The 144,179-nt window shown below is 44.1% G+C and overlaps 3 protein-coding genes and 1 non-coding gene across 7 annotated transcripts; 2 read left to right on the top strand and 2 right to left on the bottom strand.

Annotated features, from left to right (window-relative positions):
- The first annotated feature begins 11,882 nt into the window (after positions 1-11,882).
- RBP3 (retinol binding protein 3) lies at positions 11,883-21,349 on the top strand. 2 transcript variants are annotated; one of them, XM_045437949.1, is made up of 4 exons: positions 11,883-15,053; positions 17,238-17,428; positions 18,947-19,089; positions 20,615-21,349. In XM_045437949.1, exons 1-4 carry the CDS (start codon positions 12,006-12,008, stop codon positions 21,007-21,009), a joined length of 3,777 nt encoding a protein of 1,258 aa, XP_045293905.1. In that variant the 5' UTR covers positions 11,883-12,005; the 3' UTR covers positions 21,010-21,349. The 2 variants fall into 2 exon arrangements, with proteins under 2 accessions (XP_045293905.1, XP_045293906.1); XM_045437950.1 differs by lacking the exon at positions 20,615-21,349 and adding an exon at positions 19,269-19,797.
- A 1,804-nt stretch (positions 21,350-23,153) lies between these two features.
- Positions 23,154-23,264, bottom strand: LOC123577597. The gene has a single exon (XR_006701950.1). It is a non-coding gene; the product is annotated as a U6 spliceosomal RNA (small nuclear RNA).
- A 7,663-nt stretch (positions 23,265-30,927) lies between these two features.
- On the bottom strand, positions 30,928-45,007 carry ZNF488 (zinc finger protein 488). 3 transcript variants are annotated; one of them, XM_045437947.1, is made up of 3 exons: positions 44,706-45,007; positions 36,387-36,533; positions 30,928-32,266 (listed from the first exon to the last, which is right to left on the bottom strand). In XM_045437947.1, the coding sequence occupies exon 3, from the start codon at positions 32,106-32,108 to the stop codon at positions 31,137-31,139; it is 972 nt and encodes a 323-aa protein (XP_045293903.1). In that variant the 5' UTR covers positions 32,109-32,266; positions 36,387-36,533; positions 44,706-45,007; the 3' UTR covers positions 30,928-31,136. The 3 variants fall into 3 exon arrangements, with proteins under 3 accessions (XP_045293903.1, XP_045293901.1, XP_045293902.1); XM_045437945.1 differs by lacking the exon at positions 36,387-36,533; XM_045437946.1 differs by lacking the exons at positions 36,387-36,533; positions 44,706-45,007 and adding an exon at positions 39,412-39,516.
- LOC123576723 (anthrax toxin receptor-like) lies at positions 39,474-101,243 on the top strand. The gene is made up of 17 exons (XM_045437944.1): positions 39,474-40,076; positions 67,036-67,107; positions 68,450-68,521; positions 70,995-71,076; positions 71,177-71,210; positions 71,884-71,963; positions 72,040-72,108; positions 72,437-72,517; positions 72,621-72,681; positions 91,219-91,314; positions 92,550-92,619; positions 93,190-93,268; positions 94,880-95,125; positions 96,394-96,429; positions 97,555-97,638; positions 99,077-99,154; positions 100,927-101,243. The coding sequence occupies exons 3-17, from the start codon at positions 68,457-68,459 to the stop codon at positions 101,152-101,154; spliced, it is 1,389 nt and encodes a 462-aa protein (XP_045293900.1). The 5' UTR covers positions 39,474-40,076; positions 67,036-67,107; positions 68,450-68,456; the 3' UTR covers positions 101,155-101,243.
- Positions 101,244-144,179: the final 42,936 nt, after the last annotated feature.

Below are 144,179 nucleotides of genomic sequence, written 5' to 3'. Positions count from 1 at the left end.
ATGCGGACAGTTAGCCCTCTGCCTAACGACCAGCACCCTTAGTACTGCATTTTTAACGTGTCCTAAAGCGCGTTCATTTTTGTCATATCTGGGTGGTGATATTACCGCTACCACACGTATGAAGAAGCTGAAGCCCAGTGAGATGACCAGTTGCAGGGCTGACGGGCCGTCCCCTGTTCCTCGTGTGACCTACTCTCCGGGCAAGGAGCAAGAGGAGAGAGAGGTTCAAGGATGTCAAGCAGAAAGCCACAGGCAGACACAGAGAGACAGAGAGATGGGGGTGGCGTGGAGAGGCCAGGAGAAGAGCCAGGGAGGAAGGCTGGGGGGCTCCTGGAGGACCAGGTAGGGCTGGGGACTTGTACTTAGTGGCTCAAGCAATAACCTCAGAATAAATGACATTTTTATCCTGACTTTTGCAAATGAAGAAGACTTTTGCAAATGTGGAAGCACTTGGAGGCTTCACACTTTACTCAGAGCCACTAGCCAGGAACTGCTAAAGCCAGGATTTGAACCCTGGTTGTGACGCTAAGCCCAAATTCGCTCTGTTGCCCTGACCTCTGTCCTAACGACCTTCTCTACAGTGAAGGTCATGGTCACGTTAGCAGGAAGAAGCAAAGACAAAGCCTGTGCTCTCCTGGGCAAGTGCCACCTTCTGTGCCCTCCTTGGCCACTTCCTCTCTGGTGCTACTTGTGCGGAGACCTCTGGTCAGTCAGGCACCGATGGACTGGAGAAGGTGGATGACACACTTGTCCCCTGTGATTAACATTCTATCGGCTGGGTCACGAAATGATAGACTAGGCACTTAGTTAGACAGGAGCTGGAGTCAAGGACAGTGATAAGTAGATTACACATTAGAAACCTGGGGCACAATATCCTGACTTTGTGGCCTCCAAGACCCCTCAACATCCTGACCTCTTGGTTCCAGCATCCTGGGGCTGACAGACCAAGAGCCACAGGGGTAGCACATATGTTCTCCTCTTCCACCTCTGCCCCAGTGTAGCCCCTAGACTCACAATAATGCATTCACACTGCAGCTTTAGCCCCCTGCCAGGCTGGTTCAAGTACAAACCTTGGATGGATAAAAACTCCTTCTCCCACCCTGTGGGAGGAGTTTCCCAAAAGATTGGAAGCAGGCTCCATCAGAGACCACCCTGTCTGTGACCTGAGACCCAGCTCACAAAAGCCTTAGGACAGTGGCCACCTTAAGGCCTGCCAGCTCTCCCACCTTGAAAGTATACTTTCACTTTCACAAACTGCTTCGAGCTACTTCCCTTCTGGCTGTCTTTATTCCAGGGTGGATCCCCATGATTCCTGGGGAATCCAAAAATCAATACCTCCATTCACACAATGCAGACTCTCCTACCTGTAACAGAAACACCGTGGCTTGTACCTCTTCCGGAATTCTATCAAAATTGGGAGAAAGCAGGAACCCTAGAGTCAATCCTTCCTTGCAACTTTCTCTTTCCAAGCCCAACTGAATTCCCATATGAGCAGGGCCAACACAGGCGGGTGTGGGAGGTCACATCCCTCTGAACTCAGAAACTCTTTTCCTCGCATATACAAGGCTGTGGTTCCATATATAGCTCATCTGACCAGCTCTCTCTGTCCTGGACATCAGTTCCTCTGCAGGGCATAGTGAGGAATCCAGGGCGAGCCCACCTCTGTGGGTGCAGTCTGCAGCAGGCTCCAGGCATTAGCTCTGATGGCACTAAGCAACATGAGGAGAGGCCCCTGCCAGCCTCTTCCCCACAGGGAACCTGCACTCACCCCACTCTAGAATGCACACAGGCATCCCTGTGGCCTGGGCAATAGCATGGGACCTGCCTGATTTAGTGTTCTGCTGTTGCAATCTCAAAATTCACAATAATTTTTGAACAAGGGTCTTGCATTTCCATTCTGCTTCTGGCCTCACACACTGGTGTAGCTGATCCTGAATGCATGTGTGCACTTGATTTCCCAAGTCCCAGGGACACCCTGGAGGCTGCTTCAGACCTTCACATTGATGTGATTCTGATGTGCCAGGGAGTCTGAGCTTTGCTGCTGAGAGCTTGCCCCGGGGTCCAAGTGAAAGGACCGGCCCTGTCCCCTTCTCCCTGGTGCCTGCAGAGGGGGCCCAGAGGCGTCTCCAGTGTGTGATCAAAGGCTTTCAAAGGCAAGCCTATTATATCCATATGGCAGCTCCTTGGGGAGCCAAGGTTGCTGAGAAAGTTTGGAACAGCCTGACACGAAGGGGTGCGGCTTTTCCCAGACTTGCCTTCACGTGGGGACGGGTGACTATACCCAAAGCAGGCAGCCCTGCACACAGGTGGCTTACATTGGATCAGACTGAGCTAAACTTCCAGAAATTCTTTATTTTTCAAATCAGGCAGAAGTCTAACACCATGGGCCTCAGCTTCCCTGAACACTTCCCACTTAGGACTGCCCCTCCTCCAAGCAGCCTGTTTCATGAGTGGGCAGTTCCGGTTCTCAGAAAGATATGCCTGAGCAAGGGCCCAAGTCTGCCTCTCTGTAGCTCCCTCCCGTGAGTGTTTGTTCCTGCTCACGGGTCCCTGCAGTCCAGGAGAGCCCTGCCATGCCAACCATCTGCGTAGGGGCTGAGGGGCTTTGCCGCGGCAGGTATGGCCAGCATGGGCCTATGAGGGGTCAGCAGCCTTCTCCAATCGGGATCAAGTAAACAGACTAAGGGCAAGCAAGTATTGTTTACAACAGCCAAGTGCAGTTCAAACATCTCCTCCTTTTTAATGAAATGATGGACATCACAGGTAACAGGATTTTCTTCTTTATAATGTCCATACTGGGCAAAATAAAATACACTATTCAAAAGGATTTTGAACCATTATAGTTTTATGACCCAAGTCCTTGGCTCCTTCTCAGTTTGTCCCCCACCTACGGACCTGGGAGTTCTCAACAGAAGCCCCTCAGCCAGGCATGCCTATTGATGCTGTGACATCCATGAAGGGAGCCAACCTTGCCGACCTCCATCTGGGACCTGTCGACTTTGGGCCCAGCTGCAGCCCCCGTGTCCAGAATCTGGCCAGACCATCGTGCCCTCCGATCATGCCTCTCCTGGTCTGGTTCTTCTTTTTTCTGCTTCGCAGACTCCTGGTTTTGGATTCCAGTGCCTAGCACCTGCCCACCACAGACCCACGCACGATGCCCATTTTCTCATTCCTCTCTGGTTTTGACATTGGTCCTCACTCTCAGATATGATTTACGGCAAGTTCTTTGTCCCTTCACATGGGTGGTGATGCCCCACCTTCTGCCTGCTCGGTGGGACCCATACCAGCTGCCCACCTAACTCCCTGACAGGAAAGCACCTCCCATCAACAAGATGTAGAAGCCGGGGCCAGCTGGGCAAATGCCAGGTACACACACATACCCTCTCGGGAAGAAATGCAGCCTGAGAAGCACTGGAGCGTCACCTCCAGAAGGAACCCAAGAAATGGCCGTGCTCCTGAGTCCCCAACCTGGGGTCTCTGGGCCTCCTCATGGAGGTCTCTTTTAGCCAACTGCAGTGCCAAAATGGACCCCAAATCACGTAAGTGTTCCCTCTCTTCCTCCTTTCCCCACATTTTTAGGGAGGAAGAACCTTTGAGACCTGTCTGGGTTGTTCTGTGCTGATGTAGGTAACAGGTAGAGCTAAAAACATGGAAGGGGCCTATAGAGCTGGACAGTGAGTATATGAGTTCTGTGACCTTCTCAGGACCCCAATGTCACGCTCACATTCTGGAGGCCGTGCCTGACCCCACCTCCTGGAGCCTTTGAGGTCTTCCATGTCAGTGTTGGAGTCTCCTTCCTTTGCTGGACAAGGCCCCAGTCAGGTGGCCGCTCCTGGAGCTGGCATGTGGGTACAGAAGGTCTGCCCAGGACCCCATGATGGAACAGTATAGTGTCTCGGTGCCACCGGGAGAAGCTGCCACATACACAGACAGAACAGCAGCTTGACCTCCTTCTGCAGCTTGGTCCTTTGAAGAGGTGTTGAAAAAACATGGCAAGACTCTAACAACATGTTTGACCAAGACTTCCTCTCTTGGAAATTGTGAACTAGCATCAGTGAGCAGTGTGCTGTGTGGGAACCTACCGACAGATACGTGCCACACAAATCACAGAAAGCGATGGAAACTGAGAATAAGCTGAAACAAGCGTATGTCCCAACTTACCAGCTAAAGCCCAAACACATGTCCAGCAGCAAAAGCACAGCTGTCCCTATGGGTGGGGCCCTGGGGCCACCCACCAATCCAGGATCCTGGATGGGAAGGGCCTCTGAGAGTTATTACCCTACGCAGCCTGTCTAGGAGCAATCCTGGGCCTTCCTAATATACAGAATGGATGAAATACAGCATGTTGGCTACACTGGAAAAAAATTTATGGGTCTGAAAATGCTGACACAGGCAGACTAGACATCTCCCAGCCCCCCAGGGGGGTTCCCACGTTAGAAGTTTCTTGTCCTACAGACCACCCAGGGAATGCAAGTCCATAACACTGGTAGTCGTCTCCATGAAGATCCATCAAGTATTCTTTCTTCAGACTATGAATTTGCTCACCAGATCTGCAAAAAATACCTTCCAGCTGCAGACAACAACGACCATTGTTCTTATTAATTGTGTTGCCATTAAGGCAGAATGTGAGCTGCTTTTAAATTCTTCACTTCCTATGTTCTGCCTCTGATCACTTTTGTCTTTCCCTCTTGCAGGGTTTGCATTAAATGTCATTTGTTTGGAGAAATTGAAATTAGATGTAAAAAGACATGAGATTTGGAGGAAGCACGCGACATCACCAAGGAGACAGCAGCAGCCAGGGCTGATGGAAGATGGAAAGGCAGAGGGGTCCTTTGGAGAGACAGACCCCGGACTTCAGTGAGGCCCCCTGCACAGGACCCAGAGGACACAGGGCATAGGGGCTGTGGCATCACTTAACAAGATCTCAAGCCTGGCTCGGCCCTGTGGTGGGTTGAACATAGACTCCAGGACCTATGAGTATGATCATATATGGCACAGAGGGACTATCACTTTACTGGCAAAAGATGTGATGAAGGATTTCGAGAGGAGGGCCATACTCTGGGTTATCCAGGTGGGCCCTGAATGCAATCACATGTATTCTTACGAGATAGGGAAGAGGGCAGACAGAAGAGGAGGAGTGGGGGGTGACCAGAGAGACAGAGACTGGAATGGTGCAGTCACCAGAAGTCGGAAAAGGTGAAGAACACATTGTCCCCTAGAGGCCCCAGAGGGACTGTGGGCCTCTCAACACCTTCATCTCCGGCTTCTAGCCTCCAGAACTGAAAAGGAGTAAATTTCCATTGTTTTAAGCCACTCAGTTTGTGGTCATTTGTTACAGGAGCCACAGAAAAGCAATACAGTGCGTGGCCCTGCCCTGGTGGCTTTGCGGGCCAGACTTGTGTGGACCAGCTTCCTGCTTGTTCTTAGGCCATGCAGTCAGTCTGTGGGGCAGAGTGTGCTCCTAAGGAAGGAGCGTATGCTCAGAAGCACAGTGTGATCTCATGCACACAAATGTGAGCACACAAATACACACAAGTACCTGTGTGCACACACGTGCATACCCACGTACACACACATACACGCACAAAACCAGCAGAGATGGGCCGTCCTTATTAGTTAGGCTAGGCCGTGCACTGGGCCGAACCCCTGAATTGCCGAGTCCTGGGTAGACAGGGTAATACAGTACATTGTTAAGAGCTGAGGATAGAAGATGATGAAGCAAACTCTCACAGGATCACCAAAGAGGAGAGGCCATTCTAACGCAAGTGCGGTTCTTGGAGGCCTTGGCAGAACAGATGGAGGAGTGAGCCCAAGCCATTCTGGACATCTGGAGAAAGAGAGCTGAGGAAATCTAGGGCTGACTTCATTTGGTGAGAAGTAGGGCACCGTTGGGGCTAAAAATTCAGGGGCAGTGGAATGAGGAATTTAGGTTTTAGAGAAATTCAAGTCACTTGCAGTATGTGTGTATTTGTGGTCAATGAAACTGTTCTTTCTGGAACCTGTTTGCAGAGTACTCAAGTGTTCTCTGAGCCTAGACTGTTCTCAGAACAAACAGAAAGGCCTCGTGTGGATGTGAGGGCTGAATGACTTTTTGGAGCTTGTTTTCAGTTCAGGTTCTCACTCAGCTACTTACTGTGCCCTTGGAGAAGACTTTTGACCTCTCCAGGACTCAGTGTTTTCACCTATAAAATGGAAACAATATCACAATATCAACAATGATGGTTAATTTTATGTCAACAAAGCTTGGTGCCAAGCTGTTTGGCTAAACACTAGTCTAGATATTGCTGGAAGGTATTTGTGAATGTGATTAACATTTACTATCAGTTGACTTTAAGTAAAGCGGATTACCCTGTATAATGTGGGTGGGACTAATCCAATGAGTTGAAGGCCTTAAGAGCCAACTGAGGTTTCCTGAGAAAGAAGAAATTCTGCTTCAGGACTTCAACATAGAAACTCTGCCTGGGTTTCCAGCCTGCAGGGGCCAGCACTACAAATTCCAGACTTGTCATCCTGCACAATTAAATGCCTGAGACAATTTCTTAAAAATAAATCATCTCTCTCTCTCTCTCTCTGTCTCTCTCTCTCTCTCTCTCTCTCTCCACACACACACACACACACATCTTGTGCCTTGGGTCCACTACTGAAGATCGAATGAGGAAGTGATGGGAAAACAGGACTTCCACAAGCAAAAGAATGAAGTTGTACCCCTACCTCACATCATATACAAAGATTAACTCAAAATGGATCAAAGACATAATAAATATAGGAGCTAAAACTATAAAACTCTTGAAGAATACTGAAAGATACGTCTTCATGGCCGTGGATTTGGCAAAGGATTCTTAGGTATGACACCAAAAGCAAGAGCAACAGAAGAAAAACCAGGTAAACTGGACATAATCAAAAAATTAAAAATTTTTGTGCTTCAAAGGACACCATCAAGAAAGTGAAAAGAGAGCCCACAGAATAGGAGGGACTATTTGCAAATCATATATCTGATAAGAGACTTGTACCTAAAACATGTGAGAAGTGCTCATAATTTGATACAACAAGGACAACTGTCCTAATTTAAAAATGAGGCAAAGGACTCAAAGAGACATTTCACTAAAGAAGTTGTACAAATGGCCAATAAGCATATGAAAAAATAGCGGGCATTGTTAGTCACTAGAGAAATGCAAATCAAAGCTACTTCACACTCACTAGGATGGCTAGTATCAAAAAGCCAGATGAGAATGAGTGTTGACGATGAGGATGGGGAGAAATCAAAACCCTCACATGTTGCTGGCAGGAAGGTAAAATGGTGCAGCTGCTTTGGAAAACAGTTTGGCGGTTCCTCAAGAAGGTAAACAGAGAATTACCACATGACCCAGCAATTCTACTCCCAGACATACCTCCGCCCCAACCCATGGGCAAAAGACCTAAACAGACTTTTCATCATAGAATATATACAAACGGCCAATAAATATATAAAAAGATGCTCAACGCCATTAGTCATCAAGGAAATGTCAGCTAAAATCACAATGAGGAGCCACTATATACCTATTAGAACGGCTAAAATCAAAAAGTCTGACCATACATACTAATTGTTGGCATTGATGTGAAGGAATTAGAAGGCTCATACGCTGCTGGTATAAGTTTAAGTTTTGGAAAACAGGTTATTTCTTAAAATGCTAGACATATATTCTGTTCTAGTGAAAATAAACACATATACCCACACAGAGACTTCTGCTTAAACAATCACTGCGGCTGCATTTGTAACAGTTCTATACCTGAAGCAACCTGCGAGTCCATCAACCTGTGAGTGGATAAAAAATTGTGGCACACAGTGGACTACTCAGCAATGAAATAAATAAACTAATGGTGAACTCGGCAACATAGGCGAACCTCAAAATCATTATGCTGAGTAAAAGACAGGGGAAAAAAAACAGTACACATACTATAATCCCATTTAAAGTCCTGGAAAATGAAAACTGACCCACAGTGGTGACAGAAGGCAAATGCAAGGGGGTGAGGGGTCAGTAACAAAGAGGCATGAGGAAAAACAGAGGGAGAGGGAAATATACATGACCTTGATCTTGGTGATAGCTCCATGGGTGAATACACATGTCAAAACCAGACCGTATGCTTCAGATACAGGCAGTTCAATGTATGTCAATTTTACATCAATTACATGGTTTAAAAAAAAACAGAAAAAAATACACATTTATTAGATAATTTAAAAGTTACTGAAAATATGATAAAGAAAATATCATAAGTGCATGTGAACTTATGATAAGTGAACTTGAAGTGAACAAGTGCACATACTCGTTGATTCGTTGAGCCAAGGTTTGGACATTTAGTCTACAGAAACAAGAAGCACTAGTCCTTGTGAACACGTGTTTGAGAACGTTTATAACCATAGAAGCAAAAAACAGAAGCAAAAGATCAGTAAATTATCAAGGACTACGACGCAACCATTAAAAGGATGAACTTTATGTATAGGCTTCAACATTGAAGGTTGTTTCTGCTGTATGCTTAAGTAAGTAAAACAAGATACAAACTACTATGTATATGCAGTATAGACACTATGTATACATAGGTAACACTAAACAAATGGACAGATGGATAAGCATCCATAGGTGAATGGACAATACATCTCCTGCATATGTGCTTCCATGTATGAACGCAGAGAAAGGTGAGGACAGCTACACATTAAACATTTATGTATGTATAATATATATTATTATTGGCTGGGTTAGAATGGCTTTGGAAAAAGATTGTTCACACATTTATGAATTCTTTAACTTGTAAAAAGGAGTATGTTTCACTCTTATTTTTTAAAAAGTAGAAAGAAAAAGGATTAAAATAAAGACAAGATTCAACGTGCTTTGAAATGCATCCAAAAAAAAAAAAATATGTTGGTTTGAGATTTAGGGAGAGGGTCAGAGAGATAGAGGTGAGATAATGAAAGGGTAATAAAATGTCAATGTTAGAATCTAAGTACATGGGTATTGGCTGTACTGGTTGAAAATGTCCATAAAGAACATTGAGGGAAAGATAAACATCAAACAATGGATGGATGGATGGATGGATGGATGGATGGATGGATAATAGACAGAGATAAGGCCTCTGCCCACAGCAAAAAGTGAATCTGTAATGTAACAGGTGATTTGCTCCTTCTTGGATTGCCCAGGCTCCAGGCATGTTCCATGTGACCATCCCAACAGCACATCTTCTGTGCTTCATCCCCCTTTTAATCTGACATTTGGATCACTGCGGGTTGTGCTCTGGAGTGAACACTAAGCCCGAGCTTTTCTCAGGCATACAGATTCTCCAGACACACCGAGGCCAATGGAAGGTTTGGGGCCTCAGAAACATTCCATATGCCAGGGGCCCGAGGGCAATTTCTGCCTGCTGGGGTATCTCTCCCCACCCCCACAGGGGAGTTCTGATCATAGGCTGCCCCTCACCAACTCCTACTGAGTCCTCAGCTTCTCTGTTACACCTGCCAACACTGTTGCAACAATGCAAACTTTATCCTGTTTCCCTTCCAAGGAAGCCAAGGCACAGAGCAGTCATGTTACTTAATAAAGGTCTCTACCCTAGAAAGTAGTAGGGCTGGTCGGGGGGGAGGCTTCCAAGCTTGTACTCTTGACATCTCTGCCCGCATGGCTGCTTGTGCAAGTGACAGGGAGGCAGGGGCTTCTGACTTCATCCCAACTCCAAAATCCAACCCAAAGTCACATGCTAGACTGATGGCTAGCAAGGACTGGATGGGAAGGTGTGGAATTTCTCTCCTCCTGGATTTCACCGTGGACTTGTCTGAGGTACACTGTCCTTAGCTGACTGCCAAGTACTTATGTTCCCCCTCACCTGGGGACCAGAGAACATCCCTAGTTCCTGGACAGACTGGAGAACTTTGGGAACAGAATTTTCTCCCACACCCACAAGAGGACACATCACATCCCCTTGCAGGCACTAACTCTGCCCTCCTGATGACTTGAAATGGACTCTCATTTTGTTTTCCACATCCTCTGCGAGGCTCTGGGCCATCCCCACAAATCAGGGCCCAGCAACAGCTGCAGGAATCCCATCCTGAGGCTGCATTTTAAGGAATGTCCAGGAGAAGCACCTTCCCCAAAGAAGGACCTTTTCCTGATTGTCTTTATCCTCTGCACTTCCTGGTCCAGAGGCTTTGCCTGAGCTCACGAAATGACAGAGAAGTGCCCTCAGAGGCCCAGGATGGCATACTCTGAGATGTGATTCCCCAAGTTGGGGCCAGAGTGAAAGGCCCAATCTTCCCAGTAGGGACTAAGGAGGCCTTATTGTTATAATAAATCAGCCTCACCTCATTGGCTGCAAATAGTGGAGTGATGTGACCATATGTCACTTGGGCATTAAACAAATCCTAATGAGCTAAAAACATGTTTGTTTTAGCTAATTGACCTCTTTGGCTTTCATAAACCACTTGGTAAACATCCTCAGACAACGATTTCCAGAGAGGGGATTGTGGTTCTCAGGGGCGCCGAGAAAGCCCCCCGTCTCCCGGAGCACCTCCTGCGGGGATGCCTGCTGAGGGACACATGTGTGCCCGCCTGCTGCCCACACGACTCAAGAAGTGTGTGGTGGTGATAACAGGACAAAGTGAGAAGAGTGGAGGCAGGCCGCTCTCCCAGCGCTCTTCCTGGCTGTGCAGTCTGAGCCGTGCTTGTCTGATAAATATGGAAAGTGCCCACCCTCAGAGGGGTGCGGAGACAAAGCAGGGCTTCTAGACTCTGGGCTCCATGGCAGATACGCTTGGAGATCTGTGGCAAGTCAGCCCTCAGCAGGACCCATGTCCCTTCCATGCCAAGGAGCAAGATCTGGGAGCCTAAGGGTCCAGCTGTTCACCTGAGACAGGCCTGTATGCTCTGTGCAAGTGAGGGAATGATCTGGATGCCTGTGAGGTCTGGGACCACAGACACCTAAGTCCTGCAGTTGGGTTCTTCCTGCAAGCAGCGGGCCATAGCTGAGCCCTTACCCAGCAGGGGGTCTTCTTTAGCCAGGAGAATGGACACTTGTCAGGTCTCAGAGCTAACCTCACCTGACCTAGAATCACTGGTCCCATGGTGTCTAGAAGGCAGATGCCCCTCCCACTCACCACATCCTGCATTGAGGTCCGGACATCGTATTCCTACTGTTTGAAAGCTGTTGTGGCGGCGGGAGGGGGGGACCACCCCAATTCCCTGGATGCATTACCAAGATATAGAAAAAAGCTTCAAGCCCTGAAGTAGATGGGGGCCCCAGACTCAGCCTCTGAACTGTCTGGGCTGACTGCAGTCCCCCCAGACTTCTTCTCAATGTCCCCTTCACCCCTAAGGTGATGGGCTTCAGTAAGCTACTGAGATCTATTTCTTCAGCTCTACAGCAGAGATAATACCTACCAGGGAGAACTTATCAGCGACGGAATGCTTCCGTCTTGCCTGAAACCGTGAAATGCTTTACACATATTTTCTCACGTGATCTACACAATAAGTAAGATACTTCCCTAAGGCCACAGAGCAGTGAGTCGCGGAGCCGGGCCTCCAGTGAGCTCTACCTAATTCCAGAGGCATGGATCACCCAGTGTAGTGGGAAGATGCTATTTCCAGCAGGTTAACAGCTCTATTTTGCAAGGCTCTGGTGAAAACTGTCACCTTGTGAAGCATGAAGCACGGAGTCCGGCATGCGGCAGAAACTGCAAATAAACGGTGGTTATTCAGATTACTATACACAGAGATAGCACAGTAGCATGAGATCCAACATACCTTCTGGGTCAAACCACTTCGGGCCCTTCTCCCCAGTCCCCAGGGCTGATGCGCTTGAATTAGACAGGATTAAAGGCTTACTGGAGCTGGAAGCCGCACCCCAACTCCCGAGTTTAGCCCCGGACCTTCTGTCCACCCGCTGAGAAGGACGAGGGAGGAAGGCAGCCGCACAGGGCAGTGCCGTGGCCTTACGCACAGTCAAGGGAGCTTTTGCTTGGGAGCCAGCTCTCCTTCTGGATCCCCATGACGAGAGAATGGGCCCTGCTCTTGTCCATGCTGCTCTGTGGCCTGGCTGGCCCCACGCACCTGTTCCAGCCAAGCCTGGTGCTGGACATGGCCAAGGTCCTCCTGGATAACTACTGCTTCCCAGAGAACCTGATGGGGATGCAGGAAGCCATTGAGCAGGCCATCAAGAGTCGTGAGATCCTCGCCATCTCGGACCCTCAGACTCTGGCCCATGTGTTGACGACTGGGGTGCAGAGCTCCTTGAACGACCCTCGCCTGGTCATTTCATACGAGCCCAGCACCCTCGAGGCTCCCCGGCAAGCCCCAGCACTCACCAACCTCACAAAAGAGGAAATGCTTGCCCGGCTGCAGAAGGGCATCCGCCACGAGGTTCTGGAGGGCAATGTGGGCTACCTGCGTGTGGACGACATCCCAAGCCAGGAGGTGGTGAGCAAGCTGGGGGGCTTCCTGGTGGCCAGCGTCTGGAGGAAGCTCATGGGCACCTCTGCCTTGGTGCTGGACCTCCGGCACTGCACTGGGGGCCACGTTTCCGGCATCCCCTACGTCATCTCCTACCTGCACCCAGGGAACACGGTCCTGCACGTAGATACCATCTACGACCGTCCCTCCAATACGACCACTGAGATCTGGACCTTGCCCCAGGTGCTGGGAGAAAGGTACAGTGCCGACAAGGATGTGGTGGTCCTCACCAGCGGCCACACTGGGGGCGTGGCTGAGGACATCACTTACATCCTCAAGCAGATGCGCAGGGCCATCGTGGTGGGTGAGCGGACTGTGGGGGGTGCCCTGGACCTCCAGAAGCTGAGGATAGGCCAGTCTGACTTCTTCCTCACCGTGCCCGTGTCCAGGTCCCTAGGGCCCCTGGGAGGGGGCAGCCAGACATGGGAGGGCAGTGGGGTGCTGCCCTGTGTGGGGACACCAGCCGAGCAGGCCCTAGAGAAAGCCCTGGCCATCCTCACTCTGCGCCGGGCCCTGCCAGGAGTTGTCCGGCGCCTGCAGGAGGCGCTGCAGACCTACTACACCCTGGTGGACCGTGTGCCCAGCCTGCTGCACCACCTGGCCAACATGGACTTCTCCGCAGTAGTCTCGGAGGAGGACCTGGTCACCAAACTCAACGCTGGCCTACAGACTGTGTCTGAGGACCCCAGGCTCCTGGTACGGGCCGTGAGGGCCAAGGACGCCTCTTCTGGGCCCGAGGTTGGCGAGGACGAGCCTCCGGAGGTAGTCCCCACGGTGCCCGGAGCTGAGGCTGCCCGGCAGGCCCTGGTGGTCTCTATGTTTCAGGTGTCGGTGCTACCGGGCAACGTGGGCTACCTCCGCTTTGACAGCTTCGCCGATGCCTCCGTGTTGGAGGTGCTAAGCCCCTACATTGTGCGCCAGGTGTGGGCGCCCCTGCAGGGCACGGAGCACCTCATCGTGGACCTGCGCCAGAACCCCGGGGGGCCGTCCTCGGCTGTGCCCCTGCTACTGTCTTACTTCCAGGGCCCCGACAACGGCTCCGTGCGCCTCTTCACCACCTATGACCGCCGCACCAACATCACGCAGGAGCACTTCAGCCGCATGGAGCTGCTGGGCCGGGGCTACCCCACCCAGCGCGGCGTGTACCTGCTCACCAGCCACCGCACTGCCACCGCGGCCGAGGAGCTGGCCTTCCTCATGCAGTCGCTGGGCTGGGCCACGCTGGTGGGCGAGATCACCGCGGGCAGCCTGCTGCACACCTGCACGGTGCCCCTGCTGGAGACGCCGGAGGGTGGCCTGGTGCTCACCGTGCCTGTGCTCACCTTCATCGACAACCACGGCGAGTGCTGGTTGGGGGGTGGCGTGGTGCCCGACGCCATCGTGCTGGCCGAGGAAGCCCTGGACAGGGCCCAGGAGGTGCTGGAGTTCCACCGCAGCCTGGAGGCCCTGGTGGAGGGCACGGGGCACCTGGTCGAGGCTCACTATGCACGGCCAGAGGTCATCGGGCAGACCAGTGCCCTGCTTCGAGCCAAGCTGGCCCAGGGGGCCTACCGCACCGCCGTGGACCTGGAGTCACTGGCCTCCCAGCTCACGGCCGACCTGCAGGAGATGTCTGGGGACCACCGTCTGCTGGTGTTCCACAGCCCCGGTGAGATGGTGGCCGAGGAGGTGCCCCCCCCACCCCCTGTCGTGCCCTCCCCAGAGGAGGTCTCCTACCTCATCGAAGCCCTGTTTAAAACAGAGGTGCTGCCTGGCCGGCTGGGTTACCTGCGTTTCGACGCCATGGCCGAGCTGGAGACGGTGAAGGCCATCGGGCCACAGCTGGTGCAGCTGGTGTGGCAGAGGCTGGTGGACACTGCCGCGCTGGTTGTCGACCTGCGCTACAACCCTGGTAGCTACTCCACGGCTGTGCCGCTGCTCTGCTCCTACTTCTTTGAAGCGGAGCCCCGCCAGCACCTCTACTCTGTCTTTGACAGGGCGACCTCGAGGATCACGGAAGTGTGGACACTGCCCCAGGTGGCTGGCAAGCGCTACGGCCCCCACAAAGACCTCTACATCCTGATGAGCCACATCAGCGGGTCGGCAGCTGAGGCGTTTGCTCACACCATGCAGGACCTGCAGCGGGCCACCGTCATTGGGGAGCCCACAGCTGGAGGGGCACTCTCTGTGGGCATCTACCAGGTGGGCAGCAGCCCCTTATATGCCTCCATGCCCACGCAGATGGCCCTGAGCGCCAGCACAGGCGAAGCCTGGGACCTGGCTGGGGTGGAGCCTGACATCACCGTGCCCATGAGTGAGGCCCTCTCCACAGCCCGGGACATAGTGGCCCTGCGAGCCAAGGTGCCCACTGTGCTGCAGACAACCGGGAAGCTGGTAGCCGATAACTATGCCTCCCCTGAACTGGGGGCCAAGATGGCGGCCAAACTGAGCCGTATGCAGAGCCGCTATTCAAGGGTGACCTCAGAAGGGGCCTTGGCTGAGATGCTGGGGGCCGATCTGCAGATGCTGTCCGGAGACCCACACCTGAAGACAGCCCATATCCCCGAGGATGCCAAGGACCGCATTCCTGGGATTGTGCCCATGCAGGTGAGACACAAGGGAGACTGAGCCTAGCACAGTCCCACCAATGAGCCGACCGGTTGTCTGCACATCCAAGGCTCTGTGCACGGTGCCAGGCAATCGCTTCCGGACTCGTTTTCGTGTTTAAGTTCTCATTAGTCACGTCTTTCCCTTCCTCTCGTCCTGTCATTCCTTCTCCTTCTGGTGTCCCTGAGCACCTCTGTAGAGCACCGATAACCCACGAGGACTCAGTTTGAAAACCCCTGGTATAGAAGGAGTGGCACTCTTGGCGGGGTGGAAGGCAAATGTTTGCAGCACCTCTCATCATCAGTGTTGGCGAAAAGGTCAGGTCATGAGAAGTCACTACGGTTTCGTCCCCTGGAAATGCGGGGTTTGTGTTCATTCTCACCACCTGCCTGCCTCGGGGGGGTTCAGATGGAGAGAGAGGAGCAGGCAGAGGTCTTGGCCTCACAGTTGCCTCAGAGCTAAAGCATGGAGCCTAGACACAGGCTGTGGCATGGTCAGGGGTGCTGACGGTGCACAGCCTGGAGAATCATGGCAGTGGTCAGGCACCACCTGCCTTCTCCTCCCCTCCCACGATGCAAAGCATCCGGAAGGACCTGCACTTGGTGGGCGTGCAGTCTGGTCCAAGGGCCAGCTGAATGGGAAATTCCGAGCAAGGCTATTGTGGTCAGTATATTCGAAGCCGGCAATGGCATTTGGGGAAAACACTGAAAAGGTAAATCAAGGTTGAGGAGTTTTGCTGCTGGGTGGATGAGAGAGAAGTTCTCTAGACCGGTGGCCATGGATTCATCAGGCACTCCCATAAGCTAAGAGCTTCATCGGGAAGCAGCATTTACAACATCTCTCCACGTCGTTTATCCTCTGTGATTTTTGTGGCAGAGTCACAAGTAGTCAGGGCAGCATTTGTCTCGGGGTCCCTTGAAAGGAGGTCTAGGATGCAGGCAGTTCAGGTGGGAGGCCGTCTTTGAAGCAGGAGTGAGGGGGCAGGGAGAATGGGATAGGAAAGGAGGAAAAGCTGATGGGTAAGGGCATTATGGAAGCCGTTGCTTCCTAAAATTCCGATGGAACCCTGACAAGTGTGGGGAAGGCTTCCCGGAGCCGTCCATCTACAGACGGGAGCCAGCAGTTCCTGTCCTTCTTTGGCTAAAGGTCCCCCTGGGGACATGAACTCTCTCAAACTCTGAGGCAGCTTGGAGAAGGTCCTGAAATCGAGAATGGAAAGACATAGGGGTGTGCTGGAGGCAAGGCCCTGTCAGGCAAGGGGCAGTTGTAGCAAAAATCAGAGGAGGGCCAAGGGCACCAGAAGCATCTAGTGCAGAATCATCATCCCTGTTTTACAAAAAGAGAAATGGAAACCCAGAGGGGTGCAGAGGAGTGTGACCCATGGCTGAAGAGCTTGTGACTAAGGGCAAAGCAGACCCTGGAGGCTGGGTGTCCCAGTTAACATTCCGGCCCACAGAGCCTGTGTCCTTCTAGCAGTCTTGGAGAGAGAAGATGAGGCACAAAACATGTTGGAGGAGCCTAGAATGTGCCAGCACTGTGCTAGACTCACAGGGCCACCAAATTCCAAATCGAGGACCCACTCCTTTCCAGCATCGCCAGGATTCATGGTTTGGAGTCACATATGGATTCAGCTTCTGGTTCCACCACCTACTGGCTGTGTGACCTTGGGCAAGTTACTTAATCACTCTGTGCTTCAGTGTCCTCATTGAAAGGATGGGGATGCTATAGGGTGCCCTCATGGTGATGGTAAGGGCTGCAATGTGCTCAGCACAGGGTCAAACCCCCTTCTAAAGGCTCAGGGGCCCAGGAGCTAGCTAATGTCTTCCCTCCCAGCCCTAGGGAAGACGATGAACTCAGAACCATCAGGAGGTATCTGGTGAGGTCAGGGGAGTCAGAGTGGAGACCACGCCTGGGCCTTGCAGCTCTGGACACCGCGGTGTGGGGTTGACATGCATGAACGTTCTCTGTAAGGAGTCTGCCAACCGCATTTGGGTCCACATCCTAGGCCCACCACCCACATAACCTCCTAGGCGCTCCATCGGAAACCTTCTTCAGAAATGTTAATTCCCTCCCATACCCTCAATATCTTTCACGTATAAAGGAAAATTGTGGTGCCCGGTTGCCTGAGCTATAACATCTGCTCCTCTGCTGACACTGAGCTGGACCCCCACCCATTTTTTTCAGATCCCTTCCCCTGAAGTCTTTGAGGACCTGATCAAGTTTTCCTTTCATACTAATGTGTTTGAGGACAACCTTGGCTACTTGAGGTTTGACACGTTTGGGGACTGTGAGCTGCTCACCCAGGTGTCAGAGCTGCTGGTGGAGCATGTTTGGAAGAAGATCGTGCACACGGATGCCATGATCATTGACATGAGGTCAGTGGCTGGGGGGGGCAGAGGTCTCTGGCCAGCCAACCCAGGGGTTCTGGCGTAATCGGCCGTGGGGGACCCCAACATCGGTGATCTTTCTAAGCTCCTCAGATGATCCCAGTGTTAATTCCAGACTAAGAATCACTGGGCTACTCCTGTGGTTTCCAAACTTGCCTGGCCATAGGACTCAGTGGAGAGAGAGGGGGAAGGGAGACTTTAAAAACAGATTCTGGGGGCTTAACGTGACCCTACTGAATCTAAAGCTCCGGGGCAAGGCCCAGTCATCTGTGTATTTGAAAGGCATCACCCCGGGTGATTCTGGTGATCAGTCATTTTGGGACAGCTAGCTAGGCCACCACCTGCACTGTGCCTCTTATGTCATACAAAGTCAGCCCGTGACCACCCTGATCATGAGAATTGGAAAGCCAGAGTCCCCGAGAGAATTTGAGAATAAGCCACTATTGTGGCAAAAAGAATTCTTTGCATCACAAAATGGCTGGTGGAGGGACACTTTTAGGTAGAGACCTCCCTCCTGGAGTGGGTGGAAGAACACCCACCCCCAGCGACCAGGGCCCTGCCTCCATGGACACAGGGAGGGGCAGGCTCCTCCCCCAGGATACAGAACCCCACTTTGCAGCTGCAGGAGACAGGCTGCCAGAATTGGCCAAGTCACGACTTGCTTGTCTGCAGCTCAGCTGTGGTTCTTGTCTATCACTAGAGGGCTCCAGATCTCAGAGGCTTGTTCTCCAAAACCTCTCCCAGGGCTCTGTGGCTACATTTGTAAAAGAGGAAGTGGCCCAGCCTACAGAGTGCTTCCAGACCCTTCTAACCTGAGGTTTGGAGTTTCAGACACTGAGGTCAAAGGCCCTAAACCCAGCTGGGCCACCCTAGACCTTCAACCAGAAGAGACTCCTATCATATCACCAGCCCACACTTTTTATTCACAGATGAGGAGACAGGGTCCCAAAGAGTTCACTTAACAGGGCAAATCCGAACGTCCTAGGACAGGCACAGGTTGTCCCCTCCCCCACTCTTCCACTCCCCATCCAGTGTGGTTCCACAACTCTGAGCACTCTGCTATTCTAAGTAGCAGCTCATTAGGAGACCTGAACAAAAATGCCCAGTGGGTCTTATGAAATTATAGAGAATGCAGCCGGGAAAGCAGTGTCCTCACAGGCAGCATGGGTGTGGAGAGCAGTCTATGGTCAGTAAATGAGGAAAATCTATCAGCAAGTTCATGACTGCAGGACTTGTCAGAGCCTTTAATGTAATAGACACAATATGTATCACATAATGTATTAATATGTGATCAGAAAGGGCAGGTATGGCACCAGTGATTTGAAATTTCTCAAGAGACTTATACTCTGGGAAATGCCAACCACAGAATTCTGCAGGAGAAGGATGGGACAGGGAGGCTGTCTGGAATTAGTGTCTTCCTCAGGGCAAAGGTCCCAGGCTCCCAGAGGGGAACTGAGGGCCTCCCTGTGAGCTCTGCCCCAATGACCCCCACTTCCCTTCCCTTAGGTTCAACATCGGTGGCCCCACCTCCTCCATCTCTGCCCTGTGCTCCTACTTCTTTGATGAAGGTCCTCCAATTCTGTTGGACAAAATCTACAGCCGGCCCAACGACTCTGTCAGTGAGCTATGGACCCACACCCGGCTCGCAGGTATGTACAGATGCTTTCCCTTTCCTGTTCTCATTCTAGAAGCTTCTGGAAAATCAGGGAAAGACAGCTTGGGTCCAGGGAAAAGTAACAGTAAATGGAATATAAAGCTCTGCATGCACTGCACTTTTACATATGATTCTTAATCCCTACAAAATGCTACCATTATGCTTATTTTCTAGATGAGCCTTGACTAGGTCGAGTCTCTTGTCTAACATCACCCAGCTAATAAGTGGAAGCGCCCAAATCTGAATGCTGGTTTCTCTAAAACCAAAATGCCCTCCGTTCTGGCCACGACAGCCATCAGCATGCAAGGCACAGCAGAATTAGAAGGACCCTTGCCCTTCACCAAACCCCACAGAGTTTCTGGTGCTCATCCTCCCTGAGCTGTCAGCAGCAGCTCAGCACACCTGCCTGAATAAAGTTTGTGGTTCTGATGGGGCCTCTGCCCTGCACAGGCACCACGCTCTGTAGAGCCAGGGCTCTCGTGGTCCCCGTCACGGGTGATAGGCTCACTCTGACTCCCTTGCTCAGCATGACAAACCAATAAACCTACGTTCCCATCCGACAAGGGGCTGGGAGAGCAGTGGGGGAGAAGGGTTCATATGACCAGAAAAACACCCCACAATTTTCATGTGTACACTTCCTTATCACACAAGGATTCGAGGGAGATTCCAAGGCACACATTCACAAAGACTGCAAAATGTAAATGAAAATTAGAACCGGGTGAACTGTAAATTCAAACAGTTTTCAAAACCAGGAGTTACAAACAGACTCAAATCTGCAAGAGCATGGGGTCCTAGATTTGCAATGATGTCCAGTATGGGAGCCGCTTGCCACATGTAGCCACTGGGCACTGAAATGTGGCTCATATGAGTTGGGATGTGACAGGTGTAAAATATACACCAGGTATTTTAGGGCTTTTTATGGAAAAATAAAGATGTGTAATAGCTCCACAATGTTACTGATTACATTTTTGAGACAAACTTGTTTTGGATATGTTGAGTTAAATAAAATATGGTTAAGATTCATGTCATCTGTGCTTTTTTTTTTTTCTTGTTTAATGTGACTCCTAGAAAACTTGCAGCAACACCTGTGGCTCACTTTCTGGCTCACGTTGTGTTTCTATCGGACATCGTTGTCCTAGAGGGCTGTTGTCGTGAAGCCACGAGTTTGGGTCTTCCGGGAGTCCAAAGTGAAAAGAGAATCTGGCAGGTTAGGCATTCTTATGATTCATGAAGAGGAAGCACATCCTTTCCTCGGGAGAGTCAAGGCTTTTCCCGTCACTCAAAGATAAAAGTGCCAGAAGTGCGTGAAGCAGCTGTCAAGCCCTTACAAACTGGAGATGGGGCACACGCTCGTAGCCCCATTTGACACTTGCAGAACTGGGGCTCACAAAGGAATGCCCTGCATGTGGACACAAGGCCACAGAACCAAATCCCAGGCCTTCCTCTTTGCGGGTCCACACAGTACGGAGAAGGCAGGTGCCCCACCGTGCTGACTGGACTCCCCATCTTCTGTCTTCCAGGTGAACGCTACGGCTCCAAGAAGAACGTGGCCATTCTGACCAGCGCGCTGACAGCCGGCGCCGCGGAGGAGTTTACCTACATCATGAAGAAGCTGGGCCGGGCACTGGTCATCGGGGAAGTGACCAGCGGGGGCTGCCAGCCACCACAAACCTACCACGTGGATGACACTCATCTCTACATCACCATCCCCACGGCCCGCTCAGTGGGGGCTGTGGATGGCAGCTCCTGGGAAGGGGTGGGTGTGGTGCCCCACGTGGCTGTCCCTGCTGAAGGAGCCCTCACCAGAGCCAAGGAGATGCTCCAGCACACTCTGCTGAGGGCGAGGAGGAGCCCCAGGATGGGTGGGACCTCCAGGCCACACACCAAGGGCACTCCGGCACGTGGTCCTGCCTGAGGCCTCCGGGTTCAGAAAAGGGACCTGCTGAGCCCCGGTAGGCTTAGAGTTGAAGGCACCCTTGGAGTTCACCCGATGGTCTCTTCACCATTGCCAACATCTCTGAGCACATAGGGACAGGCAGCTCACCCCTCAGAGGCAACCCCTTCCATAGTAGTTATTTTGGGGGAGGCGAAGTCAGATGTACCTCCTACCCATGCTTCTTAATTGCCAAGCCCTGGTCCTAGAGCAGCTCCATCCGACAGAGCTACGACGTGAGCCGCAGATCGCGGCACTCACGTCACTTTACGTTTTCTAGTAGCCACCTTCTTAAAAAGTAAAAAGAAACAGGTGACGTGTATTTTACTAGTGTGATTTATTTACCCTACTATATCCACAGTAGTATCATTTCAGCAATATAAAAATGATTGTGAATGAGATGTTTTTGCACAGAGCCTTTGAAATCTGGTAGGTAGTCTGCACGTACAGTGCTTCCTCCCCTTCCTCACACCCATGTCTGGGGCTCAGGGGCCACCTGCGGCCGGCGGATCCCCTGTGGGACAGTGCAGGCCCAGAGGTCAGGGACCCCCACTCCCCCAGCACGTTGTCCCCTTTCTGCCCTCCCTGCCTCTGCATCTTCCCCATTAAAGCACCTCTCCCTCTTGCCCTGGGATCATTTCTGTCCCAGCATTCTCCTCAGGGGTGGCAGCCATCGTGCTCACCCTGGTCTCCCACTGCCGATCGCTTAGCACAGCCCCTGGTGCAGGAACGCACATGAGTATCTGGCAGCAAGTCTGTCTTCCCTTCATGTGTTCCGCCCAAGGCCTTGTTCTCTGGCTTCCGCCAGGGCCCCCAAAGTGAGCTCTAGTGTCATGCGGCACTTGGACATGCAGCATTGCTGTTTGAGGGTAGAGTGGCCCTGGGCGGTGGTCTGGGTGCCTGCCTTTCTTGGCCTAGGGCAGTCTGTCACTGCACTGGCTGTGCTGACCAATCCCACTCCTAATAGGGCAAGAGGGCTGAAGACCCCAAGATCTCCTCCAGAACCGGGCAAGCCCCAGGAGGAGACAGGAAGCCCGGGGGTGACCTGGAGGAAGGTAGCCACTGGCTGGCCCCTGGGAGCTAGGCAACCTTACTCCACTAGAATCAACAGGGACCCAAAAGTGAGAGACCTCCAGGACTCTGCCCAAAGTCACAGTGGGGATGAAGCCGTTACACCAAGGACATCCCCAACCCTGCCAATCAGTGCTCTCAGAGCCCCGGGCTCCAAGATGTCTGAGTGAGGGAGGATGAGGGACCGTTGCCATCTGGCTCGCTGTCTGGTGAGTCCAGCCTGCAGCTGCCACAGGCGACTTCCCCAGGGCACCGGGCTGACCTCACTACACAGCCCTGACTCCACCAGCCCCCTCCCCAGGCTCGAGGGAGCTGTGGAATCTGGGCACACCCCTGGGTCACCACCAATATCTAGGAAGTTCGCCACCTGGAAAACCTTGAACCAACCCTGCTGAAGTAGGAAAGCTCTGATGCAAGGCGTTCTGGGTCCTTTCCCTTCTGCTAAATTCAAGTAACATGAAGGGCATGATTGAATTCTAGCAGCATCACATATACTGGGATTTCACCTTTTTCTTCATTAGACCTATTAACATCCAGGCAGATGTGTGAGGTCCCTACATGCTTATATTCTAGGGGCTCTTTCTCCTCCCTCCTCCTTCCCGCTCTCCCCCCACACACACCCATAGCTATCTGATGATCACCTACATCAAACAATGGTTCCTCTAGGTGGTAGAACCAGGGGCAATATTTGAACTCTTCTCTTTCCTTAAATCCTTATAATAAGCATGTATTATTATTTTCAAATACAGCATTCTTCCAAAAATAAAATAAGATACATTGTACCTTGAGTCCCTAACCATACCTTAGTGATCATTAGCGATTGCTGATTTTTTTCCCAAGGGTTTTCCTTATATATCACTTGGATTTCTTTGATTTGCACCACTGACATTTGTTGACTGTTTAGTTTGTTTACGGTATCAGGCTAGGTGTTGTGGGGTTTGCAGATGGCAAAGGTCTCGATGGGTCTTAAATAGGGGGAGGGGTGGAGCAGCTCCTAGGGTGGGTGACAGACATACTTCTCTCTTCTGGGCTTCACAGTGCAGAGACAACCATTTTTTTTAATGGAACACCTCACGAATTTGCATATCATTCCTGTGCAGGGTCCACGCTAATCTTCTCAGTACCATAGACAGACATTTCAGTATATGTGCTGCGGAAGCGAGCACTGCACAACCATTCTTATCATTTCTGCAGGAGTCAGTGGACACTCAGTCAAGCTCAGTAATTCACAGGGGCTCACATAGGCAGCACAGCGGACATTCGCCCTACTTTAGGCCACCCAGCAAAGGCACACCCTCTGAATGTTCAGAGAATCGCTCCCCATCTGATCCTGTGGGAAACAGACTCCCTAAGAAGCAGTGAGGCATTTGGGAGCCCTGTCTGGGTGGATAGGCCAGGACAGCTACTTCCCAGCTATGGAACTCAGGGCAAGTCACTTTGCCTCTCCAGGCCTCAGTCTTCTCATCTGTACAATGAGATCCACAATAGCACCTTTGGGGCTATGAAGATGAAAAAGGTTAATCCAGGGGCGCCTGGGTGGCTCAGTCAGTTGAGCATATGACTTCAGCTCAGGTCATGATCTCACGGTCCGTGAGTTCGAGCCCCGCGTCGGGCTCTGGGCTGACAGCTCAGAGCCTGGAGCCTGTTTCAGATTCTGTGTCTCCCTCTCTCTCTGACCTTCCCCCATTCATTCTCTGTCTCTCTCTGTCTCAAAAATGAATAAACGTTAAAAAAAATTATAAAAAAAAAAAGAAAAGAAAAAGGTTAATCCAGTGCCCAGCCAATGTCACCTGTCACCATTTCCCCACTACCAAGCTGGACACACCACAAGTTCACTTTTCCAGCTTCCTGGCAGCAGGGTACCGGCACAGGGTTCTTTCTGGGCCAATCAGAAGTTCCTATGAAGAATGTTTAATCTGTTTAAGTAAGTTGAATGGGTTTTTAAATGTTTATTTATTTATTTTGAGAGAGAGAGAGAGAGCACACACAGAAGCAGGGGCAGGGTGGGGAACAGAGAGAGAGGGGGAGAGAGAGAATCCCAAGGAGGCTCTGCACTGTCAGCACAGAGCCTGATGTGTGGCTCGATCTCACAAACCATGAGATCGTGACCTGAGCAGATACTAAGAGTCAGACGCTTAATTGACTGAGTCACTCAGGAGCCCCAAACACGTTGAATGTTTAAACAAGTGATAGCTGGGCAGCAGCAGCGGCCAGGTGCCCCATGTGCAGGGCAGCATAGCCATGCCCCTACTCAGCAGGGATGGCAGCAACATCCTCCATAGGCCACCCTGGCTGACCTTGGCTGAGGTCCTGCTGACCAGCTCCTTTTTCCTGCCCACTGTCCAGCTCAAGCCCCCAGCCTGCCCATCAAATATTGGGTACAGCCCAGGCTCCCCTCAAGACATCCAGGCGAGGGGCAGGCGAGCTTTGAACCCACATCTGTCTGGCTCCAAAGACCCTGATGTTCCCACCATACCATGAAGAGGTCCTGGGCCCAGCCTGGGGAGAGGGTCTATAGTGGGAGAAGCAGACCCAGAGGGTCCCATGCAGACCAAAGGGAAAGGGTCAGCGTTCCTGAGCCAGCTCTCTTACACTCTTACCTGCTTGGAGACAGAAGGCTGGAGAAAAAGGAAAAGGAAAGGCTTCTCTTCTGGTGGTAGAACCAGGTGACCCACAGCTGCCTAGCAGCCTCTGTTCCAAAAGACTACAGGCCCCTTTTGCTCTTGATGTCCCAGTATGAGCTCATCACCTCCACCTTCTCTCACCTTATCTGGATAAGGTCTGCTCCTGCCCCCAGGACCCCATCCTGTACACAGCTACCCCTCCCTCCTGAAATTAGGGCAGAGATATGAGAGTTAACCCCAGCTCCCTCCTCTCTGCTCCCACCACCACTCCCACCCAGGTATCTACAGAATCACCAGGACACTAAATGAGTTGTCAGAATTAATAGTTAATAGTTCATTCCCCTCTCCCTTGTTTTGGGGTCCTGGTTTGGTTCCTAAATCCCCACCACAGCCTCCTACCCCATTTCTGTGGCCCAGCCTGCAGTCAGGGCCACTGTTCTGCCATGTAAGCTTCTCAGGTCTCCCCCTGCTTGAGGACCTCCCCAAGGCACCACTGATCTGCGGTGAGAGGGACCAGGCCAGGCTATCCTCCCCATCTCCCAAAGGTAACCCCAGCCCACAGACAGGCTGGACCTTTACTTCACCATCAGGATCCTTGCTGGAGACTTGGCCAAAGACCCCAGTCCAGCAGAGGCCAGGGACCACACTGGAGCATCAGAGGGGAGGACCCCAGCTTTTCTCCCATCTCACTCACCTTCCTGCTTCCTATGTCCCTGCATCTGCCTACTCAGCCCGTCACATGGCCAATGGTCGTGTTTGTGTGTCAGTGAGGGCCTTGGTTATCCACACAGCTTTAATGCAATGAGAGAACATGACTCAGAAAAAAAGGATGCATACCAAATTACTTGTGGGCAAAGAAGCTTGCCTAGGAGATCCCCACTGGAGGGCGCCTGTCTCACATTTCCTGGGTTCCATAGGATTAGCTGCCACCTGGCCTAAGGACCTCCTTGCTTCCTTGCTGATGAGAGAGGCTGGAAGTGAAAATAGCCTGCTAATCCAAGCGGCTTAGAAATAGCGAGGGTATCACAGGCCAGTGGCTTCCTGTCTCCTACTCCAGGACAACACAAGATGGCCAGGGAAGAAGATGTTAAATTTAAGGAACCCCAACCCTCCTTCCAGAATGTACTGCCTCCCAACCCCCACTCAAAATTAGTGTCTGAAAATCCCTAAGAAGTGGTACAAATCAAAGCCTATTGGAGAATATTTTATTTTTAAAATAAAAGTTTTTTTTTTCTATGGGATATACCTCTTATGATATGATTTTTAGTCCTCTCTCAAGACTTCTTCTCCAAACAAAATAAACAAATTATACAATTAACCAGGGTGTGTAAAGTCCTCTCTGAAGAGAAGCGGCCTGCAGGGGAGGCCTGTAGCCTCCAGGGGGAGCCAAGAACCTTCCAAGGAAAGGGAGGATGCAAAATTTGCCTTGGAACAACTGGTGAATTTCTCCCGTATGTGAGGGGTTCTCTTATTGTGCCCAGAAGAATAGGGCCAGGCCCAGCACCCAGCCTCTTCCAAGTCTGGACGCATAACGGAGTCAGGGGTTTCCACTGCTGCTCATTTCTCCCCCTTCCCCACCCCCTCCCCACTAATGTGCTTCCTTAAATCCATGCTATTTTGGCCATTGGTTTTTTAAAAACTGAATCACCAATTTCACATACAGTCCTGATTTCCAACCTCTCTTGAGGCCTGCATTCAGCCTGGCGCTAAAGAGCCTTCACCAAAGACAAAAGAGCTCTAGAGGTCAGGTCCAACCTCCCTCCTCTACCCTCCCTTTCCCTAAGCTCAGTGGACTTCACTCCTGTTCATTAATTATACAGTCTAATTATACAGTTATTTGACTAGGATACCCTGTCTTCAAGGTCTAAGATTCAGGAATGGGCCAGAAGTTGAAATCCAGAATACCAGCCTTGTTAAGGTTTCACTCCTCTTCCAGATAAAAGCAGGTGGCAGGGGGTGGGAGAGGAGGCAGATTTTGGTTAAAATTGAGAACTAAAACAGACCTGAATTCCGAATGTCTTAATTTAGCCTCATTAGCACATGTTGGGGTCTCTTAAAAATCTTATTTGAATGGCTGCTGCTTGGGAGATTTCTATATATACATTGCCGGGGCACCTGGGTGGCTCAGTCGGCTAAGTGTCCAACTTAGGCTCAGGTCATGATCTCATGGTTCATGGGTTTGAGACCCACATCGGGCTGTCTACTGTCAGGCCCTGTGCTGACAGCTTGGAGCCTGGAGCCTGCTTTGGATTCTGTGTGTGTCTCTCTCTCTCTCTCTCTCTCTCTCTCTCTGCCCCTCTCCCACTTGCACTGTCTGACCCTCTCTCAAAAATAAACATTTAAAAAAAAGGTATACATTGCCATTTTCCCAGCCACTATAAGGTATTTTCTCTAGCCTATTCCAAGAAATTAGCCAAGACTTTCTGATCATTGACTCAATGGTTTTTGTGTGACATGCCTAATGACAACATTGGCAGAAAACCATCAAGGCCCAAGATCCTGGAAGAGGTGGAGGAGAGAAGACTGAACACATTGGAGGACAGAGGCAAAGACACCAGTGCAGTATGGGGAGACTGCATGATGCTAAGAGAGATTTCCTTCTTAGGTGGGGCATGTTGTGGAACTTTCTGCGAACTTGAAAGACAGGGGAGGAATTTGAAAATAACAGATTGCATATCCTACCAGAACCTACAGGATCAGGGTACAGAGCAGATTAAATTAGATATAGAGAATTTAAGAAATGTGGCAATTCTTACTCCAGAATTATAGAGGAAAATTCTTACCTGCTGATGTGATGTTTTGTGGCAACATCAGCAGCCAAACTCTTAACTAGTATGGAAGGTGGCAGAGGGACCTTGGGCAAAGTCATGATTAAAAGTGACTACTCTCCAATATGGCTGGAAGGGCAGGAGAGAAGAAGGGATGAGACAGGATTTGACGGCCAAGGGGACTTTGGGAACCCAGTCTGGTGATAAGTAGGAGCTGCCACATTAATCAACTGCAAAGTCTTCACCTCCATAAGTCATCTTGGAGTTTGTCAATTTAAATGGCTGCAAAGCACCTCGCATGTCCATCCGTTTTTATTAAAATGAATTCCATCTTACCAAGTTGAGTTGGGAGAAGATGTTCTGTTATGCTTCTTCATAACTTTTATTTGATTAACTTTTTTTTTTTTTTTTTTCAAAATGTCTCCCTTGCTTGAAAATGACGCGGTTGCTGTTAGTAGTAATTCTGTGTGCGGCCACAGGCAATGTTCTTAGAGGCATGCGGGCGGGTCAGGGAAGATGCCTGGGCCGGCATTTCAGGGGTCCTAGCCTTGACCTCACCACCACTCGCCCTGCATCACTTTGCACGTCAGCTCACCAGTGGACCTCAGTGCTCACCCCTATACACTGGAAGGATGGACTGGAAGTCTACAGTCCCTTTCCATTTTAAATTTCTATTTGGTCTTAAGTGCACTTATGACTTTAAAAAGGGAGTTCACAGAAATACGGACCAATCCAATAAGCCAGAAGAGGATGGCTGTGCACACCATTTGACAGATGTCAAAACACTATGAGCAGCTGGCTCGGGTTTGTCAGGGGCGAGACTGGATCTAGGCATCTCATTCATGCATGCAACAAAAGTCTGTTGAACAACTACTATGTGCCTTCATTGTCCTTCCTGCTGGGGATACAGCAGTGAACAAAACAGCAAAAATCTCTCGTGGAGCTTAGGTTCTAGTAACAGGAGAGACGCTGTAAATAACACAAATCAGAAAACTCATGTAGCATACAAGATATAGAGAAGTGCTAAGAAAAGGGTGATAGGAAATGTGGGGGTGTATGCAGGCTGCAAGTTTAAATTCCAGAAGGGGTCAATGCCTGGTCCTAAATCCTACTTTTTAAACCACCCATGATACCATGTGACCCACATGCTGAGCAGATGTGTGGCAGGCTGGGAAGGATGTGAGTGCTCCTGGGGCCTTATTCTTGCGCTGCTTCTCCTGAACCTATGATCTTAGGAAAGAAGCTTACCCTCTCAGCGGTTTGTTTCTTCTTCAGTAACATGGGAATTAAATACCTACCTCCTGCACCTGTCATAGGTTAAAGGCTATATGTCACTGCATAGTGTGGAGCCTCAGGTTCACACTCCCTCATATGCCCTTTCCTGTATCACATGGATAGCAGGGGAAGGTTCCCCCCAGCTCCAGCCCCCTCTGTGGGTAAAGGGCCACCCTGCAGGACCTCCCTTTTCTCTCTCAGGGTGGGGGTCCTCCAAACTTCCCTGCAAGAATGGAGATGCTCTGTTGGTGCCTGCAGGGAGCATTGCTGGCTCCTTCCACATGCAGAGGAAATGACTCAGGGGGTCTTCTCCTCTCCTCCAGCCCACCCTTCTCACTGCAACCAGAGGCCCCTCCAAAGTGCCTCTTGGAGCCATCCTTCCCGTGCCCTGGGCCAAATTCCTGTCCTTTGAGGCCTTCCTACGTCTCCATCTCAGAGGGCCCCACTCAGTCCTCCTCACACCAGCCTTGAAGCATCCTAGAGCCTCTGTAGCTCTGCCCCCCCCCCACTGCCTTCTCTCCAGCTACTACCCTCCACCTGCACCTCCAGCATCTGCTGGACTTGGATGATCTGCTCTTGCCCCTGCTCCTCAGGAGGCCTCAGGGGGCACTGCACTTACTCGCACAGGTCTGAGGTGCACCTGCTCCCATGTGCCAGGCACCCCACACGGGCTTTTGTTTGGCATCCATCATGCTGCACACCAGGCATTGCGCACCCTGAACAAGGACCATGGGCCGAATTCACTGGGCCTCCCCCAGGGCCTGACACCGAGCCTGGCACAGCAAGGGTACCCAGGGAGGCCAATAAATGGGTGACTGAATGGCTGGCGATGGGTGCAGAATGGCTGGGTGTGTGGGTGGGAGGCGGGGAGAGGGTGAGCGAGAAGGAGGGTGGGCCGGGTGGGACAGGCTCTCACCAGGACCCTGTGTATGCATGGATAGGGAGAGAAGAGATGGAGCTTGGGGGGTGTTTGGACGGGTCACTGGCCACTGTCTGAGATGCCCACACCAGCTCCTTCCCAACCACAGCCTGAACTCGGTGCCAGAGGCCCCACCAGAGGGTTGGACACTGCTGGTCAAATGAACAAATCCTGAAAGTGCAGGGGAAACCAGTCAAAAGAACGCCTAACTGGAAAGAGCTCCCAACGAATGGCCTTCCCACAAACTGGCCCGAGTTACATCAGAGTTTATGACCTGAGGTTTGCAAGGGCAAATGCAGATGAAAAGAACAGTCACCGAGGGAAGCGCAACATGCAATAGATAATGGTAACCACAACGCTCCGAATTCTCACCATGTTTTAAGTCTTAAGCTTTTGCACCATGCTTGCTTGCTGAGAGATAAGGGGTGTGTGGGTGGGGGGATGTTGCTCCTTTCTCCCCCTTCCACATATTCAGCATGTGAAGAACCATGGACCAAGTATGTCAGCTGAATGACTGGTCCCAACTCTTCATGCCTCTGTGGTAGGACCTTACATCCGCTCCCTCATCACGGCTTCCCTGTGGGCAGGTGACACATTTCACCCACCTGCTTTGGGCTTGGTCATTGACTCACTTTGGCTGGGAGGCTGTTAGTAGAAGTGACCCAAGCAGAGACTTGAGGTGTGCTTGTACGTTTGGATTTTCCTTCTTGTGCTCTGGGAGTGACCATAAGAGAAGTATTATCTAGGAAGCCCACTAGTCCTAGAGTAACAGAACATGAACCTAAATATAATTTGCAACCTGGAGCCAAGCCCAGCCAAGCCCAACCCAACCCAGCCAACCCACAGACCTTCGAGCGAGAATTAGATGCTTTGGGTTGCTTGCCGCTGAGACTCTGTCATGGAACAACAGCTTACTAATCTGGACAATGATAACAAATATCATTCACTCAGGAATCACACTGTGCCAGGTGGCATCCTGGCTATTTTCCACACACCTTCCCACGTAACCATGACAACATCCCTAAGACACAGGTGTCGCCCTCTCCATTTACAGAGAAGAAAACTGGGGCTCAGATGGTGAAAGCGATGTGTCCAAGGTCAGGGCTAATATGTGAAAGGTTAGCATCTAGGTTTGTCTGCCTCCAAAGCCCAGGCTGTGTGTCAAACTTGCCTCCATATGGAACAGGAGCAGGGCCTCTACTCCGTGCCTAGCAGTCTTGATACCCTAGGTTAGCAAAGTGTGTCATTTTATTTCATGACTTTATTTCCATCAAAATACATCAGAGCCAAGGACCGTCTTTTTCAAATGATGACCAAGTTCATCTATCAACTCCAATGCAGACAGCCCTGCAGACAACGATGACGAGCCTTTTCAAAGGAAGCACCAGTGAGCCATCTCCGCCCCACCGCCAAATGCTAGAAGCATCTACAGGTCTGTTCCACAGCCACCTGCTAACTGTGAGAAGTCATGTGCCTGGAGAGGTGGTGGCGCTCCCGGAAATACTCATGGCAAATGGGACACGTGAGGGCCTCTTCTCTCAGCTTCTTAGAATGTAAGTCAGGCCCCACATGTTCCTTTTTGTGGTGGGACCGCATGTGGAAGACCAGGTCGGAGGTCAGGCGAAAGGAGAGGTTGCATTTTGCACACCAGTTCTGGGTGGACAGGCCCAGGGAGGTGAATGTAGGTGGCAGCAGGGCCCAAGTGGCAGTGGGAGAGGATGATGACGGTGTGGACATCTGGGCTGCGGCATGCTTTAGCCACAGTGCGGGGGCCCCCAGGAAAGCACTGCAGAGAGGAGCATTTTGTGGCAACGTCTGCAGGTTCCAGAAATCACCCACCAAAAACTTAGAATTCGAAAGCTGATCCCAACAAGGGACGTCTACTGTGTTGCTGAGTCCCAACAGCTCCCCAAGGGCATCTGCAGGTCCACGTGTCTGGAAGACGGAGGTTGGCCCAGGTCTCCCTGCTGGACACCTGGCTGGTTTGCTGAAGGCGCTTTTCTGCTCCCCTCGGGCTCCACTGGGCCACACAGAGGTCTTGCTGTCAGCCAGGTCCCTGGGGGTGTCCTGGGTCAGCTTCTGGGGACCAGGCTGGCCTGTGGGGTTATCATACTCCCTCTCCTTGGCCTGCACACCCTCCAGCCTCTTCTTGAGTCGAGGCACCTCTGTGAAAGCACTCTGCCCCTGTTCCCAGCACACCTTCTGGGCCATTGGCTTTCCCAGTCTGAGTTTTCCTGGGGTTGCTGACAGTGTCACCTCAGCAGAGGTCTCCTCCCGGCCACCACCACCTATGGCAGCCTCAGAGCCCAGGTTGTTCATTTTTTCCAGCAGCACTGGCTTGCAGCTCCAGCCCTGGTCAGCTTCACTAAGCCTCCATGTGTTTTCAGCTGAAGAGCTCTGCAGAGCACCCTTCCCAGCAGCCATGACGACCAGCAGGCTGTGAGCCAGCTGAAGAAGGTGGACGCTCCAACAGCTGTCAGTCTTCAGGGCTTTGGCGTTGCGGAGGGCTTGCCCTGGGGAGGAACCGTGAGATTGGAGAGCTCCCCTGTTGGCTGGGCCAGCCACACTTGGACCACGGGACTCTGCACAGAGAGGAAGCAACAGCAGTCAGACACGAGCCCTCCATCTTCATTGTTTGCATCCAAAGAATCCTGACTGCTATAGACACGACAGCTCACCCTGACTCAGAGCGCTATGCCACCTGCTTTCACCTCCAGGACTCCGTTGGGGAGGAAGGACCACACTGCGTGACCCTGCCACCCAGGGACATGGCTCAGCATTGCCCCGCACCTGTCAGCATCCAGGCAGTAGCTGCCGTGTTCACACAGCACACGAGGTGTCCACCAGGCAGTTCTGACCTGGTTGCCAACTCTAATGTGCTTGCACCCTGATTTATGAAAGTTTTCATTTTCGTTTAGAGCATTCTTGCTACTCAGCATGCCAATTTTTCTTCCACAGCATCAGAAGTGCCAGGGCACAAGCACCTGGGGACTGGAGCTCCTGCAGCACAGGTGGCCAGAGGGTAGAAGCTGGACAGTAAATGTCCAGGCATCCCGAGTAGGTCTGTGGTTGTACCTGGCCCCACTCCCACTCCTGGGGGGCAGCCACCTGTCCACCTGGCCCTGCCCCTTGGAACAAGCATGAGTCTACCCTGTATCCATTCAGACATTAATCCATTTCCTTCTCCTCTGCTCCCCTGTCAACTGTCCTCTTGTGCCGGCCAACCTGCTGGGCCTACTCAGGGAGACCAGCCTCCACTTCAGCCTGGAGGTGCTCCAGGCTCAGAGGAAAGACACTCACGGCCACATGTGAAGTGGCACTGAAGAGGAGAGAGTGCCACCAGCCCTGCTGGGGAGGCTTTCATACCTGCCCTCCCCTAATCAACTCCACCAGCCAGTTCTTGAAACCAGGACTCCCATCTTCAAGCTCCCCAATCCCAGCTGGTGAGCAGCACTGGCTGAACCAGACCCCATTGAGTGTTCTGAGTTTTCATAGTTAGAAAGCAGTTATCCTCAGGCCTGCTCAGGTCCTCAGGTCCTATCCTCAGGTCCTCAGGCCCAGGAGGACCGTGATGAGTGGGCGACCAAGCCCCTTCCTCACAGGGACCTCCACGGGCTTGTTATTCATAAACATCACTGGGCTCAAGTCAGCTCCCGCCCACCTGTAAACGGAAGCACAGGTACCCTGCCCTCCTTCTCTCTGTTTCAGTGGCAAGAGTGTGGACAGGTGTTTTGCACGTGTTACCTCCTTCCACCTTCACTGCGCTTGGAGGACCGTCACCCTCTTTCACAGAGGAAGAGGACATGGGTTCTGGAAAGCTGAACACCCCGTCTGAAGTCCTCTGCAGTATGAGGCACTGCTGGGAATGAACCCCAAGGGTGTGTCCCCAAAGCATGCTTTGGTTGAACTGCCCATGTGGCCCTCACGATACCCCAAGTGGTGAGCACCGAGTCCAAACTATATGCTTCCAGGGGAGTCCAAGCCACTCCTAACATCCTTTCCGAATTCATTCTCAAATGGGGTGCCTTTGGCATCAAAGTTTAGTGCTAGCTTATGCTTCTTGAAGAGGCAGAGGCGACCACACCAGTCTACCAAGTGTCCCTGCACTGACCATCCCACCTCTCTCAACCTCAATGTCCCGTCTACAAACTAGAGCTGGTGCTAAATTATCTCACTGTGCTTTCCAGATCTACCAGTGTGTGACTACTTGAGATGAAGCTGATTCTCCCTCATCCTCAAAGAACATAGTTGGTCTGCTTGAAGCCCCACTGCTGAGCTTCTGAGCTCACAAAGACGCACACGCACCCAGATACACTCACACCCTCACATGTACTCACACACGCTACACTCACACACTCAAATACACATATACTCACAGACACACATACACACACACACATATGATCGCACACACTTACATACACTCACACTGGAATACTCATACACACACAAACATCCCTTCTCTAACCCTTCTCTCTTTCTCCACCCAACTCTGCCTCAGACAGCCCTCCAGATTATATTTTAGAACCATACAATGTCTTCCCCGAGCCTGGGCTGGAGCCCACCCTGCTGTCCTCCCGGTCCTGTTGCACGCCTACATCCCTTTGCAGACAGCTCTACTGGGCTGTCTTCACAGCTTTGCCAACCACAGTCATGTAGACCTAGTTTTCAGAAGTGTCTGGAGTGCCCTGAGCCACAGATGTCACAACCCTGCTTTCAGCATTCAAATTTAGAACATGGGATCTTACTGCAGGACGAAATATTTGCTACCAGGGATGCTTTGTGATATGAGAATAGAAGTAACTGTTTATTACCTATGTAAGTGAATACGTGCCAGAGATGCTAAAAGGCTTCGTATGCCTTATTGCATGGAATTTTCATGATAACCACACAAAGGAAGCTGCATGATCCAACCCAAGGGCATTAATCTCCAACCTGACAAATGCCACGTTGCTAAAGGCAGCACTGCCTTCCAGCTTCTTAGACCAATATGGGCCTGGATTCTGCCAATCATTATGTTAGACATTCACCCATCTTCATGCTCCATCAATTTTATTATTCAAATCTTAATCATAATAATGAGAACAACAGGAGGAGGAGAAAGAAAAGGACATGATAATAATAATGATGATGATGATAATAATAATAATAATAATAATAATAATAATATTGGGGCACCTGGGTGGCTCAGTCAGTTAAGCATCTGACTTCAGCTTAGGTCATGATCTCACAGTTCATAGGTTCAAGCTCTGCATCGGACTCTGTGCTGACAGCTCAGAGCCTCAAGCCCGCTTCAGCCCTCTCTCTCTCTCTCTGCCCCTCGCACACATGCGCTCTTTCTTTTTCTCTCTTTCTTTGTCTCAAAAATAAACATTAAAAAATTTTTAAATAAAAAAATAATAATAATATTGAGGAGGAGAAGAAGAAGAAGAAAAGGAGAAGACGAGGGTACTGAACTAGCTGGGGACCTTTGGCATGACCAAGCTCCCAGAGGGTCACCTCTTTCTCATGCATCAGCACTGTTGGGGTAAGGTCACTCACACAAGTGCAAACAATGTCCTACAAAATTCTATCTGGGGCTCCCTCTAACTGGTCCACTCTGTCTATGACATTGCCAGATTGAAGCCTCTCACAGCCGAAAATGACATGTGCCTGGCGTGGCCTGTCCCCAGTGAGCCTGTGCCAGCTCCTGACACTCATCTCTTCTTGTCGAAGGACTCACCAGCCCTTTCCCAGGGTCAGCATCAGACTCTGGGTCTCATCCAGCTCCAGGCTCCATGCACCTCCCCTGTGATCCAGCTCTCAGATGACCTGAGCAGATGTATGATGTCACCTCTGGGGTCACATCATGCCCTGGCCAGTGAGTTCCGGGTCAGGAGATCACAGGCACAGCAGCTTGGTGCTGCCTTGCTCCTTCTTCCTACGTGGACCTACCCATGCCCTTTGTCACTAGAGACGGTTCTCAGCCAGACATTCCAGTGGATGTATGCAGCCCTTGTTCTCCTTGTTCCCATGCAATCTTAAGGGGCCCTTTGCTGTCCCTCCACTGTCCTCAATAGCCTCAGTTCATTCTGGGCTCTCGACCCAGACACTATTTACTCGTCCTCTTCACTCTGTTATGTGTGTCCTGAGAAGGGTTCTCTTGTCCTCCTTGGATCTCATCAGTCTGAGCTCAGCAAGATAGTCTTCTGAGTCACACAGACATTGTTCAGTGCCACCCCGTGTCTTCTTACTGAGAGGACCTGATTTCAATCCCATACTTTGCAACATTTCTGAGCCCTTAGATTGTGGGATTATGAAGTAATGATCTTTGAAACCTTCTGAATCTGAGTTTCCTAAGTTGATATGGTGTGACCACATCCAGCCTTCCCTGTCATACAGGATCCTTTTCCCTCAGACTCTCAATCTTCCTGGGCCACAGTGAGGATTCCACTGACCAACACAGGAACGGCTACCCACTTGGAGATGAAGACTCACCTACCCCACAGTGTTATAAGCATGTGTGTCTCTGTTTATTACCCATTTCCAAGGCACTGAGTGCAGACTCCAATCATCCTTTCACCTGGGAAACACTGGCCGCATTCTTCCATATTACTTTTCTGTTTGTGCTATGACTGGCCCATCCCATGTACTCATCAAGCCTTCCATCACATAGAGGTTAAGTGCATGGCCTCTTACGTCAGATGTCTGGATCAAACCCACCTCTGCTCTTACCAATCTTGTAACCATAGGCAAGGTGCTGATCCTCTCTCTGACGACTTTCTCGTCTAAAAAAGGACCCTTTCTAAAAAGGATCATCCTGGGGTCTGCTTCACCAGGTGGTTGTAAAGATTAGATGGATTAATATACCTAAAGTATTAAAGAGCCTGGTTCAGTAAGTGTTAGGTAGCATCAATTTATCAATTATTATCACACTAGTACAAAGGGTCAGAGTCAACCTCATGGCTGCCTTCCCTCTACTCACATGCTCCCTGGAACCAGGGCACAATACTGTTTAATGAGTGACCAAATGCCCTGGGCATTTTCCTCCTTCCCCCTTCATTCACATAAGAAAGAGGTTTTAGCAAACAACAGGGCAACCTCATTTCCTGAGATATCTGAAGGTACTCTCCAGCCTATGTCAGCTGGCCAGTCTCCAGCTTTTCCAAGCTGCAGCTCACTCAGAAACTGTATCTTATTCAACGATACCATTTATATCACCAGCTAGTGTCTTCCCGTGTCTGCCTTCCTTTTGAGCTAAAACAGGAGCAGATAATATCTCCTGTGCTCCAATCATTTGATTTCCCTAGACTTTGGAGATGCTTCTCAGACCCTGAAGGAAGGTTCCAGAGGATAATTATCTATCCATCTCTTCTACATATGGATTGTGATGTCCTGGGTTTTCCTGAGAAGGGAAATACACATGCATCTTCCTAGCTCTGGACCCCTGAGAAAATTAAAAACTGGAGAGTTATCCAGGCTTTCCTGGAGGCTGGCTGGTAGTGCCATTGGAGCTGGGAGAGGGGAAGGCTTCCCAGCCAGTCCCCACAGGCTCTACGTCCAGCTCTGCCTGCACCGCTTCAGCAGCAATGCTTATTGTGTTCAAGCAAAACCAAATGCAGGACTCCCAGGATGCAACCACACATCAGGGCCATAATGACGTCAGCAGGAGTCCTAACACAATTTGGCCATGTAGACCAATTTCAGTGGCAGCCTTCAAGGGTAAGTCCGTGGCTTGTACATCAAACTGTTCAGCCAGATTCTACCTGATGCCAATGATAGCATAACCTTCTAGAAAAGAGAAACACAGCCTACTGAAAGAAGGAAAAGAAATTTAAAAGCACCGGAGCTCAACACAAAACCTTGAAAAAAAATTGTTTTTAATTTTGTGATTTTCTGTTTTAAAGAAAATTTGTCACTTCCTGGGTTTCTGAAAAAGAAATCTGCTAAGCAAAGAAGGTATGGTATTTTTAAATCATTTGCAAAGCATCCCTTTCACTCCACCCCTCCAGAAGTTTGACACATCGGAAGTCAGTGGTACAATGACATAAAAGGCAATTTGACTCTTCGATGCAGAAAATAGTCCCCTGAATCAAAGTTCCAAGCATATACTTAAGAATTTGTCCAACATTCTTTGATTTAAAATGAAAAAATTCTTTCAATAAACACACTGCAATCCTCTTCCATATTTCATTTTTGTTTACTTCTTGTGTGATTTATGTAATGACAAATTTCCTTTTCCGTAGCAACTGAAAAGTCAAATAAACTGAATAATCATTAAAAATCATAAACTAAAAGGTTAAATTATTTATTTGAAAAAAGCTTCAAGTGTTAGGTGGCAATTAATAGCTTTAAAAAAATAAACAGGTTTTCTCTTTAAAACCATATGATATGTATATATATATATATGGTACATACATACATATATATATATATATATCTCATGTGTGTATACGTGTGTTTGAACATACAGCTCTATAGATGCCATGAAAATATCATAAAATAATAAAATTATGTCTGACAAAATTACATTGCTAACAAGAAACAAAACATTGCTTTAACATACAATACCTCTACTTTATTCTCCCCAAATGAGTCAGATTTGTTTTTCTAGATTTCTTCACTGAATATGTGTCTAAGATAATCTTTGATACTAAGATATTTTCAACTGTGGTCCTACCCAACATACACAAAAACATTAATTTTAAATGGCACAATAATTGCTATAAGATGCCTGTCTGATTCAACATACTGTCTGATTCAGTAATTTAATTTCTGCACATCAGCACCATTGACAAGTATGTATTTTAGAAATATACACTTAATTTCATGTTTTAACTCTCAGCTAACGTTTTCACACGCAAAGCCCTGACCTCCCTATTGTCTTCCCACAACTGAGCTCTGATTTCCACCCCTTCCCTCCCCACCAACCTGGCTTTACCCTACTTCCCCAGAAGGAAGGTGTGGGCCCCAATGTCCCCTAAATGTTTCTGCATGCTTTAGCTTCCCGGTGTGTTGTCTGTGCCTATTACTAAAGGCAAGTGTCAAGAAAGGATTCAATCAATTCCTTGTCTGTAAAACCAAGTATTTTCTTCCAGCTCACCATAAAAACTCAGATATTTACGACTGAATCATTTATGGGTTTTTTCCCCCAAAACAGACACTGAATGTATTACGTGCTCAAATCTTTGGATATAATCTGTTGGAAGAAAGGATCTGGGGCAGATGCACCATTACCCTGGTGCCCAGCACAAGCCCTAGCTGACAGGGACAGAGCAACAACAGGATGAGAGGATGGGTGGATGGATAGATGGATGAATGAAAAGAATTGCTGCCCCAAAAGTCAACCTAGGAGAAGAAAAATCAAAGGCCGAATTCTTGGGGCTGGGAGGGGTGGGGGCAAAGGGAAAGACCACCGAGAGAGACAGAAGGAAGAAAAGAAGGGGTAGGACAGGGGAAATACGTAATGAAGAAGAGACAGACAAGAAAAAGTGAGATAGACGACAGAGAAAAACAGGAAGAGATAAGGAGACAAAAGACAGAGGCAGAAGGCAGGGACTGGGGGGCACGGGGTGAAAAAAAAAGAAGGGCGCGACCAAGGAAGCAGGCGCCCGAGGGGAGAAAAGAAGCGGGCAGTCAAGGGCAGGACAGAGCATTCTGCCCTAGGGAGAGACCGGTAGAAGTGGGATGAATCGCGCCCCCCACGTCCACTCGCGGCCCGTCCCGGGGGCAGGACGGCGCGTCTCACCTCAGCTCTCCCGCGGCGCTCTGGGCGCTGGAGACGCGCTAGCAGCCCCGGCCGCTTGCAGGTTACGCCGCGCGACACGCGTGTGGGAACCTAGCGCGCGAGCCCCGGGGGCCGGCCGGACCCCGCCCTCCCGGACTGCTCCCGCCTCCGGGGCGGGGCCTCGGGCACCCCACCCCCACGGCCCCTGCCGGGAGGGGCCTGGGAGTAGACGCGACCCGCCGCCAGGGGTGCGGTACGGACGCCCGGTGCGCTCGGCTCCGCGAACCCCCCGCCGCCGCCAGGTGGCTCGGCCTTGGCTGCAGCGGCGAGCCTGAGGAGGCGTCCTGGCGCCGGCCGCCGCGCCGCGCGGAAAGCCCGGGTGCCTTTGGAGGCGGTGCCTGGGCCGCGGCGGAACCGCCCCTGCCTCTGCTCACTCGCCCTGGATGCCGCTACTTTTCGCTGGGGTCGGCGGGCCCTCAGGCTACGGCCGGGACGTCAGTGCGCGCGGTCTGCGCCCCGCCGCGGCGGGTCCCCCGGGCGTCCGGGCAGTCGTTCCCCTGCCCGCTGAGCGGCCGGGCAAACTGCATCTTCGCAGCGCCCCCGAGAATCTCCCAAACTTCAGCGGAGCCGTGCCTCCGCCTCGCCGTCTCCTCAGCTGTGGGATGGCCGCACCGCGCCAGGTCATGGTGAGTTCTGCGACCCCCCAGGAAGCGAAGGTGGCAGGGAACCGAACCACCCACGGAGGGTGGGACGGACTCGGCCCCAAAGAAGGGCTGGGGGACGGGAGGGAATGGCTTCTGAGTGGGCGACAGTCATGACAGGGCTTGAATGACCTCGTGGTGACAGGAGAGAAGAGATGGGAGAAGTGTCTCAGGTAACCAGAATTGTTGCAGTGGCAGCCAGATGTGCGGGTCACAGGGCATGAGCACAGAGACTGGAGCGCAGAGCAGATGAGACCAAGGAAGGGACATTGAGGGACTGAAAGGGAAACCAGTCGTGAGTCCCTGCGCCTTCCTTCCTTCAGTCACTCTGTAAATGTTCTGGACGCCCTTGGGGAGGCAGAGGGTGTGGGGACATAAGGTGACAGGCTCTGTGCTTTTCCCCAGGTTTTGGAGTCCCTATTACACAAATAAGATTGTAAAGGAATGAAATGATGTTAAATGTGAGGTGGGGAAAGCTGATTCAGAATAAACATTAAAACTTTGGGGGGTGGTCCACAAAGCAAAACTTTTATTTTGGTGAATATGGAAATCCCTAATGTGAGCATTTATATAGCCTTAGTGAAGGAGAAGCTTAGAGGAAAATTTGTGCCCCCAAATGGTTATGTTATGGGGGAGGAAATGGTGAAAATAAAGGAGTTAATAACTGACCTAAAGTAGTTGAAAAAGAGTAGTAAAATTAAACCCAAAGAAAATGAAAGGGAGAATATATTAGAGAAAAAAAATACAGAAAATAGTAAAATAGTAAAACAAAGCCAAAGGTTATTTGAAAAATTGTTAATATAAATAATATTCTAATGAAATTGATTGTAAAACAAGACAGTGCTTCCCATTTTTTTTTTTTAATTATAACCCCCCCCCCCAGGAGCTTTTACAAACACATTTTTCCTTATAGGCTCATGAAATTTTAGTACCAAGGATTTATTGTATATCTCTTTATGTACTGTGCTTTATAATTAAAAACTGTGAGACTAATTTTCACTCCCTTGGGGCAATATTCTCCCTGTTGTGAATGCATAGAATGAGAAAAGACACAAGTCATATTAGGAATTAAAAAGCTATAACCACAAATCGAGCAGAAAGTTAAGACTCAAACATATTCTTAACAACTTCATAACAATATGCGGAAATAAATATCCAAATTCCTAGAAAAATGTGGTACCTAAATGACTGATAAAAGAAATACAAGCACAAAATAATCCAGTGTGTTAGTCTGCTCAGACTGCCATAACAAAGTACCACAAAAAAGTTCCTTTAGGATGAGGGCCACATTCTTATGACTTCATTTAACTTGAATCATCTCCTTATAGGGCCTGTCTCCAAATACAGTCACACGATGTGTTAGAACGTCATAATATTAATTGAGATGGGGGGGCACATCTCAGTCCATAATGTTCAGTAAACATTAAACAAATGATATCAGTAGTTTTAAAAAATTCTCACAAAGAAAACACTAGGCAGAGATGATATTATACCAAGTATACGTGGAGTAGATTGTTGGGATCATGTTGAAACTACTTTCAAAAGGAAAGAAAGTACAAACACCCCAAGCACATTTTCTGAGGCTATTATTACCTAATATAAAACCAGTTAAGAACAGCACAAAAAGAAGAAATTACAGATCAGCCTCACTCATGTTCATAGATAAAAAAAAATTCTAAACTAATAGTAAACTCAATCCAGCAGTATTTACAAAAATTATCATGGCCTAGTCAGGTTTATTTATAAAATATTAAAATTGGTTTTATATGCATTAATGTAGTTAATCATATTAATAACTTACTGGAGAAAAATTATATTCATCACAAAGTATGCAGAAAGAGAATTTAGATAAAATTTAACACTCGTTCATGATTTGTAGCAAACCAAGAAGGGTAGGGAGACTCCCTAATCTGATAGATGTCCACCAAAAGCCTTTCATAAATATCATTCTTAATGGTGACGTATTAGAGGTATTTTTAAAGTCGAGAATGCCTCCATCACAGCTTCCAGTCAAAATGTCATTAGAGAACTAGTCAGTACAGTGTTTTTTGGTTTTTATTTTTTATAGAAACCAAAACAATTCTACAGATATATTTTAGAATAAGGGAGCTTAGCAAGTTAGGTGAATAATCAGTAAATTAATACATTTGTCCACAACACCAATAAATAGTTTGAAAACTTTGTTTTTAAAAATGCTATTTACAAGAGCTGCTATATATGTATATATATCTATGTAAATATATGTGTATGTATGTATATGTATGTATGTATATATATAAGTACATATGTATATGTATACACACCTTCCCTACACTGTAGGGAAAGGCACTTGGCAAAATGGTTTAAGATCTTTATAGGGAAGTTTATATGAAAGGCATTGAATACGACCAAATAAATAGAGACATTATCATGTTTACCAATAGGGGAGGCTAGATAGCAGATTCAAATCCTTTCAAATGTATCTATATATTTAATGTTATAGTAATAAAATATTAAGAGCATTTGGGAGGAGTGGAGAACTGGTGAGCTGAATCTAAAATTTACCTGAAAGAACAAGTGGCCATAAGAAAAATAAGGCGGATGATTTACCCTGCCCTGCAAAGGCCTGCTGTAGAGCTCTGTATGTTAGATAAAATAACTGATGCCCTGTGTGTATCAGATTCAGCTGGGTTATCTTCTTGTAACAGCCCCCCACATATGATTAGCTTAAAAGCACAAATTTTATTTGCCACTTATATTCCATACCCTCCTGCATATACGTATCCACCTCAGGTTTCTAAGAGGGCATTGCACAACACAGGTGCTCACCTGAATCATACCTACATTCTTAAGGATTCTATCCAGAAGTGGCACATGTACTTATGTTAACATTTCATTGGTGGAATCAAGTCCAAGCCTGCTATGAATGTGGCAGGGAAGCACAATCCTTCCTTACAGGAGTAAGGGACAGAAAGGAAAAATAACACAATCATCCATACTATAATAAGATAGTGTGGTATTGACACTATAAATACAAACCAACAGATGGATAAAAGGAATAGGACAGAGAGCACAGAACCACATCCACACCTATATGGGATCTGAAACACATCAGAGGTGACGTGCAAATCATTGAAAAAAACATAGAATAGTCAACAAATAGAAAAGGATGGTGCTGAGACATATATTTGGGAAAACATGGAGTAAGATCCCTAGCACAAATTGCACTTATTAATTAATTACAGTTTGATCAAAGGCTTCAATGTGAAATAAAATCTTTAAAACTTTTTTTAATTTAAATTTTTTCTTTTTAACGTTTATTCATTTTGTGAGAGACAGAGAGACACAGCCTGAACAGGGGAGGCACAGAGAGAGAAGGCTCAAGGCTCTGAGCTGTCAGCACAGAGCCCGATATGAAGCTTGAACTCACTGACTGAATGATCATGACCCAAGCTGAAGTTGGACATCCAACCAACTGAGCTACACAGGCGCCCCTAAAATCTTTAAAATTTTTAGGATAAAGTGTGTCTCACCCTGACCTTAACAGGGGAGAATTACTTAAGTCAGATACAAAATCCTGCAAATCTTTAAAGTATAAAATAAGCCACATGCTAAAAGAAAATATTTGCAACAACTGATAAAGGATTAGAATCCAAAATGTATAAGGAATGCCAAAGAATCAATATGAAAAGCATAAACACCTGAATCAGAGAATGGATACAGGTAGGAACAAACACTTCACAAACAGAAAAATGAATGACCCCAAATCTCTTGAACAGAAAACCATCAGAAATTATGGAAATGCAAATTAAGCCCACCATGAGATGTCTAATCAATAGATGAGTATGCAAAAATATGACAATAGCAAGTGTCAAACAAGGAAAAGCTAATATGCTAATGACATGCATACCAATCCTATCAATTCCAAATATTATTTAAGATATTCCATGGCTTTAAATACCACTCCCCCAAAAAACAAAATAAAAAACAAAATAGGGGCGCCTGGGTGGCGCAGTCGGTTAAGCGTCCGACTTCAGCCAGGTCACGATCTCGCGGTCCGTGAGTTCGAGCCCCGCGTCAGGCTCTGGGCTGATGGCTCAGAGCCTGGAGCCTGTTTCCGATTCTGTGTCTCCCTCTCTCTCTGCCCCTCCCCCGTTCATGCTCTGTCTCTCTCTGTCCCAAAAATAAATAAACGTTGAAAAAAAAAAATTAAAAAAAAAAAAACAAAATAAAACTGCCAGCACAAAGGTTTTTATCACTTATACCTTTTTGTAAATACATACTGAAAGCTCTATTTTAAACTTAGAAGGATTTTTAGTGCATATCACACTTGTTTTGTACATGCAAAAAATGAATAAAACAAAATAAATCAGTTAAGGAATTTCTAAATACTTTTTGCATCTCATACTGACTCTTTGCAATCACTTTTGACTCAAGAGTTGTCAGTGCCTGTGCTTTTCCATGGGGCACAGACAAGCCATCCCCATTCAGCCTTCTCTGCATTTCTGATCCACAGAACCTGTGTGCATATAAAATGGTTCTCTTGTATGTCACTACGTTTGGGTGGTTTGTTACACAGCAATAGATAACCAGAATGTCCCTTATTCACAAAGAACTTTGAATGTTTACACAAACCTTCTAGGCCTTCTAGATCCTTCCATGTCCATGGGTGACTTCAGTGTTCACACCAATGACCATTAATTACTGTACTCTAGTCTTCCAGTTCAACGACCTCCTGGACACCCACAGGGATGTCCTCATCTAAACCACCTCAGCTGCCTTCTTGAGTTACAAAAAGGCAGAGTCTTGGAGATTTTAATGGCCACCTATGAGGGTTTAGGGTAAGAGACAAATGGAGGCCTCATCTTATCCCCCATCCAAAGATCCCATGACTCCTGCCTGGGGTTGTCAACAGGCAGGACACTGAGCAGAGCTGCAGGTCACAAAGTCACCATGCCAACCTTCCTGTGCATCATAAGGGACATCACAGGGAATTCTGTCTCTGTGGGGCAGGGAAGGGCCACTCAGGTAGTGGGACTACTGCCCCAGATCCAGCTGTTTGCCTCTTCCGCCCAAAGGGCAGGTACCAGGTGGAGGCTCTAAGAGCACCTTGGAGAAAGAGCTTGAGAGAACAAGGCTCCAGGACACAGGGTTGAAGGGGAGACAGCAGATGAGGCAGAAGCCTGTGGTGGCTGGGCATGGCCAGCACTGATCCCCCTGCTCCAGGAGAGAGTGGGGTCTCAGGGACAACTAAGAAAATGGGGAGCAGCAGCCTCTGGGTGCCAGGCCCTGCACTCTCCCTGCTCCTGCTCCTTTTCCTGCTGCTGCCACCTCCATTGCTGAGCACAGGGAGCTTCCTGCACCGCCTCCCAGCCTGGAGACCCTTCCACCAGGGCACCAGGCACTACAGGAGCAAGATAGAGAAGCCAAAAACCTGCGAGGGTGCCTTTGATCTCTACTTGATCGTCGACACGTGAGCAGCCCTCCCACCCTGGGTGTTCTTTAGGGCACCTCTGACCTCAGGGTTACTGCTAGCATGAAGCGGTTCAAGTAGACCCCAGTTTCTGAGAAAGGGGAGGTGGGAACAGTCTTGATCAGACCCAAGATAAGACCCTCTGCAATCCCCTTGTTCCTGAGGCTGAGGGAATGCGCCCAAAATTTGTTCCCTGGGACTTCTCCTTTTGGAGAGGAAAAAGGGCCACCATAGAGTTGCTGGATGGCTCTCAGTCCCCCCACCAGCATGGCCTGGATCTGTGGCCTGCATGCCCCTTATATAGCTGGAGAGGCAGGTGATTACTAGGAGCTCCTTCTCAGCAGTTGTTAGAAGCTCTCTATGGTTTTTGGTTGTTGTTTGTTTTGTTTTTTACCCAAATGATTTCTGTTTTTACAGGGCCACAGAGATTGCCATGTTGCTTTTGTTAGGCATTGTCATAGTGTCACTGATTAGAAAGTTCTTTGCTCTCCTGCTGCTAAGTGTTTTGGTTTTTCTTCAGCCACTTGGAGACCATGTTACAGTTTGTGTGCACGTTCACAACAGTTTGGTCTGATCAAGCTTTGTCTTAGGAAACTGGGATGTGCATCTTATGGTCTTTGATGGAAAGGGGGTGGATCTTCGTGCTTGGAGAGACTGGAGAGGTTGCCTTGGTTCCCTTTTCAACTCCTCTGGTGGGTTGAGAATAAACTTTACTGATTCAGTGGTAGCAGTAGCATGACTGTCAATATAGTGTCAATATAGCACTTTTTGGTTTCCAGAGCCCATTTACTGTACTTTTGTCATCCTCATAATCATCGTGGGGTTTAGGGGGTGGGGAGCACCCCAGCATGTAGCGTACGGACGTATTTGCATTTGCAATCTCCTGGAAAGAGGACGGAATCTAGAGTTTGATGAAGTAGCACTGAGACTAGTGAGACTGGCAAGACTCAGGCTTCATGTGTGCCCTGATGGCAGCATCCCAGGCTGTACTGCCTCTGATTCCTTCTATTCTCCATGGAGGCTGATGATTGGGGAGTTGTGTACCCAGCCCACTAGCATTTAAGGAAAGCCGGCAGAGCTGGGAGCCACCATGCCCACTGAATAAGTCCCTCTTCACTGTCCTGTGGAGGGACTTCTGAGTTGTTCTCAGCAGGTTATGCCTCATTGATACTTGGCACAGCCCAGAGGGATGGTGATTTCTCTCTTGGGCATTGGGCTTGGGAGACGGATGGGCATTGTAAAGGAATGAAAGCCTCGCTGGGTCAGTCTTTGCAGAGGATGGTAATGAGTCCAAAGGGCCCCCTCAGGTGCCATGCTGTTACAGTGCTCCTGCCAATGCATATTTCTGCCATTAGGCCCGATGTGGGTACGGTTCAACCCTGCAATGGATAAGAAGGGCTCTTTGCACAAGTAGGACATGTGAGAAAAACATTAATTGAGCACTTATTGTGTGCCAGGCAATGTGTTGACCACTTTGGTCTCCTCCTGCTTAGAGGAACAGGATCTATTTTCCTATTTTAGGGTGATGCAACAGAGTCTGGAGAGTCCAGTGTTTTCTCAGTGTCAATTAAGCTAGTTTGCTGCAAAAGATTAGATAATAGGGGTTGGTCTCCTCCCCTCTCTACCAAAGAGGGTGTAAAGTAAGGGTATGAAAAGGTACCATTCTAAAGAGGTGGTCAGGAAAGTCAGGCTGACAGACAGGATTGTGAGGAGTTCAGGCAGGGGCAGTGTTTTTGACCAGAAGAGGTGTATGATTGGAACTAGTTTTAAGCGAATCACAGTTGAGCACAAAGGCAGAGACCAGTGAGGGGCTGGCACAGAGGTCCACAGACGACATGGTAGTGGCATAGAACAATAGGGTAGGCATGGTAATAATGAGTGGCCAAGTTCTGCATCTTATTTGAAACTAGAGGTCAGGGGCGCCTGGGTGGCGCAGTCCGTTAAGCGTCCAACTTCAGCCAGGTCACGATCTCGCGGTCCGTGAGTTCGAGCCCCGCGTCAGGCTCTGGGCTGATGGCTCAGAGCCTGGAGCCTGTTTCCGATTCTGTGTCTCCCTCTCTCTCTGCCCCTCCCCCATTCATGCTCTGTCTCTCTCTGTCCCAAAAATAAATAAACGTTGAAAAAAAAAAATGAAACTAGAGGTCACAGGAATCCAGACAGATTGGATGGGGGAGGCAATGTGTGACCCCAGACTGGGGGTAAGAGTAAGGTAGGAAAACAGCTTCATCACTGCATCTTCCTCACAACTATAGGTAAATGTTATTATCCCTATTTTATAGATGAGGGAAGGAAGCTGCTCAGGGGAAGGAATGAGGCCCTTAAGGTTTGGCATTGCCTCATTCAGATTTCTCAGATAGGAAGACATGGACCCAGAATTGATACTCTGAAGTGTCTTATTCCAAAGCTCATTTCAAAGACTTCAAGGCTGGGTAGCTTTCTTGGAATACCTGTGATTGTCCTTGAAGACAAACGGAATTTGTCACCTGCAGGAAGGTCTTAAGTGGTTTGCTTTCAGCTTATTCATTAGGTTCCTTATTAATTTGGTCATTCATTAGATTGAACAGGATGAAAATGAGTGAGTGTTCCCATGTGCCTGCCTTATTGGCCAGTGGCATATGAAAGCCAGGGAGCTCCAGGCAGAGGGACTGGTCTATGCAAAGACCTGAGCACTGAGGCCCTCAGGTGATCCCAGAGGATCCAAGTATAAGGAGGAAGAAGGAAAAAGAGTGGAAGAAGGAAGAGGACAGGCTAATGAGGAGGCCTTGGGCCCATGTAGGAGGTGTGTTCTTCACCTTAAGGGCAACTGGGGATCAATAGAAGAAAAGCTTTTAACAGAGGAGAGATGGATCAGATCTATGCTTTTATTAGAGGCACTGGATTCCTTGAGAAGGATGGGTAAGAAGGAGGAAGGATGGAAGCAGCAGCTGCAGTGAAAAAGAGAAGGTCTTAGAAGTTCCCAGAAGGCCTGAGAGACTAGGGGAAAATATGTAGGAACCTAAGGCAGATGTGCCCTGTGAAAGGAGAATGGGCAGACAGACTGCTAGGCAGCTCCCACATGTGTGGTATGGATGCAGAAAGAGGGGCTAGTGTAGAGAAGAGAAGTAGAGCTTCAAGATCCATTCATTCTGGGGACATTGGGACTCTGGGCATTGCTACTGTGGGTGCATTGGGGATTGGAGAGGAGCTCACCACTGTCTTTCCTAGTATTAAAAGGTAAACTGAAACATTTTGTAATTTTTAAGGATTTGAGCATATATGAATTGGAATCAGGAAACACCAAACCTCAGTTATTAGGAGCACTGACAGGATCCAGTGTCAAGGTTTATATAGAGAATATATGAAAGAATATCAAAGAAATTATTTGAATGATTGTAGTTTAAGTAGTTACTAGCCTTATTTGGAAAAGCCTATTTTGTTGCTTGTGATTGGTGTGCCTGTGTAGGCTTTCAAGGTATCAGAGCTACCTCAGTCCAATGGCTTTTCGTGTTAATACTTTAATAATTACTCCCTTTTGGTCATCCTCTCATACAGGAGAGACTGACCAACAATTTAGTATTAGTGCCACTTTTAGTTACCATTAGGGTTAAGTTGTTCTTGTCTTTCATGAAACTTGTAGGTAATGATGTCAGGAACATCAGAAGAATTGTTTGTTTTTGCTATTCATCTGTTAATTTTTTTCTATTTCTCCAAGTGCAGTGAGACCATCTGATGTATTGATGATGGTTGTGGACACATATTTAAGACCTTTGAGAGAATACAGCACACCATGGAGACTACCATGCTGACTATCAGGAGGATAATAACAAGAGACTAAAGAATATTCCTTAGCCAGCAAGAGACTAAAGAATGTTCCTTAGCCAGGGTACACATGAACCAAACCAGTTGGCATCAGATAAATCAAAGAATATATCACAAGAGGCATCAACCTGTTTAGCTAAGTGGCTTGTTTGTTAATTTCTCATATTTCAATGTCTACAATACCAGGGGTGTTGGACCAGGTACAGCAGGAAGTAATTGCTATGGCAGAGACTCCTCCTTGTTAGCCAGTAAGGAATCTAAACAAATTCTATTTTCTAAAACCACCTTATCAGCTTGAAATAATCCTTGAAACAAAGAGGCATACTTTGGGGTAGCATAATTTACTACCTATTATCTACCTCCTTTGAAATTTCCCCAAGAATTTTCAGTCTAGAAGTTGAGTTGGTAGCTTGTTTCATCTCATTGAATCCATCCCTTCGTCTTGAGAATAGGTCAACTCAGTTAAACAGTGATGTCTCATTTCAAGAGGCAGTGTTGCAGGTAGGATCCCAAAATTAGACCTATTTAATAAGAGATATTTCAGTGAAAACAAGGAAACAGTTAATGATTGGGGCAAACTATACATCAGGTCCTGAGTCCAGAGAGCAGCCAATTGAGAAGACTTCCAGACCCAGATGTGGGTTCAAAGCGTCTCTTGTGTAATTTAATTGTCTCTGGTGATGTTATTGGGTGTTCAAGTGACTGTTCTGAGTGGTCCACACAGCATCAGACACAATGGTTTACTGTAAATGAGCCATTGTGTTGATTTCTATGAAGTTTATATCAAGTTATCCAGTTCAGTTTGGAGAACTTTGGGAAAAGGGCAGTTTTTATTCAAATCAGAAGGGTGGAAGAAAGTTGGGATCATTAATTTTGAAAGTTGTAGACAGATATTGGAGAAAAATAGAATAATTTAGTATCCACTCCATTTTACAAATGGATAACAGTGCCTCAAAGACAATGAACAGGTTTAGAATCTGATATCCATTAGGGTGTGTTGTAGGTTTTACTGAAAATATTTTTCATCTCTACAATTACCCCAATTTCTACCAAAAACAATCATAATAAGACTAATTTGTTTGCAAAACATGTCTAGTCTTATTAAACTGGGTCTAGTTATTTGCATATGTGCAGCAAGAATAGTATATGTACTATTATGTATTGTACATAGTATATGTATATATACTATTGTATATGTATATGTACTATTATGTATACTCTCAAATATACTATTCCAGTTAAAGCTTTGGTGATATCTAAAGGGATTGTCTTTATACAGTCCATATTGTTTTCTTAAAATTGGAAATGACTTAGATTCAATTTTTAAAAGCTTCCTTAGTCTAAGAAGCCAAACTAAGCAGTTGGCCAAATTTGTCCTGTAATAAGAACAGATTTTCACTGAACTTACGCAAATGTCTATATTGTTATGTACAGTAAGAATACTCAAGAATTTCCGGATAATAGAAGGATGAGATAGAGAGAAAGAGAGAAATACAGTTGACCTTTGAACAATAGGGGTTTGAACTGCATGGGTCCACTTACACATGAATTTTTTATAAATGCAAGACATTCGTAGAAAGAGGCACTACACGTCTCTTCATCTCCACCCAAAGTTAGCAAAGGTAGATCCTGGAGTGACACCTACTCCTGGCTTTTCTACCCAGGAATATGGGAACCCTCTTTCCCAGCAGAGTCTAGGAGAAGACAGAGTACCTTTGACCATCTCCCTAGGTCACTTGCTCTACCTGACCCCTCTTATGTGGTTCTAGTACAGTTTCTGCTTGCAGGAAGTTCTGGCAAGCAGTGAGCCTCCAGTTTCCTGGTGCTGCCTCAGAGAACTGTCAGCACCGTGGACAGCGCCCCTCCTACTGTCTGCTCTAAGACCCAGGCTTCTTCTGCCTGGTGCCATCCTGCCCTGGTGTTCTCCCAGATTCCCTACCGAAGAGCTCCTATTCTGTGGTCCTTGCCAACTCTGACCAGTGACTGGACCCACCACTTTGTCAAGAATCCCTTCACAGAACTGGTTTCTTTGTGCTTCTCAGTTCAAGACCTCAATGATATGAGCTTCACATAGGTACTGGAGTGAGGAGTGCCGGGAACAGACCAGAACTCTGCTGTTCCAGCCTTCTCTGCATCTTTGCTCCAACTTCCCTTCACTTCTAGTCATTTGGTAATTTCTATACTTTTAAATCACAATGTTAAACACAGTTGTTGAGTTTTGAGAGGAGGAAAAAGTTATATGTGAATTTTCAACTGTGCAGAGTGTTGGCACCCCTAACACTGATGTTGTACAAAAACCAGCAGTATTGCATTTTTGTTTTAAAAAGTTTGCTTTACCAAATTGCTATAAGTTATAGATAGGTTAAAAAAAAGAAGAAAAGGGACCTCTTAAGTATGGAAAACAAAATGTAGAAGAAACAGCTGTGTTTCAAAGTCATAAAAAATTATAATCATCCTCATCAGTTATTTCAGTCCCATTCCATGTAGTTAATTCTTTTTAAAAATTATTAGAGAGGGGCGCCTGGGTGGCTCAGTCGGTTAAGTGTCCGACTTCGGCTCAGGTCATGATCTCACGGTCCGTGAGTTTGAGCCCCGCGTCGGGCTCTGTGCTGACAGCTCAGAGCCTGGAGCCTGTTTTGGATTCTGTGTCTCCCTCTCTCTCTGACCCTCCCCTGTTCATTCTCTGTCTCTCTCTGTCTCAAAAATAAATAAACGTTAAAAAAATTAAAAATTATTAGAGAGAGAGAGAGAGAGAGAGAGAGAATGTGTACAAGCATAGGAGAGGGACATAGGGAGAGGAGCAGAGGGAGAGAGAGAATTCCAAGCAGGCTCCATGCTGAACCAATGCGGGGCTTGATCCCACAACCCTGGGATCATGACCCAAGCTGAAATCAAGAGTTGGATGCTCAACCAACTGAGCCATCCAGGTGCTCCATGTAATTAATTCTTGTTAAAAGTTTTATGAATCTATCAGTTTCTCCACTAGAGTTCAAAAAATTCTCATGGCATTACCAGCTCAAGGTATGACATTAAAGTTATTCAGAATCTGTACTTGGCAGTCCCTTTTATGAATCTCTTTGAAGAGGAAGCACTTTTGCAAAAGCATGAGAGTAAAACAATAACTGTAAATGTCAAAAGACGTAAAAGTGGCCAATATTAAAGATCTTATGAGAGCCTATTACAGTGAAATTGATAAAGAAATTTTATTTTTTCTGACATAAACTTTAAGATAATAATTAGAATTATGGTTGATAACGTTATACCATAACAGAATTCTACATAGACATAACAGACATAACAGAATTCTAAGGAATTTCATATATTCCCATGTGATTTGACATGTTAAATTAGCCTAATTGTCTAACATGTCTCTTTTATAAAGAAAGAGAAAAACAACTTTTGACATGTTCCAGGGACCCTCCAAAATATCCCAAAGTTAATTTGAGATAAAAAAAAAGACGTCATTTAGAATTTCATTATGGGAAGTTTATAAGAAATAGCAAAAGATTTGAACACTTGATTAAAAGTCATCTGGGTTATCTATCCAACTAAAGTGATAAAGATTTCTGGGGTGCTTGGGTGGCTCAGTCGGTTGAGTGTCTGACTTTGGCTCAGGTCATGATCTCACAGCTCGTGAGTTCGAGTGCTGACAGCTCAGAGCCTGGAGCCTGCTTCAGATTCTGTGTCTCCCTCTCTCTCTGCCCTAACCCACTCGCATTCTGTCTCTGTCTCTCTCAAAAATAAATAAACAATAAAATTTTTTTAAGTGATAAAGATTTCTAAGGCAAACATAAAAAGTTACATAGTTGTAAAAAATCTTAGCTCTTACAAAAAAAAAATCTTTCAATAGAGGAGACTCAGTTCCCCCAAGTAATCAAAGACCCAGTAATGACAGCATGAAGCACAAGAAATTATTTTGGTAAGACACAATATATTTGATTTCAAGATAGATTATACAAGGGTATAGAGCAACCTTTTATAATCTGTTATTAAGAGCACACCAAGAGGGGTGCCTTGGTGGCTCAGTTGGTTAAGCATCCAATTCTTGGTTTTGGCTCAGGTCTTGATCTCACAGTTCATGAGATCAGGTCCCATGTTGGGCTCTACACTGACAGTGACTCTCTCTCTCTCTCTCTCTCTCTCTTTCACTCTGTACCTCCCCTACTCATGCTGTCTCTCAAAATAAATAAATTTTAAAAAGAGCACACCAATAGTTTAAGAAAACTTTTTCTGTTCAAAATATTAAAGAGAATTACATTTTAATTTTTCATAGGTATACTATTGATATTAAAGCTTATTTTTAAAATATTTTAATAAAATCATTCATTTCTCACCAGCTTGACCAAGTAAAATGTTTCTCTCACTTTCTGCTTTCTATTTCCATTTAGTTTTAATCTTCCATTCCTCTTTTTCATTCTAAAATGACCATTCTTTTAGAACAAAATTACTCTTTTCCCTTAACAAAAGTTTATTTTCATACCTCATACCTTTTCTTACAAAAATACATTCTACTCTCCCTATATAGAGTCATTTCTCTTATTATTTCTAGTAGTTTTATTTGCATATGTTGATTCAAATTTTTAGTCCTTTAATTTCTAGTGAAAACTAAAATTGAGCTATTAAGGACTATTATACCAGCATTCTGTAGATTGGCAAGTTTGTGAATAAATTTCATAATTTCTGGAAGTATGTATATTCTTCCTCATAGTAAATTTTTCAGTGTGGCATAAGACACGTTTATTAACAAACCCAAATAGCTTTAGTTCCTCTGTAATAAGCCCAATGTAGTAATCTTATGTTGAATAATTAGTGTTTCCATATTTTATCTTGTTTGGAAAAGGCAGTCTCATGTGTGTAGACTCATGTGCATCCATCCACATAAGAATAAACCTTGAGCCTGGAACATGTTTTTCCAAAGAGATAAAGAACCCATACAGCCTGTGTTAGGCTTAGCACCTTGAGTGAGGACATTGCTCCTTGTTTAACTTTCTGAATGTTCTTTTGTCTCTGCTTAAAGGATGTGCATCATATGGTACCTGACCAATCCACTGTTACACCTGTCTTCTGTGGAAAGGGGCAAGGCTCCTTCCACTGTTGCAGGAGATGCATGCTTAGGGCAATTGCCATGCCTAAGCCACCAGGAGAGGCCCACTGGGTATGGGGTCTAATGCCCACTAGTGAAGTTCATCTTGTTCTGTCTCTTTATGTCAGTAAAACATTGTTCCATCCAGTGCTTGACTATTGGGTTTTTCTTGGGGACTCCCAACCATGATGTACTGATCAAAAGTGTTAGGGTTCTCTCCTGGAATTGTTAACTAGTGATCAGTAGTCTCCTCTCTTAGGTAACCAAGAGAGGTAAAAAAATTAAAAAAAAAAAGTGGGCTTTAAATCACTTATGTAGAAGTTTTTTGTTCTCATAATGAAATAATTTGTAAGATTATTTTTTATTACTCAAAGAACTGGATTGCATTCTGAATGATATCAAAGGGCTGACCAACCCTCTAACTACACTGCCTTCAATTTGTATATCAGGGAGATTTTCTTCACCTCCTTATTCTCATTTGTTATCTCTGGTCTTTCTGATGGTAACCATTTTAACAGATGTAAGGTGATATCTCATTGTGGTTTTGATTTGAATTTCCCTCATTATTAGTGATCCTGAGCACCTGTTACTCTCTTTGGAAAAATGTCTCTTCAGGGTTTTTTACCATTTTAAAATTGGTTTACTTTATTTTTGCCTCCTCTCATATTTTAAATAGTTTTTTAAGTCTTTGTCTAGTAAGTGTGATGCCTTGGCTTTCTTGGGGATGATTTCTGTAAATGTATTTAGATCCTTTGAATGAGCAATGTTCTGCTGTTTCTCTCTATGTTTTGTGATTTTACTTTGTTGAAAATTGGGTTTTTAATTATTATATTGTAACTCTTGGACATGTGAATATCTTTGAGAAAATATGTCATTTTAGGTCATACATCCATTTTTAAATTGGATTGTTTGTTTTTTTTTTTGTGATTGAGTTGTATGTGTTCTTTACATATTTTGGAAATTAACCCTTTAGCAGAATATATCATTTGCATATATTTTCTCCCATTTGTGTAGATTGTCTTTTCAGTTTGTTGATCTTTTTTCTGTGCAAAGCCTTTTTATCTTGATGTTGTCCCACTTGTTTATTTTTGCCTTTGATGCTTGCCTTTAGGTGTTACAACTAAAAAATTATTCCCAAGACTGAAGTCAATAAATGATTTTCTTACATTTTCTTCTAGAAATTTCATTTTTTTAACACTAACATTTCAGTCTTTACTCCATTTCGAGTTAATTTGAGTGATATAAGGATCTAGTTTCATTCTTTTGATTTAGAATGTCCAATTTTCCCTGAACCATTTATTAAAAAGATAGTCTTTTCTCCATTGAATATTTTTGACTTCCTTGTTGAATATTAATTAACCATATAAGCATGGGTTTATTTTGCAGATTCTAAATTTTATCCCATTGATCACTGTGTCTGTTTTATGCCAGTATCCTGCTGTTTTTAACTACTATAGCATGTAATATAGTTTGAAATCAGGAATTATGATGCCTCCAGCTTTAGTTTCTTTCTCAGGATTGCTTTGGCTGGCCACGTGGGGTCTTTTGTGGTTCCATACACAGTTTAGAACAGTTTTTCCAATATATGTGAAAAATGCTGTTGGAATCTTGATAAGGATTTCATTGAATTTTAGAAGGCTTTGAGTTGTTTGGCTATTTTAAAAATATAAATTCTTCCATTCAATGCACAGGATTTATTTCCATTTATTTGTGTTTTCTTCAATTTCTTTCATCAATGTCTTCTAATTTTCAGTGTAAAGAGTTTTCACCTCGGTTAAATTTATTCATAAATATTTTATTGTTTGTGTTATTGTAAGTAAGATTGTTTTCCTTATTTCTTTTTCAGGTAATTCATTGCTAATATATAGAAATGCTTCTGGCAGCACATCCTGCCAATGTGCTGAATTTGTTGATTAGATGTGTGTGTGTGTGTGTGTGTGTGTGTGTGTGTGTGTGTGTATAGTCTTTAAGATTTTTTAGGTATAAAATATGTCATCTGGAAATAGAACAGCTTTATTTCTTCCTGTTTAATTCTGATACCTTTTATTTTTTTCTCCTGCCTGGCTACAACTTCCAGTACTGTGCTGAATAGAAGTAATGAGAGTAAACGTCTTTGTCTTGTTCCTTATCTTAGAAGAATTTCTTTCACACTTTCACCATTGAGTATGATGTTATTTGTGGGCTCTCATATATGGCCTATATTATGTTAGGTGTGTTATTTCTATAAACCTAATTTCTTGAGTGTTTTTTTTTATCATAAATGGATGTTCAATTTTGTCAAATGCTTTTTCTGCTTCTATTGAAATAACCATATAATTTTTATCTTTCATTCTACCAATGCAATGTATCCCACTTATTGATTTGCATATGTTGCACTGTCCTTGAACCCCAGGGAGGAATCCCTCTTGGTCATGGTGTATGATCTTATTAAGTGTTGCTGAATTTGGTTTGTTAGTATTATGTTGGGAATTTTGTATATATATTTATTTATTTATCAGAGATTTAGTCCGTGGTTTTCTTTTCTAATAGTATACTTATCTGGCTTTGGTATTAGGGTAATAATGGCCTTGTAAAATGAGTTTAGAAGTGTTCTTTTGCTTCAATTTTTAGAACAGGGTGAGAAGGATTGACATTAATTCTTTAAATGTTTGGTAAAGTTCATTAGTAAAGCCATCTGCTCTTGTGTTTTTCCTTGTTGAGAGGGGTTTGATTACTGATTCAATCTCCTTACTCATTGCTGGTCTCTTTAGGTTTTTTCTTTTTTCTTGATTCAGTCTTGGTAGTTTGTATGTTTCTAGGAATTTATCCATTTCTTCTAGATTGCCCAGTTGTTGGCATATAGTTGTTCGTAGTAATCTCATATGTTCCTCTGTATTTATGTGGTATCAGTTGTAATCTCTCCTCTTTCATTTATAATTTTATTTATTTGGGACTTCTCTTTTTTTTTCTTTTGGTTAGTTCAGCTAAAGATTTGTCAATTTTGCTTATCTTTTCCAAGAACCAAGTCTTAATATTTTCTATTCTTTTCTTGTTATCTTGACTTATTTCTGTTTTTTATTATTTCCTTTCTATACTAAACTGGACTTAGCTTCTAATTTGTTCTTTTTCTAATTCATTCAGTTGATAGATTTATTTGAAATACTTCTTTTTCCTTGATGTATGTGTTTATTACTGTAAATGTCCCTCTTAGAACTGCTTTTGCTGCATTTCATAAGTTTTGGTATATTGTGTTTCCATTTTCATTTGTCTCAAGATACTTTTTTTCCATTTTAATTTCTTCTTTGATCCACTGGTTGTTCAGAAGTATTTTCTTCACTCCCATGCATTTGTGAATTTTCCAGTTTTCCTCCTGTTTGATTACTAGTTTCATACCATTGCAGTGAGAAAAGATTCTTGGTGTGATTTCAGTGTTCTTAAATGTATTAAGACTTATTTTGTGTCCTAACATATGATCAATCCTGGAAAATGTTCCTTGTGTGCTTGAGAGGAATGTGTATCCTGCTGCTTATGGATGGATGAACTATCCTATAGATGTCTTTTAGGTCCTTTTGACCTATAGTATGACTAAAATTTGTTGTTTACTTATTCGTTCTTTGGATGATACGTCTATTGTTGAGCATGGGGTATTAAAGACCTGGGCCAACTATTATGGTATTGCTGTTTATTTCCCTTTTTATTTCCATTAGTATTTGATTTATATATTTAGGTTTTCTGATGTTGGGGCATAAATATATGCAATTATTATATCTGCCTTATGGATTGACCCCTTTGTCGTTATATAATGACCTTCTTTGTCTCTTTTGGCCATTTTAAATTTAAAGTCTATTTTGTCTGATGTAAATATATCTACCACTCTTTTCTTTTGGTTACCATTTGCTTGAAATATCTTTTATCATCCCTTTACTTTAAGATGTGTGTTTCTAAGGCTAAAGTAAGTCTCTTGTAGACAGTGTATCATTGGGTCTGTGTTATTATTGGTTTTGGTTTTATGTTTTTATCTACTCAGTCATTCTGTGTCTTTTGACTGGAGAATTTAATTCATTTATATTGCCATTTGTTAATTGTTTTCAGATTGTTTGATAAATCCATTGTTCTTTCCTTCTTATCTTGTCTTCTGTTGTGATTTGATGACTTTTTGTGACAGTATATTTTGACTTTTATCATAATTTTTTTGTGTAACTACTACAGTTGACCCTTGAACAACACAGGTATAAACATCTACTTATATGTGGATTTTTTTCATAAATACTATGTGGTACTATAATTGTATTTTCTCTTCCTTATGATTTTCTTAACATTTTCTTTTATCTAGCTTATGTTATCTTAAGAATATAGTATATAGTACATATAAATACATAATATGTGTTTATCAACTATTTATGTTATCAGTAAGGCTCCTAGTCAACAGTAGGCTATTAGTAGTTAAGTTTTGGGTGAGTCAAATGTTATATGCTGTCAAATAACAAAAATTCAACCAAATAAATTTTAAAGATCTAATTGGAATTTATTTTTAAAAAAAATCATGAATCAGGCAGTACCCCATCTAGCAAGTAGAGGGGAGATCCAGAGGGCTACAGAAAAGGAAAGGTTTTTTAATGTATAAAGGAATAGAGGGGCTTGGGTGGCTCAGTTGGTTAAGAGTCCAACTGTTGATTTTGGCTCAGCTCATGATCTCACAATTGGTGAGATTGAGCCCCATGTTGGGCTCCATGCTGACAGTGCAGAGCCTGCTTGGGATTCTCTCTCCCACTCTCTCTGCCCCTCCCCCACTTGCACCCATGCATGCACACACTCATTCTCTCTCTAAAAAATAAATAAATAAATAAATAAATAAATAAATAAATAAATAAACATTTTAAAAATAAATGTAGAAAGGATGTAGGAAAATGGAAATTATTAGCAAAGAATTCATTGTTTTAGGCAAGATTTCACTCCTAGGAGGAACAGAAGGGATCTATCAGTGCTGACCACGAAATCTTCATGGTGACTAGTTAATGGTTACATTTATGGGGGGTTGAAACTGAGTTAGGTTAAATATTGTCTTGGTTTGGGGTGTCTGGGTGGCTCAGTTGGATAAGCATCCGACTTGAGCTCAGGTCATGATCTCACAGTTCGTGGATTTGAGCCCTGGATCAGGCTCTGTGCTGGCAGCTCAGAGCCTGGATCCTGCTTCAGATTCTGTGTATCCCACTCTCTCTCTCTCCCTCCCCCTCCCTCCATCTCATACTCTCTGTGTCTCTCAAAAATAAACATTTAAAAAAATTTTTTTAAAAATATTGTCTTGGTTTACTGACTTGGGACCTTAACCTAAGTGATGCTATTTGGGGCTTGTGTTTTTTTTAACAACATAGATTTTCAACTGCATTGGGGGGTCAGCACCCCTAACTCCTATGTTGTTCAAAGGCCAACCGTATGTTGTTGTTTTTGTAGTTATGATGAGGCTTACATAAAATATCTTATATTTATAACATTACCTGACATATAACCTGACAACTTAACTTGGCTACCATTAACTAAACTTTATATACTTTTACCTCTTTCCATCACATTAAGGTTATTGATATTACAACTTATTCATTTTTATACTGTGTATCCAATAACAAATTGCTGTGGTTATGAATAATTTTATTATGTCTGTTTTTTAACTTTTAAATTAGACTTGTGAGTGAATTATGAACCACCAATTTATTAGACAATGTGACTCTGAATATATATTTAGTATTATCAATGGATTTTATACCAATGTTATGTTTTTATTATTTAAGTAGCATTATTTTATTTCTACTTGAAGAACTCCCTATAGCATTTCTTATAAGGCAAGTCTAGTGATGATGAACTCTCTTACCTTCTTTTGTTGTTATTCAGGAAAGTCTTTATCTCTACTTCATTTCTGAAAAACAGAATTGTTCAGTATAGTATTCTGGTTGACAATTTTTTTCTTTAATTATTTTGAATATATCATTTCGTTCTCTCCTGACCTAGAAAGTTTCTGTTGAGACATCTTCTGACAGTTTTATGGTACGTTCCCTTATATGTGACTGTGTTTTTCTCTTGCTGCTCCCAAAAGTCTCTCTTTGTCTTTGACTTATTAAAATTAAATATAATGTGTCTGGTGTAACCATTGTTAGGCTTAACCTATTTGGAGTGCATTGCACCTCTTGAAGCTGGATTTCTATTTTTTCTCCATGTTTGGGAAGTTTTCAGCCATTATTGCTTTAAATATACTTTCTGTCCCTTTCTGTTTTTCTTCTTTTAGTATTTCCATAATACCTGTATTGTTTCCTTTGTTGATTTCTCATAAGCCCTGTAGGCTTTCCTTATTCTTTTTTATTCTCTTTTCTTTTTGCTTCTCTGACTGATAATTTCAAATGTCCTATCTTCTAGTTCATTGATTGTTTATTCTGCTTCTTCGAGTCTGCTATTGAAATTCTCTATTGAATATTTCAGTGCAGTCATTATATTCTTCAGCTCCAGGATTTCTGCATGATTTATTTTTATGGTTTCTATCTCTTTGTTGAATTGTTTACATCATTTTAAATTTGTTAAGACTTGTTCTGTGGCCTATATTCTCTACCTTGGAGAAAATTTCACAAGCGTTTGAGGAAAATGCATTTTGCTGTTGTCACATAGAGTGTTCTTTACATATCTGTTAGGTACAACTGGTTTAGAGTGTTGTTCACATCCTCAATTCCCTTATCCATTTCCTGATATTTTGTCTAGTTTCTCTGTCCATTATTGAAAGTAGAGTATTGAAGTCTTCAATCTTTATTGTAGAGATTTCTAATTCCCTCTTAAATTCTGTCAATGTTAGCCTCATAAATTTTGGAGCTTCAATGTTTGGTGAATATCTGTTTATAGCTGTTTTACTGGCTTGATTATTTGACCCTTTTATGAATATATAATGTCCTTTGTTATTTATAACAGTTTCTTATTTAATGTCTATTTTATATAATATAGTTACCCAGCTCTCTTTGGGTTTCAGTTTGCCTTGAATATCTTTGCATTCTTTCACTTTCAACCTATTTATGTCCTTACATCCAAAGTGAGTCTCTTGTAGATAGCATACACTTAGATCTTTCTTTCATCTATTCTGCCAATCTATCCCTTTTGTCTGGATAGTTTAATCCATTTACATTTAAAATAATTGCTATATGGAAGGACATACTTCTGCCATTTTGCTGTTTATTTTATGTTTGTCTTAGGCCCTTTTGCTCCTTATTTTCTCCTTTACTGCCTACTTCTGGGAAGGGAATCAAAACTTATTAGTACAAAATAGAATAATCAAGTTTTTATCCCCTTCTCATTTCCTCTGTGCATTCTATTATAGATATTTTCTCTATGATTACATGACCACTAACTGTAATATGCTAAATTTATAGCAATCTAATTATAATTAATGCCATCTTAACTTTAATCACATATAAAAACTCTACTCCTAAGCTGCTACAACCCCTCCTTTGTGTTATCAGTGTCACAAATTACAGCTTTACACATTGTGTGCCCAGTAACAGATTTCTAATGACTTCAATGCATTTCTTTTGAATTCTATAGAGAGTAAATGCTCAGTTACAAACCATGATTACAATGATGCTAGCTTTTATATTTGCTCTTGTATTTATCTTTACCAGAAAGCTAAGTCTGTATCTTTTTATGTTCATATAACTTCAAGTTACTGGTTAGTGCCCTCCTGTTTAATCTGTATGGTTCTTTTAACATTACTTAATGTTAGGGCAGGTCCATTGGAAATGGACTCCCTCATCTTTTGTTTATCTGTGAATATCTAAATTTCTCTATTACCTACAAAGGACAGTTTTGTAGAATTTGGCATTCTAATTTGATTTTTTTTCCTTTCATCACTTTAAATATTTTCTCTACTACCTTCTGTCCTCCAAGGTTTCTGATGAGAAATAATCTTAGTGAGGACAACCTGCATGTTACAAGTCTTCCTTCCTGCTCAAGATTCTTTTGTTGTCTTTGTCTTTCAGTAGGTTTATTATAATATGTCTTAGGGTGGGTCTCTTTAGTTTATCACAGTTGAAGTTCGTTGAGGTTCTTGGATAGGTTGATTTATATACTTCATACAATCATGTACTTTAAAAAATTAATTCTAGTATAGTTAACATATAGTGTTATATTAATTGTAGGTGTACAATATAGTAATTCAACAATTCTATACTTCATTCAGTGCTCATCAAGATAACTGTGCTTTTAATCCCCTTCACCTATTTCACCCGTCTGTCACCCGCCTCCCCTCTGAAAACCATCTGTTTATTCTCTGCAGTTAAGAGTCTGTTTTTTTGGTTTGGCTCTTCTTTTCCTTTGTTTTGTTTGCTTGTTTCTTTGTTTCTTAAATTCCACATACCAGTGAAATCATATGGTGTTTGTCTTTCTCTGCCTGATTTATTTCACTTAGCATTTATACTCTCTAGATATATCCATTTTGTTGCAAATGGCAAGATTTCAATCATTTTTATGGCTGAATAATATTCAATTTTGGACATTTTTTTGCTGCTATTTCTTCAAATAATGTTTACGTTCTTTTCTCTTACCTATTTCTAGGATTCCTGAAGGTAGATATTGGTCTGTTTCATGGTTTCATGTAGGTCCCAAAGATGCTTATCATTTTTCTTCATTCTTTTTTCTTTCTACTCCTGACACTTGAAAATTTCAATTTTCCTATCCTCAGCTTCCCAGATTTTTTGCTGTGTATGCTCAAATATGCTACTGAACCACTGTAATAATTTTTTCAATAAAATTATTGCAAATTTCACCTTCAGATTTGTGTTTTTTAATAATTAGTTTTTTGTTGATATTCTCATTTTGTTCATATATCATTTTCCTGATTTCCTTGATTCTTAGTCCTTACTTTTCCCTTACCTCTGAGCATATTTAAGATAGTTGCTTTAAGCCTTTGCCTATTAAGTCTGATGTCTTGGCTTCCTCAGGGTTGGTTTCTGCAAATTTATATTTAGTACCTTTGTTTTTTTTAAATATGAAATTTATTGTCAAATTGGTTTCCATACAACACCCAGTGCTCATCCCAAAAAGGTGCCCTCCTCAATACCCATCACCCACCCTCCCCTCCCTCCCACCCCCCATCAACCCTCAGTTTGTTCTCAGTTTTTAAGAGTCTCTTATGCTTTGGCTCTCTATATTTAGTTCCTTTGAATGAGCCATGCTCTCCTATTTCTTTGTATGTTTTGTGATTTATTTTTGTTAAAAATTGGGTGTTTTATTATTTTTTAAAAAATATTTTTTTAATGTTTATTTATTGAGAGACAGAGACAGAGCATGGGCATGGGGAGGGACAGAGAGAGGAAGAGACACAGAATCTGAAGCAGGCTCCAGGCTCTGAGCTGTGGGCACAGATCCCAACATGGGGCTTAAACTCACAAACCGTGAGATCATGACCTGAGCTGAAGTTGGATGCTTACCCAACTGAGCCACCGAGCCTCCCCTAGTGTTTTATTATTTTAATTTGGTACTCTGGAAATCAGAATTCCCCATGGATACTAGATTGCTTTTGCTTTTGTTATCTATGGTACAAGTGTGTAGATTTTTGTTTCTTTTGTGAGATTTCCAAACATTTTTTGTAAAGAATGTAACAATATCCTTGTATGTGATTACTGGAGTGTTTGTTCCTTTAGCTCACATTCAGCTAAGGTTTTGACAGAGATTTCCTTGAATGCCAGGAGCTAGAGCAAACATAAAACAGCACAAAAATTCAAAACAAAACACAGAGAACAAACACATCAACCAGTGTGTTTGCAAATGGTACTTTGGTGGGCATTCCTTTACCACTTAGTTAGGCTTGCTCAGAGCCTAGAAATCAGCCCAAAGTGAAAGCTTAAGGGTTTTTATGGGATTTTTCTAAGCATGCTTCTGACTGGGCATACATGTGGCTTTTTAGATGTACCTTTGTCCACACCTGCTTTTGTACATTCTAATTGACCCCAGCCAGGTTAGAAGAGATGTACACAGTAATTTGTGAGTAAGGTCCATGCTGTCCCCTCTGGTTCAAGGAGAACTTTGAACTGGGCTACAGATCAAGACCAAAACTGCCACCAGGCTAGAAAGAGAGTGGGGAAAGAATGATTAAAAATGCCACAAATCTTACCTGTCATTTGAAGAGACTGTTTCTTGATTTGGGCATTTTCTTTATTGCTATAAACCTTTGATTGTTTTGTAGAGCTCCTACAGAGTAGAAAGTTGGTGAAGAAAGCTTTTGGTTATTTTTTTTTTTTGGAATGTTATTATTGGGGAATGAAGGCTTGGAGTTTCAGAATCTGCCTTTTTGCTGACATCCTCTATGCTATTAGTTTTCGTTTGTACTTTCATTTTTTTCATTTGTCAAAAAATGCTTGAACATAAATTTAAAAGCAAACACTTTGACTTCTGCCTAGGAAAGAAGAGAATTTAGTTTTCTTATAGTTCAGCTCTCCTACATGGATCTTCCCCACTCTTTCCATTCCCCCAGAGTAGTGACATCAGTAAGATATTTTAGACTCAATCTTCAACAGTAGAGATGCCCTCAAATGTCTGGTTATCCCCATCTCTCCATTCTCATTTCAGTGTGGGGTGATAAAACATGATTGGAGCTCTGTGTGCTGGAGCTCCATGTGGTTGCTCTTTTCCATACTGCCTCTCTCCTAGGTACTTATATCCTTGTGGTTTTTCCCACTACACAAGAGCACTCACATTCTTCTGTGTTCTAGAAGCTAGACCTTCCTTCAAAATCATCACAAACTTTTCCAGGGCTGGTAGATGGGTTGAAGACTCTTATCCTGTGAATCTTCTTTGGAAGATCCTCTTCACTCTGGGGGAGAACAGAGGAGAGTAGTAGGGAGAAAGAAAGTGAAAAGGATTACCATTGGTTAGGAGAGGAATTGCCTTTGTTGTAGTTTATTGTGGAGCTTCCATGAGAAAGTCTGTATTGTGGGTAAGTTGTCAGAGTCTATTGCTATGCTCCCAGCAACTGTTGGTACAGCAGTGTCACCCCAGTCTCCCAAGTCCAATAGGTAGAGCATGGGCTTTGCTGGAAGATCTGGGTTCATATCCATGCTATTCATGGAAATTGTGCCAAATTCCTTGACCTGCGAGAGCCTGTTTTTTCATCTGTAAAATAGGAATGATGCTAATATCATTGGATTGATTTGGAATTGGAAATAATGCATATAAAGTGCTTCATAAATAGTGCTCTATGAATGATCATCCTGACATAGTTATAATCATCTATTCTTAGTTTCCTCACCATCTGTTGATAGTTTTAGATGAAACTTAGAGGAGGCAGTAAAAATGATAAAGGGAAGATGTCCTTGGATATGAGGACCACACATATAAATATGACATTTAGGATGTTTATTGACAAAGTTATCACTGGAGGAAAGAGGAAGGGCCTCCTTGTGGGTTCCTCGAATTCACATGACATGAACTGTCAGATCCAGAAAAAGAATCCAGGCCAGGGAATCAGACAGTTTTACCCCTTAACATCCATAGGATCTTGACCAAGACTCTTAGTGACCCTCACATTTGCCAATCATAACCTGGAATAGTGCAGAACTATAGAGATGTTGGATTGCAAAGATCATTGAACCCTGAGCTGGTAAGACTCATTTAAGGGCTTCCTGCTTAGACAGAAGGAGACATCATAAGGCTCTAACCTGCTTGAGCATCTTCACCAACTAGGAACTAAAGTGGGAGCCTATGAGTGTGAGAAACTGAAAATTAGAAGAGGAAGTGGCTTTTCCTGTGGCTTTCCCTGCTGGTCAGAGCATGATGGTGACAGAAGATCAGTATCCTAGGTCTATTCCTATCTCTCCCCTTGCAGTGGTGCTGGAATAGGCCTTCTGTGTCTAGAGTGGCTCAGCTTTGAAGGATGAAGGGAAATTAAATAGTCTGAGTAGCATAGCCTCCCTTGCCTGAGGTGCAGGCTCCTGTTGGGAATGTCTTTTCCTACTCTGTGAGTGCTGGAAAACATGAAAGTATGAACAGAATCTGTGTGTGTGTCATGAGGAATGGTTGGCAGGTCAGACTTTGGCCTACAAATGGATCCCCAACCTAAGGAGGTATGTCAGGATAGCTCTGATACCCAAGAATCCAGAGTCCATTAAAGAATTACAGGGAAAGCTTGGGTCACTCTCTCAGCCTAGATGTATTGCTTTCCAGAGGTATTTGATGGAATGTGATGCAAGAAAACCCTGTCTTGCATCCCACTACACACCTTTAAGGGGTAGAAGAGGACAGTGTTAATGGTTATTCCAAAGGGAAGTGGGGGGCCAAGAGTGCCAACATTTCAAAATCAGAATGTGTTTTCCAATGAATGCATCCTCCTTCATTTCTTGTCTCCCTACCATGGCCAAACCAACCATCCTGGTTTGCCACCCAAAGTCCTTAATCCATGAAAGTCACTTGGTCCCAAGGACACAGGCCTGGTTATTCAACCTCCCCACCATTCACACTGATGAAAATCACCACCAGGGTGGTGGGTATGTGGCAGGCTTCAGTTATGTGGGATGCAGAGGAGCTTGCTAAAGGGACTATGGGAGGTGGGGACAGAAACTGCTTTCCTGATGATTGTCTTTCATCCCTCTGACTCAAGTCTTTGTTTTCAGGTCAGACAATGCAAACAGCATTTGGAAGGACATTTATAAATTTGTGGATGATCTGGTGAAGAGGTTTCCAAAGTAAGGCTTCTCCATGCTCCAGGGTATTTTCTTCTGCCAGACGGGTACACAGCTGCTTAGACTCAGTGGGCATGGGAGTCCCTCAGGCCAGGAGCACAGAGCCCATGGTGGTGTTCTGAAAAAGGGAAAAAGGAAAATCACACTGATTCCATTAGTTCTTAGCAGCTTTCACTGACTCTTGCTGGAGAGTCAGTCCACATTAAGGGGGACACAGTCTGCTTCTGAGGACTTTACAGGCTTGGAGAGGAAGTTAAAGCAGACTGACTCAGTAACCGAAAACCTGGTTAAATGATGCTGAAGGCCAAGAGAAAGGGACAAAAGTCTTGCATGGCAATATGGAGGAAAAAGCAAGAATTCCTAGAGAAAAAGCCAAGGATAGCTACCTAGAAGATGTGGACATTTGAACTAGGCCTTGAAAGATAGGGGAAGACAGGATAACAGGAACCATCAAAGAGGCTTCTTGTGATGGGAATAGTCTGTTTGGCTGCAGAGTAGGTTTAGTCAGGAGAAGACCCAGAGATGAGGCTGGACAAGTAAGCCAAAAGCCAAGAACATAGGGGCTCATTATGCCAGACCACAAGCTTGAATTTCCTGCTGTGCGCAATAGGTGGGTATAGGATTTTTGAGCAGGGGTCTCACATGATCGAGGTTGTGCTTCAAGAAAAGAATTCTTATTATAGTGGATAAAATGAGCTGGATCAAGAGCCAAGAACAATAAGAAGTTCAGCTAGGGACCTATTGTACCAATTTATCTAAGTGATAATGAGGGTCAACAGGCCAGAAGACAGTGGCCAGAGGATGGAAAGAGAGGGATTTAGATAAATGGCTGCCAAGAAAGAGAATTAATTTCTTTGACAAGAGAAGGAAGTACAGAAGGAGTTAGGAGAGAAAGGAATGAAGGTCCAAAGAATGTAGAAGAGAGACCAGGGGGAACCCCTCATGCAGGAATGTGCAGGTGTCTATCTCCTTGCAATGTACTGTTCACATGGCTTGGGGTGTGTGTGTGTGTGTGTGTGTGTGTGTGTGTGTATGTGTGTCTGTCTGTCTGTCTGTCTTTTGGAATACTGTAAGAATGTAAGAGTGTAAGAATGGATCAGGATGCCATCTTGGCATTCTATTCTAAGGAGGCCACACATCTTACAGTCTAAAAAATTTTTCACTAAATTTACGGCAACTTTCAGGTTTGGGAAATGGGTCCCAAAGCAGAAGAGTTGTGGTGGGAAGTATAGAAATTGACATAGACCCCCTCATTGGCTGCCTTGAGCCTTGTTTTTCTGAGCTTCATTGGTTTCATTTCGAGCCTGTGTTGATAGCGTCTCACAAGCACATGCTTCCTCCACAGTTCAAAAATGAGGATGTCCTTAATCACCTACTCCACACAGAGCCACACCATCATGAATCTTACCCCTGACAGGTAAGCGCTGATATGATCCCCAATGGCAGACCTAGGAAACCAGGTCTCAGGGAGAGCTAAGAGGCTGAGGGGTTCCCTGAAACCACAGTGGGGAGCCCACTGGTGTGCAGACTGGGCTGGCCTGGACTTCTTTCCTTGTGCACCCTGATCCTTAGCTTTGGGCCCCCAGCTCTCTCTGACCCCTGGCTGCACTGACACTGGCAGACTATGTGCTGCTAGACCTCTCCACCCCTCTAAGCCCTGACCTACAGCTGTCCTGAGTTCTTCCCTCCATGCTCTTCCCTTTTCTTAGAATGGGCTAGCTAGGATTCCCAGGATTTTAGGGAGCAGATGTGCAGGTCCTTTATGAACAGTGATATGAGTCTGACACCTACTGTTGTTATATGTCACTTTCTGCCCTGAGCCAGTGTGTAAGGAGGGGTGGGTGGAAGACAGATCAGAACCAGGGAGGAAGAGATCGGCAGCAACAAAGCATTGATGTTTTCAGTGGAGGGAATTTTGCTCCCTTGGTGGGTCTAAACCCATGAGTGGGGTCCTGAACATCAGGCTGGGATAGGGTGCTTGAGGAAGATAAGACATATGCCTGCGTACTAGGTGGGCCATGGTGAGCCCAGCAGTTTGGGCAAAAGTCTGGAAGTTATGGAGCTTCTGAATAGCTGGTTAAGGAGGTTAAGATTCCCATGGACACAAATGACTGGAACCCAATGAAGCACCAAAGAGAGGTTGAGCACCTCTTAGGACTAGATGGGCCCCAATATTTGTGGCACAGAGCTACCATTCAGGACCATGGAGAGAAGCCAGGCATAGCAGAGTGGTGGTGTCAATGCTTGGAGGTAGCAGCACTCTTCTGCCTGACTCCAGGACAAGCAGGGAGAGAGGGCTGGCTGCCCCAAGCACTAGTGGAGGCACAAATTTGTGCATAGGTGGGGTTTTGCATTCAGGACAGAGAGACCTGAGTAGGTTGAAAGTGGAAGGAAGCAAGTCCATTGGGAGAGATGCTGGCAGGTGGCAGAGAGATGCAGGGCTGCTGGGCAGGGGGCTCTGGAGGAAGAGCTGCCCACTGGGGAGGGTAAGACCTCTGCCTCCTCCAAGGTGGGGGGCTCAGGGCCCAGATGTGAGAAGCTGTGGCGGGGAGGGGGCTCAGGGAGGACCCGCCTGGTCCTCTCTGGAGCGTGAACACAGTAATGTCTTCCCTGATTCAGGGTTCAGGAGTGGGAATGGGGCCAGGGGCATGGAAACTATGAAATTATGTTTTTCTGAGGAAGTAATGTTTTAAGGGAAGGAGTGTAGCTGAGGGTGTTAGGAGCCTGTATTCCTTCCAAATGCAGAGCTAGGAGTAGGGCTGGAGGGGCAGCACTCCCTTAAGGGCACTGGCTCAGGCAACCATATGCCTGACCAGGAGGCTCCTGGGCCATAGACTGGGGAAGCATGAGAGTCGCCCCAGATTTGGGGGCTCAGTTAAATAAACTTCCAAAATGTGGCAAGAGGAGGGAGAATATTTTTGCTGGGCCGGGTAGCACCTGGTTTGATCTCCACTGGCCATGGGTGCCAGGCCTCACCTCCTGGGCCGGGTGGGGCTAGACCTGGAGCTCTCAGGTCTCACCCCACAGCAACATCTCCACTCCCCACAGTAAGAAGCCCTCTCAGGGTCCCAGCTCTCCTAGCCTTGCTGTGCCAGCTCAGCTTGTCACATGGGATTAGCCTGAACCTAGGTCCCCAGTCCCACCTGTGAAATCCCCCTTAACAGCAGCCACCTGGCCACATACCCATGGCGGCCAGGGGAGCACTGCCCCTCCACCTGCATGGGCAGCCCTCGAGGCACTTCCCCAGCTTTTGGCCTTTTTCTTCAGGAGTATGTAAGCCCAGGAGCCCTAGTTCTCTCATTAAGGAGCTTTCTCCTTCCTTTGGTGCCAATCCAGAAGGGGAAGAGGCTTGGGGCAGGTGCAAGTCAATCTCAGGATTCTGTGACAGGGGAGGATGGGACAGAGCAGAGCTATCAGCAGGATGACCTTTTCCAAACTCAGCCTTACCTGCTAAAGGAAGAGTGTGCCTTCCCAAGGGACCCGGTAGGTGCTAGCAGCCCTTCCAGTCACACTGTGAGTGCAGATTCACAGTGGCACATCCATGAGTGTGCCCCACGTTCACCACGGATGGTCAAGGCAGGGCTCTTGAGGGTCCCCCAGGTAGTGTGCCTGAAACAGTGGTGAGTGCAGAGAAAGCCAGGCCATACCCATGGGAGCAGCAGAGCAGCCTCCCCCCACCCCATGCTCACCAGATGGGGGACAGAGAAGGCCTGAGCAAGGCCTGTTCATATCGAGGACACAGAGCATAAGGTCATAACCAGGCTACTTGACTTGTATCCTGTCCCGACTAGACAGGTCTTCACAGTGCACAGTGGCTCCAGGACAGCTTGGGATGCTTGTAAATTCAACCCCAGATTATACCTCAACCCCTTTTCTAATTTTTTTTTCAGAAGTAAAATACATAATAGTCTTGAAAAAATTCAGAATATAGTGCCTACCGGAGCCGCAAACATGCATGAAGGATTTAAAAAGGTACCGAATCTAGAGCTCTGAGGATCTCTGCTTTATGGAGTTCTTAGATTATCCTGGGCCCTCCCACCGCCCTCTCCAACACTCCTTCATTTCCTTGCAGGCAAATGAGCAGATTGAAAAAGAAATCTATGGAGGTAAGCTTCCTGGTGACTTCATTACGGGCAGGTGTGGGGACAGAGCCAGGCCTGGACCTCAGCAAGGTGCAGACCCTCCTCGGCCCCTTCCTAGCGCTGACTCTTGGAGCAAGGTGCTTGCCCTCTCTGTTCCACAGGTTCCTCCTCTGTGCAGTGAGGATGAAAACCACCCCCAGTGATGAGTCTCAGAACCACATGGGATCATGTGTGTACTTTCTAGGCTCTTGGTAACTGTGAGGTGCTTGACCAACACTTGGGCTGCCTGAACAAGAAAAAAGGAAGCCAGGGAAACCAAGAGCAGAAGGATTCCATTTTCAGAAAAAAAGAGCTGGGTTTACCCTTTGCCGCCCACACTTTGTCTGTATCACATTTCTGGCCCTGGCTCCTTTTTCCTTCAGTTCTTTCCCTTCGGCTGATGTCCTGTAACTGTGTCTCCAACACTGGAAAAGGCTGTGCTCTACCCAGAACTGTCTTCATCTAAGAGAGAGAAGTCTCCTTCTCCCTCCAGGACTGGGATGCTAGCTCTCCAGGCACTTCTGATGGCAGGTGCTCAGGTCTGGGCACTTCTTCCTTGGAGGAGGAAGTATGGGGAGCAGTGTTGTGGCCCCAGCAGCCTGCAGAGAGTCACTTTGTGTATCTTTACCAATGAAGTTACTCCCCATTTCCCCTGCAGGCAACAATGCTCCCAGTCTGATTATTGGTCTGACCGCAGGACCACTGACACCAAGGACATTTGAGAAGACTAAGTCTGAAGTGAGTCCAACCCATCAGTACCAGCGTTTTGCCCCATGTATTTGGTACTTTCTACTCAAAGGGTTCTTTCTCTTAGGCTGAGAAGGCTCGTGAAAGGGGCGCCAAAGTTTATTCTGTGGGTGTAAAAGACTATAAGAATGACCAGGTAATTCAGAACAGGTAACCTGGTGCCCCTTGCGAGCCCAAGTGGGGTATGCTTTCAAAGTCAGCTTTCCCAAAGGTGGTCCTGTAACCCACCCCGGTGTCTGGACAGCAGATAGCCACTCCAGAAATGAATAACAGCGTGTAAAACCTGCCCACCAGCAGTGGAGGCAGAAGAGCTTTCCCTTCCATAAGTGTGGGCTGCTGCCTGACAGCAGGGTCTGGCTCTTGGAGTCTAATATGGCATAAGGGAAGAGACTGTCTTCTGGGGTGGAGATTTCTTTGTCCTCAAGCCCAGGCCATGTGCCCAAAGTGCCTCCTCTCTCTTGTAGCTAAAAGACATTGTAGAAAGAAATGACCAATTTTATGGGGTAAACAGTGGATTCGAGTCCCTGGAAGACATCGTTAACATGGTGAGTGTGGGCTAAATGTGAGAAGAGCAATGGGATGGCTTCTCACCATGTCCCTCCCCCCATGTCACTATCCCTGACCTGCCACCCCTCTCTCTATTTCCAGCTGGTGGTAAATTCCTGTCATGAAATTATGGCTGGGGAGAGTTACTTTGTTTGTGTAGGAGGTAAGAGCTATAGTCACTGTTCTAGCAGAATGGAGAGTGGTGGGCGGGGTGGGGGGGCTCTGTGAGGTGTGTGAATATGTGGCATGTGGGTAGTGTGTGGGTGTCTTGAGTGTGTTGTGCATGTGTAGCATGGTAGTGTAGAAATATGTTGGATATATGAGTGTGCCTGGGGTATACAAGTGTGTCTACATTTGATTGGAGTGTGCATGTCAAGCATGGGTTGTGGTGTGCTTGTGTGTGTAATTATTTTCCCCATTATTATTGAGATATAACTGACAAACACCTGTGTATAAGTTTAAGGTATTCCATATAATGACTTGACATGCATATATTGTAAAATGATTACCACAATAAGATCTTTGTAATTACTTTTTTTAATCTCAAAACCAAAAGTTTAATACAAAATAAGAATAAAGTATATTTAAAAACCTTCAACAAACACTTCAAAATGAAATCTGAGAACATATTAAAAGAACAAAACATCAAGACTAATTAGGGGCCACCCATGCAATACAAGTCTGATTCAATAGTTCAAATATCAATGTAACTTACCATATCAGCAATGTGGAGAAGAGAAACATGATTATCTCAGTGGATGAATAAAAGAATTAGAGGGGGGGGAAGAGTTAAGGTGGTGAAGGAGTAGAGGGATCCTATGCTTGCCTTGTCCCTTCAACATAGCTAGATAAATATCAAATCATTCTGAGCACCCAAAAAATTGATCTGAGGGCTGAGAAAATAAACTGCACATTTAGAGGGAGAAAAATGGCCACATTGTTAAATGTAGGAACTGCAGAGAGTTTATTCAGGGCAGAAAAGAACTGCATGTGCTCTGGAGGGGAGGGAGCCTTGATCATGGAGACAGAGAGTGGGGGGAGGGGGAGAGAGAGAGAGAGAGAGAGAAAGCAGAGTGCAGGGGATTGCACAAGAGAAACTCTTCCCCAAAACCATGGACTGGGAAAAGGAGAGGGACTGACTACCACAAGGTTTTATAAGCAGCAGAGCTCAAAGGCTGAAGTTTTAGAAGTCCACGCCATTGCCAGGGTCGTACCTGGTGGGCTTAGTAGTGCTCTTATGGGGAAGGAGACCAGAAGCCCAGGAGTGGGCAGTGTGGTCTGAGGATCCCCCGAGACACACAGGGAGACAGTTCCTCTTCTTGGAATGCATTTGGGAGAGGTGGCATGGCTTCCCAGGAAAAAAAGAGCTGGTGGGCACCAACATGCTGCCCTGCTCACTAGAATAGGAACAGAGACACTTGCTGAAGGCAGCAAACCTTGGTTATGGCTTTTTCTGTGCTTTACCATAAACGTCAAACCACTGCACAGTCATGCAACTGTTTTTCTGGCACAAATAAATACCAGCCATAGCACAGCAAGACTCTCCCCCAGAGGATCAGCGTGGGTCCATGCCACACCAGGTCCCTAAATTTGGAGCTCTGAAACCCAGTCACATGCCTGAGATAAAACACAGGAGTACTGTGCTGCCGGCAGACAGACGGCTCAGACAGACAGGGTGAAGGCAGCGTTCTGACATAAATCTGGGATACAAGAGTCGAGATTGTTTGCTCTTCTGTGATGGCTTCCTGAATAGTGGCAGGTGTGTACTCCCCTCTCCAGGGATGAAAGAGTGGGATGACACCATTTTCCGCCTGCACATTAATACAAACAGACTTCGGTGAGCAGCACATCAACTCCACCGGAGGCTGCAGCGACTTACACCAAGCCCCGCCCCACTGCACCTGCAGATACATCTTTACAAGGACAAGTCACTCTGAATACCAGCACAACAGGCCCCTCCCCCAGAAGACTGGAACAAACCCCCTGCATGCACCAAGTTCAGTGATCATATACAGTGCTCCAAAGCTTCAGCCTAGAGGAAATAAGATCTAGCTTCTTTTAACAAGCAGACCAAAACACACCTAAAACTTTCCATATAGTGGACAAGGTCCAACCACTCTGTACTGTAAGCAAGGAAAAACTCTGCAGAGGACTGACTTGAGGGACGGAGCAGCCAAAACACAACAGTAGAGTCCACACTCTGAAACATTTCCTGAAGCACCAGGCACAAGTCAGTATAGAACCCCTTCTTATTATAGCCATTACTCTCAGGAGCAGGAATATAACAGCCTTTCCTAACACACACACACACACACACACACACACACACACACACACAAAACAGTGACCTAGACAAAAATGACAAGATGGGGGTATTCATCCCAAAAGAAATAACAGGAAGAAATCACAGCCAGGTATTTAATCAAAACAGATATGAGTAAGATTCCTGAACCAGAATTTAAAACAGTAATCACAATGGATAATAGCTTGGCTTAAGAAAACCATAGAAGACACTAGAGAATCCCTTATTACAGAAATAAAAGAACTAAAATCTAGTTAGGCTGAAATTAAAAATGCTGCAACCAAGATGCAAAACCGACTGGGTACAATGCAGAGGATGGACAAAATAGAGGAACAAATCAGTGATATAGTAGATAAAATTATGGGAAATAATGAAGCTGAGAAGAAGAGGGGAAGAAAAGTATTGGATCATGAATGTGGACTTAGGGAATTCAGCAACACCTTAAAGTGTAGTAACATACCATAGGAATCCCAGAAGAAGAGAGGGGAAAGGGGGCAAAAAGGTTTATTTGAGCAAATTTAACTGAAACCTTCCCTTATCTGGGGAAGGAAACAGACATCAAAACCCAAGAGGCACAGAGAATTCTCATGAAATTCAACAAAAGCCAGTCATCACTTAGACATATCATTCATAAAATACACAGACAAGGAAAGAATCTTGAAAGCAGCAAGGGAAAAGAAGTCCTTAACCTACAAGGGAAGACAGATCAGGTTCATGGCACATCTGTCCACAGAAACTTGACAGTATAGAAGGTAGTGGCATGATATACAAACTGTGCTGAATGGGGAAAATATGCAGCCAAAATGACTTTATCCACCAGGCTGTCATTCAGAATAGGAGAGATAAAGAGTTTCCCACACAAAAACTAAAGGAGTTCATGAACGCCAAACCAGCTCTGCAAGAAATACTAAAGGGGACTCTTTGCGTGGGAATGAAAGAGCAAAAGCAACGAAGAGTATAAAGGAAAAAAAGACATCACCAGAAACACCAACTTTATAGGTAACATGATGGCACTAAATTCATATCTATCAGTAATCACTCTTCAATGTAAATGGACTAAATGCTCCAATCAAAAGACACTGGGTATCAAATAGATTCAAACAATCAAACAAACAAACAACACCCATCTATATGCTACCTACAAGAGACTTATTTTAGACCTAAAGACACCTCCAGATTGAAAGTGAGGGGATGGAGAATAATCTGTCATGCTACTGGAGATCAAAAAAAAAAAAAAAAAGCCAGAGTACCATACTTATATCAGATGAACTAGATTTTTTTTAATATGAAATTTGTTGTCAAATTGGTTTCCATACAATACCCAGTGCTCATCCCAACAGGTGCCCTCAGTGACTATCACCCACCCTCCCCACCCTCCCACCCCCTGTGAACCCTCAGTTTATTCTCAGTTTTTAAGAGTCTGTTATGGTTTGGCTCTCTCCCTCTCTAACTTTTTTTTTCCTTCCCCTCCCCCACGATCTTCTGTTAAGTTTCTCAGGATCCACATAAGAGTGAAAACATATGGTATCTATCTTTGTCTGTAGGACTTATTTCACTTAGCATAACACTCTCCAGTTCCATCCATGTTACTACAAAAGGCCATATTTCATTCTTTCTCATTGCCAAGTAGTATTCCATTGTGTGTATAAACCACAATTTCTTTATCCATTCATCAGTTGATGGACATTTAGGCTCTTTCCATAATTTGGCTATTGTTGAAAGTGCTGCTGTAAACATTGGGGTACAAGTGCCCCTATGCATCAGCACCTCTGTATCCCTTGGGCAAATTCCTAGCAGTGCTATTGCTGGGTCATAGGGTAGGTCTATTTTTAATTTTTTGAGGAACCTCCACACTGTTTTCCAGAGCAGCTGCACCAGTTTGCATTCCCACCAACAGTGCAAGAGGGTTCCCATTTCTCCACATCCTCTCCAGCATATATAGTCTCCTGATTTGTTCATTTTAGCCACCCTGACTGGTGTGAGGTGGTATCTCAGTGTGGTTTTGATTTGTATTTCCCTGATGAGGAGCGACATTGAGCATCTTTTCATGTGCCTGTTGGCCATCTGGATGTCTTCTTTAGAGAAGTGTCTATTCATGTTTTCTGCCCATTTCTTCACTGGATTGCGTGTTTTTGGGGTATGGAGTTTGGTGAGTTCTTAATAGGTTTTGGATACTAGCCCTTTGTCTGATATGTCATTTGCAAATACTTTCCCATTCCGTTGGATACCTTTTAGTTCTGTTGATTGTTTCCTTTGCAGTGCAGAAGCTTTTTATCTTGATAAGGTCCCAGTAGTTCATTTTTGCTTTTAATTCCCTTGCCTTTAGAGATGTGTCAAGTAAGAAATTGCTACGGCTGAGGTCAGAGAGGTCTTTTCCTGCTTTCTCCTCTAGGGTTTTGATGGTTTCCTGTCTCACATTCAGGTCCTTTATCCATTTTGAGTTTATTTTTGTGAATGGTGTGAGAAAGTGGTATAGTTTAATTCTTCTGCATATTGCTGTCCAGTTCTCCCAGCACCATTTGTTAAAGAGACTGTCTTTTTTTCCATTGGATATTCTTTCCTGCTTTGTCAAAGATTAGTTGGCCATACTTTTGTGGATCCAATTCTGGAGTCTTTATTCTATTCCATTTGTCTATGTGTCTGTTTGTGCCAATACCATCCTGTCTTGATGATTACAGCTTTGTAGTGGTGTCTGAAGTCTGGGATTATGATGCCTCCCGCTTTGGTCTTCTTCTTCAATATTACTTTGGCTATTCGGGGTCTTTTCTGGTTCCATACAAATTTTAGGATTGCTTGTTCTAGCTTTGAGAAGAATGCTGGTGCAATTTTGATTGGGATTGCATTAAATGTGTATATAGCTTTGGGCAGTATTGACATTTTAACAATATTTATTCTTCCAGTCCATGAGCATGGAATGTTTTTCCATTTCTTTGTATCTTCTTCAATTTCCTTCATAAGCTTTCTATAGTTTTCAGCCTACATATCTTTTACATCTTTGATTAGGTTTATTCCTAGGTATTTTATGATTCTTGGTGCAGTTGTGAATGGGATCAGTTTCTTTATTTGTCTTTCTGTTGCTTCATTATTAGTGTATAAGAATGCAACTGATTTCTGTACATTAATTTTGTATCATGCGACTTTGCTTAATTCATGTATCAGTTCTAGCAGACTTTTGGTGGAGTCTATCGGATTTTCCATGTCATCTGCAAAAAGTGAACGCTTGACTTCATCTTTGCCAATTTAGATGCCTTTGATTTCCTTTTGTCGTCTGATTGCTGATGCTAGAACTTCCAACACTATGTTAAACAATAGCAGTGAGAGTGGACATCCCTGTCGTGTTCCTGGTCTCAGGGGGAAAGCTCTCAGTTTTTCCCCATTGAGGATGATATTAGCTGTGGGCTTTTCATAAATGGCTTTTATGATGTTTAAGTATGTTCCTTCTATCCCGACTTTCTTGAGGGTTTTTATTAAGAAAGGATGCTGAATTTTGTCAAATGCTTTTTCTGCATTGATAGGGAGGATCATATGGTTCTTATCTTTTCTTTTATTAATGTGATGTACCACATTGATTGATTTGCGAATGTTGAACCAGCCCTGCAGCCCAGGAATGAATCCCAGTTGATCGTGGTGAATAATTTTTTTTATCTGCTGTTGAATTCGATTTGCTAGTATCTTATTGAGAATTTTTACTTCATATTCATCAGGGATATTGACCTGTAGTTCTCTTTTTTTGCTGGGTCTCTGTCTGGTTTAGGAATCAAAGTAATGCTGGCTTCATAGAATGAGTCTGGAAGTTTTCCTTCCCTTTCTATTTTTTGGAACAGCTTGAGAAGGATAGGTATTATCTCTGCTTTAAATGTCTGGTAGAATTCCCCAGGGAAGCCATCTGGTGCTGGACTCTTATTTGTTGGGAGATTTTTGACAACTGATTCAATTTCTTTGCTGGTTATGGGTCTGTTCAAGTTTTCTATTTCTTTCTATTTGAGTTTTGGAAGTGTGTGGGTGCTTAGGAATTTGTCCATTTCTTCCAGGTTGTCCAGTTTGTTGGCATATAATTTTTCATAGTATTCCCTGATAATTGCTTGTATTTCTGAGGGATTGGTTGTAATAATTCCATTTTCATTCACAATTTTATCTATTTAGGTCATCTCCCTTTTCTTCTTGAGAAGCCTGGCTAGAGGTTTATCAATTTTGTTTCTTTTTTCAAAAAAACAATTCTTAATTTCATTGATGTGCTCTACAGTTTTTTTTAGATTCTATATTGTTTATTTCTGCTCTGATCTTTATTATTTATCTTCTTCTGCTGGGTTTGGGGTGTTTTTACTGTTCTGCTTCTATTTCCTTTAGGTGTGCTGTTAGATTTTGTATTTGGGATTTTTCTGGTTTCTTGAGATAGGCCTGGATTGCAGTGTATTTTCCACTCAGGACTGCCTTCGCTGCATCCCAAAGCATTTGGATTGTTGTATTTTCATTTTCATTTGTTTCCATATATTTTTAAATTTTTTCTCTAATTGCCTGGTTGATGCATTCATTCTTTAGTAGGGTGTTCTTTAACCTCCATGCTTTTGGAGGTTTTCCAGACTTTTCCCTGTGGTTGATTTCAAGTTTCATAGCATTGTGGTCTGAAAGTATGCATGGTATGATCTCAATTCTTGTATACTTATGAAGGGCTGTTTTGTGACCCAGTATGTGATCTATCTTGGAGAATGTTCCATGTGCACTTGAGAAGAAAGTATATTCTGTTGCTTTGGGAGGCAGAGTTCTAAATATATCTGTCAAGTCCATCTGATCCAATGTATCGTTCAGGGCCCTTGTTTCTTTATTGATCCTGTGTCTAGATGATCTATCCATTGTTGTAAGTCCCCTGTATTAAAGTCCCCTGCAATTACCACGTTCTTATTTGCTTATGTTTGTGATTCATTGTTTTATATATTTGGGGGCTTCCATATTCGGCACATAGACATTTATAATTGTTAGCTATTCCTGATGGATAGACCCTGTAATTATTATATAGTGCCCTTCTTCATCTCTTGTTACAGCCTTTAGTTTAAAGTCTAGTTTGTCTGATATAAGTATGGCTACTCCAGCTTTCTTTTGACTTCCAGTAGCATGATAGATAGGTCTCCATCCCCTCACTTTCAATCTGAAGGTGTCCTCAGGTCTAAAATGAGTCTCTTGTAGACAGCAAATAGATGTGGTCTTGTTTTTTTAACCATTCTGATACCCTATGTATTTTGGTTGGAGACTTTAGTCCATTTACATTCAGTGTTATTATTGAAAGATATGGATTTAGAGTCACTATGATGTCTGTAGGTTTCATGCTTGTAGTGATGTCTCTGGTACTTTGTGGTCCTTGCAACATTTCACTCTCAGAATCCCCCTGAGGATCTCTTGTAGGGCTAGTTTAGTGGTGATGAATTCCTTCAGTTTTTGTTTGTTTGGGAAAACCTTTATCTCTCCTTCTATTCTGAATGACAGACTTGCTGGATAAAGGATTGTCAGCTGCATATTTTTTTGGTTCATCACATTGAAGATTTCCTGCCATTTATTTATGGCCTGCCAAGTTTTAGTAGATAGGTCTGCCACTACTCTTATGGGTCTCCCTTTGTAAGTTAGAGTCTGTCTATCCCTAGCTGCTTTCAGAATTCTCTCTTTATCCTTGTATTTTGCCAGTTTCACTATGATATGTCGTGCAGAAGATCGATTCAAGTTACGTCTGAAGGGAGTTCTCTGTGCCTCTTGGATTTCAGTGCCTTTTTCCTTCCCCAGATCAGGGAAGTTCTCAGCTATGATTTGTTCAAGTACACCTTCAGCCCCTTTCTCTCTCTTTTCTTCTTCTGGAATTCCTATGATATGCGTATTGTTCCGTTTGATTGCATCACTTAGTTCTCTAATTCTCCCCTCATACTCCTGGATTTTTTTCTCTCTCTTTTTCTCAGCTTCCTCTTTTTCCATAATTTTATCTTCTAATTCACCTGTTCTCTCCTCTGCCTCTTCAGTCCATGTTATGGCTGCCTGCATTTTATTTTGCACCTCATTTATAGCATTTTTTAGCTCCTCATGACTATTTCTTAGTCCCTTGATCTCTGTAGCAATAGATTCTCTGCTGTCCTCTATGCTTTTTTCAAGCCCAGCAATTAATTTTGTGACAATTATTCTAAATTCTTGTTCCGTTATATTGCTTAAATCGTTTTTGACCAATTCATTAGCTGTCGCTACTTCCTGATGTTTCTTTTGAGGAAAATTTTAACGTTTCATCATTTTGGGTAGTCCCTGTAGTGGCTCCAAACTGCAGAGCACTTCCCCTGTGCTGTCAGGAGTAACTTGTGATGGTGGGTGGGGCTGCAGTCAGACCCAGTATCTGCCCCCAGCCCACCACTGGGGCCACAGTCAGACTGGTGTGTACCTTATCTTCCCCTGTCCCAGGGGCAGGACTCACTGTGGAGTGGTGTGGCCCCTGTCTGGGCTACTTGCACACTGCCAGGCTTGTGGTGCTGCTTTGATGGGATCTGGCATATTAGCCGGGCTGGATCCGCAAGGTGCAAAGGGGTAGGAGGGACAGGCTTAGCTCACTTTACCATCAGTGGTCCCCTGTAGGAGGGGCCCTGCAGCACAGGGAGGGAGGCAGCCCTGTCAGAGGGATGGCTCCACAGAAGCACAGCTTTGGGCATTTGCATGGTACAAGCAACTTTGGTGATGGGGACTGGTTCCCTTTGGAATTTCAGCTGGGGGATGGGAGAGGGAGATGGCGTTTGCCAGAGCCTTTGTTCCCCTGCCAAGCTGAGCTCTGTCTTCCGGGTCTCAACAACTCTCCCTCCTGGTGTCCTCTTGCCCTCCTCGCTCTCCAAGAGCAGAGCTGCTGACTTTTAACATTCCAGATGTTAAGTCCCTCTGGCTGTTAGAACTCACAGAGTCCGGCCCCTCTGCTTTTGTTAGCCAGACGTCGGGGGCTCTGCCTTTCTGGGCGGGCTGCCCCTCCACCGCCCTGGCTCCCTCCCACCAGTCTGTGTAGCATGCACCGCCTCTCCACCCTTCCTACCCTCTTCCGTGGTCCTTTTGTCTACCCATATGAACTAGATTTTAAACCAAAGAATGTAAAAAGAGATGAAGAAGGGCACTATATCATAATCCATCAAGAAGATCTAACAATTATATATGCCCTCAACTTGGAGGAACCCAAATATGTAAATCAATTAATAACAAACAAACTCATTGACAATAATACAATAATAGTAGGGACTTTAACACCCCAACTACAGCAAGGGACAGATCATCTAAGCAGAAAATCAACAAGAAAACAATGGCTTTAAATGACACACTGGAACAGATGGACTTAACAGATATATTTAGAAGATTTCATCCTAAAGCATTAGAATACACATTGTTGAATGCACAAAAACATCCTCCAGAATGCATCACATACTGGGTCACAAATCAGCCCTCAACAAGTACAAAAAGATTTAGATCATACCATGCATATATTCAAACGACAATGCTATGAAACTTGAAGTCAACCACAAGAAAAAATTGGGGAAGACCACAAATACATGGAGGTTAAAGAACCTTCTACTAAAGAATGAATGGGTTAACCATAAAATTGAAGAAGAAATTAAAAAGTACATGGAAGCAAATAAAAATGAAAGCACAGCACTACAAAACCTTTGGGATGCAGCAAAAGTGGTCCCAAAGGGAAGTATATTGCAAAACAGCTATACCGTAAGAAGCAAGAAAAGTCCTAAATACACAACCAAACTTTACACCTAAAGGAGCTAGAATAGGAACAGCAAATAAAGCATAAAGCCAGCAGAAGAAGGGAAATGATAAAAACTAGAGAGGAAATAAATAATAGAGAAACAAACAAACAAAAATAATAGAACAGATTAACAAAACTAAGAGGTGGTTCATTGAAAGAGTTAATAAAATTTGTAAACCCAAGCCAGATTTATCAAAAAGAGAAGAGAAAGGACCCAATTAAACAAAATCACAAATGAAAAAGGAGAGATCACAACCAATACCACAGATACAATTATAAGAGATTATTATGAAAAATTATATGCCAACAAACTGGGCAATCTGGAAGAAATGGATAAATTCCTAGAAACTCACAAACTACCAAAGTGAAACAGGAAGAAATCGAAAATTTGAACAGACCCATACTATTTTCAGACATTATACTCTATGTAGAAAATCCTAAAGGCTTCACCAAAAAATTGCTAGAACAAATACATGATTTCAGCAAAGTGGCAGGATATAAAATCAATGTACAGAAATTCATTGCATTTCTATACTCCAATAGTGAAGCAACAGAAAAAGAAATCACGGATTCAATCCCATTTACAATTGCACCAAAAACAATAAGATACTTAGGAGTAAACCTAACAAGAGGTAAAATTTCTAACTCTGAAAACTATAGAACACTTATGAAAGAAATTGAAGAGGACACAAATAAATGGAAAAATATTCCATGCTCATGGATTGGAAGAACAAACATTGTTAAATGTCTATATTACCCAGAGCAATCTCCTCATTTAATGCAATCCCTATCAAAATACCAGCAGCATTTTTCACAGAGCTAGAACAAACAATCCTAAAATTTGCATAGAACCAAAAAAGACCCCAGATAGCCAAGGAAATCCTGAAAAAGAAAAACAGCTGGAGGCATCACAATTCCGGACTTCAAGCTATATTACAAAGCTGTAGTCATCAAGACAATGTGGTACTGGAATAAAAACAGTCACATAGATAGTGCAACAGAATGTAAAATCCAGAAATGCAATCACAACTATACGGTCAACTAATCTTTAACAAGGCAGCAAAGAATATCCAATGGAAAAAAGACGGTCTTTTCAACAATTAGTGTCAGGAAAACTGGACAGTGACATGCAGAAGAATGAAACTGGACCACTTTCTTACACCATATATAAAAATAAATTCAAAATGGATAAAATACCTAAATGTGAAACAGGAAACCATCAAAACCCTAGAGGAGAACACATGCAGCAACCTGTTTGATTTTCCTATAGCAACGTTTTACTAGATGTGTCTCCGAAGGCAAGAGGAACAAAAGGAAAAATGAACTATTGGGACTTCATCAAGATAAAAAGCTTCTGCACAGCGAAGGAAACAATCAACAAAACTAAAAGGCAGCCTACTGAATGGGAGAAGATATTTGCAAATGACATATCAGATAAAGGGTTAGTTTCCAAAATCTATAAAAAAAATTTATCAGACTCAACACCCAAAAAAACAAATAATCCGGTGAAGAAATGGGCAGAAGACATAAACAGATATTTTTCCAAAGAAGACATACAGATGGCTAACAGACACATGAAATGATGCTCAACATCACTCATCATCACAGAAAATACAAATCAAAAAAAATCAAAAAACAAATCAAAACAAAATCAAATACAAAAACAAATACCACCTCACACCTGTCAGAATGGCTAAAATTAACAACACAAGAAACAACAGGTGTTGGTGAGGATGTGGAGAAAGGGGAACCCTCTTACAGTGTTTGTGGGAATGCAAACTGGTGCAGCCACTCTGAAGAACAGTATGGAGGTTCCCTAAAAATTTAACAACAGAACTACCCTATGACCAGCAACTTCACTACTAGGTATATACCCCAAAATTACAATAATACAGATTTGAAGGGGTACATGCACCCTGATGTTCATAGCAGCATTATCAACAATAGCCAAATTATGGAAAGCCCAAATGTCCATGGACTGATAAATAGTTAAAGAAGATGCCCTATATATACACAAGGGAATATTACTCAGCCATAAAAAAGAATGAAATCTTGCCATTTGCAAAGAGATACAGTGTATCTCTTGCCATGGAGATACAGTGTATTATGATAAGTGAAATACCTCAGTCAGAAAAGAAAATAACATGATTTCATTTTATGTGGAACTTAAGAAAGAAAACAGATGACCATATGGAAAGTGAGATGAAAGAAAGGAAAGCAAACCACAAAAGACTCTTAACTATAGAGAACACACTAAGGCTTGATAGGGGAGGTAAGCAGGGGATGGGCTAAATGGGTCATGGGTATTAAGGAGGGCAGTTGTTATGAGGACACTTGGTGTTATCTGTAAGTGATGAATCACTGATTTCTACTCCTGAAACCCATATTGCAATGTATATTAACTAGAACTTAAATAAAAATTTGAAAAAAATAAAATAAAAGAATTAGATACAGTTCAATGGCAGGCATCATAGTCAGACAAAAGGTATCCACACAAATACAACTAAACACACCTTGTTCTATGGGGAACGCCTCTCCCCGACATCTGGAACTTCACAAGCGTGCCCTCTCCCCCCCTACAAAGGTCCCTGAGTCCGTCTGGTGAGGACATCCTGTGCAGTGACTTTTGTGATAGAAGCCCCCTCCCTGCGATGAGCTCTGTGTGTACAGGCTTATATGTCTCATCATGGAGACTGGTACTGAGGAGGGTGGATGAGCACACTTACTCCCCTGGTAACAGCACACACAGCTGGATCCGGCCAAACGCAGACCCAGAGACCCGGTCGGCCTCCGTGCTCTTAACTGTAAGGCTATCGTGCAGTAGACCATGGGGTGAGACACAGCTGTGTTCAGATCTGGCTCTGCTGCAACCTGGAGCAAATTACCAAACATCTGTGAGCTCCCCTTTCGTCTCCAACAACACCCACTAGCACATCTCTCGTAAGACGTAAGGCCGGGCGATCTTACAAGGACCGGCACAGGATCTAGAAGCTGGGAAGCCCTAACCAATAGTAGTGGTACTAATAGTCCCACCATCCTTGACGCCTCCACCCCAAGGCTGAGCTCATGGACGGGGGGGGGCGGGGGGGGGAGGGCATAAAGTCACCAGTACGAAAGCGTCTCCCGTTGAGCCAGCTGTTGGCAGCAGCTCTCCGACTCTTCCTGTCTTAACCAACTCGCAGTGAGAGGTTGGAGGCGGGCAGGAGACTCCCACACAAGTAGGCTCTTGCCCTGCTTCTGCTTTAAAGCACCCTGCCGTGCAGCCGACCTGACAGCTTCATTCCTCTGATTATGTCCCCTGCACACACGCAGGTCATGGCGTCTGAGCAGCATGTCAAACTGCAGGTGCAAACATCAGTCGTTGTCCATCCCCCATGGCGGCCTGGCCAGGGTTACAGGTGCCTGCCACACACCCGCTGACAGCTCAACTCAGCATTTCCTGCTCTGACCTTTAAGATTGTCGCCCTCTTGACGAAAGCTGCCACACGACATGACAGTCACTTGGAGGCAAAGCTCAAGGCAGGAACCTGGACCCCAAATGAAACAGAAAGAGCCATTTCATCAGGCTGTCATTTGAAATAAATCAGTGGGTCAGGGTGCCTTGGGAAGCAGACAGGGCATGAGCACGAGACTCCTGACCTCTTCAGTCTCTCAGGGTGCTCTCCAGGATGAGGCAGAGAGGCCTCTGCTGGCCTTCCTGCCTCTAGGCCTGTGCTCCAGGCCATCCTCTGCACAGGACCTCAGGGCACTGAGAAAGCCCCTTCCCTAACCCCAGCCTGGCCTGGAAGTCTGAGGCCCCTAGCCCCACAGCAGGGCCAGTCAGGTCTTCCCTCAGCTCTCAAGCTGGGGGTGTCACTAGGCTTCCTACAAGACCCTACTTCCCCATATTTTACAGGGTCCAGCCCATCCATCCTTTGACGCCACACTCACAGGAGGTTCATCCTTGTTCCTTTCTTGGTTCACTGGCCCCTCTGGATTCCCACAGCCCTTGGTCTGTCCTTCTCATTAGTCGCTTCTCACCTTGAATGTGCCATGACTTCTGCTTGGCTGTGTCACGGTTGATTCTTCTCATTCAGTTCTTTGATGTGTTACCAACCTTTTATGAAGGAAGCTTTCAAACCTACAGCAAAGTGGAAACAACTGTACAATGAACACCTCTGTCTATACTACCTGGATTTTGCAGTTACTGTTTAATATCTCACCATTTTTCTTTATTGTTTATCCAGTGTGCTTTGTCTCTCTCCCTCTCTCTCTTACACACACACACACACACACACACACACATTGCATCTTATTTTTTTATGTGTTTCAAGTCAATTACAGACATCAGGCTACCTCACTTCCAAAACCCATCAGTCTGCATATCTTTATTTACACAAATATTTCTTTTTTTAAGTTTTATTTATTTTTGAGAGCAAGAGAAACAGAGCATGAGTGGGGTAGGGGCAGAGAGAGGGAGACACAGAATCTGAAGCAGGCTCCAGGCTCTGAGTTGTCAGCACAGAGCCTGACATGGGGCTCGAACTCACAGACTGCGAGATCATGACCCGAGCCAAAGTCAGATGCTTAACTGACTGAGCCATCCAGGTGGCCCTATTTATACTAATATTTCTTAAGAGCTTTCCTTAAATTGCAGCAAACTTCAGTGTATTTTTTGACAACTTCTGAAAAATGCACACTCCAGGAAGACAGAATTTACCATTGTCCCTGGAAAATCCCCTCAGATCACTTGCCAGCCAATCCTTGTCCCCAACCCCTGAAGGCAATTCTTCTCAGTTTTTCCTCCATAGGCTGTTTAGTCCTTTAAAATCTCTTCTCAGTAGACTCATGTAATATGAACATTGTATTTAAACATTCTGTTTGGCCAGGTACTCTGGGCACAGTGGTTTGGAGAATCATCACTCCTGTATGTTTGCTGGATATACTTCGATATTTGTGTCTGGGAGGACAGCTGGAGGTGGCACCTTCTCATTCTTTTTCCTGTGTGTGGCTGGCCCAGAGCAAGTGTCTACAGAGCCCAACAACCATGGCACATCAGTGGTGGCACATAGTAGGACACAGGGCAGAGGCGGGATTTTCTCTGAGAGCTGGTGGACAGGTCCTGCAGGGTGGCCAGGAGACTCACTGTGTGCAGAAGGCAAAGCAGACTGTGGGGCAATAGGACCCAGAAGGCAAAAGCAGTGCAAAGACACCATTGCCACCAGCTTGGATAGCTACTGTCCCTCTACAATGAGGTTCCCCTTTTTCTACTATTACTGCCTCCCAGAAATAGCTACCATATATAATTGATCATATAGATGCGAATAGCTATTTATATATGCTTTTCAAGGTATTTTTACATTAATGGGATCATGCAGTTCATAACATTTTCCAGCTATCTGCACATACTCCATTACACGGATGGAGGAAATTTCTTTCATTAGTCTCCCCTGGTCGATATTGTGGCTACAGCAGGCTGTGCACACCCTGAGGCTCACCTCTCTGTGGGCATGGGTCAGGATTCCCCGGATCAATTCCAGAAGTAGAATTGTGGCATCAAGAGGACACACAGCTTAAACGTTGGTCAGTAGAGTTGAATTTCTCCCAAAGAGCTGGTGCTGAGCAGCAGGTGGTGTCCCAGAGCCTGACCCTCCCAGGGCAGGTCACTTCCACCCGGTGCCCTTGTCAGTCTCATGGTTGGTTGGTTGTCCTTCCTCACTGCTTGGCTTCCTCCTGACCTTGTCAGTGGGCTGCCTGCCTTCCCATCTCCTCTCTCTGGAGCCCAGGAGGCCTGGTGTAGAACTCTTCCTCCAGAAAGAAAGCTCTCATAAGGAAGGATTGGTCTCCCTGCCAGGGACTGGATGGTCCCTGTGCCACCCGAGAGCGGGTGCACAGTGGGACTCTACCTGGGAAACACAGCTCCCTGAAAGCCAGTGTTCATCTGTCCTTGGCTTCAAAGCAAAATCCTTTAACTCCATGTCCCTTCTGCTCGAAAGTCTGACACCATCACCCTGCCTTCCACTTACCGAGACTTTCCATAGTGACGTTTTCTGAGAGCAGTAGTGCCTGGGGACACAGAGGGCACTGCTGTAGAGGAGAAGTAATGACTAAGCAGGGCCTGAAGAGCTGCAGGGCGTACATGGTGGGAAGGGGGTCACAGACGTATGGACAGTGTGCAAGTTTCCCGAGTAGTGCAGACACTGCAAGGTTCCAGGCTGTCAAGCAGCCCTATCCTCAGTGGCTGCCCTACATCCTGAGCAATGGTGTGATAGCTGCTTGGAACTAAGACAAGAACAGAGGGGGGCAGAAGTGGCCTGGATTAAGCTCTAGATGTCAGATCCTGGCCTTGTACCTGCCAGGGGTCTGGGAGAGGCCATCTGCCCTCTCTTAGCCTCAGTTTCCCTCTCTGTAAGCTTGGATAGGTATGCCTAACTCATGGGTGTTGGAGGTTAAGGAAAGTGTAGATTGGCCCATAGTATATGCTCAGTTAGTGAGGAGTGTCATTTTGGATGAACACCGGTGTTACATGGCTTGGGCCTGGCACAGATTTGCCCACTTAGGGTTCCTCCTGCCTGTGTGCTTGTGGAAGAAAGGCTCTACTTGCCTTTTGCCTCCTCTGGAGCCTGATCTGTCCACATGCAGCCAGCTGACTTTTCCCTTCTCTGCCTGTATCTAATTATAATGTGGGCTATCAATTTACAGTTCTGTCTTACAAGGAAATGCTTCTTTGCAACAAAAAATCCTGGAATGTAAATTGCAGATGACACTTCCTTGAGACTGAGGGCCAGCAGCTCTGCTGAGGGTGCTCGTAGCTGGCTGGTGAAAGGGTTTGCAGGAGACAAGGCAAACTGCTCCTTCCAGGCCAATCATAGAGCCCTGTGTCATGATGGGAAGGGTCCTTATGAAGTGTGAACAGTGAGAAGGCAACCTGACACAATTGTGGTATTGGTTACTGTATACCACAGTTTACACAGCTGCAAGCCCAAAGTCATTAGCTTCCACTGCTGCACATGTCCAAGACTGGATCATTCCAGTCCCTGAAGCTTGGTTAGAGAGAACATATTCCTTAAGGACATCAAGCCTGCCTAGATGGACAACATGCATATTTTTTTAGCACAGGGCCATCAGCTGGCCCTACCTGCCCTCTATCAAAACCTCAGAGCTCTCTTCTCACTTCTATAGGACTCATGAGCTTCCTTGGGCAGGGCCACTGCCAGCAGGAGCCTTTAGGTGCCAGGCAGGTTCCATGCACATTAGGATGGGCTCAGGCCAAACAAAGGATGATTCACTGCAGTGTGATTGGTTCTGGAGTGGTGGTCTGCTGGCCATGGCAAACTGCTCCCTTGTGAACAAAACGGTGGCCCATGTTCAAGCCAATGGTTGACATGTAGAAATATGAACCCGCTGATGCCAGGTGCTCCCATTTTCCATAAAAGCTAGTAATATGGATTTTTAGGGACAATATGTAGACTTTCAATGTTGACTTCAATTTTGGGGAAACACTTGAAAGACTAACATACCATATCAGCAGGACTTGCTCAGCTACAGGGCAAGAATCTATTTTCTTTAAAGCAGAATTTGTAAATGTTGCCTCAATCAGTGGGAGCTGCAAGAAGACCTGAAGCAGGAGAAATCAGGATAGCCATATCCAAGGTTGCCCTGGAATTTTGAGAAATTGTTCCATTAGTTCATCAACCTAAGGCTAATCAAGCTTCAGGGACTGGAATGATCCAGTCTTGGACATGTGCAGCAGTGGAGGCTAATGACTTTGGGCTTGCAGCTGAAGACCTGCATGTTATCCTGGCCGAATCCTTTGGGATCCTGTCTACCATCTGTCCTCTCTGTCTCCTGGTGTTTACTTCAGGGTCTGGGAAGCACTAGGGAAGCCTCAGCACCCTGGTAAAGGTCTAGGGCCTAGACTTGCACCTCACATATCAGTGTTTCCACACTGAGAGAGTAAGTGCTTCCTGAATCCTGGGCGGGTTGTCTGTAGTCCATGAAGCCTCAGGCAAAGGCAGGGGAAAAGCAATCATGTGAGACTTCCAGAACCACAGCTAAGACAGAACTTATCTTTATATGGGGGATTCTTCTGTACAGAGTCCTGGGCTCTTTGCCTGCCTCACCTGAGTCCCATCCCGGCTCCTGGGCCTTCAGCCTGTGATAGGCAAACAGAAAGACTGGGAGGAGGAAACTCCATGCATCAGGAAGTCATAAGGCACCCAGGCCTGGACAACCAGCTCCGGCATGGGACAGGGCTGTTTTCAGCCTTGTTATCCTAGCTCTTCTCTCATGTATATGGTAGACCCCATGGAGGGGACCTCCTGCACCCTTCAGAGAGTATTTGGACATTTCGGGGTAAGAAACCCAGGGCTGGCATTGCCCCTATGCAGGAGATGAGGCTGAATGCCTTAATGGGCTCCAAAGATCAAGGGTGGAGGTGAGGGGACCCTGAGTGCTCAAGCCCCCTCAGCACTCATAGTGGACCCTCAGTGAAATCAGGTGAGGATCTGACCACACGGGTCACACATCTTGGTTTTGACGTAGTTGCTTCCTTATGAGGAGTCCTTGGAAATGCAGTTTTTGGGTGACCTGCTATTAGTAGCCAATCAGAGGAAAGACAGCCCTCATCCCTCCCTCACACAGATCTTTGGATATTGACTTTGCAGAAGAATATGATATGAGATTTTATGATACTGACTTACATCAACACACGATGGATGAAATTGTTTGCAGATATAAGTTGGATGTCGGCAATATCCTCCGTAAGTAGCCACCTTGGTGCCTCTAAGTGACAAACTCCCTACAATAGGCTGACTTCCCCTCAGCCAGCCAGGCCTTTAAAGCCCTTGCTGGCCATTCACTGTTGGTCCTGTGAGGATAGATCAGCATGGACAAGTAGAAGGAGAGACCTGGCTGGGAAGCCTGGTGACCTATACCTCAAAGCTGGGAAGTCATCAACCACAAGAGCCTCCCTCTCCTAGCAGGGCTTTAACCCTTGCCAGGAATGGCTGTGGTGTGCTGGGTGTGCCCCAGAGCTGTATTCCCCCTCCCTTGGCTCAGCTCTCACTGGCCTTGAGAGACAAGGACCCGAATCCATTGAGTCTGCTGGCGAGAAACACAGGCAGCCCTGGGCCAGGTACACTGGGAGCTTCACAGGAGAATGTGCATCTGGGATTGAGACAGGATGCCAGCTGCCAGGCCCAGGCCCAGGAATCCTGGCACAAGCACACATTACTTGTCTGACCTTGACCAAATGAGGGTTCTATTCTCAGCTTCTTTTTCCTCTACTGCAAGATGAAGTCAATATGACAGTCGAGCTAAACCACGTCCCCTATGTAAGCCTATAATCTAAGGAAATACTCAGGCATCAGGTATTCCTCCATGATGGGTGAGTGGCCAGTAGAAGCACATGTTGGGTACGTAGATGTGCCCTCACGCTGAGATGGGTGTGATCCTCCCCAGAGAGCAGCGTGGTACAGTAGGACTATCTCCCGCTGAGCCCCCCCAGTGCATTCATTGGACCTGATGAGATTGTGTGCCGTGATGTCTTACTGCAGGGCCATCTGGTAAACCCAGAGCTACCTCCAGACATCACAACATTACACGGTAAATGTTTCAGTCCCTTAAGGGAAATGGTGTCTCTTAGGGACAGGACAGGCCCCACATTCCTAAGCAGCTGTCCCTTCCCCTCTATTCACTGTGCCTTCTGTTGTTTATTGTGGTCTCAAGAAGTGTCCCTCTCCACATTTATTTTCTTCTTTGTTATTTCATTGTCTCCCTCCCATCCCTCAAATGTAGGGCCCTTGAGAGCAGGGACTCAACCTTTTCCATTCCAGCCAGGCATTGCACAGGGCCTGGTGCATGGCAGGGGCTCAGAGGAAGGCAGCAAAGAGAAGCTGGCATCTTCCAGTGTTAGTCTGCTTGCCAGGGGCCAGCTGAGGGGAGATGGATGGATGGGCATGCTCATTGACATTATTCTCTTGTGGTTTTCTCCTAGATAAAAAACCTCTACTTAAGGACGATGAATCTTTAGCTTGCCCAGGACATGTATTTAAGGAGCCTGGACAGTAAGTACCTCAGGTCAGGGACCAGTGGGAAGTTTTTGTCACCATGTGCTATGCAGAATGTGGGATGCTACTTCTGCTGTGACACTACATGTCTGTTTCAGAGGGCTCAGGGCATCCTTCATAACTACTCTTATTGGTCCTCCCCTGAGATGCTCAGGGTTCTGCTGTGGCCCAGTCTCTGCTGAGAAGGGCAGAATATGAGAACTGATGTTCCCAAGGGTGGTGCCTTTGCTACATGCAGCCTATCAGGGCTAAGCCAAAACTTTGTAAATAGAGAAGGGTCAGGATGGTGACACCAAGCCGACCTCCTTGGAAACTTAGCCTATGGCCACGATGGCATCTGACCCATGCAGGGTTCCTCATGCCTGGTCAGCCTTCACTGCAGAGGTTGACCTTGTAGGGCTTGGGATGAGGTTGACCTCTTATCCATGCTGTATGCTCAATGATGGACCAAAAGCCTGCTTATCAGAGACTTTACAATGAGGACAGCTGTAGGCCGTGGTTTGAGCCAAGTGCAAGAACAAAACGTCTGCAGGGTAGTACACACGACATGACCTTTCTGTGCTTTAGGGTGGTCATCGTTCAATACAGCCTGAACAATGGCGTCACCTTCATTGAGGAGAGCATGAAAGTAACCAGCCTGAATTGTGTGAGTGCCACGGTGGGGCGGCATCCTCCATCCTGGGACTGTCAAGAGCACTGGCATTGGAGGAGAAGATAGTTGGCGGGGGGGGGGGGGGGGGCACGGAAAGAGGACACATGCTGGAGGGCCTGAGAAAGTAGCTTATGCAGACAGGCAGCTGGGACGACTTCTCACAGCCAGCTTGGGGCCCTCAGCCCTTCATCGGCAAACCATCCGCACATCGGGCTTGTGAGGTGCCCTGGGAGCGCTTCCACAAGAGCACCTGCCATGTAGCTTCCTGTCCAGCAGGTGCTGCAAAACCTCTGCCGTCTCTCTCTGGGAACCAGGTGTCCCTGAAGGCAAAGGAAAGGGAATGGTTAGAGCTCTAAGCAGAGTCCAGAAATGGTGCTGGGGCTCTGCCACCCCGCCTTGCCCCTTGCCACCTCCGCTGGCCCAAGAATAGCGGTGGGGAGCTCGGGGCTCCATCCTGCATTCCAGCTGGGCAAGTGGGAGAGGCTTGGAGGCAAGTGTTAGGAGCCCGAGTCCAGGACCTCTGGGGCAGCGGGGTGCTCCAAACCGGGGCCCCAGACACAGGGGATCTGGAGGGCGGGACCCACTGTGGCCCTGTGCAATCAGGGTGTTTCAGCAGCTGCTGACACAGCTGAACCCACACACGCCCATCACTGCCCGCGAGCCCAAGCCCGCTTGAGGAACACCCCTGTCATTTTGCAGAGGGCAGCAGCCTCCCCTCTGCCTCTGCTGCTTTCTCATGCTCCTCAGCCATCCGTCTCCGCTAACTCTCTGACCTCTGCTGGACCTTGCTCTCCGGCACTTGGTGGGAAGCTGACAGGGCTGTGGGGAGGACCTGGGACTCAGCTCAGGGACGGGCACGTGGGAAAGAGGGTGCTGCTCCCAGGTGCCCACTTCTCGGAGCTCCACGTCACCCGGGCACCTGGGGCGGGGCAGCATGACATGGGCGACAGAGCACGTTAGGCACAGGAAGAGGGCTGCCTGGGAGGAGCGATGCCCGTGCCTGATTGCAACCAGCCTAGTGTCCAGTCCCAGCTGGGAGGGTTCCAGCAGCATGAACAGTCCTCCAACTGTGAGTTCACTTGTGCCAGGACAGGCACTCACCGACCAGCAGACCACACTCAGCCATTTGTCCCTCAGGAGCCTAACTGACAGGCCGCCCTCAGCAGGCACATTTAGGAAAGAACTCAGGAGGAGCCTGAGTTCATGGGCCCCCACCCTGCTTCCCCCTCCTGGGCACAGACTCTGTCCCCTGTAGCTCCCCTGCCTCAGGGAAAGCCGAGCATTTGGTTTAGGGCAGGACTGCACCGCGTGCGGCTGAGGCGTACAGTGAGGGCTGGCATGTCACACATGGGGATTCCAGTCCTCGTCTGGGCTCTGGGCCAGAGCCTCGGAACGAAGCCAGTGGTGGGCTCTGTGGCCCAGGGCTCCACAGCGGCTCTTTGAGTGCAGTCTTGTCCTCCAGGCCTTCAGTGCTCCCTGGAGGTGGGGAAATCTGAGGTGAGTGGGAACACGCGATGTGCAGGTGTAGTGTAAGGTGCTGGGGGGAGGCACCCAGTGAGGGCCATCCAGACCCACCCAGGACTCTGACTTTTGTGCTTTTTGCAGAGCAGTACATCGGAGCCCACAGATGCCCCAAAGGAGGAGACTTCAGTCCCCACAGTTGGCACACAGAAGACAACAGTGCCCACAGTTGTCACACAGAAGACAACAGTGCCCACAGTTGTCACACAGGAGGCACCAGCACCCATGGCTGTCACAGAAAAGCCTACCCTTGACTACCTATTCCCATTGTTCGTCCCAACCCTGATCATTATCGTGGTGGTGATCTGCTGTCTCTGTTGCTGCAGGAAGGTGAGTGACCCCTGTGAGTGATCCACACGGCCCTATGACACAAACTGTCCCCAGGCCACAAGGTAACCAAGCCCCACTCACCCCATGATCTTGCCAGTGGGCAGGTTTCCATCAGCTCCCAGTTCATCACATGAGCAAACACAGGCACAGGCTGTGTCTACCATTCCTGGGCAGAGACTCAGCTTGCATCTCAGGGACCCCCTGCTTCATGCTTGTTTCCAGAAGAGGCCTATGAGTTGCCCTGTCCTCTGGGGAGAAGTCACCCCAGTACCTAGTGACAAGGGAGGCATCACAGCAGCCAGGCTTCTGGAGAACTCAGGTAGATCAAGCACCAGAAGAGGCCTCTGCTGCTGAGAGAGGAAAGCAGGTCCCATAGGAGGTACTGGGGCCCACAAAAGAGAATCTGCTGGAAGGGATGATTCCTAACCTCTGGGGCAACCGAGCCTTGGAAACCAGTACAGATTTCTGCACACAACCAGTGCATCCCTCCTTCCTTCCTCAGTCATTACTAAGGGCCAGGACATGATGGGCCCCATACTTGGCACACAGGGATGGGAAAGGAGCTGCCACCATCTTGCACACAGGAGCTCACAGTCTGGTGTCTGCTCTGGTATTGGTACCTGGGGGTGGTGGGTAAAATGTCAGCCTCATAGGCTGTGGCATCAGGGCCCTAGCAAAGGAGAGACACTGGCCCCCGGGGAGGGAGAAGGGCAGACGTACTGGCTGCTGGGTTTGCAAGGACATGGGACAGAGCTGGGTGAAGGAAGAGGAAACCACAGAGGTGGGAAAGGACAGAGCAAAGCAGCAAGACAGAAGCAGGCCGGATTGCTGTGGAGGGGGAGCTGTGAGGACAGAAAGTGGGAGTGGGGGCTGTCAGCACAGAGTGGGGACTAGGGAAGGCTGCGGGCTGTGGGAGGTGAGGGGAGAGGAGGAAGGGAATTGGATGTGTTGTCTTGTCTTCATGTCATGGAAGGGCTCCTAATGAAAACTACTGCGTGGACACCTCCGCCAGGGACCAGGCACCCTAGTCTGGCTGTCTCCCTGTCCACCGCCAGGGAGGTCCGATATCCCTTTGATAACCCAGGAGCCTGAGCCTTGGGATGCTGGAGCCGGTTGGCCACATCCCATAGACAGTGGGCTCGCAGACTGACACCCAAAGCCCACGTTCTGTCCCACTGCTGCTGAGTAGGGTCCCCTTCCGTCTGCATGGCTGAGCCCGTGCCCTTCATGCTCCTCCAGCCTATGTTCATGTCTCTTTAACATTCTAGCCCTGCAAGGAGCTACCAGTGCAGAAGATAGTAATGGTAAGTCCTGATTTTTGTCCTCATGTCAGCGTGCCCAGTGCCCACACAGACCTTCACAAAAGGGAACCACAAAGACCTTCACAAAACCTGCCTGTGGGACATTTCTACCCCCTGCCCCACTGCCTGCCACCTACCTGGGCAGAGAGAGCTGGCCGAAAAAAGAGGGTGATGGAGTGGCAGGGAGGGGCCTCAGGAGGCCTTAGGACTCAAAACACCTTTCCCAAGTGTGCGCCACAGCCTGATCCAGGGCCTTTGCCACCAAATTAGTAACTTGAGATAACCTGTTTAGCAAGTGCTGTGATCCTCATTGAAATATTAGTGCCTTTTAAAATTTTTATCAATTTCCAAAGGACTATTTATAGTACACAGGTGAACTTTCAGAAAAGGAGCCTTCGCTTTCAGAACTTGGTCCCTGCCCAGGCTCTGATGTATGTTGGGCTGCATTTTGTTGATCTCCATCCCTGTCACCCACCAGGGCAAGAGGTTTGGCCACAATTATATTTTAGTGACTACAGGCTGGGGAGGTTGAAGGAGAGTGTTACTTGGCATTGAGCTGTGAGGCAGGCCCGGCCCAGATGAGCACAAGGAGCCAGGGCCGGTGAGCTGTCTGTGGATCCTCAGGGTAGAAGCCTAAAAGAGATCCAGAGGAAGTAGTTATAGCAGGACACTATGTCAGAGGAAGGGGACCGGGCCTGGGTTTGGGTAGGAAAAAGACCCCACCAGCCAGCACTGTACTGACTGATGGCACTGTTGCCTGAGGAGGCTGGATCTGCCAGGGGCAAATGAATGCAGCCCAGGCCCCTGCAAATGCTCCCACCCTGACAGCCCTCCTGTCCACTGCACAGCCCTAAGACCAGATTTTCCACCAAAGGCAGACCCTGGGACCAAAGGGACGGGAGAGACTTTGTTAGCCTTTGGGGAAAAGGTCATATTTACAAATAAATTGTATTTCCTGGTCTTTACCATGTGGGACACTGCCATAGTGTAGGATGCTACTGATGTGTCCTTAAAATCTCCCAATGCACCATTGCTGAATGGCCACTAAGAGGTGCGGGAGCAACAGATGTTATATGTCTGCACCAGAAGCTCCCAGACAAAACAGCAAAATGTGCTTTCTCTTCCTAGAAGCCAGAGACATGTATACAGACACGTACCCCGGTGATTGTCCCTTCTTGTATGTACCAGGAAGACACTATAAGACGGATAGAGGTGAGAAGGGCCTTTAGGTGGGGCTGAGGGACAAGGGAGGGCAGCCAGTCCATGGCCCCACATGAACCGTGGCTTGGGTGGAGATGAGCTTTGTGGGCACTACATCGATCCCTGGGCACGGGAAAAACTGCAGAGGCCATCCCAATCCCGGGCCCCAGGAGAGGGCAAAGACTGTGAGGGCTCTTGCCATCACCAACACCACTTGGAGCCCGGCACCAGGCTTGGAAGGGGCCCAGGTTTTCAGATGTTGGTGGCTGGCCACAGCCGGCCAGTCCCAGGCTGTCTGAGGTCGTCAGCGGCTCCAACAATGGCTTCCATTTTCCTGGCCACCAGGCAGAGGAGTCAAACACAAGCTCAATCACAAACAGTCTCCCACAGGTCAGAAAAAGAATCGTTTAAGGAAAATTCTGAGCAAAGTTTGTTCCATGAGTCAGCTCAGCAGAGTGAGGGACTAAGCTAACTACGTTGTCCTTGGACACACTGACATGGGGACAAGGGCCTCATGGAGGAGGAGGCTGTGAGGAAATATCCTCACAGAAAGTGCTAGGGCCGCACCCTGGGTGGGAGCTCCCAGCCCTGCAGGGGGGCATGAAGACAGGGTGGGGAGGCCCCAGGCAGCCCTGGCTGAGGAAGGAAGGACCCCATAATCTTCCTTCGTGGGCTCTGCCCTCCTCCTGGTCCTGCATCTGAGGTGATGCACCTGTTGGAACCATTCTATACCAGGGCCCGGGCATGTTAGTCCTAGTCCAGCTGTCTCCCTGTTGACCCTGCAAGGAGCCCCAGATGGCAACAGGACAGCCTGCAGACAGCCTGGGGGCTCAAAGAAGCCAAACTGCCTCCAGACAGGGCAAAGGTCATGGCCTGGGGCTTGTTCCTGCTCACAAGGCACAGCCCCACCTGCCCCCTCAGTAGGGCCCAGAGAGGCCTGAACTGCAGGTCCTGAAGTCGGGAGGCCACTTGCCCCTGGGTCCAGGGCCTCTTGCCGGTGTCCTCCCTTCCTGTCTCCCCAGCAGCCCCGGGATCAGCCCTCGTCCCCATCTGCTCCTGGTGTGCCCCAGTGCAGGCCCTTGTCCTCTTCTCCCAGCTCCTGCCCAGCTCCCTGATGCCCACATCACGTTCCCCTGCAAGACCTCTCCTTGCGACCCCACATGTCCCCCACCTTGGACCCTTCCTCTCAAAGTAGCCCCTGCCTTCTCCTCCTACACCAGAAATACAGACTCATTTCAGGTTGCAAAACAATCTGTGACCTACAGTGACACTGCCTGCCCTGAAACACACAAGGCCACCAGGCCCCTGCCCCAGGCGGAGACTACAGGGTGGCCTCGGTGTGTTCCTGGGGACAGAGCCCTCTGGAGCCATCTCAGGCAGAGGGGCCTCTACCCCTCTGGAGGTGACGGCCAGGCCCTGGAGCTTCCTCACAGCCACATCTGCTTTTCAGGGCAAACTGGACACCTTGTGTGACTTTGTGCAAAGCTGCAACCAGATCCCATTGATGTGGTGTCAGCCCAGGAACGCGGTAAGCAGGGGCACAGGGATGTTCCCTGGGCAGCGCCCTTTTCTCTTTGCCCTTGGCAGCTGAGCTCAGGGACTATGGGTCAGAGAGCCCTGTCCAGGCATCTTCCGGGAGGATGCCCCAGACGAGGAGACGCGGTGCTCATGAGCCTCCCGTGTGGATTCTGGGTGGGGCGCCTGCATTTCCTTGTTGGTCCCCATCAGAAGGACAAGAAGCTTTCTTGGGGAGAGTGTTACCCAGTGCCTCCAAGCTTAAGTGAAAGAGGCTGGAGAAGGAGGCAGGCCAGCAAGTTCTCCTGACCCCCAGCCATCATCCCTCCCCACCGAGCTCCCCAACCTGTCTGCTGGATCCACACCCTCATCCTCTGAGACTCTCCTGGGAGGCTCCCTCATGTGCCAGGAATGCTGGAGGGCATGGTGACACCCCCATGTTGTTGGCCAACATTGCGTGCTTTTGCCAGCTAGTAGAGTCCCTCCACGTGCCACTGCCTGTGACAATGGGGAGAAGCCTGCATGTTACAGGTGTTCCCCTTGGAATTTAATAGTTGTGATGGCTAATTGTTACAGAGTTCCTCCTATGCCAGCTGCCAGTCTAAGAACTTTCCATAATTTCACATTCAATCCTGCCAGTAACTGTACGTGCAGGTACTACTAATATGCCAGTTTTACCAAGGAGGGACCAAGGCACAGAGAAATCAAGCAACTTGCCCCAGGTCACAGAACCTGGGAGGGGCAGAGCTGGACTTGAACCCCAGGGCCTGCCTCCACCCTTCTCACTGCCCTGCCCCCCATCAGGTCAGCACTCATGAAACCATAATGGTTTCTCCAAAACCAATGCAGGGCTCAGAATTAGGGCCCATGAAGAGCATGCTCCTGGCTTGCCTGGGAATCATGTGCCTAAGCTTCCCCATGATCAGAACCTCAGACTGGGCCAGGTGCCTGGAGGACGTGGTGTCCCCAGTATCTATAGTGAGGGCTGCATTAGTCATTTGCTTGGTTCAGGCAAGCATGACTCTCCCTGGTGGCCAGGTGAGCATTAGGATTCCTGGGCATGCCTGGGAGTGGGGACCCTGCCGAGGAGACACACTGGATGTGTGCTGACACACATCCAGGCTTGCCTGGGAATCATTCCCTGGGCTTCCCCGTGATCACACCCTTTTCAAAGACTGGGCCCAGTGCCTAGAGAATGTTGTGGTCCCCAGTATCTGTAGTGAGGACTTCCCTGGTCACATTCAATGAATACTCACTGTCTGGCTGGGTAGATGGACATTCAGAATGCTGAGCAGTATCATTCTCTTCCCACACCAAGAGACCGATGGGTTCTGCTGCCATCTTCCCATCACCCATGGGAAGGTACCCCTACACTCCCTGACTTTGGAGGACCTGGATCCTGGCCTGAGGGCTGAGATGAAGGCTTATCCCTTCATCACATACTCCCACAGAAAGCCTGGGAAACACTGGAGCTGCAAGGCCTCTTCCTTCCTTCCCAGGCCCCCAGTCCAACAGGGAACATCAAGTCCAATACCAGAGGGAAAGGGTGTTCTGAGTCAGAAAACCTGGGGTGGCTGGGGGACACAGGGAAGACTTCCAGCAGCTGAACAGAGTCTTAAAATAGCAGCCCAGCCTGGAAACCAGCACCCAGGAGAGCAAGGGCATCAAGAAAGGCCTACTGTGTTGGTCCAAAGGGTTTAAATCCCTTGAGCCAAAGACACCAAAGCCTTCTGGTCCTAATTCCAGTGGCTTCCCAGTGACCTTCTCTCTCTTCTTTTCCTACAGGGGAAGTATATCATCTTCAACTTCGTGAATCCCCTCTGCGGGCAGGTGCCCTATAGCCCAAACATTTGCCTTCCACCCAGCCAGGAGTGCTTTCCTCTCAACAGCTGCTGCTCACAATGCCAACACCCCTCCTTCATATGCTCCCAGCCACCCTCCAGGATGCTGTCACTGCTCCCTCCTCCTGCCCATGCACTCTCCAGAACTACTTTGTCACTCCCACCCCCATAACCCAGCCTCTAAAGTCCCCAAGACCCAAGACTGTTAAGAGCTCTTTGTGTACCGAATTGGATATATATATATTGAGTCTTGGTTTACGATCAAAGGAGTTGGAATTGTGGCTGATCAACAGGAATTTGTTGCCTGGTAAGCATTGTTTCGCTGTATGTGATGTATCTATACTGCTCCTGCCAGGACAAAGCACCCTGTTGTTCTGTGGATGCAGACGTTGATGTGCCCGAGTCCCCACAGCCCACTCTTTATCTGTCATGTGGAGATTTAGCCAAATTCTGTTCTCTGAGGAAAACCCATAGTGTCTTTGAAATGTGAATATGCCCTGTGTCAACCAGTCATTGGCTATTATTTAATATTTGGGGCAAGTTACTTAATCTGTGTTTCAATTACCTCACTGAAAAGATGGAGATAATGGTGACTTCTCTACAGGATGGCCTTTAGGGTGATGGTGTGCACTGCAGTGTGCCTAGCACAGGGCCAGGTCCCTACTAAAGACTCAGATGTCCAGTAGCTAATGTCTTTGTTTTTTGTTTTAGGAGTGGACAGAAAGATGAGCTCAGAGACATCAAGAAATATCTGGTGAGGTCAGGACAGTCAGAATGGAGACCATGCCTGAGCCTTTCAGCTCTGGCCACCAGGGCATGGGGTTGGTATACCCCCAGGTCCACCACCCACATAACCTCCAAAACACCAGTGGGAAAAGCCATGGTATTTACTACCTCCTTCAAAAATGTTAGTTCCTTTTCCATACCCTTAATATTTCTCATGATACAAAGGAGAACCGTGGTGCCCACTTTCCTGAGCTTTCAAATCTGCTTCCCTCCTGACAGAGGCAGACTTCCCAGTTGTTCAAACCCTTTCTCATTAAGTCTGTGTTGACCTGATCAAAGTTTTTCTTCTACACTAACATGTTTGAAAACCATCCATAGACAAGGCCCCATTTTTAAAATTCCAGAACATGGGAGTGACGTTATAGCATTTCCCTGGACCATGGTGTCTGAAAAGGGCAGGAGAAATTACTACATTCTGACCTCACCACCCCTCTCCCAGGCTGTCATTGCACTACAGTGAAAGGGTTCCCTTCGGCCTATGGTTTCTCCGGGGTGGCGGGGGGGGAGGGGGCGGGCGGAGAGAGAGACTAAAGTGGACATCTAGCCTTTCCCACCTTTATGGGACACTCCCAGAAAACCTACTCTGGTCTCCCTAACCAGAATCACAGGTGTAAGCTGTAGGGATTGAGTGTGGAATTTGATTTGGATGGAATAGATAGGAAGGTCTCATAGCAACCAGTGTTCAGAAATTGGCAGATTGTGTTCCCCCTCTTGGTGATCCCTGAGTACAGATACTAGCAAGTAGTTCTCAAAGAGAACCAAGCCAATGGTCCCATCTAGTCAAGGAAACTTTGGGCAGTTCTGCCTGATTCAGGCCTCCAGCCAACAAGCCATGCAGCCCTTACAGCCTGTTGTAGCCATTCACCCAGGCAGGGAAGCGAATTTCTACCCCCATTTACGAGTGAATATGGCCTCCAGTTCACAGTCAGGAAGCCTAACCAGAATACCTGAAAGCTGCATAGCTCATCTTATTGCACTGCTTACAGTGGCATCCAAGCAAAGAATGCATCCAGCAGCTCTTCCCAACTGCAGAACCAAAGTGGTGGCCCTATCTGGCCAGAGAACTTCGTGGGCAGTTCTGCCTGATTTTTGTCCATAACCAATGAACCATCTTGGAGTCTGTTCTGCTGTCCTGCCTAGAGAGGGAAATGGGTTCATGGCCCCGCATGCTACTGAGTAGAGCACTAGGCAGTCTGACCAGAGAACTTGGGCAACTACAGAGCCCATTCTACAACCACACTGGTGCATGGAATCAAGAAAACAGTGCTATCCGACTGTTCCCAGCCAGTATCACTCCACTGACCTCAGGGCTTGGACAGTGGCCTCACCCAAATAGAAAGCCTGATAGCAAGCCCCACTTACTCAAATACACTGTCTACTGACCCTTCCAGAACCTCAAGCTGAGCTGACTTGTGAAGAACTGTGTCTGCCGGAGCAAACTTGTAAAGTCAGGACTAAGAGACTGTTTAGTCAAATGTGTACATACCAACACAATGAATCTGAAAATCACAATCAGGTAAACATGACACAGTGAGTACAAACTAATAAAGTTCCAGTAACTGACTTTAAAGAAATGGAGATATATGAACTTTATGGCAGAGAATTCAGAATAATCATTTTAAAGAACTTTAGTGAACTATATGAACACACAGGCACAAAACTAAACAAAATTAGGAAAAACAATACATGAACAAAATGAGAAGATCAGCAAGGAAATCGAAACATTGTGAAAAGAAAGCCTTACCGAGATGGAGTCAGAAGGCCAACATGGAATCTACCCCAAAAACCAAGAGCACACTTTACACACTGTGTGTTAGACAATTTGACAATAAATTATACTAAAAAAATTTTTTTTAATTTTTTTAATTGAAAAGGCCAACAGGGGAGCTCTCAGGCCCTACCTCTCCTCCTCAATTTCAGACTCCACAGGAAGAGAAAGTCCACAACTACTTTACTATGCTGACAGGAGGAAGAAAGGTTTTCCTCCTTCCCCAGCAACAGCCCTGCCAATGAGAGACTGTCTCAACTCAGCCAATGGAAACTCACTATACTTCAGATTCCCAGTTTACTCCAGTGACTTTTTTTTTTTATAACAGCCCTCCAAACTTCCCTTTTCCTCTATTTAAAGAGCAGTCCTCTCCTTTGTTCTCAGGATTTGCCTGTGGTTTTGCAGTAGCTTGCCTGTTCCAAATTGCAGTTCTCTGCTATTCCTGGTAAAATAACTGACAGTTTTATTTCTAAGGTTAACAATAATTGGTGATCAGAATTGGGATCTAGAGAAGACCCCCAACAATTCCAAGGCTGGTGAGCAAACAGATGGTGGTACCCCCAGAGCTAATTGGACTCACTGCTTTCTTGCCAACCCTGGAGTTTGAGGGTAAGTTTTCTCCTGGATTTTGTGCTCCACTCTCTGTGTATGAGTTCTCCTGGTTTTATTCAGAATCTGTTTTCAGGCCTTGTCCTTTCTGTGAGTATAGCCTTTGGCCTGACACGTTTTTGGAAATGGACTATTGCTATTGAACTGTACTGGCCTTTGGTCTGATTCCTTTGGGAACTAGCCCATTCCTATTGAAACTGCACCATTTAGAAATTGTTCTTTTTGCTCTAGATTAACAACAACAACAACAACAACAACAACAACAACAACAACAAACCCTCCAAGAATGGGATCCCAGTCATCAAAATGCTTTGAGACTTTCCCCACCACCACTGGGACTTTAGATTTAAGATCTGTGGTGCCTCCTCATGCACATTTATAACTAAGTGGACCAACTTAACCAAAAGTAATTTAGAACTGCATCGACCACTGTGGGGAATTTTCAGTCTCCCACACTTGTTTTTTTCAAAATTAAATTAGAAAGTCATGGCTTCAGCTAACAAAAACAAATGAAAACAAACAAGCAAATTGAATGGGATGTCTGTTTTAACTGGTATCTTGAAACTTCCAAACATTTTCAGGATTCTAAGTTTGCCTCTGTCTTTTTGGAGGGTGTTTTAATTCATTTACTCCTAATCAAAAATTCATTTTGATACATAATATATACAAAATTCAAAAGTTACAGAGGGTATGCAATGAAAAAGAAGTCTCCCCGCCACTACGCCTGCCCAGTTCCCTTCCTGGAAGGCAGCCTCAGTTACAAATCCCTCTGTTTCTTTCCAAAGTTAATCAATGTATACATAAGTATATATGTGCATAGTATTTTTTCTTTTATTTTTTAATTTTTACTTTTATTTATTTATTTAATTTCAAGTTAGTTGACATACAGTGTAGTATTGGTTTCAGGAGTAGAATCCAGTGATTCATCTCCTACATATGACACCCAGTGCTCATTCTAACAAGTACCCTCCTTAATACCCATCACCATTTAGCTCATCCCCCCCACTCACCTCCCTTCCAGCAACCCTCAACTTTTTCTCTTTAAGAGTCTCTTATGGTTTGTCTCCCTCTGTTTTCTCCCTCCCTCCCTCTTTCCTATTTTTCCTTAATTTCTCTTTTGTTCATCTGTTGGGTTTCTTAAATTCCACATGTGAGTGAAATCATAAAATATTTGTCTTCCTCTGATGGACTTATTTTTCTTAGCATAATACACTCTATTTCCACCCACATTGTTCCAAATGGCAAGATTTCATTCATTTTCATCACCAAGTAATATTTCATTGTGTGTGTGTGTATGTATGTATATATGTACATATATACATGTATATGTATATACGTATATGTATATATATATGGCATATCTTCTTTACCCATTCATCAGTAAATGGACATTTGGGGTCTTTCCATAATTTGGCTATTGTTGATAGTTCTGCTATAAACATTAGGGTGCAAGTACCATATCAATTCAGCATTTTTGTATCCTTTGGATAAATACCTAGTAGTGCAATTGCTGGGCTCTAAGGTACTTCTATTTTTAATTTTTTGAGGAACCTCCATACTGTTTTGCAGAGTGGCTGCACCAGTTTGCATTCCCATTAGCAGTGCAAGAGGGTTCCCCTTTCACCACATCCTTGCCAACATCTGTTGTTAACTGAGTTGTTAATTTTAGCCATTCTGACAGGTGTGAGATATGTCATTGTGGTCTTGCTTTGTATTTCCCTGATTATGAGTGATGTTGAGCATCTTCTCACGTGTCTGTTAGCCATCTGGATATCTTCTTTGGAAAAGTGTCTGTTCATGTCTTCTGCCCATTTCTTCATTGGATTATTTGGGGGAGGGGATGTTGAATTTGATAAGTTCTTTATAGATTTTGGGTACTACCCTTTATCTGATAGGTCATTTGCAAATATCTTCTCCCATTCTATTAGTTGCCTTTTAGTATTGTTGATTGTTTCCTTCACTATGCAGAGACTTTTTATCTTGGTGAGGTTCCAATAGTTCATTTTTGCTTTTATTTCCCTTGCCTCCAGAGACATGTCTAGTAAGACGTTGCTGCATCCAAGTTCAAGAGATTGCTGCCTGTTTTCTCCTCCAGGATTTTGATGGTTTTCTGTCTCACATTTAGGTATTTCATCAATTTTGAATTTATTTTTGTGTACGGTGTAAGAAAGTGGTCCAGTTTCATTCTTCTGCATGTCACTGCCCAGTAGTTCTCCAAGCACCATTTACTGAAGAGACTGTCTGTTTTCAATTGGATAACTCTTTCCTATTTTGTCAAAGGTTAGTTGACAATACATTTATGGATGAATTTCTGGGTTCTCCATTCTGTTCCTTTGATCTATGTATCTGTTTTTGTGCCAATACCATACCTTTTTGATGATTACAGCTTTGTAAGACAGCTTCGAGTCTGGAATTGTGATACCTCCAGCGTTGGTTTTCTTTTCAACTCTACTTTGGCTAGTCAGAGTCTTTTCTAGTTCCATACAAATTTTAGGATTGTTTGTTTTAGCTCTGTGAAGAATACTGGTGTTATTTTTATAGGGATTGCATTGACTGTGTAAATTGCTTTGGGTAGTATCGACATTTTAGTAATATTTGTTCTTCCAGTCAATGAGCATGGAATGTTTTTCCACTTCTGTGTGTCTTCTTCAATTTCATTCATAAGCTTTCTATAGTTTTCAGCATACAGCTCTTTTGCCTCTTTAGGTTTATTCCTAGGTATCTTATGGTTTTTGGTGCAATTATAAATCAGACTGATTCCTTGATACCTCTTTCTGCTGCTTCCTTATTGGTGTATAGAAATGCAACTGATTTCTGTACATTAATTTTATATCCTGTAGCTGATGAATTCATGTATCAGCAGTTTTTTGGTGGAGTCCTTCGAGTTTTCCATGTCATTTGCAAAGAGTGAAAGTTTGACTTTTTCCTTGCCAATTTGGTTGTATTATATTTCTTTTTGTTTGACTGCTGAGGCTAGGACATCCAGTTCTATGTTGAACAACAGTGGTGAGAGTGGACATCCCTGCCATATTCCTGACCTTAGGGGAAAAACTCTCAGTTTTTCCTCACTGAGGATGATTTTAGCTGTGGGCCTTTCATATATGGCTTTTGTGATGTTGAGGTATATTCCTTCTATCCATATTTTCTTGAAGGTTTTTATCAAGAAAGGATGCTGTATTTTGCCAAATGCTTTTCCTCCATCATATTGACAGAATCATATGGTTCTTATCCTTTCTTTCATTAATGTGGTGTATAACATTGATTGATTTGCAGATATTGAACCATCCCTGAGACCAGGAATAAATCCCACTTGATCATGGTGAATAATTCTTCTACTGTTCTGTTGCATTCAATTTGCTAGTATCTTGTTGAGAATTTTTTTCATCCTGGTTCATCAGGGATATTGGCCTGTAATTCTCCTTTCTGGTGGGACCTTTGTCCAGTTTTTGAATCAAGTTAATGCTGGCTTCATACAATGAGTGTGGAAACTTTCCTTCCATTTCTATTTTTTGGAACAGTTTGATGAGAATAGATATTAAGTCTTCTTTAAATATCTGGCAGAATTCCCCTGGGAAGCCATCTGGCCTAAGACTCTTATTTGTTGGGAGATTTTTGATAACTGATTAATTTCTTTGCTGGTTATGAGCCTGTTCAAATTTTCTGTTTCTTCCTGTTCGAGTTTTGGTAGTGTGTGAGTTTCTAATAATTTGTCATTTTTTCCAGATTGTCCAGTTAGTTTGCATATAATTTTTCATCATATTCTCTTATAATTGTTTGTGTTTCTGTGGTGTTGGTTGTGATCTATCCTCTTTCATTCATGATTTTATCTATTTGCATCCTCTCATTTTTTTCTTTTTGAGAAGTCTGGCTAGGACATTATCAATTTTGTTTATTCTTTCAAAAAACCAACTTTTAGTTTCATTGATTTTTTCTACCGGGTTGTTTTTGTTTGTTTGTTTTTATAGTTTATTTATGCTCTCATCTTTAATATTTCCTTTCTTCTGCTGGCTTTTGCCTTTATTTGTTGCTCCTTTTCTAGCTCCTTTAGTTGCAAGGTGAGGTTGTGTATATAGGACCTTCCTTGCTTCTTGAGATAGGTCTGAATTGCAATGTAGTTTCCTCTTAGGACTTCCATTGCTGCATTCCAGAGTGTTTGGACTGTCTTGTTTTATTTTCATTTGCTTCCATGTTTTTTTTATTTCTTCTTTAATTTCCTGGTGAATCCATTCATTCTTTAGTAGCATATTCATTAACTTCCGTGTCTGTGAGGGCTTTCCAAATTTTTTCTTGTGGTTGATTTCAAGTTTCATAGTATTGTGATCTGAAAATATGCATGGTATGATCTCAATCCTTGTATACCTGTTGAGGGATGATTTGTGACCCAGTATGTGATTTATTCTGGGGAATGTTCCATGTGCATTGCACTCAAGAAGAATGTGTATTTTGCTGCTTTAGGATGAAATGTTCTGAATATATCAGTTAAGTCCATCTGTGTGTCATTCAAAGCCTTTGTTTCCTTGTTGATTTTATGCTTAGATGATATGTTCATTGCTGTAAGTAAGGTAGTAAAGTCTCCTACTATTGTGGTATTATTATCAATTTTCTTTATGTTTATGATTAATTGGTATATATATTTGAGTGCTTTCAAAATGGGGGCATAAATATTTACGATTATTAGATCTTGATGGATACACCCCTTAAAAATGATATAATGCCCTTCTTCGTCTCTTATTATAGTCTTTGTTTTTAAAAAAAAAGTTTCTCCCAGGGGCGCCTGGGTGGCTCAGTTGGTTGAGCATTTGACTTCAGCTCAGGTCATGATCTCAGAGTTCGTGGGTTCAGGCCCCACATCAGGCCCTGTGCTAACAGCTTGGAGCCTGGAGCCTGCTTCAGATTCTGTGTCTCCCTCTCTCTCTGCCCCTCCCCTGCTCGTGCTCTTTCTCTGTCTCTCAAAAATAAATAAACATTTAAAAAAATTTTAAGTAAAATAAAATATAGTTTGTCTGGGGTGCCTGGGTGGCTTTGTTAAGTGTCTGATTTCAGCTCAGGTCATGATCTTACAGTTCATGGATTCAAGCCCCAAATTGGGCTCTATGATGACAGCTTAGAGCCTACAGCCTTCGGATTCTGTGTCTCCCTCTCTCTCTGCCCGTCCCCCACTTGTACTCTTTCTCTCTCTTTCAAAAAAATAATCAACATTAAAAAAATTTTTTTAAATATGTCTGATATAAGTATGGCTACTCCAGATTTCTTTTGATGTCCATTAGTAGGATAGATGGTGGTTCTCCATCCCCTCACTTTCAATCTGCAGGTTTCTTTAGGTCTAAAATGAGTCTCTTATAGGCAGCATATAGATGGATCTTATTTTTTTATCCTTTCTGATACCCTATATTTTGATTGGAGCATTTAGTCCATTTGCATTCAGATTGATTATTGAAAGATATGAATTTAGTGTCATTGTGTTACCTGTAGAGTTGGTGTTTCTGGTGATGTTCTCTGATACTTTGTAATGTTTGTTGCTTTGCTCTTCTTTTTTTTTTTTTCCTCCACTTAGAGTCCCCCTTAAAACTTCTTGCAGGGTTTGTTTAGTTGTCGTGAACTCCTGGAGTTTTTGTTTGGGAACCTCTTTATCTTTCATTCTATTCTGAATGACAGCTTTGTTGAATAAAGGATTCTAGGATGCATATTTTTCCTAGTCAGCACATTGAATGTTTCCTGCACTTCCTTTCTGGCCTGCCAAATTTCTGTGGACAGGTTTGCTGCTAACCTTATGTGTTTACCCTTGTAGGTTAAAGATGTGTTCTCCCTAGCTTCTCTAATAATTCTTTATCTTTGTATTTTGCAAGTTTCATTATGATATGTCATCGTTTTGACCTGTTTTTATTGATTTTGAAGAGAATTCCCTGTGCCTCTGGACTAGGATGCCTGTTTCCTTCCCCCAGATTAGGGAAGTTCTCAGCTAAACATTGTTCAAATAAACCTTCTGCCCCTTTTTCCCCGCTCATCTTCTTCTGGGATTCCTATGATACAGATATTGTTTCATTTCATGAAATAACTTAGTTCTCTAAGTCTCCCCTCATACTTTAGTAATTTCCTTTCCCTCTTTTTTTCAGCTTCATTATTTTCCATAATTTTATCTTCTATTTCACCTATTCTCCCTTCTGCTTCTTCAATCCTTGCTGTCATTATATGCAACTTATTTTGCATCTCAGTTATAGCATTTTTTATTTCATCATGACTAGTTCTTAGGTCTTTGATCTCTACCACAAGGTTTCTCTGGTGTCTTCTATGCTTTTTTTCAAGCCCAGATATTAGTCTTATGACTGTTGCTCAAAATTCTTGTTTAGATATATTGGTTATATCTGTTTTGAGCAAGTCCCTGGCTGAAACTTTTTCTTGGCTTTTCTCTTGGGTAGAATTTCTCCATCTTGTCATTTTGTCTAAGTTTCTGCCTTTTGCATGTTTTAAAAGCTTATTATGTTTCATGCACCTAAGAATACTATTATATTAAAAAGGATTCATACACTGCCCAGGGCCTGGCACATCAGAAAGTGTTTCTGGTATATGCTGTGTGCACTCTACTTTTGCATTTTGGCTGCTCTTTCCCACTGGTCCGTCCATTGGAGAGCTCCTCCCTGCTTCCAGTGGTGGAATGTTTGGACCTTTAACTAGGTGTGCTCTGATTTGTTTGTTGAAACAATCCTGGGGAAAAAGGGAGGGGGAACCTGATCCCATAAAAAGAGAAAAGGAAAGGGAAACAAAAACAAACAAACAAAAACAGAATAAAAAAAAAAACTGTAAGGCTGATTCCAAACAAGCAAACAATAAGAATGGGGGGAAAAAGAAGAAGAAAAGGGAAAAGAAGGAAAAAGAAAAGAATAAAAAAGCCTGATCCAAAAAAAAAAAATAGATGAAATGATAAAAAACAAATAAACTATGAGCCCAATTCCAAAAGAAAAAAAGAGCTCTCTGTGGTTACATGGAGGGTGCTGGCTGTGCTTGTCTGGAGGAGAGTCAGAGTCAGTATTGCCCCAGTAAATAAGCAGTTGCCAGGCACCAAGGGGCAGGGTTTCATGTAAGCCAGTTCCGCTTCCAATGGGGGCTGCTGTGTTCCTCCCTGAAGTCCCACCATGTTGGTGTTTGGGGGTAAATGGCGCCACCCCAATCTCGAATGCCTGGACCAGGAATCACAACCCCCACTATTCAGGTAGCTCTCACAGAATAGCGAGGGCAGTAGCTCACCCTGAGCCACAGCTCTCCTGCATTTTTTCTTTGGCACGTGGCTAAGTTCCACAACCCAAAGTCTTAAAGGACCTAGCGTGGTGTGGATCCCTTCCTCCAAAGTAGAGCCTCTCCACCCTGCTGATAAAAGGCCTTTGGCTGGCACCTAGAAGGTCTTTTGTCCTCAGAGAGGCAATCAACTCTCTTCCAAAAGTACTCCAGGAAGGGGATCGTTCTCTCCCAGTGCACCCCAGAGATCTCTACACCCCACTATGCACTCCAGGGCTAGCTCCCTCCTCCCCAGGAACACACACCACAGCTCTGCTCTAGAAAAAGTCACACACTTCCAAAACCTCAGAGTTTGAGCTCCAAAAGTTGTTTGCAAAAATGAACTGGGACACTTAGTACTTCTCGCTCCCTAGTCCATGTTCCAGAGAGGTTTTCCTCTTGTGTTAATATCAATGCCACACTATCTCAATGCCTCTCTCTTTCTCTCCACAGAAAGGGTTCCCTCCCTTCCACAGCGCCATCATTTTTCTCTTCCCCAGTTCACATCCACACACCTCTCCTTTGCCAAGCTGTCGCCCTCCAACAGTGGAGATCCTCCTGCCACTCTGCAGATCGATTTTCTGGGTGTTCCAAGTAATCTGACCTCAATACAGCTGTGTCTGAGAGACGAGGAAAGCCCAGTGTCCTCCTACTTCTCTGCCATCTTAACTCCTCCTTCACAAAAACACTATTTCTTAAGTTAACTGAGGCAAACAATTAAAAGAAGTCAAAATGGTCTCTAAGACCTTTTCCCCCTTCCCCTGTCTTCTTTTTCTGCAGACACTTGGCAGCCACCTTGTGCTCAGACTCCACCTCTATCCTCTCTGCCAAACTTAACTTTTGCTCTAAACCTCTCCCCACACCCTCCTTTCTTGAACATATTAAAACCTGACTCTTTAAAGTTAAGTCTTCTGAGGATCTAAATAAACCCCAAATTTCTTATGTTCCTTGGACTATGGCTGAACTGCAAGGCATAAAGAGCCTCCTAAACTAATTGAGGGCCTCCGTAGGTTTGCTGAAGTGCTTCAAACTTACCAACCCAGTTTCTCAGATTTATATCAATTACTCCACATGCTTTTTAGTAAGGTCAAGGGTAAACTCTGGATGAAACTAGTCAAATAACATCCTGGGAAGAATTTAGAGAAACAGCCCCTTAATTTTTGGCAAGATGCTAGAACACTTGCTGAAAATCTCCAGTGAGAAATTACAGTAGCTTTTCCCAAGCCTGTTGACTAGAACAAACTTCAGTCTTGTCCTCAAAAGCCTGATGAACCTGTCCATGACCATTACAACTGAGTATAAATTGTTTTTAAAGGAAATTCTTGTTTTCATTTAGACACTGAATCCACCAAGATAGGACTCAACTCTCTTTATTAATGGACTGAACTGGGAGCTTTCTCCTTTAGATAAAAGTACCAAGAAAGAATGGAAAACTATGTTCACTCCAGATCTAGTGGATTTGGCAAACCAGCTCACTTGCATCCTGTATTACTCACCTGAAAGAAAGACCACAACAATTCTCAGTTTTCAGCCCCAGTAAATGAAGGGCCCTAAAGAGAACTTAAAACCTCCTAGTTTCTGTTATTATTGCAAAGCACCAGAACATTGAGCAAAAGGTTGTTACAAACATAAGCATTCCATACACCTTCAGGCCTCTACTCAGTCTTTCCAGTGTCCTCTTAGTTCCTAATGATGGGTTTCCAAGGAGCTAGAGGGGTGCTTCCCAAATCTCCCTCTTAAATGGCTGAGAAATTGAACGAATTTGTCTCCAGGTAGAGAATGAATTTGTCTCTGTCCTTATTGACACTGAAGCTATGCTCTTGGGGGCTCAACCCCATTCCTATAAAGCAGCCCCAGTCTCAGAGTGCTAAAACAGTTCAGATAGTAAGGTTCTGTAATAAACCTCAACAGGTTCCTGCCTCTGAACCTATTCCCTTTTATCTAGGCCCTTTGAGATATACGCACACTTTCCTCCTTAGTTCCTCTACCCTTATTCATTTATTGGGCTGAGATTTCTTAGAAAAGTTATCATGCCAGAATATCTTTCAAAAGGGGGAAATAATCCTGGAATTTGACAGTAGTAATCAAAATAGCCAACCAGGAGAGTTAAGTGACATTTTAACATCTTTTGTTTGCTCCATCTCTGATGGTACTAGAGCTGGGGACAATGATCATGTGTTCCTATTGGATCAGCTGCCATCCCCTCTATGGGAAAAATCTACAACTGATATTAGAAGAATCAACACTACATCTCCCATAAAGATTCATATATATCCCTCAAAACCTCTCCCCAGAATTAATACCCTATAAATAAAGAAGCCTTTCAAGGCATTAAGCCCATAATAGAAGATTATGAGAATTAAGGCCTGACTATTCCCTGCACTGGTCTCTGCAGTGCCCCTATTTTCCTGTGAGAAAAGCTAATGACTTGGGATGGAAGTTTTTCCAGGATCTTCAAGCAATACGTGGCACTATTATCCCTTGGTACCCTGTTGATCCTAACCTCCGTGTGCCACTAACATCCATTCCCACTGAAAGAAAACTTTTCACTGTAATTAGTCTATGCAGCGCATTTTTAGCATTCCAGTTGAGAAGGATAGCCACTGTCTTTTTGCTTTCACATGGGAAGAATGGAAATACACCAGGACAGTAATGCCCCAGGGTTTCACAGAGTCCTTCTTACTTTTTACAAACCTTAGAAGCTGATTTGGATGATAGAACATTTTCTTCAAGCTCTACTTTGTTAAAAATACTTAGTGTGTTTCAATACTTCCCTTCTCACACCTCTTCACAGGAAGATAGCATCCACCTGTTAAAATCTTTGGCCTTAAAAAGACATAAAAGCTCTAGAGAAAATTGCACTTTGCTCAAATTCAGGTTCAATACTTAGGGCATTTGACCTCAGAGCAAGGAATGCATTTGGATCTAAACAAAACCCTTCACAACTGCTTGATGCTGACATATTACTTTTTGACTCCCCATGACAATGTATACGAATCTCCTCTACCAATTGCGGATTCTTCATGGCTTACTGATGGTTTTTATTTAAAGTATGAAAATGATAAAAATTGTGATTGGTATGCTATTGCAACTTCTTTTTGAAGTCTTTCAGGCAGTACCTTTACCTTTGGTTATTTTGGCCCAACAGGCTGAGTTATATGCCTTTGTTTGAGCTTGTTACCTTAGTCATGGGTAAAAGCACAAACATTTATACCAATAGTTAGTATGTCTTTGGGGTAGCTCATGACTTTGGAATATTATGGAAACAATGAGGTATTCTTACCTCCAATTGGGGATAAAATTTAAAATGGCTCCTCCGCCCAATATTTATTAGATACCATACATTTGCTGGCTGCTCTGGGTATTATTAAGGTTCCTGGGAATTCCAGGCTCAATCCCTAGAAGCAAAAGTAAACCACCTCACTGATACTTCCACCAAAAACTCTGCTGTCAAGGAAACCAATAGCCAAACCTCTGTCATATCCAAAGGAATATTCCCTCAAATGATAATTTGAAAAAATTGACAAGAGATACCCAACAGTTGGCCCCAGAAAGGTAAAAGCAATGTTGGAAATCTAATAACTGTTGGCTTGATAAAAACTCTAGTTTGTACGAAATAACAGTCCAGCCCTACCAGAAATTCTAAAATTCTCACTACTTACCATTGTACATACATTAAACCATTAGTCTACTGAAAAAATGATAGCGTTCATGATCCAGTATTTGTGTGGAGATATTAATAAGATCATAAAAAGCATTAATAAGACCTCTCTTGTCCCACCTGTTCAAAGTATAATCCAGTTAAACCTGTTTTCACAAATAGATTTCATACAGCTTTCCCCATCTTGTGGATGTAAAGATGTTTTAGTCATGGTTTGTATGTTTTTTCACTGGACTGAAGTTTTCCCTTATAGACAGGACAGTGCTTCTTTTGTAGCTCAAATTCTGCAAGAAAATGTTGTCCCTACCTGGGGAACCACCTCAAACTCCATAATGATTGGGGAACCCATTTTACTGATTGGGTGCCTTGACAAATTTGTGCTGTCTGGAGAGTTTTCACAAGACTTTTATTGTGCATGCCATCCTTAATCCTCAGGGTTAGTCAGACACATAAACATCACTGTTAAGACTCATTTGGCAAAATGTGTAGAGACTTTCAACCATCTTGCCAAAAGCACTGCTATTAGTCCTTCTAAATCTCAGATCCATCCCTGTTGATACTCATGGAATCATCCCTTGAGCTAGTCACAGGTGGTTGAATGCACTTGGCCCCTGCCTCCTTTGACCCACAATGGATAAAAGGATATATACTTCAATATTGTAAAGCCCTAATGGCTTCTATTTAAAAATAATCATGCTTTGGTAGAACAGTCTTTTCATAGTGTACTCCCAGATGTTGACCTTAGGCATCATACCTTTCAACCTGGAGATTTTGTCTATTGGAAAGGACACCTCCAGAAAGACTCTTTCTCTTTGCTGCAAAGGTTCTTATCAGGAACTGCTAACCAACCCTTGTGCTGCCAAACTCCAGGAATAGATTCTTGGATTCATATGACACATCTAAAGAAAGCACCAAACCTGATTGGACCTGTACTCATTCTGGTGATGAGAAAGTAAGGATTTTCTAGAGTTGAAGCAGATGACATCTGACAAGACAGCTTTCCCAAGATGTCTTGACCAGCCTTTATTTTCACTGTTGTTTCTTCTATCTCTTTTCTGGGGTGGGGGCAGGGGGACCCTTATATTCCTTTCCCTAACTCTTGCAAAAGGGAGAAAACTCTTCCATGATTATAGTCTTTTAGAAACAGCCTTATCATGATCCTATAACAAATAACTCTTCCACCTGCTTTTTCTGAAGGGTTAGAAGGTTCAGAATTCACAAAAGTCTTTTCTTTATCTGAACTATGAACTGACCCTGGACTCTTATCCAAATTCATGATTTCTGAATTTACAATTTTACAGACTGTATTACTGACAATACATTTGATTGTAAACAGTTCTTTTGAGAGAAATATTGTTTTTAAACATTTTTGAAGTTTTGCTATTCTTGCAAAAAGTTCATTAGTTATTGCTTTATGTTTATACCTGCACCATATCTTCCCAAATGCACTCAGTTTTTTTCAGTATATTCTGCAGTGTTCACTATTCCATTTTCATGGCTGCTGTAAACAGAAACTTCCAGGAAGGATACATGACTTTGGGTTAGCCTTCATAGGAAAAACTTTCCTCCCCTAAGTCAGAATAAGTGCCAATAAATGCTTCAGTTGGTGGTGGCTTGCAGACCTAGAGTGGAGTCCTGGCTTAGAACCATAATGCAATTTGGAATTGTCACATTACTTTTTATTCTTTACTTGTCTGTCAGACTTTGTATAGATGACATATCCCATAAGGTGATGCTGACTCAACACTTAAAAAATTTTTTTAATGTTTATGTATTTTTGAGAGTGAGAGAGAGAGCACAATAAGGGGAGGGGCAGACAGAGAGAGAGGAAGACACAGACTCTGAAGCAGGCTCCAGGCTCCAAGCAGTCAGCACAGAGCCCAACGCAGGGCTCAAACTCACCAACTGCAAGATCATGACCTGAGCTGATGTCAGACACTCAACTGACTGGCTAGCTCAACACTTTGAGATGATTTCCAACACTTATGACATTGAGAAGATACAGATTTTACTTTCTTTTAATATTTATTTATTTTTGAGAGAGAGGAAGAGAGAGAGAGAGAGCACAAGTGGAGAAGAGGCAGAGAGAGAAGGGGACAGAGGATCTAAAGTAGGCCCTGCACTGACAGTGCAGAGTCCGATTCAGGGCTCAAACTCACGAACTGGGAAATGATGCCCAATGCATGACTCAAACTCAGGAACCATGAGATCATGACCTGAGCCAAACTTTAATGCCAAACAGACTAAGCCACCCAGATGCCTTGAGAAGACATAGACTTTATATGGGAAGTGTCTGAGAGCTCTTGTTGCTTAAATGTGTCTGTAAGTGGTTCCTCTGATGTAGGACATAATAACCAGGTAAGGTCTTTCCTGGCATTGAGGGACAAAACCAGTAAATGTGGAAAACCTGACTCTTACTCAGTGATGCTTGAAAAGATCTTGATCAAAAGGGGGAAATGTGGAAATTAATAAAAGGAAACCTTACTAAAATGGAGTTAGGAGGCCAGCAGGAGGAGCTCTTGTGCCCTACCGCCCATCATGAATTGCAAACCCAAGAGAAGATGAACCTTGTAAGTCCATAGTATTTTAGCTACTACTTTACTACCCCAGCAGGAGGTAGAAAAGCTTTTCTCCACTCTTGGCAACAGCCCAGCCAGTGAGTCTATTTCAATTTAACCAATGAACTCACTATACTTTGAACCTCTAGTTTACTTCAATAGATGTTTTGTTTAAAGCAACCCTCCCAAATTCCCCTTTTCCTCTGTAAAAGAACATTTCTCTCCTTTGTTCTCTGAACTTGCCTATGGTTTTGCTGTAGCTTACTTGTCCCAAATTGCAATTCTCTGCTATTCCTGAATAACCCCATTTTTGCTGATAAAATATCTGACAGTTTTACTTTTAAGGTTAACACCATCAAAAAAGCAAATAGAATACTAGATCTGAAGAATACAATGACTGTACTAAAGAATACAATAGAAAGCTTCAACAGCAAAGCAAATGTGACCAAGCAAAAGAAAGAATCAATGAACTAAAAGGTCATTTGAAATTATCCCATCAAAGGAACAAAAAGAAAATGAAATAAGAGTAAAGAAAGACTTAATTATGAGACAGTATCAGCAGAACTATGAACTGTAAGAATACCAGAATGAGAAGATAAGGAGAATGGGAAAATATTTGTAAACCATAGGGGTTGAAAAGTAACCAAATGTGGAACAAGAAATGGACATCCAGCTTTATGAGGCCCAAAGGACCCAGATAAGTTGAACCAAAAACAAAAACAAAAACAAAAACACTACACTGAGACACATTCGAAGTAAATTGACCAAAGTTAAAGAATGAATTTTGAAAGCAGCAAGCAAAACAAGTTACCACAAACACAGAAGCCCCATCAGACCTAGGTTGGATTCCTCAACAGAAACTTTGTAGGCCAGAAGAAGGATGATATATTCAAATATTTAAAAAAAAAAAACTGTCAATTAAAATACTTTACCCAGCAAAGCTGTACACTAGAAATGAAGAAGAGATGAAAAATACTCCCAGTGAACAAAAGCTGAAGGAGCTCATCACCAGGAGACCTGCCTTACAGGAAATGTTACAGGATGGTCATCAAGCATAAATAAAGAAAAATTAACATCATGAAAGCATAAGAATATATTTGTAAAACTCACTAGTAATTTCAAAAATACTGTGGAAGTCAGATCCTCTAATATTGTAATGGTAGTGCATAATTCATGTAGAACACTAGTTTAAAGTTTAAAAAGTATTAACCAAAGGGGAGGAGCCAAGATGGCGAAACAGCATGGAAGTGTTTTGTGTCTCGCATCCATGAATACAGCCAGAACAACACTAAGCCATCCTGCACACCTAGAAAACTGATCTGAGGATTAACACAACAATCTGTACAACCTGAACCAGAGAAATCAGCAGAAAGAGAAAAAATTCATTTTTATTTTCAATTTTGATTAAAAATATTTTTCTTTAATTTTTTTCTACTATATTTTTTACTTTTGTGTAAATTTTTTCAAATTCTATTTTACTTCCATCATTTCATTTTAGTCTCCTTCTGTGTATTCATTTTTTTTCAAATTTTCAAACGATTTCCTTTTTCTTTCTTTCTTTCCCCTTTTTTCTCTAATCTATCAAGCCTCTTTCAACACCCAGACCAAAACACATCTAGAATCTAGCATCATTTATTCGATTTTTTTGTGTGTTTATTTTTAATTTTTTAAAAATTTAAGATTTTTTATTTTAATTTTTATTTTAATTTTAATTTTTTTACCTCATTAATTCCTTTTCTCCCTCCAAAATGATGAAACAAAGGAATTCACCTCAAAAGAAAGAGCAGGAAGAAACGACAGCCAGGGACTTAACCAACACTGATACAAGCAAGATGTCTGAACAAGAATTTAGAATCACGATAATAAGAATACTAGCTGGAGTCGAAAATAGATTAGAATCCCTTTCTGCAGAGATAAAAGAAGTAAAGACTAGTCAGGATGAAATAAAAATTGCTATAACTGAGCTGCAATCTCAAATGGATGCCACGGCAGCAAGGATGGATGAGGCAGAACAGAGAATCACCGATATTGAGGACAAACTTATGGAGAATAATGAATGAGAAAAAAAAGAGGGAGATTAATGCAAAAGAGCAGGATACAACAATTAGAGAAATCAGTGACTCATTAAAAAGGAACAACATCAGAATCCTAGGGGTCCCACAAGAGGAAGAGAGAAAAATAGGGGTAGAAGGGTTATGTGAGCAAATCATAGCGGAAAACTTTTCTAACCTGGGGAAAGATACCGACATCAAAATCCAGGAAGCACAGAGGATTCCCATTAGATTCAACAAAAACTGACCATCAACAAGGCATATCATAGTATAATTCACAAAATACTCAGGCAAGGAGAGAATCATGAAAGCAGTAAGAGAAAAAAAGTCCTTAGTCTACAAGGGAAGACAGATCAGGTTTGCAGCAGACCTATCCACAGAAACTTGGAAGGCCAGAAAGGAGTGGCAGGATATATTCAATATGCTGAATCAGACAAATATGCAGCCAAGAATTCTTTATCCAGCAAGGTTGTCATTCAAAATAGAAGGAGAGATAAAAAGTTTCCCAGACAAACAAAAATTAAAGGAGTTTGTGACCACTAAACCAGCCCTGCAAGGAATTTTAAGGGGGACTCTCTGAGGGGAGAAAAGATGAAAAAAAAACCAAATAAATAAAGAACAAAAGCAACAAAGACTAGAAAGGGCCAGAGAACACCACCAGAAACTCCAACTCTACAAGAAACATAATGGCAATAAATTCATATCTTTCAGTACTCGCTCTAAATGTCAATGAACTAAATGCTCCAATCAAAAGACATAGGGTAACAGCATGGATAAGAAAACAAGATCCATCAAAATGCTGTTTACTAGAGACACACTTTAGACCTAAAGACACCTTCAGATTGAAAGTAAAGGGATGGAGAACAATCCAGCATGCTAATGGTCAACAAAAGAAAGCGAGGGTAGCCATACTTATATAAGACAATCTAGACTTTAAAATAAAGACTGTATCAAGAGATGAAGAAGGGCGTTATATCATAATTAAGGGGTCTATCCACCAAGAAGACCTAATAATTGTAAACATTTATGCTCCAAATGTGAGAACACCCAAACATATAAATCAATTAATCACAAACATAAATAAACTCATTGATAGTAATACCATAATAGTAGAGGACTTCAACACCCTACTCACAGCAATGGACAGATCATCTAATCAAAATATCAGCAAGAAAAACAATGGCTTTGAATGACACATTGGACCAGATGGACTTAACACGTATATTCAGAACATTTCATCCTAAAGCAGCAGAATATACATTCTTCTCCAGTGCACATAGAATGTTCTCCAGAATAGACCACATACTGGGATACAAATCAGCCCTCAGCAAGTACAAAAAGATTGAGGTCATACCGTGCATATTTTCAGACCACAATGCTATGAAACTCGAAATCAACCATGAGAAAAATTTGCAAAGGTAACAAATACTTGGAGACTAAAGAACATCCTACTAAAGAATGAATGGGCTAACCAAGAAGTTAAAGAGGAAATTAAAAAGTTCATGGAAGCCAATGAAAATGGTAACACCACAACCCAAAACCTGAGGGACACAGCAAAGGTGGTCATAAGAGGAAAGTATATAGTAATCCAGGCCTTCCTAAAGAAGGAAGAAAGATCTCAGATACACAACCTAACCTTACGCCTTAAAGAGCTGGAAAAAGAACAGCAAATAAAACCCCGAACCAGCAGAAGACAGGAAATAATAAAGATTAGAGCAGAAATTAATGCTATCAAAACCAAGAAAACAGTAGAACAGATCAGTGAAACCAGAAGCTGGTTCTTTGAAAGAATTGACCAAATTGATAACCCCCTAGCCAGTTTGATCAACAAGAAAAAGGAAAGGATCCAAATAAATAAAATCAAGAATGGAAGAGGAGAGATCACAACCAACACAGCAAAAATAAAAACAATAATAAGAGAAAATTATGAGCAATTTTATGCCAATAAAATGGGCAGCGTGGGAGAAATGGACAAATTCCTGGAAACATATACACTCCCAAAACTGAAACAGGAAGAAATAGGAAATTTGAACAGACCCATAACCAGTAAGGAAATTGAATTAGTAGTCAAAAATCTGCCAAAAAGCAAGAGTCCAGGGCCAGATGGTTTTCCAGGGGAATTCTACCAAACATTTAAGGAAGTATTAACACCTATTTTCTTGAAACTGTTTCAAAAAATAAAAATGGAAGGAAAACTTCCAAACTCTTTCTATGAGGCCAGCATTACCTTGATTCCAAAACCAGACACAGACCCAACTATAAAGGAGAACTATAGACAAATTTTTCTGATGAACATTGAAACAAAAATCCTCAACAAGGTATTAGCCAACTAGATCCAACAATACATTAAAAAAATTATTCACCACAACCCAGTGGGATTTATACCTGGGATACAGGGCTGGTTCAATACCCGCAAAACAATCAATGTGATTCTTCACATCAATAAAAGAAAGGACAAGAACCATACGATCCTCTCAATAGATGCAGAGAAAGCATTTGACAAAATTCAGCATCCTTTCTTGGCAAAAACCCTCAAGAAAGTAGGGATAGAAGGAGCATACCTCAAGATCATAAAAGCCATATATGAATGGCCCAATGCTAATATCATCCTCAATGGGGAAAAACTGAGAGCTTTCCCCCTAAGGTCAGGAACAAGAAAGGGATGTCCACTCTTGCCACTGTTATTCAACATAGTATTGGAAGTCTTAGCCTCTGCAATCAGAAAACACAAAGAACTAAAAGGCATCCAAATCGGCCAGGAGGAAGTTAAACTTTCACTCTTCGTAGATGACATGGTACTCTATGTGGAAAACCCAAAAGATTCCACCAAAAAACTGCTATGACTGATGCATGAGTTCAGCAAAATGTGGCAGGATATAAAATCAATGCACAGAAATCAGTTGCATTCCTATACACCAACAATGAAGCAACAGACAGAGATATCAAGGAATTGATCCCATTTACAATTGTGCCCCAAACCATAAAATACTTAGGAATAAATCTAGCCAAAGAGGTGAAAAATCTATACACTGAAAACTATAGAAAGTTTATGAAAGAAATTGAATAAGACACAAAAAAAAATGTAAAAAGATTCCATGCTCCTGCATAGGAAGAACAAATATTGCTAAAATATCGATACTACCCAAAGCAATCTACATATTCAATGCAATCCCTATGAAATAACACCAGCATTCTTCAGAGAGCTAGAACAAATAATCCTAAAATTTGTATGGAACCAGAAAAGACCCCGAATAGCCAAAGCCATCTTGAGAAAGAAAACCAAAGCAGGAGGTATCACAATCCTACACTTCAAGCTATACTACAAAGCTGTAATCATCAAGACAGTATGGTACTGGCACAAGAACAGAGACTCCGATCAATGCAACAGAATAGAGAGCCCAGAAATGGACCCACAAACATATGGCCAACTAATCTTTGACAAAGCAGGAAAGAATATCCAATGGAATAAGGACAGTCTCTTCAACAAGTGGTGCTGGGAAAACTGGACAGCGACATGCAGAAGAATGAACCTGGACCACTTTCTTACACCATACACAAAAATAAACTCAAAATGGATGAAAGACCTAAATGTAAGCCATCAAAATCCTCAAGGAGAAAGCAGGCAAAAACCTTTTTGATCTTGGCTGCAGCAACTTCTTACTCAACACATCTCCGGAGGCAAGGGAAACAAAGCAAAAATGAACTTCTGAGACCTCATCAAAATAAGAAGCTTCTGCACAGCAAAGGAAACAATCAGCAAAACTAAAAGGTAACCAACAGAATGGGAGAAGATATTTGCAAACGACATATCAGATAAGGGGTTAGTATGCAAAATCTATAAAGAATTTATCAAACTCAACACCCAAAAAAGCAAATAATCCAGTGAAGAAATGGGCAAAAGACATGAATAGACTCTTCTCCAAAGAAGACATCCATATGGCCAGCCGACACATGAAAAAATGCTCAATATCACTCATCATCAGGGAAATACAAATCAAAACCACAATGAGATACGACCTCACACCTGTCAGAATGGATAACATTAACAACTCAGGCAACCATGATGTTGGCAAGAATGTGGAGGAAGAGGATCTCATTTGCACTGCTGGTGGGGATGCAAACTGGTGCAGCCACTCTGGAAAACACTATAGACGTTCCTCAAAAAATTAAAAATAAAACTGCCCTATGACCCAGCAATTGCACTATTAGGTATTTATCCAGGGGATGCAGGTATGCTGTTTCGAAGGGACACGTGCACCCCAATGTATAGCAGCACTATCAACAATAGCCAAAGTATAGAAAGAGCCCAAATGTCCGTCGAGGGATGAATGGATAAAGAAGAGGTGGTATATATATACAATGGAGTATTACTCAGCAATCAAAAAGAATGAAATCTTGCATTTGCAACAACTTGGATGGAACTGGAGGGTATTATGCTACAGGAAATTAGTCAGAGAAAGACAAATATCATATGACTTCACTCAAAAGAGGACTTTAAGACACAGAACCATTGAACATAAGGGAAGGGAAGCAAAAATAATATAAAAACAGGGAGGGGGACAAAACATAAGAGACTCTTAAATATGGAAAACAAACAGAGGGTTACTGGAGGTGTTGTGGGGGGGGGATGGGCTAAATGGGTAGGGGGCATTAAGTAACTTACTCCTGAAATTATTGTTGTACTATATGCTAACTAATTTGGATGTAAATTTAAAAAATAAAATTAAAAAAATAAAAAAGTATTAACCATAAATAAATAAATAAATAAATATTTAAAGAAATTATTAACTACAGCAATTTGTTATTGAATACACAATATAAAAGTATATTAATTATAATTTTGATAACCTAAAATGTGAAGGTCAGTGAAGTAAAAGAATAAAGTTTATATATGGCATCAACATTAAGTTGTCAGCTTCAAGTAGGATTTTGTAAATATGAAGTAAGTCAGAGAAAGATAAATGCCATATGATTTCACTTATATGTGGAATCTGTGAAACAAAGCAGAGAGACAAAAAAAAACAAACAATAGACTTTTAAATACAAAGAACAGACTGGTGTTTGCCAGAAGGGAAGTGAGTGGGGGGTGGACGAAATAGGTAAAGAAGATTAAGAAGTACAGACTTCCAGTTATGAAAGGAATAAGTCATGGAGATGAAAATTTCAGCATAAGGAATATAGTCAATAATATTGTATTGACATTGTTTAGTGACAGATGGTGACTGAGCATCATTTATCATGGTGAACACTGAGTAATGTACAGAATTGTTGAATCATGTGAATCATGTTTTACACTTGAAACTAATAGAACACTGTATGTTAATTATGCTTCAAAGAAAGATATTTTATGTAAGCATCCTGATAACCACAAACGAAAAATTTTATAGTAGATACACAAAGATTATGAAAAAGAAACCAAAGCAAAGACCTGAAAAATGTCACCAAATAAGAAAACAACAGCAAGATAAGAAGCAAGAGACAATGGACCTACAAAACAGTCAAAAACAATTTTAAAAATCACAATAGTAAGTCCTTACCTGTCAATAATTAATGAGAAAAAAAATTAAATTCTTCAATCAAGAGACATACAATGACTGGATGGATAAAAACAAAAAAAGATCCAATTGTACTCTGCCTACAAGAGATTCACTTTGCCCTAAAGAAACACATAGCTTGACAATGAAGGGAAGGAAAAATATATTTAAAGCAAATGGTACCCAAAGATAGCAGTGATAGCTATACTTAAGTCAAATAAAATATACTTTATGTAAAAAGTGATCAAGAGACAAAGAAAGTACTTATATAATGATAAAGAGTTCAAACCATCAGGAAGATATAACCATTTTAAACATTTATGCACCCAACATCACAGCACTTAAATATATAAATAAATTGCTAGCAGAACAGAAGAAGAGATAAAAAGCAATACAATAACAGTTGGGAACTTTAATATCCCAGTATCAACAATAGGAAGACCATCCAAACAGAATTGAAAACAAAACAGTAGATTTGAACAACACTACAGACCAAATAAGACCTAAGATATATATATGTTACATTTCATCCAACAACAGCAGAATACACAATTTTTTCAGGAACCAATGAAACATTTTCTAAAATAGATCATGTAATGGGCCACAAAACAAGTCTTAGAAAATTTGAGAAGATTGAAATACCGAGTATCTTTTGTAACTACAAAGGTATGGAATTATGGAATTAGAAATGAATAACATGAGGAAACCTAGAAAATATCAAAAACATATAAATTAAACAGCATACACTTGAACAATTGGTGGATCAGGAGTAAATAAAATGGAAAATTAAATATATATATATTTTAAAATGAAAATGGAATCAAAGCATACCAAATGTATAGGATGCGGGAAAACAACAGACTAAGAGGAAAGCTTATAACAATAAACACATCAAGAAAAAAATCTCAAATAAACAACCTTACTTTACATCTCAATAAACTAGCAAAAATAATCTAAGCATAAAATTAACAGAAGGAAGCAAATAATAAAGATTGGAACAGAAATAAATCAAAAACAAAAAAATACAAAGATTAACAAAAGTTAATAGCTGGTTCTTTAAAAACATAAACAAAATTGATACACTTTACTTAGACTAATCAAGAAAAAAAGAAAGAGGACCCAAATCGATAAAATTATAAATGAAAGAGAAGACATTAAAACTGATACTACAAAAATCCAAAGGTTCATAAAAATCTACTGTGAACAATTATACACCAACAAATTGGATGATTTGGAAGAAATGGAAAATTCCTAGAAAATACAGCCTACCAATATTCAATCATGAATAAAAAATCAGAACACAGTGATCGTGAGTAAGGACATTCAATCAATAATCAAAAACCTCCCCAAAAAGAAAAGCCCAGAACCAGAAGGTTTTACTGGCAAATTCTACCAAACATTTGAAAAATTTATACCAGTCCTTAAGCTCTTCCAAAACCTTGAAGAGGACTCCAAAATTCATTTCACAAGGCAATATTACCCTGATGCCAGGTAGATAAAGAAACCACAAGAAAGGACACTACCAGCCAATATCACTGATGATTATAATGCCAAAATCACCCCCACCCCAAAATGCTAGCAAGCCAAATTCAGCAGCACATTAAAAAGATCATACACCATAATCAAGTGGGATTCATGCCTGGTATGCAAGGATGGTTTAACATACACAAATAAATAAATGTGATACATCCCATTAATAGAATGAAAGAAGAAAATCTTATGATCATGTTAATTGATTCAGAAAAATCGTTGACAAAATCAATATCCATTCATGATTTTAAAAAACCCTCAGAAAATTGTATATGGAAGGACTGTACCTTAACATAATAAAGGCTTTATATGACAGTCCCCCAGTCAATGTCATACTATGAGCAAAGATTGAAAGGTTTTCTTTTTTTTTTTTTTTCAACGTTTATTTATTTATTTATTTATTTATTTTTTGGGACAGAGAGAGACAGAGCATGAACGAGGGAGGGGCAGAGAGAGAGGGAGACACAGAATCGGAAACAGGCTCCAGGCTCTGAGCCATCAGCCCAGAGCCCGACGCGGGGCTCGAACTCCCGGACCGCGAGATCGTGACCTGGCTGAAGTCGGACGCTTAACCGACTGCACCACCCAGGTGCCCCTATTGTTTATTATTTTTGAGAGAGAGACTGAGAGCAAGCAGGGAAGTGGCAGAGAGAGAGGGAGACACAGAATCGGAAGCAGGCTCTAGGCTCTGAGTGTTCAGGACAGAGCCTGACGTCGGGCTCAACCTCACAGACCATGCATGAAATCATGACCTGAGCTGTAGTCGGCCGCCCAACCAACTGAGCCACCCAGGTGCTCATGGTTTTTTTAAATAAAATGTTAAAATTGGTTTTACAGGTATTAATATTCATAGATCACTGAAGAAAATATATATTCCTCACAAAATATGCAGAAAAATAATTTAGATAAAATGCAACACTATTCATGATTTGTTACAAACAAAGAGTAGTAGGAAAATGCCCTAATCTCATAAAGGATTTCTATCAAAAGCCTTCAATATAGATAATTCCTAATGCTGATGTGTAAGAAACATTGTCTTTAAAATCAAGAATTCCTCCATCACAGCTACTAGATAGCATTTAACTGGAGAAGTACTGTAATATGGTGGGAAAATCCAAATGATTCTACAGATATGTTTTAGAATAAGTTGAGCCAGAAACTTGGAGAATAATTAATAAATTAATATATTTCTTCACACCACCAATAAACAGTTTAAAAATGGCAAAAGAGATCAAGGTCTTCATAGGGAATTTTATATTAAAGGCATTGAAAAGACCTAAATAAATGTTACTTGAGAAAAGGCCAGGTTCACTGATATGGGGAGTCCAGATGGCAGATTCAAATCTCCCCAAGTATATCTATATATTTAATGTTGTCATCAAATATTAAGAGGGTTTTGGGAGGAGATGCCTGTGTGACTCTTGTCAGTTAAGCATCCAACTCATGATTTGGGTCTAGGTCATGATCTCACAGTTGGTGGATCCGAGCCCCGCATCCAGCTCTGCACTAACAACGCAGAGCCTGCTTGGGATTCTTTCTCTCTAACTCTCTTTCTGCTCCTCCCCACCTCTCTCTCTCAAAATTAAAAAAAAAAAAGCGATCATTAAAAAAAGAGGGTTTGGGGGAGTGGAGAATTAATGAACTGATTCTAAAATGTACATCAAAAAGCAAATAGTGAACAATTACCATAAGAAAAATAAGGTGGATGATTTACCTTATCCTGCTAAGGCTTGCATTGAACTCTGTATGTTAGATTACATAACCGATGCTCTGTGTGTATCCAATTTGGCTGGATTATCTTCTGTTAACAACACTCAAATCTGATAGGCTTGAAAACACAAACTTTATTTTCCACTCATATTTCTCACTCTCCTGCATATATATATATCTGCCTCAGGTTCCCAGGAGGGCATTGCACAACACAGTTGCTCAGGTACCAGGCTGTTGGGTCTACCTTTATCATACCTAGATTCTTAAAGTTTCTGTCCAGAAGTGGCACATGTACTTCTGTTAACATTTCATTGGTGGGATCAAGTCCAAGCCTGCTATGAATGTGGCAGGGAAGCACAATCCTTCCCTACCAGACGAAGGGACAGCAAGGAGAAATAATGAACTCATCCAGACTATAATAATTAAGATAGTTAGTATTGACACTACAAACATAAGCCAATAGATGGATAAATGGAATGGATAAGAGAGTACATCAACACCTACATGGGACTTGGAGCACATCGGAGGTGACAAGCAAATCATTTAGAAGATGGAATAGTCAACAAATCAAAAAGGATAGTGCTGAGACACATTGCTCTATATGATAAAACATGAAGTTAAATTCCTGGCACAAATCACACTTATTATTTAATTATGGGTTGATTAAATACTTCAATGTGAAATCAAATCTTTAAAACTTTAATATAAAATGTGTTCCACTTTAACAAGGAAGAATTTTTTTTTTCAAAAAAAATTTTTAATGTTTATTTCTTTTTGAGAGACAGCAAGAGGCAGGGCACGAGCAGGGGAAGGACAGGAAGAGGGAGACACAGAATCCAAAGCAAGCTCCAGGCTCTGAGCTCTTCAGCACAGAGCCCAACACAGGGCTGGAACCCACAAACCATGTGAGATCATAACTTGAGCCAAAGTCAGACACTTAACTGACTGAACCACCCAGGCACCCCAACGAGGAAGAATTTTTTAAATAAGATACAAAAACAGTTCAAATCTTAAAAGTTTTTAAAAATGACATCAACTCCATTAAAATCAAGAACTTCTGGTTTATTAAAAGGCAATAAATAGAGTGAACAGCTACATTCTTGGAAAAGTTATTCACAACAATTGATAAAAGATTAGTATGCAGATTATGTAAGAAATGCTGAGGAATTGGTATAAAAAAGCTAAACACCCAAATCATGAAATGGGTGCAGGTAGGAAACAGTGCTTCACAAATGAAGAAAAATGAGTGACCCAAAATCTCTTGAACAAAAAACCAATCCTACCAGAATTCATGAAAATGCCAGTTAAGCCCACAATGAGATGTCTAATCAATAGATAAATATAAAAATGTGATAATACCAAGTCTTACAAAGGATGTGAAGCAAAGAAAAGCTAATATGCTAATGAGAGATGTATACTAATTCCATTAATTCCAAAATATCATTTATTTAAGATATTATGTTTTTAAATACCATTCAAAAAAATCACACCTGCACCATGCTTTTCATCACTTGTAATTTTTATGTAATGTGTATTGAAAGATCTATTTTAGGCTTAGAATGATTTTTATGGTGTATCACTCTTCCTTTGTGCATACAAAATAAAGAAAACAAAACAGAATAAGTTGATTGATGAATTTGTAAATACTTTTTTACATCACAGTCTAAGTAATGGAATCAGACTCAGAGGTGTCTATGCCCATGATTTTCCATGGGGCACAGAGAAGCCATCCCCACTCAGCCCTCTCTGCATGTCTGATCCATAGAACCTGTGCACATATAAAATGGTTCTCTTGTATGTCACTACGTTTGGGTGGTTTGTTACACAGCAGTAGATAACCAGAATGTCCCTTATTCACAAAGAACTTTGAATGTTTACACAAACCTTCTAGGCCTTTTAGATTCTTCCATGTCCATGGGTGACTTCAGTGTTCACACCAATGACCATTTATTACTGTACTCTAGTCTCTCAGTTCCTCAACCTCCTGGACACTCACAGGGATGTCCTCATCTAAACCACCTCAACTGCCTTCTTTGATATACAAAAAGTCAGAGTCTTGAGGATTTTAGTGGCCACCTGTGAGGGTTTAGGGTAAGAGACAAATGGAGGCCTCATCTTATCCCCCATCCAAAGATCCCATGACTCCTGCCTGGGGTTGTCAACAGGCAGGACACTGAGCAGAGCTGCAGGTCACAAAGTCACCATGCCAACCTTCCTGTCCATCATAAGGGACATCACAGGGAATTCTGTCTCTGTGGGGCAGGGAAGGGCCACTCAGGTAGTGGGACTACTGCCCCAGATCCAGCTGTTTGCCTCTTCCGCCCAAAGGGCAGGTACCAGGTGGAGGCTCTAAGAGCACCTTGGAGAAAGAGCTTGAGAGAACAAGGCTCCAGGACACAGGGTTGAAGGGGAGACAGCAGATGAGGCAGAAGCCTGTGGTGGCTGGGCATGGCCAGCGCTGATCCCCCTGCTCCAGGAGAGAGTGGGGCCTCAGGGACAACTAAGAAAATGGGGAGCAGCAGCCTCTGGGTGCTAGGCCCTGCACTCTCCCTGCTCCTGCTCCTTTTCCTGCTGCTGCCACCTCCATTGCTAAGCACAGGGAGCTTCCTGCACCGCCTCCCAGCCTGGAGACCCTTCCACCAGGGCACCAGGCACTACAGGAGCAAGATAGAGAAGCCAAAAACCTGTGAGGGTTATTTTAATGTCTACTTCTCCTGGACATGTGAGCAGCCCTCCCATACTGGCCCTGGGTGTCCCTCAAGGCACCTCTGACCTCAGGTCATAAAGGGGTTCAAGGGGACCCCAGCCTTGGGAAAAGGGAGGTGGGGATAGTCTTACCAACACCCAAGATAAGAGCCCCTTATTCTGTGTCCCCCTTGTTCCTGAGGCAGAAGGAATGCACCAAGAATTTGTCCCCTGGAGCTTTTGGGAAGGTAAAAAAAGCCACCATTGGGTTTCTGGGTGGCTCTCAGTCCCTCCTCTGACAAGGCCTAGATCTGTGATCTGCATATCCGTTTACAGGTGGAGAGGCAGGTGATTGCTAGGAGCTCCTTCTCAGCAATTATTAGAAGCTTGATGTGTTTCAGTTTCCATCTGTGAGGTTTTTTGTTTGTGTTGTTTTTTGTCCAAGTGGATTCTATTTTTACTGGGCCCCAGACAGATTGCTGTGTTGCTTCTGTTGGACATTCTCATAGTGTCACTACTTAGAAAGTCCTTTGACCTCCTGCTGCTAAGTGTTTTGCTTCTTTCTTCAGTCATTTGGAGACCACATTACAGTTTGTGTGCACTTTCAGAACAGTTAAATCTGACTGAGTGTTGTCTTGGGAAGGTGAGCTGTGCATTAGGCAGCTTGTGGCCCACAAAGGGGGTCGGATCTTCATGCTTGGAGAGTTTGGAGACATTGCCTTGGTTCCATTTGTCTGTTGGGCTGAGAATTATGACTAATAACGTAATACCAAGACATATTGATTTCTAGGAATTCCATACAATTTCTGGAACACATATTAATAACATATATCCAAACAAATATAACCTAAAAAGGGTTTAACTTCTTTTCTTATTTGACAATGCTTCCATTGTAATTCAACATGTCAAACTAGCCTAATTAGTATAGCATGTCTCTTTTATAAGGAGAGACGAAAAATATTTTGAGATGTTCCAGGGACTTTCTTAAATATCCCAAAGTTATCTTGAGGTCAAAAAGACTTCACTTCAAAACTGACAAAGAGAAGTTTCTAAAAAAAAAAAAAATCAAAGGTATCAACACTTGATTAAATACATTCTGGGTCATCTATTTAAGCAAAGTGACAAGAGATTTCTAAGGCAAACACAGGAAGTTACCTAGTCGTGAAAAACCATAGCTCTTGTAAAAAGGCTTAGGTCTTTGAATAGAGATGACTCAATTCTCCCAAGTAATCAAAGACTTGCTAATGACAACGTGAGATGCAGTAAAATATTTTGGTAAGTCACAAAATATTTCTTTGAAGATAGATTACAAAAAGGGTAAAGAACAACTTTTCATAATCTCTTATTAAGAGCACACCAATAGTCCAAGAAAACTTTGTTCAACAAATGAAAGAGAATTATGTTTTAATTTTGATAGGCATAATATTGGCATCAAAGCTTATTTTTTAAATTATTATAATGAATTAATTCCATTTTAACCACTTGGACCACATAAGATTTTTTTCTCTCTTCCTTTTTTTAGTTCCATTTATTTAATTTTTAGCCACCATTCCTCCTTTTTCATTCTGAAATGACTATTCTCCTTTAAACAATTTTACTTTTCCCCTTAACAAAAGCACATTTCCATGCCTCACACCTTATCTTACCAGAAACACATCCTATTCTCCCCGTGTGAACTCATTTTCTTTATTAGTTCTAGTGGTTTTAATTACATATATTGATTAGAATTATTAACTTTTAGAAACCTTAAATTCTTGCAAAAACCAAGAAGTAAGCATGTATAGACTGTTATCCCAGCAATATGTAGATTGGCAAATTTTTTAATGCATTTCATAATTTCTGCTAGTATATTCTTCCTCATAGGAATTTTTTCAGTGTGGCACATATTTATTAACAAGCCCAAATATTTTTAGTTCCTCTATAATAAGCCAAAATTAGATAAATCTGTTAACAAATTGTTTCAGTATTTTATACCTTATTTGGAAATTGTTTATAAAGACAGTCTCATGCATGCAGGCTTTTGACCCCCCATTCAGCCACATGAGAATAGACCTTGGGTATGGAGTGCTTCCTGATACAAAGAGAAAGAGCCTATATAGCCTGTTTCAGGCTTATCACTTTGGATATATTGCTCCTTGTTTAACTTTCTGAATGTTCTTTTGTCTCTGCTTAAAGGATATGCATCACATGGTACCTGACCAATCCACTGTTATACCTGTCTTATGTGGAAAGGGACAAGGTTCCTTCCACTGTGTCAGGAGAGGTGTGCTGAGGCCAATTGCCATGACTCAGCCACCAGAATACACCCACTGGGCCTGGGGACCAATGCCCACTAGTGAAGTTGATTTTGTTCTGTCACTTTATGTCAGTAAAGCATTGTTCCATCCAGTGCTCAACCACTGTGATTTCGTTGGTGACTCCAATACCATGATGCACTGATCAGAAGTGTTCCTTTGGTACTGTACTCCCTTGGGACTGGTAAAAAGGATAGGTGGGCTTTGAATCACTTCTATAGATCCTTTCTGTTCTTATAAAGACTCAATTTGTAAGATGAGTGCAGTTGTTTTTATTACTCAAAGAACTGGATTGCAGTCTGAATGATATCAAGGGACTGACCCACCCTCTAATACACTATCTTCAATTTGCTTCTTTATATAAGGGGGAAGATTTTCTCCACCTTTTCACCTGCATTTGTTATGTCTGCTCTTTCTTATGATAGCCATTTGAACAGATGTACACAATAATTTGTAAGTAAGGTTCTCACTGCTCCCTCTGATTCAAGGAGAACTTGGAACTAGACTACCAATCAAGACCAAAACTGCCACCAGCTAGAAAGAGAGTGGGAGAAGGGTGATTAAAAATGCCACCAAACTACTATTTTGGGTTTTTTTACTTTAAATTTAAGTTAATATACTGTGCAATATTAGTTTCAGAAGTAGAAACTAATTCAGAAATAGATTTCATCACTTACATACAACACCCAGTGCTCATCACAAATGCCCTCCTTAATACCCATCACCCATCTAGCCCAGCCTCTATCCACCTCCCTCCGTCAACCCTCAGTTTTTTCTCTATCATTAAGAATCTCTTGTGGTTTGTTTCCCTTTCTTCTCTTTTCCTCCTCTTCCCATATGCTCATCTGTTTTGTTTCTTAAACTCCACATATGAGTGAAATCATGATATTTGTCTTTCTCTGATTGACTTACTTCACTTGGCATAATATATTCTAGCTCCATCCATGTCATTGCAAATGGCAAGATCTCATTCTTTTTGGTAGCTGAGCAATATTCCCATTTATATACATATATCTCCCACATATTATTATATTATTTATTCATTCATTAGTCAATGGACATTTGGGCTCCCTCCATAGTTTGGCTATTGTTAATAATGCTGCTATAAACATTGGGATACATGTGCCCCTTTGAATCTGTATTTTTGTATCCTTTGGGTAAATAGTGAATAGTGCAATTGCTGGTTCATAGTGTAGTTCTATTTTTAGTTTTTTGAGGAAACTCCATACTGTTCTCCAGAGTGGCTGCACCAGTTTGCATTCCCACCAGCAATGCAAGAGGGTTCCCCTTTTCTACATCCTTGCCAACACCTGTTGTTTCTTGCATTATTAAGTTTAGACATTCTGACAGGTGTGAGGTGGCATCTCATCATGGGTTTGATTTGGATTTCCCTGATAATGAGTGATGTTGAGCATCTTTTCATGTGTCTGTTAGCCATCTGGATGTCTTCTTTAGAAAAGTATCTATTCATGACTTCTATCCACTTCTTCTCTGGATTTTTTTATTTGTTTTGTTTTTTGAGGGTTTTTTTTGAGTGTTGACTTTGATAAGTAATTTACAGATTTTAGATACTACAACTTTATCTTATATGTTGTTTACAAATATCTTCTCCCATTCCTTAGGTGGTGTTTTAGTGTTGTTGATTGTTATCTTCACTGTGCAGAAGCTTTTTGATGAAGTCCCAATAGTTCATTTTTGCTTTTGTTCCTCTTGCCTTCAGAGACACAACTAGTAAAAAAAGTTGCTACAGCAAAGTCAAAGATGTTTCTGCCTGTGTTCTCTAGGATTCTTAGGGTTTCCTCTCTCACATTTAGGTCTTTCATATATTTTGAATTTATTTTTGTGTATGATGTAATAAAGTGGTCCAGTTTCATTCTTCTGCATGTCACTGTCCAGTTCTCCCAGCACCATTCTCTGAAGAGACTGTCTTTTTTTTCCATTGGATACTCTTTCTTGCTTTGTCAAAGATGAGCTGACCATATAGTTATAGGTCCGTTCCTGGGTTTTCTATTATGTTCTATTGATCTATGTGTCTGTTTTTGTGCCAGTACCATAGTGTCTTGATAACTACATCTTTGTAATACAGCTTGAAACCTAGGATTGTGATACCTCTAGTTTTGTTTTACTTTTTCAGGATTGCTTTGGTTATTTGGGGTCTTTTGTGGTTCCATGCAAATTTTAGGATTGTTTGATCTATCTCTGTGAAAAATGCTGGTGGTATTTTGATAGGGATTGTATTAAATGTGTAGATTGCTTTGGGTAGTATAGACATTTTAACAATGATCTTCTGATCCATGAGCATGGGATGTCTTTCCATTTCTTTGTGTCCTCTTCAAAATCTTTCATAAGTATTCTATAGTTTTCAGAGTACAGATCTTTTACCTCTTTAATTAGGTGTATTGCTAGGTATCTTATTGGTTTTGGTGCAGTTATAAATGGGATTGATTTCTTTTTCTGTTGCTTTGTTATTGGTGTGTGAAATGCAACCAATTTCTGCATGTTGATTTTATATCCTGTGACTCTGCTAAATTCGTATATTAGTTCTAGAATTCATACATTAGTTTTTTGGTCGGGTCTTTTGGGTTGTCTACATACAGTATCATGTCACCTGCAAATAGTGAAAGTTTGATATCTCCCTTGCTTATTTGTCTGACCTTTATTTCTTTTTGTTGTCTGATTGCGGAGGCTAAGGCTTCCAGTAGTATGTTAAATAGTAATAATAAGAGTGGGCATTCTTGTCATGTTTCTGACCACAGGGGAAAGGCTCTCAGGTTTTCCCCACTGAAGATGATTTTAGCTGTGAGTCTTTCAAATATGGAATTTTTTTATGTTGAGGTATGTTCCATCTATCCCTAGTTTGTTGATGGTTTTTATCAAGAATGGATGCTATATTTTCTCAAATGCTCTTTCTGCATCTACTGACAGGATCATATTGTTCTTATCCTTTTTATATTAATGTGGTGTATTGCGTTGCTTGATTTGCAAATATTGAACCAGCCCTGCAGCCCAGGAATAAATCCCACTTGACCATGGTGAATAATTCTTTTACTGTTATGTTTAATTCGATTTGCTAGTATCTTGTTGAGAATTTTTTCATCCTGATTCATCAGGGATATTGACCTGTAATTCTCCTTTTTAATGGGGTCTTTTGTCTGGTTTTAGAAACAAGGTAATGCTAGCTTCATAGTATGAGTGTAGAAGCTTTCCTTCCGTTTCTATTTTTTGAAAGAGTTTGAGATGAATAGGTATTAACTCCTCTTTAAATGTCTGGTAGAACTCCCCTTGGAAATGATCTGGCCCAAGACTCCTGTTTCTTGGGAGATTTTTTATTACTAATTGTGTTTCTTTGCTTGTTATGGGTCTGTTCTAATTTTCTATTTCTTATGGTTTCAGTGTTGGTAGTTTGTGAGTTCCTAGGAATTTGTCCATTTCTTCCAGATTGTCCAGTTTGTTGGAATATAATTTTTCATACTATTCTCTTATAATTGTTTGTATTTCTGTGGTGTTGGTTGTTATCTCTCCTCTTTCATTTGTGATCTTATCTATTTGTGTCTTTTTTCTTTTTGAAAGTCTGGCTGGGGGGTTATCAATTTTGTTTATTCTTTCAAAAAGCCAGCTTTTACTTTCATTGATCTGTTCTACTGTTTGTTTGTTTGTTTGTTTGTTTGTTTGTTTGTTTCTATATTATTTATCTCTACTCTAATCTTCTTCTGGCTGGCTTTAGACTTTATTTGCTGTTCCTTTTCTAGCTCCTTTAAGCATAAGGTAAATTGTGTATTTGGTACCTGTATTGCTTCTTGAGATAGGCCTAAATTGCAATGTAGTTTCCTTTTAGGACTTCCTTTCCTGCAATCCAAATGGTTTGGACTATCAGGTTTTCATTTTCATTTTCTTCCATGTATTCTTAAATTTCTTCTTTAATTTTCTGGTTAACCCTTCATTCTTTAATAGGATATTCTTTAACCTCCATGTATTTGAGGGCTTTCCAAATTTTTTCTTCAAGTTTCATAGCATTGTGATCTGAAAATATGCATAGTATGATCTCGATCTTTTTGTGCCTCTTGAGGGATGATTTATGACCCAGTAGTGATCTATTCTGGAGAATGTTCCATGTGCATTCTTCATGAGAAGAATGTGTTTTCCTGCTTTAGTATGAAATGTTCTGAATATATTTGTTAAATTTATCTGGTCCATAGATGATCTGTCCACTGCTATAATTGGGTTATTAAAGTCCCCTACTATTATTGTATTATTATTGATGAATTTCTTTATGTTTGTTTTTAATTGATTTATATATTTGGGTCTTTCAAGTTGGAAGCATAAATGTTTACAAACGTTAGATCTTCCTGATGGATAGACCCCCTAATTATGATATAATGCCCTTCCTCATCTCTTGTTACAGTCTTTATTTTAAAATCTAGTTTGTCTGATATAAGTATGGCTACTCTGGCTTTCTTTTGATGTCCATTAGCATGATAGATGGTTTTCCATCCCCTCACTTTCAATCTGAAGGTTTCTTTAGGTAGGTCTAAAATGAGTTTCTTTTAGGTAGCATATAGATGGATCTTATTTTTTATCCATTCTGATACCCTACTTTTTAATAGAATTTATTGTCAAATTGGCTAACATACAGCGTATAAAGTGTGCTCTTGGTTTTGGGGGTAGATTCCCATGGTTAATCACTTACATACAACATCCAGTGCTCATCCCAACAGGTGCACTCCTCAATGCCCATCACCCATTTTCCCCTCTTCCCGCCCCCATCAACCCTCAGTTTGTTCTCTGTATTTGAGTCTCTTATGGTTTGCATCCCTCCCTCTCTGTAATTATATTTTCCCCCTTCCCTTTGCCCATGGTGTTCTGTTAAATTTCTCAAGATCCACATATGAGTGAAAATATATGATATCTGTCTTTCTCTGACTGACTTATTTCACTTAGCATAATACCTCCCAATTCCATCCATGTTGTTGCAAATGGCATGATTTCATCCTTTCTCATTTCCAAGTCGTATTCCATTGTATGTATAAACCATATCTTCTTTATCCATTTATCAGTTGATGGACATTTAGGCTCTTTCCATAATTTGGCTATTGTTGAAAGCGCTGCTATAAACATTGGAGTACATGTGCCCCTATGCATCAGCACCCCTGTATCCTTTGAATAAATTCCTAGTAGTTCTATTTCTGGATCATAGGGTAGTTCTATTTTTAATGTTTTGAGGGACCTCCACACTGTTGTCTAGAGCAGCTGCACCAGGTTGCATTCCCACCAACAAACAGTGCAAGAGGGTTCCCGTTTCTCCACATCCAAGCCAGTATCTGTTGTTTCCTGAGTTCTTAATTTTAGCCACTCTTACCAGTGTGAGGTGTTATCTCAGTGTGGTTTTGACTTGTATTTCCCTGATGATATCCTATGTTTTGATTGGAGCATTTAGTCCATTTACATTTAGAATGATTATTGAAAGATATGAATTTAGTGCCATTGTGTTACCTGTAGAGTTGGTGTTTCTGGTGATGTTCTCTGGTCCTTTCTAGTCTTTGTCACTTTGGGTTCTTTTGTTTGTCTCCACTCAAAGAGTCCCCCTTAAAATTTCTTGCAGGGTTGGTTTAGTGGTCACAAACTCCTTCAGTTTTTGTTTGGGAAACTGTTTATCTTTCCTTCTATTCTGCATGACAGCCTTGCTGGATAAAGAATTCTTAGCTGTGTATTTTTCCAATTCAACACATTGAATATTTCCTGCCACTCCCTTCTGGCCAGCCAAGTTTTAGTGGACAGGTCTGCTGCTAACCTTATGTGACTACCTTTGTAGGTTAAGGACATGTGTCCTAGCTGCTTTCAGAATTCTCTCTTGGGGCACTTGGGTGATTCAGCTGGTTGAGCATCTGACTCTTGATTTCAGCTCAGGTCATGATCTCATGGTTTGTGAATTCAAGCCCTGCTTTGAGTTCTGCACTGACAGCATGGAGCCTGCTTGGGATTCTCCCCTCCCTCTCTCTCTGCCCTTACCCTACTCTCTCTCTCTCTCTCTCTTTCAAAATAGATAAATAAAAGCTTTTTTTAAAAAAATTCTCTCTTTATCTTTGTAGTTTGCAAGTTTAAATTTGATATGTCATGGTGTTTATCTGTTCTTATTCATTTTAATGGGAGTTCCCTGTGCCTCTTGATCTTGGATGCCTGTTTCCTTCCCCAGATTAGGGAAGTTCTCAGCCAAAATTTGTTCAAATAAACCTTCTGCCCTTTTTTCCTGCTTCTCTTCTTCTGGGACTCCTATGATATGAATGTTGTTTCATTTTATGGAATCACTAAATTCCCTAAGTCTCCTCTCATGATCTAATAGTTTTCTTTCCCTCTTCCTTTCAGCTTTATTATTTTCCGTAATTTTATCTTCTATATCACCTATTCTCTCCTCTGCTTCTTCAGTCCTCGTTTTGACTATATCCAGTTGTTTTTGCATCTCAGTTATAGCCTTTTTTATTTCATCCTGACTAGTTCTTAGGTCTTTGATCTCTATAGCAAGGGTTTCTCTGGTGTCTTCTATGCTTTTTTCAAGCCCAGTTAGTAGTCTTATGACTGTTGTTCAAACTTCTTACTCAGATATATGGGTTATATCTGTTTTGAGTAAATCCCTGGCTATGATTTCTTCTTGACCTTTCTTTTGGGGAGAATACTTCCATCTTGTCATTTTGGCTAAGTTTCTGTCTTTTGCATGTTTTGAAAGCTTGTTATGTTTCCTGTACCCGAGAGTACTGCTCTATTAAAAAGGGGTCACACACTGTTCAGAGCCTGACACTTCAGGAAGTGTTTCTGGTATAGGCTGTGTGCACTCTGCTATTGCATTTTGGCTGCTCTTTCCACTAGTCAGTCCTCTGCAGATCTCCTCCTTGCTTGCAGTGGTGGAGCGTCTGGACCTTTGTCTAGATATGCTTAGTTTGTTAAAATAAACCTGGAAAAAAAGGGGGAAAATCATGATTCCAAAAAAGAGAAAATGAAAAGGAATGAAAAAAAAAAGGGACAATCAAAAAACTATAAGCCTGATCCCAAGAAAAGGAAAGAAAAAGAAAATAACAGAAGAATTCTGATCAAAGAGAGAGAGAGAGAGAGAGAGAAGGAAATGAAAACAAAGAAACAAACAAAAAACTTTGAGCCTGATTTCAAAAGAAAAAAAAAGAAGAAAGAAAAAAAGTAGGCCTGGTTCTATTTCCACCAGAATTGCAGGTGTCATTTTGAAGCACTTGATTTTCAGTACGCTTGGTGTGGGCAGGGACCTGGCTGTGCTGGTCTCCTGGAGGAGAGGCCCATTCCATTCATTCAGAGTCAGTCTTGCCCCAGTAAATAAGCAGTTCCCAGGCAAAGGGGGACAGTGCTTGGCGTAAGAAGGAATATGAGGAATATGGTGCCACCCCAATATCTCATCCCCAGACAGGGGATCTCAGAGCTCTGTTGTTCAGGCAGCCTTCACAGAATAGTGAGGGTGCAGTGAGGACACTGTGGCTTGCCCTGCGCCACAGCTCTCCTGCATTTTTTCTTTGGCATGTGCCTGGGATTCAAAACTGAAAATCTTACAGGACCCGGCACTATGTATACCTGCCCCCTCCTCCAGAATGGAGCCTCTCTACGCTTTGTCTGATGTCCTTTATTCTAGAAAAACAATCTCAAGTCTGCACAGTGTGCAGAACCTATGGTGTAACACCACTAAAAGTAGCAAAGGTTATATTCCCTCTGGGCACACTTTTGTCCCCTGCTGATGAAAGACCTTTTGCTGGCACCTATAGGGTCTTTTGTCTTTGGAGAGGCAATATTCCCTCTTCCAAAAGTACTCCAGGAAGGGGACTATTCTCTCCCAATGTGCCCTGACAATCCCTATACCATGCTATGCACTCTGAGGCCAGCTCCTTCCTTATCCCCAGGAGTGCATACCACAGCTCCACTCTGGGGAAAGTCAAACACTTCCAAAACCTCAGAGTTTGAGCTCCACATGCTGTTTGCAAAAACGTGCAATACTCGGCACTTCTCCTTCCCCAGTCCATGGTTGGGAGATGTTTTCCTCTTCTGCATACCTGATGCCGCACTTTCTCAACCCCTCTCCCTTTCTCTCCCTTTTGTCTCCCTGCAGAAAGTGTTCCCTCCCCTCCACAGCACCACAATTTTCTCTCCCCCAGTTCACTTCCATGCACCTCACACTTGCCTCATTGTCTCCTTCCAACCATGGGTATCCTCCTGCCAGTCCACAGATTGATTTCCTAGGTGTTCCGAGTGATCTGACCTCAATACAGCTGTGTTTGAGGGACAAGGAAAGCCCAGGGTCCCCCTAATTCACCACCATCTTAACCTCTCTATTTTTGAAGATGGCTGTTTCTTGATTGCACATTCGCTTTACTGTAATAAACTTTTCATTGTTTTCTGAAGCTCCTACAAAGCTAATGCAGAAATCGTCTTTTTTTTAATGTTTATTTTTGAGAGAGACAGAAACAGAGAGTGAGTAGGGGAGGGACAGAGAGAGAGGGAGACATGGAATTCTAAGCTCTGTCAGCACAGAGCCCAGCACAAGTCTCGAACTCACAAACTGCGAGATCATGACCTGAGCTGAAGCTGGACACTCAACCGAGGCACCAGGCACCCCTCTAATTCCTTTTTTTACATTTAGGAAGAAATGCTTGACCATAAATTTAAATTTAAACACATTACAAACTTGACAGTAAAGGACTTGGGGCTCCTGCACCACTTCTCATTTCCTCTCATCTCGTTCCCCAGGGACAGGCACTTACAAATCTTCCAGATTTTTTCTGGTATTTTTTCTAGTATTATAACTTGGTTTCTAAGAACATGCTAGTACTGATACTGTTTCTTGTTGTTTGATGTTTACTCATTCTCTATTGACTTCTGCCTAGGAATGAAGAGAATTTAGTTTTCTTATAGTTCATGTAGGCTCTCCTATGTGGGCCTTGCCCACCCTTTCCATTCACCCAGAGTAGTTACATCACTAAGATATTTTGGACTCAAGCTTCAACAGTAGAGATGCCCCCAAATGTCTGGTGATCCCCATCTCTCCATTCTCATTTTGGTATGGGGTGCTAAAATATGATTGGAGCTCTGTGTGCTGGAACTCTGTGTGGTTGCTCTGTTCCATACTGCCTCTCTCCTAGGCACTTATATCCTTGTGGTTTTTCCCACTACATAAGAGCACTCACATTCTTCCATGTTCTGGATGCTAGACCTTCCTTCAAAACCACCACAAACTTTCCCAGGGCTGGTAGATGGGTTGAAGACTCATCCTGTGAATCTTCTTTGGAAGATCTTCCTCATTCTGGGGAAAAACAGGGGAGAGTAATAATGAGAAGAAAAGTGGGAAGAGTTATAATTACTTAGGAAAGGAATTGCCTTCCTTGTACTTTAGCATGGAGCTTCCATGAGAAAGTCTATATTATGGGTAAGTTGTTGGAGTCCACTGCTATGTTCCCAGCAATTATTGGCACAGCAGTGTCACCCCAGTCTCCCAAGTCCAATGGCAAGAACAAGGCTTTTACAGCTATATCTGAGTTCATATCCATTGTGCCAAATTCTTTGACCTATGAGAGCCTCAGTTTTCTCATCTGTAAAGTGGGAATAATTTTGACATCACAGAGTTGTTCTGGAATTGGAAAGCATGCATGTAAAGTGCTTCATATATATGTGCTTCATGATGATCATCCTTACATGGTTAGAATCATCTATTCTTAATTCCCTCACCATCTATCAACAGTTTTAGAAGCATCTTAGAGGAGGCAGAAGAAATGGCAGAGAGGATAAGGATGCTTTTGGATGTGTGGGAATCACACATGTAAACATGACATTCAGGATATTAATAAATATAGGGATAATTGGAGGCGAAAGGAAGAGCCTCCTTGTGGGTTTCTCTGACTCCTATGATATGGGAAAGACACGAAACATCACAGATCCAAGGAAAGAGTCCAGGTATTGGCATCAGCGTGTTTTGCTCTCACCATCTACAGAACTCTGACCAAAACATTTAATAAGCCTCCACAATTTGGAATTGTACAGACATAGAGACATGTAGCATTGCAAAGACTTTTTGAACCCTTGGCACCTAGGGCGCAGTTAAGTACTTCCCACCTAGGCAGAGGGGTCATCATGACACAAACATTCTTTATACTCCTACTCTCCATCCAGGGAGTAAAGTGGGAGCCAATGGGAGTAAGAAACTGAAAGTAGGGATAGGAGGTACCTGTGGCTTTCTCTGATGGTTGGATCATGATGACACTAGAACAGCACTGTCCTGGGCCTGTTCCAATACCTTCCATGGCAGTGAGGCTGGAAAAGGCATACTGTGTCCAGAGTGGTTCAGCTTTGTAGGCTGACAGTAAAGAGGGAAATAAAATATTCTGAGTATCACATCCTTCCTGGCTGAGGCCATGGCTCTTACTGATGTGTTGGTAAGTGGGGGAGCCAAAAGAACAACATATCAGAATCACTGGGGGCTCTTCCATCCTCCTTCCTTCTTGTCTAACAAAGCCATTTTCATGACCACCCATCCAGGTTTGCACCAGAAGTCCCCCATCTTCAAGCACAGGTCTACATGGGCAACCTCCCCACCACTTACACTGATGAGAATCACCACCAAGGTGACCCACTAAGGCCACTGAGGGGGTGTAGCAGACATCAGCTGTGTGGGCTGTGGAGGGAGTGCTCAAGGGACTATGGGAGGTAGAAACGCTGCCCACCCAGTGGAGGCGTGCAATCCCTCT

The sequence above is a fragment of the Leopardus geoffroyi genome, chromosome D2 (assembly GCF_018350155.1).
Source record: "Leopardus geoffroyi isolate Oge1 chromosome D2, O.geoffroyi_Oge1_pat1.0, whole genome shotgun sequence".
NCBI lineage: Eukaryota > Metazoa > Chordata > Mammalia > Carnivora > Felidae > Leopardus > Leopardus geoffroyi.
The sequence above is the reverse complement of the archived record's forward strand: the minus strand, read 5'-3'. Positions and strand labels throughout refer to the sequence as shown.

What these genes read in the sequence shown, in the direction of transcription:
- ZNF488 (XM_045437947.1), bottom strand. Translation starts at nt 32,108, where the DNA reads ATGGCTGCTGGGAAGGGTGCTCTGCAGAGCTCTTCAGCTGAAAACACA.
- LOC123576723 (XM_045437944.1), top strand. Translation starts at nt 68,457, where the DNA reads ATGAGGATGTCCTTAATCACCTACTCCACACAGAGCCACACCATCATG. An exon ending in TTGAGAAGACTAAGTCTGAA is followed by an intron (nt 71,964 to 72,039) that starts GTGAGTCCAACC and finishes TCTTTCTCTTAG; the next exon opens with GCTGAGAAGGCTCGTGAAAG. An exon ending in CAGTGCAGAAGATAGTAATG is followed by an intron (nt 96,430 to 97,554) that starts GTAAGTCCTGAT and finishes TTCTCTTCCTAG; the next exon opens with AAGCCAGAGACATGTATACA.
- RBP3 (XM_045437949.1), top strand. Translation starts at nt 12,006, where the DNA reads ATGACGAGAGAATGGGCCCTGCTCTTGTCCATGCTGCTCTGTGGCCTG. An exon ending in CTGGGATTGTGCCCATGCAG is followed by an intron (nt 15,054 to 17,237) that starts GTGAGACACAAG and finishes CATTTTTTTCAG; the next exon opens with ATCCCTTCCCCTGAAGTCTT. An exon ending in GCCATGATCATTGACATGAG is followed by an intron (nt 17,429 to 18,946) that starts GTCAGTGGCTGG and finishes CCCTTCCCTTAG; the next exon opens with GTTCAACATCGGTGGCCCCA.